Below are 144,179 nucleotides of genomic sequence, written 5' to 3'. Positions count from 1 at the left end.
ATCCATTCATTCAGTATCCATATGTGGAAGCAACTGCTATGTACGATGCACTAGGCTAAGCAGAAGGGATGTACTCTAGAGAAGAAAGAAGATTCTAGTGGAATTATTAGTGGTACAGTGACGTAAGCTCTGTAAGGGCAAGAGAGGGAAGGAGAGGCATAACGTATAAAACTTGGGGGAGGATAGGAAACTGGACTCTACCCCAGGAAACTGGGGAAGGGGCTGCAGAGCAGAAGGCTTTCACTTTGAACTGAGCCTTAAGCCTGAGTAGAAGTTCAGTCAGCATGAAGGACCCCAGGATCGCGGGTGGAAGGGGTAACAGCACCAGCCAAGTCAGGGAGGCCAGGACCCGAGCACCATCAGCAGCAGAGGATAAGCCAAATCCCTCTCAGATGAACTTGGTAATCCAAGAATTTTGCAGGCAGAAAAATCTAGAAAGAAGCTCTTCTACTTTGTTATGGACATAGGCTTTGTGTTCCATGGTTTTGGGTTCTTTTTATTATAAATGATCCTCTTGGAGAGCTGCTGAGTGCTGGTGCTTCTGGAGAGGTTAATCCAGTTCCAGAGTGGACAGGAGGTCCTAGGGCATTCTCCTTCAGGAAAGAGAGCTGTGGTCAGCTCTGTGTTCCAGAGATCCCCAGAGCCACATGGGGGCCATGGAAGGCATTCTTAGTGTCCTTGGACCAACCTTCCCTCCCTCCAGGGTGTGTGCATGTGAGCCTGTGTTTGGTCCATCCGTCCATCCATCCATCATGTGCTCAGTCGTGTCTGACTCTTTGCAACCCCGTGAATGCCAGGTTCCTCTGTTCATGGGATTTTCCAGCCAAGAATACTGGAGTGGCTTGCCATTTCCTCCTCCAGGGGATCGTCCCAACACAAGGATCAAACCCATGTCTTCTGCATTGCAAGTGGATTCTTTACGGCTTGAGCCATTGGGGAAGCCCCATGTTTGGTCAATAGTAGGGACCCATTTGCCAGTTTTTCTGGTCAACCGTCCCATCCCTACCTCACCCTCACCCCTCGAAGGGACACTGTAATTCAAGTACAGCCCCACCAGGTGGTGATAATGCTATGGTTCAAATTCTAAACCCTGATGTATTGAAAATGAGACAAAGGATACCCTTTATCTTTACTCCAAAAATAATCTCTAAACTAAAATATTTAAAACAACATTCACCAGTAACATGTGCCATTTTCGTCTAGATTTTTAAAAAATAAACATTCAAGATAAAACTTTGCACCTTTAGACATCATATGTGATTGGGCATCTACTTTATCCCAATGATGTCACCCACAGCTTCTCACCTTCACACTCACGTGGTCACTTCTCACCACTCCCAGCATCACTGCCCCTTCCCCACCATGCTCTCCAATGGATCTGAGCTCAGCATCCTTCAGAGCCCAGCTGATACCCCACCTCCCACTGGAAGCCCCTGGGCCCTACTCACAAGGTGCTCTCGCGAGAGCCTTCCCCCGGGTCCCCTTGCTCAGCTGTCACCTTCCTGCTGCCGGCAGGTCATGGGGACAGCTCTCGGGGTAGGGCGATGGGGCTCCGAGGCAACAAGTCCTGAAGAATCATAGTCCTGCTGCTTCCCAGGGGTGTGACTTTGGAGAAATTCTTCAGTCTCTCTTTGAGATTCAGTCTCAGTCTGGAAATTGACGATGTTGACTCCACTTTGTAAGGTTGCGCAGCTTAGGCGAGGTAAAGGAGGTCAGGAAGGTGAGCCAGGAGCTGCCCGGTATGGGTCTGCCTCCCTTACCTTCTGTTGCTATTGCTCATCTAGATAAGTCCCACATCTCATTGGCCTTGGACTCCGCCTCAGTTCCCCAGGTTGGCAGCCTCCAGGCCTCTCCAGGTTGGCTTGTGCTCAGTGCAGAGCAGGTCTCCAGCCTTCCCTCCCGCAATGGACAGCGCGTGCCTTAGCACAGACTTCAGGGTTTCAGGCATCTTCTCTCCCCCATGTGGTGTAGATGAGGACAAGCTCAGAGAGGGATGGGACTTGGCTAAAGCCACACAGCATTAGCAGCACAGCTGGGGCCAGGACCGCTGCTCCCAGCTGCCTGTTCCCTCCACTCCTCCGTTTCTCCCAGGGGATGCTTGAGGTTCCACAGGTCTTTTTTTTTTTCTTTTTAAAATTAAAGTACAGTTGATACACAATATTGTGTTAGTTTCAGGTGTATAGCAAAGTGATTCAGTTATATATATCCTTTTATTGTTCTTTTCCATTATAGGTTATTATAAGATAATGAATACAGTTCCTGTGCTATACAGTAAATCCTTGTTGTTCATCTAATTTATATATGGCAGTGTGTATCTGTTAATCCCATACTCCTAATTTATCCCCCTACCCCTTCCCTTTTGGTAACAGTGTTTGTTTCCTAGGTCTGTGAGACTCTTTCTGCCTTATAAATAAATTCATTTGTATTATTTTTTAGATTCCACATATAAATGATATCGTATAGTATTTGCCTTTTGCTCTCTGACTTATTTCACTTAGTATGATGTTCTCTAGGTCCATCCATGTTGCTGAAAATGGCATTAATTCTTTTCTTTTTCATGGCTGACTAATATTCCATTGTATATATACACCACATCTTCTTTATCCATTCATCTGTTGAAGGACACTTAGGGTGTGTTGTCTACTGTAAAGAGTGCTGCAATGAACATAGAGGTACAGCTATCCTTTCAAATTAAGAGTTTTCTCTGGATATATGCCCAGGGGTGGGATTGTTGGATCATATGATAAATTTTTAGTTTTTTAAGGCAACTCCATACTGTTTTCCATAGTGGCTGGACCAATTTATATTCCCACCAACACTGTAGGAAGGTTTCCTCTTCTCCATGCCCTCTCTAGCATTTATAAACTTATTATTTATAGACTTTTTAAATGAAGGCCATTCTGACTAGTGTGTGGTGATGTCTCAGTGTGATTTTGATTTGCATATCTCTAATAATTAGCAATGTTGAGCATCTTTTCATGTGCTTATTAGCCATCTGTATGTCTTTTTTGGGAAAATGTCTATATAGGTCTTCTGCCCATTTTTTTGATTGAGTTATTTGGTTTTTTGATATTGAGTTGTATGAGCTGTTTGTATATTTTGGAAATTAAGCCCTTGTTGGTAGCATGATTTGCAAATATTGGCTCCCACTCCATAGGTTCATTTTGTTTATGGTTTCCATTGCTGTGCAAAAACTTCTGTTTTATTTGATCCTATTTTTTATTTTCACTTTTATTTCTCTTGTCCACAAGGACTTCTTTAGGGATTCTTTCCTTCAGGGAAAGGATTTAGCTGGATTGAGTGGAATCAGCTCCAAGAAAGAGCTGAGAAGAAAGGACTTTGCAATTCAGAGGCCCAAAGAAGAAGCTGCTTGTGTGTTGCAGGGAGAGGCAGATGCTGCTGCCTGCCCTGTCCCCTCCCCTGTCCCCAAAGAGCAGGTCCATCAGGGAGGCAGGGCATCCCAGGGGAAAGGGGAGTCTGGCTGACCAGGCCCAGCCCAGGAAAGTCTAACCCCATCTGCTTACCCGAGCAGCCAGGTGGACCTGTACATCCCAAAGATCTCCATCTCTGGAGCCTACGACCTTGGGGGCATCATGGGGGACATGGGCATTGCAGACTTGCTCAGCAACCGGACACATTTCTCAGGCATCACCCAAGAGGCCCTGCCGAAGGTGTCAAAGGTAGGTGTCTTTACAGCCCCTCCTTCCCCCTCTACCAAAATTCACAGTACAAACAATAATAAGCAACACAGAGCCCATCCATGAACAGGTCACTAGAGCCCAGGCTGAGAGGTCTTCTCCAAGCCTCCAGTTTACAACAGGCTAAACGGAGGCTCAGCAAGAACGTGACCTCCCTAAGGTCACACAGGAAGCTGGAGACAAAGCAGTAGCACAGTCCAGCGTCCACCTGTTCTGCCAGGCCACACAGAGGGGCTCTGCGGAAGACAAAGTCATCACGGCAGGACTGCCAGCAAAAGGAAGGGTCTGCATGAGATCACACTGAATCGCCACCCTTCAGCTTTAGGTTCTGTCGCTCAGAAAATATTACTGAACATGTTCCATGTGCCCCCACCTGTGCTAGATACTAGGGATGCCTCAGACAAGGCCCTGCCCTCACAGGATCTTACCATCCTATGGATGACAAAAAAAAAAAAAAAGAGAGGGGACAGGAGAGTGAGAGTAGCCCCTGCCCTCACGCTCACAGATCTTGACCACTGTGATGTCTGGCACATGGTGTGCGCTCAACATTGCCTGTGTGTGAAGGACTCAGTCAAACTGCTACCTCCTTACAAGGTGGCTGCAACCCCAGTTTCTCAGAGGAGGAATCTCTGGGAGAGTGAAGGTCACAGAGGCAGTAAATAGAATAACATATGACTCAAAACCTCACATTCCCAGGACACACTGCAGGGGTTCCTAGTCCAGCTCAGCTTCTCCCTAGCCATGTGGGGCTCGTTACAGAGTGCGCTGAGCCTCTGATTCCCAGCTGCTCCATCCAGGAGAGTCCTGTCCCTTCGTTGCTGTTGTTTACTTGCTAAGTTATGTCTGACCCCTTGCAGCCCCATGGAGCCCGCTAGGTTCCTCTGCCCACGGGATTCTCCAGGCAAGAATACTGGAGTGGGTTGCCATTTTCTTCTCCAGGGGCTCTTCCCCACCCAGGGATCAAACCTGCATCTCCTGCATTGGCAGGCAGATTCTTTACCACTGAGCCACCAGGGAAGCCATCCTATCCCATAGGTAGTGTTATTTAATCAGCCAGTTCTGATCTGTCCAAGGCTTTTAATACAAGCCACTCAAGAGTTTTACTGGCTTGAGAATATCTTCTAATTTTGATTATAACTAGGGATGTTTGAGAAGTCACAGATGACCCTTTCCCCTACAGAGTGGGTACAAACCTTTTGCATAAATCGAACCCTCGTATTTACTGGCAAAATGAAGAGGGAACGAGGTCTCCGTCCACCAGCCCAGGACCCAGTAAGGGACGCCCAGTATGGATGCTGAGCTCCAGTTTAAGCCCCAAGTCCTTTTATCTCCGTTGGTGGGCTCCACCTGCCGGTTTTCTAGGGAGGCAGCCTAGGTGTGACCTGAGTCCGGGAGGTGGACAGATTCCGGCGCTGGTCCGGGGCTGCCGCATAGATGAGCTATCAGTAAGTGCCCGTCTCTGAGCCTCAGCTTCGCAGTCCAGAAAACTGAGGGTGGGAGGAGCTCAGAAAGCTCCGCCCACGCAGAAGGTGCTCATCCTCCACGCCGGGTCTGTTCCCACCAGGTGGTCCATAAGGCAGCGCTGCAGGTCGATGAGAAGGGCTTGGAGGCAGATGCCCCGACCCGGGTCAGCCTGAGCGCAGCGCCCGGGCCGCTCACCCTCCGCTTCAACCGGCCCTTCATCATCATGATCTTCGACGACTTCACGTGGAGCAGCCTCTTCCTGGGCAAGGTTGTGAATCCGACCTAAGGGTGCACTCCCAGGAGCCAAGCTGCGTCTGACTCGGGCACCCAGACCCCACAGAAAGGGGTGGGAGGGCTCCCCCTAATCCTCCCCAGGTTCCCCTCTTGTAATAAATCACTGTCATTGCTACTGGTGACAAGTGTGGTTGAACGGGAAGAGGGGGACGACCGATACATTGAGTAATATCAATGTAATACTGTGCTGATGCAATTTTCTGGTTTTGATCCTTGTCCTACGGGTATGTGATATGTGGAAGCACCATGAAAGGTCTATGGAAACATTACTATTTTTGTAAACTTTTGTCAGTTTGAAATTATTTCTAAGTAAAAACTTGAAAAAAGAAGGAATCATCCAAGTCAAAACACAACAGAAAGATGTATTTAAAGTGCTGGGGGTTGGGGGCGGGGATGTCATATCATTCAGAAAGCAAAAAAACAAAAAAATCCTTCAAAATTGAAGACAAAACAAAGGGATTTTTCAGAGAAATAAGAGCTGAGGAAGCTTACCACCTTTACTAAAAAATTTTAAGTAGTTCTTTACAGAGAAATAAGATGCTTCTAGATGGAAAGTAGGATGGACACAAAAGAATGAAGAGCACTGGAAAGGGTACACATGTGGATAAAGAAAAAATATGTTTAAACACATTTAAAGTATCACTGAAGATGGTGACTGCAGCCATGAAATTAAAAGATGCTTACTCCTTGGAAGGAAAGTTATGACCAACCTAGACAGCATACTCAAAAGCAGAGACATTACTTTGCCAACAAAGGTCTGTCTAGTCAAGGCTATGGTTTTTCCAGTGGTCATGGATGGATGTGAGAGTTGGACTGTGAAGAAGGCTGAGCGCCGAAGAAATGATGCTTTTGAACTGTGGTGTTGGAGAAGACTCTTGAGAGTCCCTTGGACTGCAAGGAGATCCAACCAGTCCATTCTAAAGGAGATCAGCCCTGGGATTTCTTTGGAAGGAATGATGCTAAAGCTGAAACTCCAGTACTTTGGCCACCTCATGCAAAGAGGTGACTCACTGGAAAAGACTCTGATGCTGGGAGGGATTGGGGGCAGGAGGAGAAGGGGATGACAGAGGATGAGATGGCTGGATGGCATCACTGACTCAATGGACGTGAGTCTGGGTGAACTCCGGGAGTTGGTGATGGACAGGGAGGCCTGGCGTGCTGCGATTCATGGGGTCGCAAAGAGTTGGACACGACTGAGCTACTGAACAACAACAGCATATGTCTTGAGAGCAAGGAACTGAGGGATACTTTAGTGATTCGGAAGGTAAAGAACCTGCCTGCAATACAGGAGACACTGGGTTTGTTCCCTGGGTCGGGAAGACCCCCTGGAAAGGGGAATGGTACCCACTCCAGTATTCTTGCCTGGAAAATTCCATGGACAGAGGAGCATGGCAGGCTACAGTTCATGGGGTCACAAAGAGTTGGACATGACTGAGTGACTTTCCCTTTCTTTAAATATACATATTTTTATACTCCTTATTGCCAAATTCAGACTTAAATTGAAGAAAGTAGGGAAAACCACTAGACCATTCAGGTATGACCTAAATCAAATCCCTGATGATTATACAGTGGAAGTGAGAAATAGATTTAAGGGCCTAGATCTGATAGATAGAGTGCCTGATGAACTATGGAATGAGGTTCGTGACATTGTACAGGAGACAGGGATCAAGACCATCCCCATGGAAAAGAAATGCAAAAAAGCAAAATGGCTGTCTGGGGAGGCCTTACAAATAGCTGTGAAAAGAAGAGAAGCGAAAAGCAAAGGAGAAAAGGAAAGATATAAACATCTGAATGCAGAGCTTCAAAGAATAGCAAGGAGAGATAAGAAAGCCTTCTTCAGCGATCAATGCAAAGAAATAGAGGAAAACAACAGAATGGGAAAGACTAGAGATCTCTTCAAGAAAATTAGAGATACCAAAGGAACATTTCATGCAAAGATGGGCTCAATAAAGGACAGAAATGGTATGGACCTAACAGAAGCAGAAGATATTAAGAAGAGATGGCAAGAATACACAGAAGAACTGTACAAAAAAGATCTTCACGACCCAGATAATCATGATGGTGTGATCACTGACCTAGAGCCAGACATCCTGGAATGTGAAGTCAAGTGGGCCTTAGAAAGCATCACTACAAACAAAGCTAGTGGAGGTGATGGAATTCCAGTTGAGCTATTCCAAATCCTGAAAGATGATGCTGTGAAAGTGCTACACGCAATATGCCAGCAAATTTGGAAAACTCAGCAGTGGCCACAGGACTGGAAAAGGTCAGTTTTCATTCCAGTCCCAAAGAAAGGCAATGCCAAAGAATGCTCAAACTACCACACAATTGCACTCATCTCACACGCTAGTAAAGTAATGCTCAAAATTCTCCAAGCCAGGCTTCAGCAATATGTGAACCGTGAACTTCCTGATGTTCAAGCTGGTTTTAGAAAAGGCAGAGGAACCAGTGATCAAATTGCCAACATCCGCTGGATCATGGAAAAAGCAAGAGAGTTCTAGAAAAACATCTATTTCTGCTTTATTGACTATGCCAAAGCCTTTGACTGTGTGGATCACAATAAACTGTGGAAAATTCTGAAAGAGATGGGAATACCAGACCACCTGATCTGCCTCTTGAGAAATTTGTATGCAGGTCAGGAAGCAACAGTTAGAACTGGACATGGAACAACAGATTGGTTCCAAATAGGAAAAGGAGTATGTCAAGGCTGCATATTGTCTCCCTGCTTCTTTAACTTATATGCAGAGTACATCATAAGAAACGCTGGACTGGAAGAAGCACAAGCTGGAATCAAGATTGCTGGGAGAAATATCAATAACTTCAGATATGGAGATGACACCACCCTTATGGCAGAAAGTGAAGAGGAACTAAAAAGCCTCTTGATGAAAGTGAAAGTGGAGAGTGAAAAAGTTGGCTTAAAGCTCAACATTCAGAAAACGAAGATCATGGCATCCAGTCCCATCACTTCATGGCAAATAGATGGGGAAACAGTGGAAACAGTGTCAGAATTTATTTTTCTGGGCTCCAAAATCACTGCAGATGGTGACTGCAGCCATGAAATTAAAAGATGCTTACTCCTTGGAAGGAAAGTTATGACCAACCTAGATAGCATATTCAAAAGCAGAGACATTACTTTGCCAACAAAGGTCCGTCTAGTCAAGGCTATGGTTTTTCCTGTGGTCATGTATGGATGTGAGAGTTGGACTGTGAAGAAGGCTGAGCGCCGAAGAATTGATGCTTTTGAACTGTGGTGTTGGAGAAGATTCTTGAGAGTCCCTTGGACTGCAAGGAGATCCAACCAGTCCATTCTGAAGGAGATCAGCCCTGGGATTTCTTTGGAAGGAATGATGCTAAAGCTGAAACTCCAGTACTTTGGCCACCTCATGCGAAAGTTGACTCATTGGAAAAGACTCTGATTCTGGGAGGGATTGGGGGCAGGAGGAGAAGGGGACGACAGAGGATGAGATGGCTGGATGGCATCACCAACTCAATGGACGTGAGTTTGAGTGAACTCCAGGAGTTGGTGATGGACAGGGAGGCCTGGTGTGCTGCAATTCATGGGGTCGCAAAGAGTCGGACACTACTGAGCGACTGATCTGATCTGATCTGATCTGATACCTTTCTAAATCAGTATCTTTTTTTATTGGAGTATAATTGCTTTACAATGTTGTGTTAGTTTCTGCTGAACAACCAAGTGAATCAACTATGTGAAATTCGCTCATTCGTGCGACCCCCATGGACTACATGATCCTTGGAATTCTCCAGGCCACAAAATTGGTGTGGGTAACCTTTCCCTTCTCCAGGAGATCTTCCAAAACCAGGGATTGAACCCAGGTCTCCCTCATTACAGGCGGATTCTTTACCAGCTGAGCCACAAGCAGATCAACCATATGCATACATATATCCCCTTTCTCTTGAACCTCCCTCCCACCCCCACCGCCCCCCATCCCACCTCTAGGTCACCGCAGAGCACCAAGCTGAGCTCCTTGTGCTGTTTAGCAGCTTCCCACTAGCTATCTGTTTTCACATGGTAGTACATATATGTCAGTCTACTCTCAATTCATCCCACTCTCCGCTTCCCCCAGCTCTGTGCTCACATGTCTGTTCTCTATGCCTGTCTCTCAATTCCTGCCCTGCAAATAGGTTTATCTATACTATTTTTGTAGATTCCATATATATGTGTAAAGTCAGCATTTTAATAAGAAAACACTAAATGCATTCCCACTTAGATCAAGAGTAAGACAAGGCTACTCGTTATATTCATTACCATTTCACATTGGGGGTGTTAGACTATGCAATTATACAAGAGGGAGCAGAGACATAGAATTGTAAACTCTATTTGCAGATGACATGTAATGTACTTGCATAACTGAAGCAAATCAATGGTAAAACAAACTCAATAAAAGATTTCAGCAAGATACCAGAATACAGAGTTAACACACAAAAGCAATTCCTTCATATATACAAACAACAACCAATTAGAACACATAATGGAAGAGAAAATCCAAAAAAATCAAAAAGATATAGCACTTAGAAATAAACAAGAAATGTGCAGAACTGATATAGAGAAAATTAGAAAATATTCCTTAAAGATACAAAATTATAGTTCATATAGTTATAGTTCAGTCACTCAGTCGTGTCCTACTCTTTGCGACCCCATGAACTACAGCACGCCAGGCCTCCCTGTCCATCACCAACTCCCGGAGTGCACTCAAACTCACGTCCATCGAGTCAGTGATGCCATCCAGCCGTCTCATCCTCTGTCATCCCCTTCTCCTCCTGCCCTCAATCCCTCCCAGCATCAGGGTTTTTTCCAATGAGTCAACCCTTCGCATGAGGTGGCCAAAGTACTGGAGTTTCAGCTTTAGCATCATTCCTTCCAAAGAACACCCAGGACTGATCTCCTTTAGAATGGACTGGTTGGATCTCCTTGCAGTCCAAGGGACTCTCAAGAGTCTTCTCCAACACCACAGTTCAAAAGCATCAATTCTTCGGCGCTCAGCTTTCTTCACAGTCCAACTCTCACATCCATCCATGACCACTGGAAAAACCATAGCCTTGACTAGACGGACCTTTGTTGGCAAAGTAATGTCTCTGCTTTTGAATATGCTATCTAGGTTGGTCATAACTTTCCTTCCAAGGAGTAAGCGTCTTTTAATTTCATGGCTGCAGTCACCATCTGCAGTGATTTTGGAGCCCAGAAAAATAAAGTCTGACACTGTTTCCACTGTTTCCCCATCTATTTGCCATGAAGTGATGGGACCAGATGCCATGATCTTCATTTTCTGAATGTTGAGCTTTAAGCCAACTTTTTCACTCTTTCACTTTCATCAAGAGGCTTTTTAGTTCCTCTTCACTTTCTGCCATACGGGTGGTTCAGACTTGAACAAATGCAAAAATATTCCTTATTGAATAAGATGTTCAACCTCATCTAGATGTCAGTTTTCCCTAAGTTATCAACTTAATTGTATTCAAATACAAATACTAGCAAATGTTTTTTTCTGGAGATAGACAAAATGATGCCAAAGTCCGTACAGAAGAATAAACCTTCAAGAGTAGCCAGGAAAACACGGAAAAGAGAAAAGATGTGGGGGCAGGGGGTGGAGGATTGGGGACCAGCCCAATCAGATGTCGACTCAGACTGCACAGACACTGTAATTATATCTCTGGTACTGGAATATGGATAGATAGGAAGACCAATGAAATAGGTTAGAAAGTCTAGCAATACAAATACAAATGGAAATTCAATATTTGATAAAGACTTTTAAGTAAATAATATTGGGACAACTGAATAGCCATTTGGAAAGGATACAATTAGACTCATTCTTCACACATAAGAATAAACTAAGAATCAGAGACCTAAATGAAAAATAAGAAAGAACTGTATAAGTACTAGAAGAAAACACAGATAAGTTTCTCTGTAATTTAGGTAGAGAAAAAGTCTTCCCTACCATGACTAAAAGTCCATATGAAATTTTTTAAAGGACTGAGAAGTTTGACCATACAAAATATTTTTAATTGCTTGGTCAAAAATTCATAAACAAAGTCAACAGAAGTGAAAATCTGAGAGAAGATACTTGCAAGAAACGTCACTGATAAAGAGCTAATATCCCTAATAAGTGGTGCTTCAACATATGAAAATATGTTCAACCTCATTGATAAGAAAAATGCAAATTAAGACTACATTGAGATTACCATTTGGATGAAGACTACCATTTCCTATTCATCAGGTTGGCTGCTGAACAGGCAGGACACTCTACTGGTTGTACAGAAACAGTCATCTTCATATGTTGCTAGTGTGAATGCCAGTGGGTCCTTGTAAAAAAAAAGGATCAACTAAAAACTAATTAAATGGTTACCTGCAGGGGAGGGAGGAGGACAGAATGGAAGAGATTGGGGGGTAGGATATAGCACTTCTCTTCACCGACCTTTTTATATGGTTTAGACTTTTAGAATAATGTTAATATTCTGTATATTCAAAAATAAAATTAAATGAACAAATGAGGAAAGCCCTAAAACCACGTGAAAAGAAAACAAGTGAATTCAAACATACTTCAAACAGATAATATAACTGCGTTAAAGGGGAGAAGAAGAATCAGTCCAAGGAACTTTTCAACATAATAGTTGGGCAATATGCTTCATCACCTACTAGCATGCATGTATATGCATGTCTGTGCACACACACACTACCGTATGATGAACGGTTGGAGATGACAAGGTAATCCCAAGAACAAGAGGATTCTCTTCTGTAAATAGTATTGAATTCTCAAATCCAAAAAATTTAATACGGTCGCAATACCTGAAGCTACTATATATAAAGAGAAGAGAATGGTAAAACGTGGGAAATGTTTTAAAATTAGTGAACCTGGGTTAAGGGTTTACAGCAGTTTTTTGTAACTACTCTTGCGATTTTAAAGTTTGAAATGATTTAAAGATAATTTTTTAAATTAAAACAAACAAATGAGTAATGAACCCCAGCACAAAAGCAAAAGGAAAAGGACGTGACCTCCCAGGCAGAAGGACCATCTCAGTGAAAACCTGTTGCCACACTAGGTGGCTGTACTGGTTAGCTGCCTTGGAACCCAGAGGTCTGGGTTCAAATTCAAGCTCTGTGTTCTTGAACAAGTTTACTGACCTCTCTGATCATCTGTTTCTTTATACTAAGGAAAACTTACTACCATGTCCTTCTGACTCAGATGTCCTTTGCCCTGAACCAAAGAGAAAGCCCATCTCAAGGAAAGAAAGCTAGGTTAGTTAACCTGTCATGCTAAGCAGATGCAAGTGCTATCCAGGCAAGCCTCTAGTTACCTGGAAGTTATCCCCACCTCGCTGATCACAGTAGCATACTTGCCTGGACCATCAGCTTTCTAGCACTGGGGACAGAGGATGAATCTGCCATCTTGTTAGGTGTCACTGGAGCCGGGGGAGTCAGGGTGGAGGCAGCCTGGAGCGGGAGCAGGGAGACAGAAGGCCAGTGGGGAGGGAGAGAGAGGCCGCTTTGCAAACAGTGAACCATTTGCCCCACGTGTCTGCATGTCGCAAGGATTTCGGAAGCTTTTTGTTTTCTATCTCTGTACCCCACACTCGCCCAGGCTTTCCTCTTGATCTGATCCACACTGAGCGGACGAACTGCGATTCTCTGGTTCCTGAAGCCTGATTCTGCCAATACCTAGCTCTGGTTGTTTTTCAGACATTCAGCCCTTTGGGTCCTAGGACAGATTTGCTTTAGAAGCCCCTGGATCTCACCCTCCAGGGTGGCTCCCAGAAGCTCTGTGCTGCCTGCCTACTGAGCTGTTCCAGGAAAGACTGTACTGTCTCCTCTGAGTTGATTCTGATCACCACACACCTTCCCATCAGATGTTTCCCAATCTCTCTGCAGAGGCTGGTGAATGAAATGCAGATGGGAAATCAGGTGGCCTGGCTGTATTCCGGCACCACCAAAGGCAGGAAGGGCCTTAATGAGTACAGGCGTGCATTTTCTGGGCTTCCCTGGTGTCTCTACCAGAGAGTAAAGAATCTACCTGCAATGCAGGAGACCCAGGCACGATCCCTGGGTGGAGAAGGGAATGGCTACCCACTCCAGTATTCTTGCCTGCAGAATCCTATAGATTGAGGAGCCTGGCGGGCTACAGTCCATGGGGGTCACAAAGAGTCAGACACCACTGAATGACTAACATTGACCTTTTTTTTCCCCTGGCATCTTCTCCTCTGTCAAGTCCAAATCCAGGGTCTGGGCTTACCATTGAGGTTCATTCTGGCTCTGAAATTATACCACAAATACCATTCATTAGCTCTTCCTACCAGGTAGCAAGCTCTTTACAGGCACTGCTTCATTTAAGCCTCACTGCAGTCCTAACAGCTCAGCCCTGGGAGTCCCATTTTACAGATCAGGAAACGGAGGCAAGAAGAGGTTAAGGAGCTTATTCAGGGCTACACAGCTGGTGAAAGAGCTCACAGTTACAGGGGCCAGTGTTGACCTTGACCTGCTGGGAGCAGTGCAGGACTCATCTTTGCTGAAGGTGGAGAACTTCCGGGCCACCCTTCCTAGGGGTCGGGACCCACCACCTTAGAAGCAATGCTGCCCACAGACTTCCTGGTTCCTGGGTGCTGCTGCGATATTCATGGGCCAGGCACAGTTTTGGCTGCTTTATGGAGAAGGAAAAGCAAGTTCACAAGTTAGGTTACATTCCTAAGGTCTGGCAGCCAGGAATTTGGAAGACTTGAGATTCAAGCCCAGGGAGTTTGACAGAGGCCTTTACACTCTTTCCAATACATTCTGCCACCTTCCTTATAAAGATCAGTTTCTGAAATTCCCGCAGACGTTTTAAGAGACTCCCAAATGGTCAAGTGCTCCATGATGACTTTTATGGCACCTCTGAATCCCCTGTGATCGCTGTGCTCCACACCCTCCATGCTCACTAGCTCCTCCCAGGCCTTTGCCCCAAGCAGAAGCCAGCAGACCCTGCCTCCTGGTTGCCAGCCGCCCCTCAGCTGCAGAACTCCAGGGGCCGGAAGCAGAGGCTGGCTCCTGTGCTGAGCCTAGAACCCTGGCCCAGCCTCATCTGCCGGCACCCTTCACTTTGGCCTCTTCAGGCAGCCATTCTCAACAGAGCAGGTACTTCCCCAGAGGAACACTCCGGAAACTTGCTGGGGCACTTCTGATTTCCACAACCATTTGGAGCAGCGCTTCTGGGTTCCCGTGACTGCGGGCCAGACATACCAGATATACTGGAAACACACCCGCCTGTCCCCCACAGTGAAGTGGTGTCACGTGACTGCAACGTCCCGCTGCAAGTCCATGTGGGTGGAACACTTGAAAACCTACTTATAAATGATCTGAGCCCAGACTCTCACAGGGCCACAGGTATTTTAGCTCAGCTGAAAACGCCATCCCCCCACCACCAATTTTTAATTCCCATGTAATTTTCTATGAAAGTAAATCAGAGGAAGATTTCTATTTTGTTTCTGGGGAACTGAATGTGACTCACCATTGCAGAAAGCCGCATCGCTGGTAGTGATCGTGACTTTGGTGGGGAAGGGCCAATGCAACAGGTGTGCAGCAGAGAGCACTCCCACCTGGTCCCGCATCTGACAGTACCACTGCCGCTTCACGTGTAGTCACGGCAGAGCATTTACATACTTAAAGAAACGTTATCTTCTTATAGTTTCCTTTTCCCTCCATATTGTAAAGCATTATTATTATTTTTTAAATTTTGTGGGTTGATTCTCTTAACTACAAATTTCACTTGAGTAGTAAAGGGCACATAAAATATTTATATTATTAAAAAGAGTCTAACAGTCTGAGAGTTTTTGTCTTAAAGGGTCTACATCAGCCTTGACTTTCAGTGTTTGAGGATTTTAGTCTTAGAAGTCCGTCTGCCTGGGGAAGCAGAGAGTTGACCTTGAAATAGGCTCTTTATGGCTGGTGGGGATTAAAGGGTCTGTCTCTCCCACTGGCAGGGCTTCCCCAGGTGGCACAGTGGTAAAGAATCTGCCTGCCAATGCAGGATATGGAACAGACGTGGGTTCAATCCCTGGGTGGGGAAGATACCTTGGAGAAGGAAATGGTAACCCATTCCAGTATTCTTGCCTGGAGAATGCCCAAGCATGGAAGAGCCTGGTGAGCTACAATCCATGGGGTTGCAAAGAGTTGGACATGACTTAGCAACTAAACAACGACAGCTCTCCCAGTGGACTGAAAAGTTTCCCTGGGAGGTGTTGGGAGCAGGTCTTACTCATTTCTGCCTTCCCTCCTCACACAGAGCCCAGCTTTGAGTTGGGGACCCAGGAGGCCTCTGTGGGATCCAGCCCTTCCTTCCTGCGAGGTGTTCAGCGCCTGCAGCAACTATGTCCCACGAGGACCTGGATGTCATTGGGGCGCTGCCTGGGTTGAGAAGCAGATGCTCTCATGGAGGAATTGCCCAAGAGTCAGGAGTGCAGGATTGCAGGGGATTATGGGAAGCCTCTCTCTCCATCGAGGCTTTCCCAGAAACGCCACCATCTCCAAGCAGGATGTTAATCAGTAACAGCCCCCCGAGGGGGATCACACTTTGGAATAGCAAATATTTACTGCAGGCTTTCGGCTGCAAGCCCTAACCTTCTGTCTTTGCCCTGAATGAAGGACCTTCCCAGGCACTGGGTGGCCACTCACTGGTAAGAACAGTGGACCAAAGGGAGGCTTCACAGTGTCTGCCTAATGAAGGATAGGGAGAGAAGACCTTCTGTCCTCTCTGGGTGGGTTCCCCGGGGCAGGGGGGTAGCAACCTGGGCTGTGCTGAGCCCTCATTCCTGGACTGGATGGGGCGGGCAAGGAGGTGGGGGTGGTAAGAGGCTTGTTGTAGACACAGGAGGCTTCCTCCACAGAGAGGAGGCCAGTGGAAGAGGCTTTGAAGGCTTGAGATATCATGCCCACAACACTCCGTGCAAGCCCCACATAGCTCCCTGGCCTTCTTCCCAGAGACCTGTCTGCCCAAGCAAGTGAGTCCCTGCTGCTTCCAGATTTGGGAGTGGGTTTGCAGCTGCAGGTACATTCAAGGCTGAGAAGTGGTGAGTGAGTGGTTAATTTCTTACTAGTCAGGTTCTATTTAGAGTGCTGCATCTCTGTGTCATCCTTAAACCAAAAAAAAATTTCTTTTAATTTTATTTATTTTTGGCTGTGTTGGGTCTTCATTACTGCACGGACTTCTCTCCAGTTGTGGCAACCAGTTTGCAGTCCATGGACGTCTCATTGCCGTGGCTTCTCGTTGTGGAGTACGGGCTCCAGATGGGCAGGTTTCAGTGATTGTGGCTCATGGGCTTTGCTCCATGGCATACGGGATCTTCCCGGAGCAGGGATTGAACCCATGTCTCCTCCATTGGCAGGCGGATTCTTCACCACTGAGCCACATAGGAAGCCCCTTAGAAAGTGAAAGTGTTAGTCACTCAGTCGTGTCGGACTCTTTGCAACCCCATGGACTGTAGCCCGCCAGGCTCCTCTATTCATGGGATTCTCTAGGCAAGAATACTGGAGTGAGTAGCCATTTTCTTCTCCAGGGGATCTTCCTGACCCAGGGATTGAACCTGGGTCTCCCACATTGCAGGCAGATTCTTTACCATCTGAGCCACCAGGGAAGCCCCTTAAACAAAATTAGTGGCAATTACAATGAAGTGAAGATGAATAGGTTCAGGAATAGCAGAGGAATTGCAATTCGGGACAAACTGGCAAACCAGAGGCAATTCTCAAAGAGACAAAGACAGGCTGGCTTTTATTCGGTTCTGGGAGGAAGCTGGGGAGGGTTGCTTTGAACAAAAGCTCATTGGAGGAGAATGAGAGTTCAGAGTTATGGCAATTTCTTGTTGGAACCAAGTGGTGGGTAGTTTGCTGTTGCTAAGGTATGTGAAAATCTTCTTTCTTCCTGCTGATCATGAATACTGAGATGAGTGGGAATGTGTGAGAACCCACCCTGCCATCTCCTTCTTCAGGGGTATCTTCACAACCCAGGAATCAAACCAACATCTCCTACATTGGCAGGCAGATTCTTTACTACTAGCACCACCTGGAAACCATCACAGACAGAAGTTACTCTGAATTTAAGAGTATCGCTGTGGGATTAGTTTACAAAGGGGTGCTAAAGCCTGTGATCTAATGAAGGCATGAACCTGGGTACATTTGGCACACTCCAGCAGGTCTTTACCTAGCACATTTATTGCTGGAGTTACCTTTAGAGTGCAGGCTTGCCACTTAGAATTGGGCAAAGCTTCCTAAATGCTCACAGAAAACAGAGGAGTATTTCACTGAGTAAGGTCATGCCACTCAAGCTATGGAAAGGACGAGGCCCTGGATCCTATGACACTGTTTAGCAAAAGCCAAAAGCAATGTGCTAAGTCCCGGAGCCAGGGGTCATCTTGTAGCCAGCCCAGTGAGGACACAGGCCTCTGCGTCAACAAGAGGCCGGGGAACCTCACCCCGTCAGCACATTTTGCTTCAGGTGGCCTGGCTCAGAGTAAGGGTCTCTGCTGATGGAAACTCTGTGAGGCCTGTGGCCTCCCTTGCCCTGTGTGCCCTGCGCTGAGTGGTCCTGCGCCACCCAAGCCCTCCTGGGGCAGTGGCTTCAGGAGAGAGTGAGGGTGTATCTCAGTGACCTTCCCAGCCAGCCTCTGGTGGTGTCAGCACCAGGAGCCCCGTGTGCCCATGGGAGTTTATTCAGATGGAAACTACAGGTGATCAGGAGCTAGGCTCTGTGCCCAAGGATGAGAGGGAGGCCAGAGAGGGGGCAGTGGTGGGGAGTGTGGGGTTTGGAGACCCACTGCCCAAGCTGGAGTGGTCTTGGGCTCCGCTAGAACAGGCAGCCTTCGGGTGGGCGGGAGGACGCACTTCACAGGTGAGGGTTAGGTGAGATGGTCCAAGCGGAGCTTAGCCCGGGCAAGTGGTTTGAATTGGTTCATCATCTGTTCCTATCCTGGGGGCTCCAGAGAGAGTGAAGGCAGGAAGTCCTGAGAGGAGCTCTGTGACTGGGCCCCAGGGCTGGGCCAGTGCTGTAGGGAAGGCACAGCGGGGTCTATTGCAGAATCAGGCAAACTCAGCATTCATCCTTGCCCCATGGCCACCCAGACCCTCTAAGTCCCCAACCCAAGGCGTCCCCAGGTCCAAGTCCCCACAGCCCAGCTTGAACAAGCTGCCGTATTGCCTAGCGATCCAGGGCAAATAAAACAAGCAGACAGTAAAAGTTCTGGGAAGACCTTCCGACTCCTGGCGCTGCTGTGACCCACACCCAGTGAGGCCCAGGACCCACACCACATCCCCTCGCATCCCTTCCCCTTTTGGCTTTCTGCCATTCCCCTGGGAGGAACTGGGATGGGTGAGGACAGCTGGGGGAGACCAGGAGCTGCCCGAGGGCCTGATCCCTGATGGAAACTGGAGGAGATTTCTCTCCGTGAAATAAGACACCTCCCCTCCCACGGACTCAGGTGACAAATGTGACCCTACTTGCTCAGGGTCTCCCCAGCCCTGCCTCTGGGAGATAAGCCCCGACCCCCAGGAAAGAAGCAGGGTGACCGGAGGAGATGTACCAGGACCCAGGGAGGAGGTGGGCATCAGACATTAAGGACGATCTCTGCCTTCTTTTCTCCCAAGGAAGCCTTGCTGCTGACCGGGCCTCCACGCTGCCCTGATGTGGGCGGTGCTGAGCCTCCCGCTGGCCTGCCTCCTGGCCCAGGCATGGCTGGTGCCCGGTTCTACCCTTGCTTCCCACTCGCCAGAGGCCCAGGCGGGGTTGGAGACTCTGTTGACCCCCATGGCCCAAAACAAGACCAGCCAGACCAGCGAGAGACAGTGGGCTCCAGAGGAGGAGGAGGAGAGGGAGGAAGACTCCCCCTGGCTGTTGGCCGAGGGGCAGCAGCTCTCCAGGGAGGCCTCCAACTTGGGGTTCAGCCTGCTACGTAAGATCTCCCTGAAGCATGATGGCAACGTGGTCTTCTCCCCACTCGGCCTGGCCTGGGCCATGGCTGCCTTGACTCTGGGGGCCAGGGGGCACAGCAGAGCCCAGCTGGAGGATCTCCTCTTGCAGGCCTGGAACCAGACCTGGCCCGTGGTGAACCAGACCCGACCACCACGCCTGCCTGCCCTCTTCAAGCAGCTACAAGAGAGCCTCTCCCATAATCCAGAGCTGGGCCTGGCCCAGGGGAGTTTCGCCTTCATCCACAAGGACTTTGACATCAGAGAGACCTTCCTCAATCTCTCCAAGAGGTATTTCGATATGGAGTGTGTGACTGTGGATTTTCACAACACTTCCCAGGCCAAAAGGCTCATAAATCATTACATGAACCAAGAGACGCAGGGGAAACTTCCCAAACTCTTTGATGAGATTAATCCTGACACCAAATTAATTCTTGTGGATTACATCTTGTTCAAAGGTACTTGGATAACATTCTGCTCTTCCAGAGCCATGGGTCTCTTCACCTGTCTCTTCCTTTCCTGCTGGGCCTGTGTCTGGTTGATGCCAAGGGATTTCCTAGGAACATGTTGTTCTCGGGTTTCACAAACAGGTTGAAACATGCATTGAACAGGTAGGATGTACCGGGCACAGTGCCAGACGACGTGTCCATTTGATGCCCCTGCCCTGGGGCCCTCGCGTGCCTGCAGGGCTTACTGCTAGATTTCCAAGCATATCTATACAACTCTCCTCTGACATTCTGACCTGGGGAAACTTCTGGGGTTTTTTTTTGTTTTGTTTTGTTTTTAAAGCAGATCATCTGAGATATTTAGGGTTGCATCTTTGCTCCTTCACCCTCTACTTCTGTGACCTGGGGCAAGTGACAAAATCCCTTCTCCTTGGATTCTCAGTATAGAAAATGCAGACTCTCCCACCTCCGATAGAGAAGTGAGGCTCAGAGAGGTTGGCTAGATCAAGGTCACACGGTAAACGGCAGAAGCTGAACTCAGATGAGGGGTTCACCCCAGGTCCTTTCCATCCTGCCTTTCTCGTGCAGCACTGGCTTTGCATGGCCACATTGTAGCAGGAAGGTGACACCAGGGGACTTGCAAAGTCTGGGAGGGGGACTTTCATCGAGCCAGGCCGGACAGATGTCTGTGTGTAGAGCTGTGTGCCTGCATGCTGGTGGCGGCCTCTGGGTTGTGTGGCTGCTTGTTGACAAGGCGCCCCTCCCCTCAGAGCCTCAGTGAGCACAGGATAGGTGGGAACGTCATCATTTCTGCCCCAGTGGCCTCTGTTTGCACATTGAGTGCACCAAAGGAGTGGTCAGAGAGCCCTTCCTGCAGACAGGGCTGTGGCCAGGCCCACAGTCTTCTCTAGGTTGGAGCTAACCAACCACAAGGAAGTGAATATAGACAGAAGTGGGTCCTTCGGGCATCATCTGGAATAAGTGACTTTTGTTCACCCTGTGTTTTGTCCTGAACAGTGAAGGAGCCACAGGTGGTTAGGAGACATCTCCTTGCTTCAGTGTGTGATTCCAGCAGGCCTTTGGGTGGATTCGTGTGTGTGTGTGTTTAATGGGCTTCCTTTGTGGCTCAGTTGGTAAAGAATCCACCAGCAATGCAGAAGACCTTGATTCAATCCTAGGTAGAGAAGATCCCCTGGAAAAGGGAAAGGCTACCCACTCCAGTATTCTGGCCTGGAGAATTCCACGGACTGTTTAGTCCGAGGGGTCGCAAAGAGTCGGACACGACTGAGCGACTTTCACCACTTTATTTTTGGCTGTGTTAGGTCTCTGTTTTGTCACGCTCCAGAGTTGTGGCACTCGGGCTTAGTTGCCCCACAGCATGTGGGATCTTCCTGTGTCCCCTGCACTGGACCAGGGATCAAACCTGTGTCCCCCGCATTTTAAGGTGGATTCTGAACCACCGGACAATGAGGGAATTATCTGGATTCATTTTTTGCCAGTTTGGAAAGAAGCCTGGGAAAGGCTGATCTTTGGGAAACTTATCCTGGCTGCCCGCATCCATGCATGCTAAGTCGCTCTACTCATGTCCAACTTTGTGCAACCACATGGGCTATAGGCCCCTGCCCTTCTGTCCATGGGGATTCTCCAGACAAAAATACAGGAGTGGGTTGCCATGCCTTCCTCCTGACTGCCTGAGCTGTGGTCAAAACAAATCCAGTAAGGATACCTGTCCTCGTTGGGCAGAAAGGGGGACAGAACCCTGGCCCTTTATTACTTTGGCAAGAATGATGCTTTAGGGGAGGATCATTTCTACAATGAGTTTCTTTCTTACCTGTTCAGGGAAATGGCTGATCCCTTTTGACCCTGCTCTTACTGAAATGGACACTTTCTACCTGGACAAGTACAAGGAGGTCAAGGTGCCCATGATGTACAGGTCAGGCAAGTTTGCCTCCACTTTTGATAAGAAGTTTCATTGCCATGTCCTCAAGCTGCCCTACCGAGGAAATGCCTCCATGCTGGTGGTCCTCGTGGAGAGGATAGGTGACCATCTCACCCTTGAAGACTACTTGACCACAGACCTGGTGGACACGTGGCTCAGGAACATGAAAACCAGGTACAGCTCTCCTGTCGCCCTGCTCCAGCTCAGCCTCTCCTTCCCCGTGGGCACTCCCAATTTCATTCTGTGCCTGTCCTGCTCCACGGTGGGCTCCCTGATGGCAGGGGCTGCATTTGTCCTGTTTTCCACTGTCAGCGTCTATCACAGCACGTGGCTCCTTACTCACTCGGCCAGTCCTTATCAAGGCTCTCCCACTTGTCAGGCATTGTGATGCGTGCACGATGCTAGCCCTCCTCGTGGAGCTCACATTCTACTCAGGTGCCGGTGGGCACCAGGGAAGGCCAGGCCAAGAAGGTAGACGTAAGCCAACACTTAAGATGAAGGAGGGCTGTCAGGGTGACCTGGGAGAGAGAAGAGTTACAGGCACAAGTGTGAAAGTTCTGGGTTAGGAGTGTGCTTGGTGGGTTCAAGGCACAATGAGGTGGCCAGTGAGGCTGTAGCAGTTTGGAGATGAGGTCGCAGGGGAACCAGTAGCTGTCACCCACGACTGTACATTACAGGCCCTGGGAAAGACTTGGGCTTTTTCCAAAAGAGATGGGAAGCCACTGGAGTCAAGCTGAGGAGCAACATGATCTGCGCTTGTTGAGAAAAGACACTGGGGCCATGTGGGAAGAGCAAGGGGACCAGTCACGTGGTCAGTGTAAGCACCCAGATCAGGATGCTCGGCAGGTAGTGGCAGTGGAGGTAAGGAGGAGCAGTGGGTCCTGGATCTGTGAACCTGGAAGTCACAGGATTGGCCCACGGACTAGAATGTGGGTGAGAGAAAAACGGGGGAGTCACAGATGAAGTTTTTGGCCTTAGCAACTGGAAAGATTTGCCACATACTGAAAAGGGAGACTGTGAGACGAACATGCTGAGGGGTATGTGCAAAAGTTCAGTTGGAAAGAGCTGGATCAGAAATACCTATTAGACAGCCCGGGTGGGGATATAAAAAAGGCAACAGCTGGGTATCAAAAGTTGGATCTGGTGTGTGCAGGGCGAGGTCCAGGCTGGGGAGTCAGCAGCACAAAAATGGAAACATGAGACCAAATGTGATGACCTGGGGAAGGGGCTGAGCACAGAGAGCAGGGGTGGGAGCACAGGGCAGGCTTGCAAAAGCTTGTGGAATAAATTAATATACCCATCAGGGTACGAGGAAGTCAGTACCAGTAAGGAGGCCAAGGCTATGCCTCCTGAATCTGTCACTCTAGAATCTGACACAGAGGGAAATCCAGCTAAAGGTCCCAGTGTTCATTTTATCTTCATTCCTCTTCTTCAAATCCTTAGAGCCTAGCAAAAGACTTCAACATAGTAAGCCCTCAACAAATGTTTAGGCGAATCAATTTATATATCAGTCTTCAAGACCTGTCATGTCTTCAGTTACATTCCAGTGTGAGCCCTGCCCAGCTCTACAAGAGAGGAAGAAAGAAGGGTTGAGGGGGCAAAAGGAAATGAATATTCACTGGGCCTCTACTCTATACCAGACATCGTTCTGGGTGCTTAACACATGTTATGTCATTGACTCCTCTGAAGAAAACTGTGAAATCCATATTGGTATCCAGATGAAGACACTGGGACTTCTTTAAGACTCACTTAGTACCAGTCAGTAGTTCACATCCTTTTATTTTTGAGCCACAGAACCCATCTTTCTAAACAAGGGTAAGAACTCCAATGTACATCTTTATAGGTGGCATAGAAAAGACCTGAATGGGCTTTTTGGCCAACCCAATATAGCTAGATAGATATGCAGAGAGAGAGAGACAGATAAATATCAGAGTTTCTCTGGCTGAAAATAAATAGGGGGTTGAAATTTTCCTTTGCTCTCCTCCCCCTGTCCATTCCCAGACTCCCAAGTTCCTCCTGGAATCCTGGGAGTCTGCAGAATAGGGACTGAAAACAGCCATCCTCCAGGAGTCTGCAGGATTCATGGCAGGAGGTATTTGGTTGGGTTGTTTTTAAGACAGGGGGAAATGGATACAAAGTATGGCATCTTTCCCTAAAGAGAATGTGAGTCATTGACCGGGAAATAAAACTGGTTTCCTGAAGCAGAAGTAATACATATTTGATAAGTCAGAACTCTCTTCTCTGAGTCAGACCATTACAAAAGAGCAGAATGAGCTACACTCAACTGAAGGAGACTTGTTACTAGGAATAATCTTGGAGGAAGGTGAAGTGATGTTTTTAGTGTTCAGAATCTAAGGTTTTTGTCTACGGTTCACCATTATATGTACTTGTACCACAGAAAAATGGAAGTTTTCTTTCCAAAGTTCAAGTTAGACCAGAAGTACAAGATGCACGAGCTGCTTAAACAGATGGGAGTCCAAAAAATCTTCTTACCCTGGGCTGACCTAAGTGATCTCATGGTTACTGAAAGAAATCTGAAAGTTTCCAAGGTAAGTCAGGCCCTTTCAGGGGAGTCCAAGGGAACAGGTATTTTTCCATCCCACTGAATGTCGATAAAAGGCCAAGTTGTAGTAGAAAAGTGAAAGTCACTCAGTCCTGTCCAGCTGTTTGCGACCCCATGGAATATACAGTCCATGGAATTCTCCAGGCCAGAATACTGGAGTGAGTAGCCTTTCCCTTCTCCAGGGGATGTTCCCAACCCAGGGATGGAACCCAGGTCTCCTGCACTGTAGGCGGATTCTTCACCAGCTGAGCCACAAGGGAAGCCTTGTAGTAGAAAACTAGATTAAAATTCCCAAAGACTTGAAACAGCACCCAAGCTGGATGTTTGAAGAACTGGAGCTACTTTATTAAAACATGTTTATGTAGCACTCCCTCTCTTCTTTATCAGTGCTTAAGGAGAAATTTACCCCAAAATGGAACTGGTTCACAGGTTCACTTAGAATTCCATGAAACTGCACCACCTTACGGTTTTATTCATTTATTTGGGTGGGTGGAGGGGCTGCACTCTGCAGCATGTGGGATCTTCGTTTCCTGACCATGAATTGAACCCATACTCCCTGCAGTGGAAGGGTCATCTTAACCACTTGACTGCCAGTGAAGTCCACTGCTTTGGAGAGGGAAGAAAACCCCAGAGGTTATCTGCCTAACTTCCTGCCTCTTGTGAAAACCCCCTCTGATATATCCCTACAAAACAATCTTCCAGTTTTGTTTTGTAATGTTTGCAGTGACAAGGAACTTATTTGAAAAGCAGCTCAATCCACAAATGGCAAAAACTGTTTTTGAGTTTTATTCATATATATATTTTGACCTGTAATTCCCCCGACTTACATTCTTTGTCCCTAGTTCTGCCTCTATAGCATCCAACACATGCATTTCTGCTATAAACACATGAAAGACTGAAGAAACGTGTTTTGGTTTTAGAGCTTGAATTCTAAATTATTGATATTTTCCCTTTGTTTACTCCAGGAAGGGAATTTTCACTCCAGGAACTTAAGAGAATGTCTAGGTATTGTTTTCATTATCTTCTTTTAGAATAATTATACAGGTCCATTACTCACATCACATGTGGTTCTTGGACAAAAGGGCCTCACGAACAGGACAGGTGGCCTATATCCAGGCCACCTGAGTTCAGAAAGACTTCAGGGACCCAGAGGCTTGCTCAGGGGACACCTTAGAGTGGTGCCAGGTTCTAGGAAACCGCTACAGAAGAATAACCACATTCCTGCCCCACCTCCCTCCCACCCTCTGCCTGCCAGAAAGAAGGTCAAAGTTCTCAGGGGTTCCAGACAGCTTGAAAACCTTCCAGGAGGAATATCAGCTCAGTTCAAAAATCAGTAACACAGAGACTTCCCTGATGGTCCACTGGTTTAGACTCCACACTCCCAATGCAGGGGGCCTGGGTTCAATCCCTGCTCAGGGAACTAGATTCCACATGCTGCAACTAAGGGTTTGCATGCCATAGCTAAGACCCGGTACAGCCAAATGAATAAATATTTTTAAAAATCAGTAGCACAAAGTGCATGCTCAGTATTTGTTGATTTGATCCACGTGTGTGTGAAATGGCCAGCCACAGAGTCCCCTGGTCCTTGGCCAGAATGAATTTCACAATCGGGTTCCTGGTACCTCCTGCGGCTGTTTGAGGTGCTTCTGCGGCAGTTGCTAGGGCAACCACAGACCATTCCTCTCTGCAGATGAGCTCTATACCAGTACATCCCGAGAGCACAGCCCCGTGGGTAAGGACCATAACAAAAGTGTTCAGGGAGTCAGTGAATCCCCTCATCTCCATGAGCACACAAATGGTCTTCCACATATTTCCTTTCCTAGGTTTTACAAAGAGCCACGATTGAGGTGGATGAAGAAGGTACAGAGGCAATGGCAGGAACCCTATTAGAAATCACTGCTTATTACATGCCTCCCATCGTCAAAGTGGACCGGCCGTTTCTCTTCATCATCTATGAAGAAACCTCCAGAACCGTGCTGTTTCTGGGCCGGGTGGTGGATCCGACCCTCCTGTGATCCACAGCACGCGTGAGTCCTTGGAGCCACAGCGATGCTGGATCTGAGGTGTCTGAATCCACACGGGACATTGGCACTGGTGTCCCCCTTGTTCCCAAGTGCTAATTCGAGCCATTCTTAGATCTGCATGTGAAATTCAAGCTTATTTTAAGGAGATGTTTGTATGAGCTGGCTGGTATTTTAAGCCTGTTTCTAAGAGCCTATGTTATTAACTGAAACCATCTTGGTATCTGGACTCGCAGAACTCTATTTCAAGATGAAGTCTTTGGGAAGGCAAGTACGAATTCTCCATGGGTCATGCGCTTCACTCCCTTTACTGCTCCCTGCTGCGAATGAGTGTTTTATTTTAACCTACTATAGAATAATTTCTTGGCAACTAAAATTAGAAAAAAATAGCTGTAGTCAGGCCTGACCACAGCATCTGCTGCCATGTGGCTTTGTCTACTCCATGAAGCCATTAACTGAGCTACAGATCTTCCAGTTCAACCTCTTAATTCTATTATACAAAGCCAAGAACCGGGAAAGTGGAGAAAGGGCCACAGTAAGGCTTTCATGGGGCTTCCCAGCTAGTGCTAGTGGTAAAGAACCCACCTGCCAATGCAAGAGTTACTAAGAGACTCGAGTTTGATCCCTGGGTTGGGAAGATCCCCTGAAGGAAGGCATGGCAACCCACTCCAGTATTCTTGCCTGGAGAATCCCCAGAGGAGCCTGGTGGGCCACAGTCCATAGGGTCACAAAGAGTCGAACACAACTCAGCGACTGAGCACACACGGATGCATGCAAGGCTTTCATGGGCCCCCGGCCCTTTCACCTTTGTGGATTCCTTCTTCCATTTTATACACACACACACACACACATGTGTATATACATATATATATACACACATATATGTGTGTATAATAAAAGTATTTTATGACTGTATTTGTATAAAGGTGAATATATTCTGGGTTATATCTGTCTTTATACTAATACAAAGCATGGGACTTAACTTAGAGCAAGAAATAAGACATCTTCATGGGTCCCTGAAGGCACTGTGGGCCTGATGTCCTATGCCTACAGCATCTAATGGAGAAATCATACAGGGCATCTCAGAGGAAGAAAAACCAGTGCATCAGTGGCAGAGTCAGGGCCCTGCCACTCCTGACTGCAGGCCCGGAGCCCATCCCACTCTTTCTTCTTTCTGTCTAAAGCATCTCATGGGGTGCAGTTCAACAGGCGGCGTGTGTTCACGTCTATTACCCATTGTGATTAAATAGAATGTAAGCATGGACTTTGTCCCAAGGGTCAAAGAAAGATAACAAAACAGCTTCTGAGCCCGTCTTGTCTTCTGTTATAGAGATAAGAAAATATTTTAGGAGTAAATTCAGAGACTCAGGAGTAAAGTTAACTATTTTTGGAATGTCAACTAGGTTGACTAACCACCTAACTGGATTTTTATCTGTTTGCTAGCCAATTTAAATATACTTAAATTTGCTGTATTAGTTATTCCTCTTATTACAACTGACAGATTTATGTGAATAGTACCTAATGTGAATAGATAATAATAATAAGCCACAGTCTAGAGACTGACTCTTTATCCTTCTAAAACCTGGATATCAGTTCACTCCTGTATGCCCTCCACACGCACTAACTGACACCGGTGACCCAGGCAACTCTAGAGCCTAGAAAGAAACAAAAATAGAGGACTGACTTCAGTCGACATCTTTAAGCGACTTGTTACTATTCAATTAATGAGGTTCATTTGTAGAAAAATAGCAGAAAGAGAAATAAAAGAGGGCTCAGTCAAATTATTCGTGTTTTTTAGAAATGAAATCTAGAGAAGAAAGCCACAACACCCTCTGAAATAAACCGTGTTTAGAGAACACAATACCCTCTGAGATAAATATGGCCAAACCCGGTGATAAAAAGGTTCATTATTATCAAAGGATTCATAGAACATATACTCAAACTCTTGCCTTCTCTTCATATATTTGCACAAAACGATGATGACACGGGGCAATGATATCTAACGCATTACTCTTTAAGGCAGAAAATGGCCCTATTCTCTATAAAGAAATTAGTATTTCCTCACATATGCTTAAGAAGCTCCAAGGATACTAGATTTTCTAAATATGTATGCATGGTGAAAAAATGCAGATCAAGGAAAAATGTAACTGATCTTACAAAAAAAATCAGTGTCAACCGAAGGGGAAAATTCTGAATATTCTAACAACACTTCACTATATTTAAGGGTCAGATTTTAAAAACTGTTCCTACACAGACACATACACACTCATACTCACTTCCTAACACACATGCCACAGCTGAGATCAGATTATTGAATTAACTGAATTCATTTTATCTTCATGGTATAAACCTAGTCAAGCTGAAGAGACTGTTCTATTTCAATTCAAATTATTTCACATATGCCGCTGACTGTAGGTAAAATGGACCCACTCTTCCAGAATAAGGCATCTTTATAAAGCCCAGGAAGTCAAGTAACAGAAATGATTTTTAACCGTGATGAGGTTATGGGAACAAAGCTCTATATGCTCTTCTCTATTAAGTAAAATCTTTTTAGCTCTATTTCTGCCAGTAAGATTGATTCTACAGGTCTGTTTTTTTGCTTATAATGCTGATTAGTGACATTCTAGACCTATCCTTAAAACTGCAAGTTTCCATAATTAACAGAGATGTCTCTATTTCTCTGCAGCTACAGTTAGAGATGTGTCTTTGTCACACAACTGGTTTAAAGGAACTATTTAATAAGGTGTTAGACTGAGAACTTTTTACAAGAGTATCAATCATTTTTTCCAGTGGAAACTGAGGTACATATGGATATTCATAAATGTCACCAACTGGTTTTTTGCTCTATATATCTGTCCTTGGAAGTATATTTTTAACAAATATTTCAACAATTTTAGAAATTATCATGTTCTCTTGGAAAAAAAGAAAACCTCTAAACATAACTTTGATTGACTGTCTTAATTGATAATTTAGTGCCTAAGATAAGACTGCAGCTGACTTCTGTAAATTTCTGAGCAAAATAAGCCTTAGTGACTTCTCTGTCAAATCACTTTCTTCTTCTCCTGCATGCATGCTGAAGAAAAGGTCTAAACTCTGCCAAACTTATTGAACAAATAAACTAAAATTCTGCATTTTATTTAAAGTAACAGAGTCAATGCTATGAACCAAAGTGCTAGAAAAACTGATGCTGCTTTGACATCCATTATGTACCCCCGATGCTCTCTCCTAGATCATAATGTACTCGGTTCCACATTAGTGATGTTAGTAGGAGACATCACTAACATGGTTAAGTGAAATCCACAAAGAATGTATGAACTAACCAGTATTATCAAGCTTCTCATACCTAATCAATGTTTAACTACTGACAAAATGAATGGTTGAACAATTCCATTTACCTGATGGTCCTTCAATGAAAGATATTAAGCATCACTAAAAATAGCCAAAAAAGAGGCGATAGGTAAGGAAAGGGGGAAAACAAACACCATGAAAGCCTCATACTGAGTAGCTGCCCCTGGGTGATTTTAGTTGATGTCTGTGCCCTTTTCTTGTTCATTACTTAAAAATAAACTGTCTTTAATTACAGAATAAAAACTTCAGAAAATATTTAAAACTGTTTTCACAAACACAGGTATCTCATTAACCTATGTTTTATTTTGAGTAAATTCATTATTCATTATTTCACATTATAAAAAGTAACCACACACGCATATGCATTCACAAATTAGATCTTTATCATACATCAATATATTTTTTTAAAAAAACAAATATTTTCAATATCAATATAATTATATGCTGATTGCATTTTGAAATAGAGAAGCTGACAATAGCTTCATACAGTATATCTCAAGAACTGACATTTTTAAAATCAAGAACTGTATAGGTTCCACAGGCAAATTTTGATGGAAATAATAGCATTAGTACAAATAAATGCTGTTGACATAGCTTAAGCATGATAGCTTGGAATAACAGCTGATTCAAACTAGATTCATCATTTCTAATTCAGTAAGGACAAATACAATCTAAAATGTAAACAAAGTATTTATAAAATAAATTCTTCTAGGTAACAAAGGAAATCATCAATCTATTATTTTTAAGGTAGTTGTAGCTAAAAGTTATCAGAAATCTTTGTAGAATTTTCATTGCCAAATTTTAATTTCGGAATGTCCAGGTACAACATCTTGTCACCACAATCGCAGGACTGATATAATTTAGGACAGCTGTTTGTACCCTGTTTCAGTGTGACTTTTCTATTGGGCTTGGAGATTCGTGAGAAAATGCAGTGACTTTTTTACTCCCACGTCCCCGTCCAAGTGATTATCTAGGCGGGGTGATTTCAGTTGATTTGGGCCTTTCGTACAATTTTTAAATGCTAAACTCTAGCACAGTTAAATAGATGGTTTCCTGCACAAATAAATGCAGACTTATCTCTTTTGTAGCAGTAGTTAAAGCACATACCTAATGGTTTTTTTTTCCTTACACTTCACTATAACATTGGAATTCTGTAACCACATTATTGTTCAAGAAATATATATTATACCTCCTAGGGAATATAATTTCAAATATGGAACGTTTAACAACATCAGCTGCCATTATGTATCTCTCTTTTCCAGTCATCAGCCATTGCTTTAGCTTTTGTTCATCAATCACATTATCTCCAGTTGTCTTTGTTTTGCCTCCTTCTTCAAGGAGATGGCCTAAGGATTGGATTTTCTGGATTTTCTTTGTCAGAAAGGAAGAAAGAAAGAAAGAAGAGAAGGAAGAAAGGGGGTAGGGAGGAGAAGAAAAGAAGAGAAAAGAAAACAAAACATTAAAAAGTTTATCCATATAATACTTACAAAGAAACAGATATAATCTACTTTGAAAAAACCTAATATATGAGAACTGTGATTAAGTAGACAAGTGAATGACACATTAAAGTTTACTTGGAATAACCTTTAATTACTCAAATCTTATATGCATCTAACATAGCATTCAATTCAATTCATACTTTTCCTGTTTTTCATTTCTATAACCATAGCGGAAATTAACACAACCTAAAATTATCAATCATCTGGCCTTGTAAAACGTAACATACAATGTATTCCTAAACTTCCTTTAAGACACTGATGTTTTTAAATGGCAGATGTATCATCTTTATGACAATGGAAAGTTGGAGAATGTACTGCATAGAATTTTTTTAAGCAGCAAAACAGAGATAATTAATACTTTCTGAAATCACTTCACAGGCTTATTTTAAGCAAAAAGGATAGATTTTCATTTGGATATGCCATAGTCCTGAATGGTGGATAAGAGTCCACAGAAACATGACTAATATCTACAGATACCGATCACCTATTGCAGTTATGTGGCAGTATGCATTCATGAGAAAGTCTAAATTAGAACCACATAACATGGAGAGAGCTGTGGACTTGGAGATTCAGTTACACATTAACCAAGCAGCTGTGATACCAATACACCTCTTACTTCCGAATATTCAGAAAAAATACAAACTTCACGTGACTGTTTAGCAGTGTTTGTTTCTAGATTCATTTTTTTAAACAATTATATATGCAACTGATTATATAATTCTATATTATAAATATTGAGCAAATAAAATTTAGTCCATAAAAAGGAAAAGCATGCTCAACAATAAAAGAACACATAAAGAAGTAATCTGAAATATTGATCAGTTGCTCAGCTGTGTCCGACTCTTTGCGGCTGCATGGACTGTAGCCCGCCAGATGCCTCTGTCTGTGAGAATTTTGAGGCAGAATACTGGAGTGGGTTGCTACTTCCTCCTCCAGGGGATCTTCCCGACCTAGGGATCGAATTTACCTGCCACTTGTGTCTTCTGCATTGGTAGGTAGATTCTTTACCACTGGTGCCAATAATGGAGAGCTGGTATAAGTAGATTAGATTGCAATGGTCTTTACTTTTAACAATAAATGACTATCGCATTTAGAAAGATGAGAAGAGAATGAATTTCATTCTGATATTATTAAATGTGTTCTTCAATAGAAGAATTCCAGAGCAGTCTTTTGAGAAGAAGAGGGTCAAAAGTGATCAAGAGGAAGGATTTCAGGATGTCAAAATGTTAGGTGCCTCAGAGGATGAACTGAGTCTGTCCTGTGCCCCTTCACAGAGGGGCACAGCGAGGACCAGAGTGCTGACATGAACTGCATGTCCAGCTCTGTGGTCTCCATAGATCATTACCCTGTCCTGCCTCTATCTCAAGACTTTAAATGGAGCTTCCACAGTACATTCATTAGAGCAATAATTGTATGGCTAAGAGATTCTCTGTAGTAACACTACTAACCTGTACCATCAATATTATTTTTTCTATTTACTATCAATTTTTTTCTATTATGTAGTCTTCCCTTGAGCTCTATTCAATAAATATGCTAAGTTTTAAATGAATTTGGAATACATCTGTATTTGTATATACCGATGGCCAATTAGAAATTTAGAACAAATTATAATACAGTTCAGTTCCTAAATGAGACTCCAGTATGGAGTTTCTGATGTGCAAAAAGATGCACGATGGAAACTGTATTAGAAAATATTCATCAAAATATTCATGAATTACCCTGATAGCTCAGTTGGTAAAGAATCCGCCTGCAATGCAGACAGGAGACCCCAGTTGGATTCCTGGGTTGGGAAGATCCCCTGGAGAAGGGAAAGGCTACCCACTCCAGTATTCTGGCCTGGAGAATTCCATGAACTGTATAGTCCATGGGGTTGCAAAGAGTTGGATGTGACTGAGCGACTTTCATTTTCACTTCATTCATGAATTAAGTGAACTATGTTTAAAAGAAAATCTGAATCCTGTTTAAATTCTCTTCTAATCAGAAGAGTCAGGGGTCCCATACGGAAGAGGAAACCTGTAACTGTAGTTTGGGCATCTTGGATGAATTGCTTCTATGTGGATATGACCTCTACTTATGTTGATTTTTTTTCCCCACTACCCTCTTACATGTCTAACCTAAGAGAAACAAAGGTTTCATCAAATAAGATACAACTGGTGCATAAAAAGGAACCACGAAGGGGTTCCTTCTAACTTTAAGGAACAAATGTCAGTAGAAATCTCTATCTTATTGGACCCACAACTCTAGATTATATAGTGCAGTAGTATTTCTTAACTGGCGGCATTACACCCATCCTTCTGAGCACTGGGTGATTAAATACCATGACCTTAAGCTAGTCGTTTGTTTTTGTTGTTGTTTTAGTCTCGTAAGTCATATCTGACTCTTTGCAACCCCATAGACTGCAGCCAGCCAGACCCTCAGTCCATCGGATTTTCCAGGCAAGAATACTGGAGTGGGTTGCCATTTCCTTCTCCAGGAGAATCTTCCTGACGCAGGAATCGAACCCACATCTCCTGCACTGCAGGCAGATCTTTACTGCTGAGCCACCATGGAAGCCCAAGCTAGTTGTTTAAAGGAATGCAAATATTTTGCAGAAAAATACATAGATCTCAGCTATTAATGGGAGCCATTTAAAGTTTCTCATCAATTCCCTAAGGTTACAACGTCTTTGCCATATATAAATTATCTTCTACAAAATATGTAACATAACCAGAGGCATGTGATAAGAACCGTTTTAACTGATAGCATTTTCCCATTACAGACACTTCCTATTCTTTGGAAACTATTTAAGTGGGAAGGAAAGCACACTAAGAAAAAGAACAGAATCAAACACTTGGCAGTCCACCACTGGATTACTTACAAGGTAGCCTTCCGTGGTTGTGTATCTTTACTTCCACTGCTCTTGGGATCAACTGAGTTACCTGTCCCTCGGGAGGTGCTGGGCAGGGAAGTATTAGAAGAAAAGGAACTGGGAGCGCTATTGGTGTTACGCATCCGGAATGAGTCATCTGAAAGAACACACGTACAGTCAGCCAGATGGAGTCCACTAGACAGATGTGAACCTTCAAGAAGGTTCATGAGAGCTGACTTTTCCCCTTCTTTTAAAGCCAACTTTACTAAGGTATAAATTATATACAATAGACTGCACAAATTTAAGGTCCTGAAATTTGTATATACTATGAGGCCATCACCACAATCAAGAATGAACACAACCATCACATTTGCTCCTGCCTCATCATCCCTCCGCTCCCTCTCCAATGCCAGGCAACCACGAACCTGCCTGCTGCTGCTCACTACAGATTAGTCTGCATTTCATGAAATTTCATTTCAGTATACACTCTTTTTTTGTCTGACTTCTTTCATTCAGCACAATTATGTTGCAATTCATCCTCATTTTATATGTCAATACTTTATCCTTTTTATTGCTGACCAGTATTCCTATTGGGAAATGGCATCACACTCCAGTATTTTTGCCTGGAGAATCCCATGGACAGAGGAGCCTGGTGGGTTACAGTCGTTGGGTTGCAGAGTACGACATGACTGAGCGACTGAGAACATTCCTATTGCACGGACATGCCAAAATTTGTCTATCCAGTCTCCTATTGACAGACATCATGATTTCCACCCCCATTATAATCTAATACAAACAAAGCTGCTGTGAATGACAGTGTGCAAGTTTGTATGTGGACATGTGTTTTCTCTTTCGTTAAGTCTTGAATGGAACTGCTGAATAATGTAGTCAGTGTATATTTAATTTCCTAAGAAACTGCCAAATTGCCGTCTGAAGTGATTATACCACTTTGCGTTTCCAGCAGCAATATATGAGAGTCCTGGAGGGTTACTCCACATTCTCACACACTTGATATTGTGAGCATTTTTAAACACTAGTGGATGTGATGTGGTATCTCCTTGTGTGTGTGTGATTTTTTTCTCATTGCATCAACTTTCATTTCTCTAATGTTACTGATCTTAAGCATCTTTTTATTTACTTGTATATCTTCTCTTGTGAAATGCCTGTTCAAATCTTTTTCCCATTTTAAAATCAGTTGCCTGATTTGTTTTAAAGATTGTTGTATATTCTAAAAACTAAAAATAGAGCTACCATATGATCTTGCAATCCACTCCTGGGCATATACCCGGAGAAAACCATAATATGAAAAGATAAATGCACCCCAGCATTCATTGCAACACTATTTGTAATAGCCAAGGCATTAGAAGCAAACTAAATGTCCATCAACAAATGAATGGATTAAGATGATTTGGTGGAATATGGAATATTACTCAACCATAAAAATAAAGTAATGCCATTAGCAGCATTTGAATGGACCTATGATAGTAAGTTGTCATACTATATGAAGTAAGCCAGGGAACAATAAATATATCACTTGTATGTGGAATCTAAAAAAAGAAAAAAGGTATAAATGAACTTATTTGCAAAACAGAAAGAGACTCACAGACATATAAAACATAAAGAGGATGGCAGGAGGGATAAATTAGGAGGTTGGGAATAGCTTACACACACTGCTATATATAAAACAGATAGCCAACAAGGATCTATTGAATGGCACAAGGCATGTGTACTCAGTCATGTCTGACTCTCTGTGACCCCATGGACTGTAGCCAGTCAGGCTCCTCTGTCCATGGAATTTTCCAGGCGAGAATACTGGAGTGGGTTGCCATTTCCTTCTCCAGGGAATCTTCTTGACCCAGGGATTGAACCTCCATCTCTTGAGCCTCCTGCATTGGCAGGCAGATTCTTTACCAGCTGAGCCACCGGAGAAGCCAGCACAAGGAACTATACTCAATATTTTCTAATAATCTATAAGGGAAGAGAATCTGAAGAATATATATATAACTGAATCACTGTGCTTGTACACCTGAAACTAACACTATTGTAAATCAACTATACTTCAACTTGAAAAAAAAAAACAACTTGTATATTCTAGATACAAGTCCTTTGTCAGGTATATGTAACACGAATATTTTCTCCTAATCTGTGTCCTGCCTTTTATTTTTTTAACACTCTATTTCAAAGTGTCAAACTTTTAAATTTTAATGAAGTACAGTAAGTTAATATTTTATGGGTCTGGAGAAATTTTTGTCAATTCTAAAAATCACAAAGACTTACTTCTATATTTTCTTCAGAAATGTCACATTTTTAACTTCTGTGTTTAAGTTTACAATACATTTTGAGTTAATTTTGTGTATAGTGTGAGATAAGAATTGAGGTTCAGTTTTTTTGGGTTTATTATGGATATTCAATTGTTTTAGCATCAAAAAATTTTAGTAAAAAAAATCTTAAAACTCAGCCAACTATGTTTGTCAGTGTAGGTCATACAGTCTTGAGTACTGAAGCTTTAGGAGTAAATGACATCAGGTAATTTTTTTTTTCAAAATACTCAGTTCTGTGTATTTAAATACACAGTAACTTTCAAAAATATTTTTATCAAGATTGCATTGAATCTCTGGCTCAATTTAAAAACAATTGACATCATAACAATATTAAGTTTTCCAATCCATGAACAAGGTATGACTTCCATTTACTTATGTCTAATTTCTTCCAGCAATGTTAGTATCTAGCAAACATTTTGCTAAATTTGATCCCTGAGCATTTAATATTTTTGAGGTTATTTAAAATGTTATCTTCAATATACAATGGATTAAAGACAATCTCTTTAACAAGTGGTGCTGGGAAATCTGGTCAACCACTTGTAAAAGAATGAAACTAGAACACTTTCTAACACCATATACAAAAATAAACTCAAAATGGATTAAAGATCTCAATGTAAGACCAGAAACTATAAAACTCCTAGAGGAGAACATAGGCAAAACACTCTCTGACATACATCACAGCAGGATCCTCTATGACCCACCTCCCAGAATATTGGAAATAAAAGCAAAAATAAACAAATGGGACCTAATTAAACTTAAAAGCTTCTGCACATCAAAGGAAACTATTAGCAAGGTGAAAAGACAGCCTTCAGAATGGGAGAAAATAATAGCAAATGAAGCAACCGACAAACAACTAATCTCAAAAATATACAAGCAACTCCTACAGCTCAACTCTAGGAAAATAAATGACCCAATCAAAAAATGGGCCAAAGATCTAAATAGACATTTCTCCAAAGAAGACATACAGATGGCTAACAAACACATGAAAAGATGCTCAACATCACTCATTATCAGAGAAATGCAAATCAAAACCACTATGAGATACCATTTCACACCAGTCAGAATGGCTGCGATCCAAAAGTCTACAAATAATAAATGCTGGAGAGGGTGTGGAGAAAAGGGAACCCTCTTACACTGTTGGTGGGAATGCAAACTAGTACAGCCACTATGGAGAACAGTGTGGAGATTCCTTAAAAAACTGGAAATAGAACTGCCTTATGATCCAGCAATCCCACTGCTGGGCATACACACTGAGGAAACCAGAAGGGAAAGAGACACGTGTACCCCAATGTTCATCGCAGCACTGTTTATAATAGCCAGGACATGGAAACAACCTAGATGTCCATCAGCAGATGAATGGATAAGAAAGCTGTGGTACATATACACAATGGAGTATTACTCAGCCATTAAAAAGAATACATTTGAATCAGTTCTAATGAGGTGGATGAAACTGGAGCCTATTATACAGAGTGAAGTAAGCCAGAAGGACAAACACCAATACAGTATACTAACGCATATATATGGAATTTAGAAAGATGGTAACGATAACCCTGTATACGAGACAGCAAAAGAGACACTGATGTATAGAACAGGCTTATGGACTCTGTGGGAGAGGGAGAGGGTGGGAAGATTTGGGAGAATGGCATTGAAACATGTGAAATGTCATGTATGAAACGAGATGCCAGTCCAGGTTCAATGCACAATGCTGGATGCTTGGGGCTGGTGCACTGGGACGACCCAGAGAGATGGTATGGGGAGGGAGGAGGGTGGAGGGTTCAGGATGGGGAACACATGTATAATTTTTTTTTAATTAAAATTGAATAAAAAAAAATAAAATGTTATCTTCACACACATAACTTTTTAAAGTATTAGGTTTATAGAAAAATTGAGACGGGTATGAAGAATTCCCACCTACCCCCACAGTTCAGTCAGTTCAGTCACTCAGTCATGTCCAACTCTTTGTACCCCCATGGACTGCAGTATGCCAGGCTTCCCTGTCTATCACCAACTCCTGGAGCTTTCTCAGACTCATGTCCATCAAGTCAATGATGTCATCCAACCATCTCGTCCTCTGTTGTCCCCTTCTCCTCCCACCTTCAAATCTTTCCCAAAATCAGGGTCCTTTTTATTAATACCTTACATTTATATACTATACTTGGTACAATCAATGAACCAATGGTAACATGGTATTATTAACAAAAATCCACAGTGTGTTCAGATTTCCTCAGTATCACCCAATGTCTGTTTGTATCTAAGGATACCATTCAGGACACCACAATACACTTACTTGTCAGGTCTCCTTTGCTGGGACAGCTTCTTAGCCTTCCCTTGTTTTTGATGACCTTAACAGTTGTGAGGGGTACTGGTCAAATATTTTGTAGGCTGTGCCTCTACTGGAATCTGTCTGATGCTTTTCTCACAATTAGACTAAGGTTATAGGTTTGAGGTAGGATGACAAGAGTTAAAGTAGTATTTTCATCACATCATATCAAGAGTGCACACTGACAAATCTTTTTTTCTGTTTTCTGTTTTTTTTTATTTTATACTTCATGACAGATCACTAGATACGGGATTTTTTGAGGAAATATTTTTAAAAACTAGGATTCCTGATGAACTTGACCAAATTGCTCCCAAAAACTTCCACCGATTTTCATATCCACCTGCAATGGATACATTGCAACTTGTTTCCATGAATCCTTACTAGAATTTCCTTTACATTTCCTCCAGCCTGTGGTGCCTACAGAGCTTTGGAATGCTATAATTGATGACTGATGGGTACATGTTAAGTAAATAGTATTAATTTGAGTTTCCACACTGTGTCTTTGACCTTTCCATTTTTTATTTAACACTACTCCCCCAACCCCACACACACCCTCTCCACACTCCAGCCTGACAGGCTGCTGTTGGTCTCTAAAGACACAATAGTCAGCTTTTACTTCTAACAGGTTCTCTGAATGGGATGGTATTCCATACCCATCTCTGCCTGTCAAAATTCTAGAGCACCTTAAGGTTCATCTCAAATGACAATCATCCTCAAGCCCATCTTCGCTCCCAAAGTAAATACAATCTCTATGTAAACACCTAATATATTTGTTTAGAGATATTTTGCTCCCATTTTCTCATTATAGAGCAGATATGTAATTGTATAGTGATATTTTCCTCAGTCTGAAAGTCAATAAGTAACAAATAATAAGCACATTTTTCTAACCAAGAAACCTAGGAAATACTTCATTTAATTTATTTCATCTCCCCAAAATAATACTGAAACTTTAAGACAATATTTTTCAAATATTTTAATAAATGATTTACCCTTATGAGAGATATGCTTTTTAGGCCATGGATGTTAAACTTTAGAATCTGCAGACCATACACAGACCTACCTCAATTTATTGCTCTTCATTTTTCAAAACAGATAATGCATTTTTTCTTGTTTTTTTGTTTTTTTTTTACAAATTGAAAGGTTTGTGACAACACTGCATCCAGAAAGTCTACCAGAACCATTTTTCCAATAGTATTTGCTCACTTCTTGTCTTTGTGTCATATTTGGATAATTCTTGCAATATTTCCAACTGTTTCCTTGTTATTATATTTACGGTGGTGTCTGTGATCAGTAATGTTTGATGTTACTACTGAAACTGTCTTAGGGCACCATGAACCACATCCATATAAGATGGCATACCTAATTGATGAATGTTGTATGTGTTCTAACTGCTTTACTTTCCGGCCACTCCCTGATTGCTATCCCTCTACAGGCCTCCTTTTTCCCTGAAATACAACAAGATTGTGTTGAATAAAAGCCACACCTACTTGTTATGTATTGTCTGTGGCTGCTTTTACTCTGCTATACTACAGTTGAGTAATTGTCACAGAAACCAGTTTGGCCAAGAGAATCCAAAATATTTACCATGTGGTCCTTTACAGAGAAGTTTGCTTATCCCTGGTATAAACTTTCAAGTATGTAATACTATAACTGTTTAGCTGCATATGATCCACAGTGAAGCCTTAGTGTTTTTAACTTCCTTAAAAATTAAAACTTTTAGTCTATGCCTGAGCAGGTCTTCAGACTGCAGTAAAACCTATCCTATCATTTTGTACTTTTCCTCTTTTAAAAGTATTGAACTCTGACTCTTGACACAGTGAAAACAAAATAGTATTGTCAAGCATTTTAATTGCTAGGGGAAAGTTTCTTTGCTATTTGATACAGACATAAATTTGGGGACACTGTATCTAGAAATAAAGAAATGAGTCATTTAAAGAAAACTGTATTTTATTAAATTTAATAATTATTTGAAGAGCTCAGATTTCTACTTACCAGTTAGTGAAATCATAGAAGTCTTTGATAAACCTGAGACAGAAGGTGTATATGCTGCTGTAGAACTTTTACTAGAAAAGAACATGATTTAGTTAAAAATACAAGAAAATGTATCTTTCAGCCTCAGCCACTGATCAGAAAATACCACTTGGTCTTTCCTAACTTTTCCTTAATGCTTTCCTCTACTTGTTATGAAACATGCTTACTACTTTTCTCATTTATTTTTTACATTCCACACCTCACAACAATTACTTTAAGTTAAAAGCATTTCCTTAAACTTCTGCTACATCAGAATAACAGTTTTTCTTTTGATACGCAGCCAAAACAGGTAATAGAGATAAAATTTTCCTAGGAATAATACATCTTTAGTTCTATTCTCTTTTGCCCATCTTGAGATCACCCTATTGGCTAGGAACTGTAAATAATTCTACCAATAATGTCCAAAAGCATAGCTGAAACACATCCAGATTAAGCTTTTTTTTTTTTCAATTTTTTAATAAAAATGTTTAAAAAAACAAAAGAAAAAACATTTTTTCCATAACATAGTCTTTTTCTTGATAAAGAGTTTTGAAGACATTTACGGTTCCTTAAAATTACTTTGCTTGCTGACTGATTTGCACCTGTTACATATTTACTATATGTATACTATATATAAGAGTCATGGTCATTTAATTTATACTGATTCTCCCCTAATCTTAACTGTTTATAATTTTGTCTACTGGGCCAAAAGGGAGACTAGATGTACAACCACAGTCAGGAGAACTCTGTTGTGACCATTTTACCACAGAAAGAGGCCAGCGGTTTCTTCATGGACAGAAACAACATGAACAGCAAATGGCTATCACATCTATTCAGTGAATGGGGCATGTCCACACCCATTTAGAAGCTGTGTGGCACGTGTGATAGAGCACCACTCTCCTCATAAAACGATATACAGATTCCATGATGTGTTACACAGGATCGGGGAAGCAGTCTTCCTAGAATTCCAGGATAACTGTTCTTATGCAAATTGGTAAGACTATTATTTTCCTTAACATCAAATTTTTATAGATGGTAACTTATTGTTCACCTATGAAAAACCTCAAAATTAATTCCAATTTTATATAATAATGTAAACATCTCACATAAAGATGTGTTAAAATAAAAATTAAGTCAGAATGTGAAGAGCTGACAGATCATACCTAGTAGTACATTTGTCTAAGTTGCCATATTTTGCATGAAAAGCTTGATTATTAAAAGACTGGCTTCGAATCAATTTAGATTTCTTGATTTCTTTACCTAGAGCAACAAGCAGAAGGCAAATGCAATTATTTAGTTCATCAGTTCATCCTCAGCTGCCCCAACCCCATTCCCTCTCCAGCTCCCACCACTGTGAGTACCACACTGAGCGGGTGGCTTCCCTGCCTTGGTTTGACCTGACTGGAGTATTTCTTACTTTACTGCCCATTAAGAAGCACCAAACAAAGTAAAAGAAAACTAGAGCTTTTCAAACAATATCTCATATCTCATAGAGTGACTTCCTTGTAATTATCATTTATAAAAGGAAAAAAGCAGACACAAAAACCAGTTTCTTACTTGTGGATGGGGTGGCAGAGGAGGATCCAGGAACAGAAATGGGGATGTTCTTGGGCAGACTTGTTGGTGTCTTAGAGTCTCTACCTAAAACAAACTCTGTTTTAAGTGTTACAAATTCCTCTGATTAATCTCCATACACACAAGACAACACAGAGACTATGAACCACTTTCTCTCACTAAGCAGCACTATTTCCCAAATCTTATTCTTTATATATTTAAATATTTCATTCTTAGTTACTCAGTGATCAATTTCACAATCTTATTGCTATTATCAAACTTCAAACTTTCCTTTGAAGGATCTGAACCTCTGTACTGATCCTCACCATTTATTTATTGGTGAGGATCTGTATCAGTTAGCATCCATTTATGAGAACAACTTTTGATAAACCTAAGAAAGTGATTTTCCACATAAAATTAAAACCTTAGCATAGGGAGGTTCAAGAGGGAGAGGACATATGTATACCTATAGCTGATTCATGTTGATATTTGGCAGAAACCAACAAAATTCTGTAAAGCAATTATCCTTCAATTAAAAAATAAACAAACAAGTACATATTTTAAAAATTTAAAAAAAAAACAACTCAGCATGGCCTTTCAGAATGCTGGGATATAACGTCAATTATGTACCTTGGTGGTGAGGATGTGGCAAAAGTACTTACGTTTCTTTTCAAAGGTTTTATCACTCATGGGCCTTCCATCATTTTGTTGCTTCTCTTTTTCTAATTGCTCCTATTAATAAAACAGCACCTTAGTATTAAAGGTAAGCATAAGTAGGTTTACTTTTTTAAGGTTTCTAAAATAACACTTATTTATTAAAAGTTAACATGTGCATAATAGGCAACCAAAAAAACACAAGAAGCAAAAAGCAAAGTCATTCACAGTCACAAGCAGTTTACCGTTCGACGTGTCCTCCCAGGTCTCATTTGTGTATTTTCATAACTAAGCATCCATTTTTATGTAATTAAGATCATACAGTTATGCATCATGTTGTTTCACACATCATGATTATTCACCATTTCAAAGTCCCAAAGCTATGAATATTTTAATAACCAAGAATACACTACACCAACCAACTCAATCTAGAAGGAAAAAAATGCAATCTTGCCTTTCTTGATGACAAAAATTTCAGAGAAGACAAAAGTGGCAACAGAACTCTAGATAAAGATACTGGCAGAGCTATGATTAAAATACTACATTCCCTTATGTCCAATTAAAAGTGAGACATAAAGCAACAGAGTACACAAAGTATAATGCTTCTAGGAGGATTCATTATCCGATCTAAACTATTAAAGTATAGCAAGGAGGTATGCTTCCGTTGAATTAATTATTTAACAAGCATAAGTAGATTTAGAAAACTATTCTAATTAGAAATTACTCTAAGCTTTAGAGATATAAAAATACAGTTCACAAAAATACCTAACAGAAGTAATTTTTTTTCAAAATTGGTATCTAAAGAAGTCACAGTTCTTTCAGATTTTTTTTACATCTACGGAATTGTGCCCATGGAGGGCTGTCAAGATAAAACAATGAATTTGGTATCACTGTTGCAATGAGCCTTTCAGATGGTAGAGAATCTGCCTGCAATGCAGGAGACCCAGGTTTCATCCCTGGGTCGGGAAGACCCCCTGGAGAAGGGAACAGCAAACCACTCCAGTACTCTTGCCTAGAGAATTCCATGGACAGAGGCGCCTGGGATTTATAGTCCATGGGGTCATAAAGAGTTGGACACGACTGTGTCACAAACACTTTCACTTCACTTTCATTCACTAATTCTCATCAGCAAAATATTGGTACTATTGGCCCTTTCCATTTCTAACTGATAAGTGAAAAAACAACACCCTTCTTTTAAAAGCCTGAGAGAAAAAAAAATTTTGTAGATATTATTTAAATTTTGATTGAAGTATAATACACATAGAGAAAGTACACAAACTGTAAGTATACAGCTCAGTAAATTTTCCCAAAATGAACACACCCATATAATCAGCTCCCAGACCAAGAAACAAAATGTTACGAAGCTCAAAGTCTTCTTTATCCCAACAGAATAACCAAGATAACTCATATCAGTTCTGAACAAACATGACATGACCAACATGTACAGAACACTACAGTCAACAATGGAGAGTACACATTCTTTTCAAGAACAAGTGTAAAATGAAAAGAGAAAACAGACAAAAAATTCCACATAGACTTGGACTGCATAAAAAACTATTAAATAAAAATTATAAAACTGAAAATAAAACATGCAAAGCTGAAAAATATTGCTAAGTGAGCTTAAGAAGTAGTGCCATTTGTTTTATCTTTTCCTCTACTATGTAATCATATTAATCACAATTATCTTGAAGTCCTCGTTGGGTAACTCTAATAGTAGGATCATCTGTGAATCTTTTTCTAGTCTCTGATTTTTGTCTTGGGTTTAGGTTATTAAGTCCTAAAGTTATAAGTTATATAAGTTATTAATAACCAAGTTATATAACTTATTAATAACTTATATAACTTATAATAAATTACAAGTCCTAAAATTTTTAGAGCCTGTTTACTCTTTGCAACGTCTACCACTGACTATACTGAGCTCTAATCTTTGTTTTAGACTGCTGAATAACACAATTGCTTTTCAGAGGATTTCCACTTAAGTTTTTAATCTCACAGCACAATTTTTTGTAGAGAAATAGACAATATAATAAAATAAATGGGAATATTATAACTGAAAAACACAGTACTGGAAACTTTAAAACCACTGGATGGTCTCAATAGCCAAATGGAGAAGGCAGGAAAAGAATTGGTGACATTGAAGATGGATCAACAGAGATTATTCACTCTGAGAAGCAGAGTTTAAGGAGGAAAAAAGAGAAAGAATAAAGCCTTACAGACCTGTGGGATGATATCAAAAGATCTAACACGTGTATAATTATTGACCCAGAAATATAAGAGTGAGCAACAGGGGACAGAAGATATATTTAAACAACGGGTCAAACCTTCCCAAATTGGGGAAATGATACATGTTTACAGATTCATGAAGCTCAACAAATCCAAAACAGGATAAATATGAAGCAAATCATGCCTAAAAATATCAAAATCAAACTGCTAAAAAACAAAAAAATACCTTGGAAGTAGTCAGAGACAAACAACATTATACAAAGAACAATAATTCAAATGAGAGCAGATATTTTATCAGATACTAGAGAGACCAGAACAAAGACAGAAATAACTCTTTTAAGTACAGTATGAAAAAAGGCTTGCAAACTTAGTATTCAATAAAAATATCCCTCAAAGAGGAAGGCAAAAATAAGATAAATTTTGATAAAATTTATCAAAAATTTTAGATAAAGGAAAACTAAAATAATCTGTCTAAAAATACTTGCACTCCATTCTTCAGGCTGAAGGGGAAAAAAAACGAGAGGGAAACTTGGGTCTAAGCAATGGATGATGGTTCTATAATGACCTACAAGACCTTCTAGAACTAACACCAAAAAAAGATGTTCTTTTCATCATAGGGGACTGGAATGCAAAAGTAGGAAGTCAAGCGATACCTGGAGTAACAAGCAAGTTTGGCTTTGGAGTACAAAATGAAACAGGGCAAAGGCTAACAGAGCTTTGCCAAGAAAACGCACTGGTCATAGCAAACACACTCTTCCAACAACACAGGAGAAGACTCTACACATGGACATGCCCAGATGGTCAATACTGAAATTAGATTGATTATACTCATTAGCGCTGAAGATGGAGAAGTTCTATGCAGTCAGCAAAAATAAGACCAGGAGATGACTGTGGCTCAGATTATGAAATCCTTATTGCAAAATTCAGAGATTATTCACTCTGAGAAACAGGGAAAACCACTAGACCATTCAGGTATGACCTAAATCAAACCAAATCGCTTACAATTATACAGTGGAAGTGACAAATAAATTCAAGGGATTAGATCTGATGGGCAAAGTGCCTGAAGAATTATGGACGGAGGGTTGTAACATTGTACAGGAGGCAGTGATCAAGACCATCCTCAAGAAAAACAAAAGCAAAAAGGCAAAATGGTTGTCTGAGGAGACCTTACAAATAGCTGAGAAAAGAAGAGAAGCAAAAGGCAAAGGAGAAAAGGAAAGATATCCTCATTTGAATGTAGAGTTCCAAAGAACAGCAAGGAGAGATAAGAAAGCTTTCCTCAAGATGACAAAGAAAGATAAGAAAGCTTTCCTCAGGTAGAATGTCTGATTAAATCTAAAAACCAACTTCTAGAACAAATAAGAAAACAGCATGTCTGCAAAATACAAGGCTGATATACAAAAATCAACAGTATTCTTTTTTTTTTTTTTTACTTTACAATATTGTATTGGTTTTGCCATACATCAACATGCATCTGCCATGGGTGTACACGTGTTCCCCATCCTGAACCCCCCTCCCACCTCCCTCCCCAATCAACAGTATTCTTAAGCTCCAGCAACAAAAAACTAGAAAGCAAAATTTAAACTTACAATTCCATCCACAATGCCAAGAAACATAATATACTAGAAATAAATCTAACAAAAGACTTCCTTGAACTCTATACTTGAGACTACCAAAACTACTGAGAAGAAAAGTAAAGACTAAATAAACCAATCATGAGAAGACTCATAAAGTTTAGATGGCAATTTTCCAAATTGATCTACAGATCAATGATAATTAACACAATCCTAACTAAAATTTCAGGCTTTTTAGAAATTGACAAACTGATTCTAAACTTTGTATCAAAATGCAGAAGGCCTCAACTGGCCAAAGCAACTTAAAATAGTAAGTTTGAGAACTGACCCTACCTGAGTTTAAGAATTACTACACAGTGTTCAAGGCAGTTTAGAATGCCCAGAAAGACAAACATAAAAATCAGTGGAATGAAATAGTGAGTCCCTAAGCAGAGACACACACACACATATACACACCTATGAACAACTGATTAAAAAAAAAAAAAAAGGTGCTAAAGCAATTCAATGGGGAAAAGACAGTTTTCCACAAATGGTGCTAGAATAACTGCTTAGTCAGAAAAAATAAACAAAAGTAACTTGAAATGATTCATAGACCTAAATGTAAAACCTAAAACTAAAATTCCTAGAAAAAAACAGGAAAAAGTCTTTATAATTTGGGGATAGACTAAGGGCTTCCTCTGGTGACTCAAAAGGTAAAAGCGTCTGCCTGCAATGCAGGAGACCTGGGTTCAATCCCTGGGTTGAAAAGATCCCCTGGAGAAGGAAATGGCAACCCACTCCAGTATTCTTGCCTGGAGAATCCCATGGATGGAGGAGCCTGATAGACTACAGTCCATGAGGTCGCAAAGAGTTGGACATGACTGAATGACTTCACTTTCACTTTCAAAGGATTCTTGGGTACAAAAAAAGCATGAACTATGCTAAGAGAAAACACGGATATAAGTTGCACTTGATCAATATTAAAAATATCTCAGTCGTATCCAACTCTTTGCAACCCCATGGACTGTAGCCTGTCAGGCTCCTCCGTCCATGGGATTTTCCAGGCAAGAGTGCTGGAGTGGATTGCTATTTCCTTCTCCAGGGGATCTTCCCGACCCAGGAAACGAACCCAGGTCTCCCGCATTGCAGGCAGACACTTTACCGTCTGAGCCACCAGGGAAACCCCTTCAAAAGATACCATTAAGTAAATGAAAAAAGAAGCACAGACTCTAAGAAAATATTCATAAAATGTGTATCTGACAAAGGAATTGTATTCAGAGTTTATGAAGAACTCTTTCAACTTGATAATAAAAAGAGAAACAACCCACTTTAAAATCTAAAAATAGACTTCATCAACTAAGATTTAAGGATGGCCAATACACAAAGGCAAAGATGCTCAGCCTCATTAGGCATCAGGGATATACAATCTGAAATTGCAATGAAATACCATTACACCCTCACTCTAACAAGCATTACAGAGGATATGAGGTAACTGAAGTTCTCCACCACAGTCAGTGGGGGTGTAAAATGGTGCAGTTACTTTGCAAAACAGTCTCTGTTTTTAAGTTAAGCATACTTTAACATATGATCCGTGCATTCAACTCCTAGGTTATTTTCCCAAAGAAATCCAAGTATACATCCACTCAGAGACTTCTTCACTGATATTCCCAAGCTAGAAGTAACCCAAATGTCCATTAAGGAAGGGATATAACACATGGTAAGTGACTTTCCAGGTGGCGCTAGTGGTAAGGAACCTGCCTGCCAATGCAGGAGATGTAAGAGATGCGGGTTTGATCCCTGGGTCGGAAGATCACCTGGAGAAGGGAAAGGCAATCCACTTCAGTACTCTTGCCTGGAGAATCCCATGGACAGAAGAGCCTGGTGGGCTATAGATGGGGTCACCAAGAGTTGGACACAACTGAAGCGACTTAGCATGCATGCAAAAACATGGTGGTATATCCATAGTCTGGCTACTATTTAGAAATAAAAAGGAGTGATCTCTTGATATACACAACAACGTAGAAGAATCTCAAAAGAATTATGCTGATGGAGAGAAGCATGACCCACAAAGTACTAATAAATGATTCAGTTCATTAGTTGTAGATCACAAAGGGGCACAACAAAATTTTTGAGCGAACAGCAATGTTTGGTATTTTATATGCTGGTTTCATGGATATGTCCATGTCAAAATTCACCAAATTGTACACATTAAGCATTTGCAGTTAATCATAAGTCAATATACTTCAAGAAGGTATTTTTTAAAAGGCTTTCAAATGTAGTTTTTCTTCCAGTTCATGAAAGAACATATTTCAAAAGATTAGGACTCTTCTTTAGTTATTTATAGAGAAAGTAAAAGTAGTGTGATACTGAAATAATTTACTAAGTTTAATAACAGCACAGTTAATACTGGTCAGAAAGAAGTAGGTGTGTATGCATGTGAACACATACCATTTCCAAAAGAAGTAGTTCTTCTCTTTCTTTCTCTTGATCCAACAAATCTTTCTCATAAAACTTTTTCTGAAACTAAGTTTAAAGTGTAAAATGAAATTGTGAAACAGTAATGATGAGTCTCTGCCAATTTTTAAAGATTCCTTTCCACACAAGGTAAAGGGAGTATACTTACAGCATCCATGGACATTTCCATTCTGTCCAACTCTAACACGGTCTGCAAAGAAAATGTTTTAAAATAATTCAACAGCAATTAAATCGACTACTCATTTCTCAAAAAGATTCCTTTTCTAGACAGAGGTTCAAAGAAGAGATTTCTCCACTATGTGAAAGGCTAAATTAAAAAACCTTTAAAGTTCTTCTTAACTCTGTGCTGACTTTTAATCAGCCACTATACATTAATACCAGGATTTCCCTGGTGGGTCAGATGGTAAAGCGTCTGCCTACAATGTGGGAGACCCGGCTTGAATCCCTGGGTGGGGAAGATCCCCTGGAGAAGGAAATGGCAACCCACTCCACTACTCTTGCCTGGAAAATCCCATGGGTGGAGGAACCTGGTAGGCTACAGTCCATGGGGCTACAGTTGGACACAACTGAGCTACTTCACTTCACATATTAATACCAGGATCAATTTAAACTTTAAAAGTTTTTAACCTTAAGAAAAGCAGGTCTACAGGATTCTTTTAAATACTAAATACATGCAATTTAACTATTTTCTAATAACTCCCTGTGCCACTCTTTCCTGAATGTTCAGAAATATAATTTTTGAAATTAAAAAAATCTTTTGGCTAAATACATATGAAGCTGGCTACCATTTGGTTTAATATTCTTGGTTCCTTTCCACAGAAACTTTTGATCCTTATGACATTCTAATGAATAGAAAATACTTTGCTCTGAAAGCATTCTCTTAATTTATGTCTTTCAGAATACACTGTCTGAAATAAATTATTTCAATCAAACACTGGCCCATCTAATCCAGGGTTCTATCTCTGACAGAAGACAGTACTTCTTTACAGGAATAACTCTGATGGTCAAGATATAAGTACATTTATTCATATGCCCAAAGCTATCGATTGCAAACATAGTATTTATTTGGTTTTATTTTTATGCTGAAATTTATGAAAATGTTGCAATTCACACCATGAAATATCCCTTTTAAATGAAATGATTTTTCATCTTAAAAAAACTGACCAGACTAAGCTATTTCATTTTTATTGCAAGGCTTTGAATAGCTTCCTGAGGGGTTCCCACACCAATACGTCAGTCTGATAAACATTATAGTACAGAATTTTTAGGAGACAGAATGACTTCCTCATGTGCAATGTTCTTAAAATAACTGTAGTCCTGAATAATCCATTCAGTAATCTATTTAATTATAGCATTTTGCCCCAATTTAATGGGATCAGCTTGAGTTATCTCTTCAGTTTATAAATACTCTCAAAAAAGTAACTGGAACTTGCCTGGTGGGTAGGGGTTAAGAATCCCCCTCTGGATGCACGGGACACAAGTTCAGTCTCCGGTCAGGAAACTAAGATCCCACATGCTGCTGGGCGACTAAGCCCACACACCACAGGGGAGATCTTACACGGGCAACTAAGACCCGATGCAGCCAAATTAACTAATTATTTTAAAAAGTAACTGTCTCACGTTTACTATTTTGAAAGTTAACACCATTGCCTATACTTCTGTAATTAAATGGTAAAGACAGAAATATCTGGTAAAAACAAATGTATGTATATCTATGTTTTTAGATTTAGATGTATGTCCAGATTCTGAGTATCTCTGATTATTTCAGTTAATGAAAGGAGAATTTACATTTCAGTAAAATAAAATTATACTAATTAATACTAAGTTATCAAATCACTTTTTAAAAAAGCTTCTTATGCAACATCGCAAGGGTCTCTAGAAAAAAGAAAAGAAAATAAAAGGGTTCTCCTTCCCCCACCCCCCATCACTGACACCAAGTTGCTGATAACATTAATAAATTCATTTCTCTCACTACAAATGAAGGCTCAAAAACTATGTATCCTGAATTCCACATTCAGATTCATAGAAATAACAACTTGACTTAATCTCATAAAAACATTAGGTAAATGTTTGGCAAAAAAGGTTTTAAAGATTGTAAAGTATTTTCAAGTTTGACTTCACTAACCCAAATGTTTACTGTTTCAGTGTTAAACACTGACAAACAATCCATATAAGATCACAGGCTTAAAAAAACCTAACAAAAAAGCCATAAAACACAATGTTACATAGTTGAAAAGGGGCAGTTCAGTTCAGTTGCTCAGTTGTGTCTGACTCTTTGTGACCCCATGAATAGCAGCACGCCAGGCCTCCCTGCCTATCACCAACTCCCGGAGTTCACCCAGACTCACGTCCATCGAGTCAGTGATACCATCCAGCCATCTCATCCCCTGTCGTCCCCTTCTCCTCCTGCCCCCAATCCCTCCCAGCATCAGGGTCTTTTCCAATGAGTCAACTCTTTGCATGAGGTGGTCAAAGTATCGGAGTTTCAGCTTTAGCATGAGTCCTTCCAAAGAACACCCAGAACTGATCTCCTTTAGAATGGACTGGTTGGATCTCCTTGCAGTCCAAGGGACTCTCAAGAGTCTTCTCCTACACCACAGTTCAAAAACATAAATTCTTCGGCGCTCAGCTTTCTTCACAGTCCAACTCTCACATCCATACATGACCACAGGAAAAACCATAGCCTTGACTAGACAGACCTTTGTTGGCAAAGTAATGTCTCTGCTTTTGAATATGCTATCTAGGTTGGACATAACTTTCCTTCCAAGGAGTAAGCGTCTTTAAATTTCATGGCTGCAGTCACCATCTGCAGTGATTTTGGAGCCCAAAAAAATAAAGTCTGACACTGTTTCCCCATCTATTTCCCATGAAGTGAAAAGGGGTAAGGGGTCTCCATTCCAGCCCTGAAGCTGCCACTTACTAATAAGATCTTAAGCTGATACCTAACATTTCTAGGTCCAGAGCTTCTGCAAAGTCAAACAGGTCACTGAAGGCCCTTCTAATCCTTCCATGGCTAAGTTCCTAGCTAGCTGGCTACACCAGGTCTCAGCTGTGGGATGTGGGTAGTTCCCTGACAGGAAATGAACCCAGGCCCCCTGCATTGGGAGCGTGGATTCTTGGCCACTGGACCACCAGGGAAGTCTTAGGGCTAAGTTTCTATCAAAGGTGACTTTACCAACAAAGTCTTACCAATTATAATCACTTATAAATAGTCTGTGAGTGAAACATTCATTATTAGCTGAAAAGTATTTACAGAGTACCTAAAATGCAAGCTCTCTCTCATAGAGCTTATATTACCAATAATAAAAGCTTAATGTTTCAGCGCCCCCTGTGCTTAGTCACTCAGTCGTGTCCGACTCTTTCTGACCCCATGGACTACAGCCCACAAGGCTCCTCTGTCCATGGGGATTCTTCAGGCAAGAATATTGGAATGGGTTGACATGCCCTTCTCTAGGGGATCTTCCCAAGCTGGAGATCGAACCCAGGTCTCCCATAGTGCAGGTAGATTCTTTACCAGCTGAGCCACCAGGTAAATGCTTTCTAGAAGGAACTTCCCTCTTCAGTTAGAGCACACATCCACCAAATCCTTACTACTCTAGCAATGATTTAAATATTTTAACATACTACTGGTAGCCCATCAAGTTAAAATAGTGAAGCTATGATTCAGTTCAGTTCAGTTCAGTTGCTCAGTAGTGTCCGACTCTCTGTGACCCCATGAATCGCAGCAGGCCAGGCCTCCCCGTCCATCACCAACTCCTGGAATTCACTCAAACTCACGTCCATCGAGTCAGTGATGCCATCCAGCCATCTCATCCTCTGTCATCCCCTTCTCCTCCTGCCCCCAATCCCTCCCAGCATCAGAGTCTTTTCCAGTGAGTCAACTCTTCCCATGAGGTGGCCAAAGTACTGGATGCTTTAGCATCATTCCTTCCAAAGAAATCCCAGGGCTGATCTTCAGAATGGACTGGTTGGATCTCCTTGCAGTCCAAGGGACTCTCAAGAGTCTTCTCCAACACCACAGTTCAAAAGCATCAATTCTTCGGTGCTCAGCTTTCTTCACAGTCCAACTCTTGCATCCATACACGACCACTGGAAAAACCATAGCCTTGACTAGAAGGACCTTTGTTGGCAAAGTAATGTCTCTGCTTTTTAATATGCTATCTAGGTTGGTCACAGCTTTCCTTCCAAGGAGTAAGCCCATCTTAACCCAAGAAAGACAAATGCCATTGCAAGAGGGATACTTACTCTTTTTACAATAGCCAGAACATCTTTATCTTTTTCTTGACAGAGGAGTTTTCTCACACACATTTCCAACTGCTGAAGTAGATGCTTATCTGCAGGAATCTTCAGAGTAGATTTCACTTTGGGCAACAAGTAGCAAAGTTTCATTCTATAATAAATTAAAAAGCATTAACCTGTGAGTGAGTTTAATAACCTGGAATAATAGTCACAAGAATTTGAAAGAAAATTCAAGCTTTAGCTAGCTTGAGAGTTTATTATGCAGTAAATACCTATGGAGGGCACATGAGTCAAGCATTCATTACTTTGGGTGCTGAGACATTGCAGTGCATAAAATCAACACAATTCTCTGCTTCCTCACAGAGCTTTCATTCTAGTCCACAGGTAGGGAGAGAGGATAAACAAATGAATAAGCATTAGTCGCTCAGTCGTGGCTGACTCTCTGCGACCCCACGGACTGTAGCCCGTCAGGCTCCTCTGCCCATGGGATTCTCCAGGCAAGAATTCTGGAGTGGGCTGTCATTTCCTTCTCTAACAAATGAGTAAAATGTCCATCAAACAGCGTAAGTGCTGCAGAAAACAATAAAGCAAGGAAAGAAGGTGAAGGAGTACCAGAGGAGGGGGGTTACAAGTTTCAAACATGTGGTCAGAGAGGGTTTCTGTGAAGCTTTCACTGAAAAAATGACATTTAAGCAAAGACAAAGTAAATTGGGGACTAACCCATGTGAATATCTAGAGAAGACTGTTATAGTAAGAGCGAATGCCCTATGAGGGGAGCTTGCCTTAGGAGTTGCCCCAAATTAACAAATTGGCCCAAGCTGGCTAGAGTGGTGAGAACAGAGCAAAAACAAATTTAGCTAGAGGCCTCAGTATGGAAATAGGAGGTCAGATCATCCAGGGCCTTGCAACTACAGATTGGAAACTGGTTTTATTTTGAGAGCAATGAGAAGCCATGGAGGGTTCTGCACATACAAGCAATAAATGCTGGAGAGGGTGTGGAGAAAAGGGAACCCTCTTACACTGTTGGTGGGAATGCAAACTAGTACAGCCACTATGGAGAACAGTGTGGAGATTCCTTAAAAAACTGGAAATAGAACTGCCTTATGATCCAGCAATCCCACTGCTGGGCATATGCACTGAGGAAACCAGAAGGGAAAGAGACACGTGTATCCCAATGTTCATCGCAGCACTGTTTATAATAGCCAGGACATGGAAGCAACCTAGATGTCCATCAGCAGATGAATGGATAAGAAAGCTATGGTACATATACACAATGGAGTATTACTCAGCCATTAAAAAGAATACATTTGAATCAGTTCTAATGAGGTGGATGAAACTGGAGCCTATTATACAGAGTGAAGTAAGCCAGAAAGAAAAACACCAATACAGTATACTAACGCATATATATGGAATTTAGAAAGATGGTAACAATAACCCTGTGTACGAGACAGCAAAAGAGACACTGATGTACAGAACAGCCTTATGGACTCTGTGGGAGAGGGAGAGGGTGGGAAGATTTGGGAGAATGGCATTGAAACATGTATAATATCATGTATGAAACGAGTCACCAGTCCAGGTTCGATGCACGATACTGGATGCTTGGGGCTGGTGCACTGGGACGACCCAGAGGGATGGTATGGGGAGGGAGGAGGGAGGAGCGTTCAGGATGGGGAACACATGTATACCTGTGGTGGATTCATTTCGATATTTGGCAAAACCAATACAATATTGTAAAGTTTAAAAATAAAATAAAACTAAAAATAAATAAATAAAGGAGCTTGTAATGAAAAAAAAAAGAAAGATTCAACTTAACATTTGGGAAGTATCATCTGGTTACTGTGTTGAGATTAGACTGTAGGTGGACAAGGACAGAAGGGATAGGATAGGGGAGGCTCTTTCAGTAATCCAGGCCAGAATCCAGTAATTCAGTAATCCAGTAAGATGATGGTGGCACCACCATCACTCTGGTTCTTGACCAGAGAAGCAGCAGTGAGGCGGTGGGAAGTGGCTGGCATCTGAATATTTTATACAAGCAGGAGGATGTGCTGAGGGCCTGGAGGTGGAATGACAAAAAGGAGGTCAAGGCTCTGACCTGAGCAAGTGGCAAGACAAAATGGTTATTTACTGAGATGGAGAAGATGGCAGAAAGAGCAAGTGTGGATGAGGAAGGTGGGGCTTAACTGGATAGATTAACTCTGAGGAGCCTGTTAGGTAGTTGATGGAAATGCAGTGGGCAGTTGCCTTGATGAACCTTCTGTCCAGGGTGGATGCCCATGCTGGAGATGTGCTGTCAGGAATCTTCAGAGCATAGATGCTATGTCAACCAGGAGCCCGGAGAATTACCCAGGCAGCAAGTGCAGTTTGAGAAGGAGAGATAAGAGGAGAGTTTCTATGGCACCCCCATGGTCCAGATGGGCTGATAAGGAACCAACAAGCAAACTGAAGAATTCCAGAGAGGTAAGAGGAAATCCAGGAGAGTTAAAAAAACAAACAAAAAACCAACCTACCAACGGAACAAACAAACAACCTTCTAGGAAAAGGTGGTGCAGGAAATGTTCTATTTACTAAGCTAAAATTCTATTGCTTTGTCAGGGCTGTTGTCTAATTTGTGGCTGCTGTATTCATTCATTCATTTGTCTCAGCACTCTCCAGATACTATTTTTTTATTTCTATGCCAAAGCTTGAGACAACTAAGTCCCACTCCTGGAGTTCTCAGGATGCTTTCTCAGCTGAGCTTCAGTACAGGATTCCTCATATACAAGAAAATTTGCTATTTAACCAAAAAGGCAAAAGATGTTTCTTCCCCAGAATTTTCACCTCTGTACATAGCAATAATAGTCTCACACTTATTCAGGACTCACCACAGATACTGCTAAGCATGGTGGTGATGCTTTTTCTAGTTAAGAGGTCCCAATTACCCCAAAGAGAATTGTTTTCATTTCTGGCAGCTGAAGAGAAAGCTCCTCTGAATACCAATAGTCTTTTTCTAGCCTTGATATTGTCCAGACTCGATGAATTTAAATTTTCAACATTCACTTAAGGAAAAGCAGAAACAATCAGCAGTCCATGCACACTTCATTCTTTATAACCCAAGGCACATCTAGAAAACCTACATTCAACAGAAGCTACCCAAGCCTTAGCAATTATTTAACTCGATGAGAATCCTGGGCCCAGGAGATTAGGAAGATTTTGAAATTAAGGGCCACACTTTTCAGGTAAGCTAAACTCTGCATGTACACTATCTCAGGTATTTATTCCTCAGAACACCCCCATGAATTAAGTACCAAGGAAACTGATGCACAGAGAGGTTCTGTAATTTGCCTGGACGCGCAGCTGGTATAGAGGTCAGGAAGTGTAGCTCCAGCTGCTCTCCTTCTAACCTGCATGATCCTGCCTCTCTCGCCTGTGGCGGCCTCCATTCTATCCGGCCATCTCTACAGAGCTGGGCGAAGGCTTTGGCATCCAAGAGTACATGATGTAGCTGGACCCATTTTTTTTGGCTGGCAGCTGCCCAGGCAGGAGAGTCAAAACCAAGACACAGATGATCTCTTACTCAACAAAACCACCAAGACTCACAGAGCAATATTCATCTTCATTTGGTTTTTGAATTGACAGGTTGCTTTCTCTTAGAGTCAATGCTATGCTGCTAGTCACACTGACTTGAGTAGAGATTTCATTCCCTTTCAAATAATTTTTGGGAACTGTCTGATAAGGGATAATTCATCACGTTGGAATCTGCTTTTCTAGAATCACAACTTCAATTTGCAAAAGGTTTACAATGTGGTTGAATCCATTAACTATTTACCAAGAGATAAATTCTAAAGAACTGCCATCAGGGTCTTTCAATCTACTTAAAATCACTTTAATTTAAATCTCAAGTCAAGGAAACCTTAGCTCTTGTTTATACAGCACAGGAAAGATGCTGCTGCTACTGCTGCTGCTAAGTCGCTTCAGTCGTGGCCGACTCTGTGCGACCCCATAGACAGTAGCCCACCAGGCTCCCCTGTCCCTGGGATTCTCCAGGCAAGAACACTGGAGTCGATTGCCATTTCCTTCTCCAATGCATGAAGGTGGAAAGTGAAAGTGAAGTCCCTCAGTCGTGTCCGACTGTAGCGACCCCATGGACTGCAGCCTACCAGGCTCCTCCATCCATGGGATTTTCCAGGCAAGATGCACAAAATACTAAAGCCAATGCTATTATGTTTTCTGTATTTTCTCTACAAAATAAAACCAATATCTAGATTTGTTCCTCCTAAATAATGCTCATAACATTCTCAGGCTGAACTCTTCAACATCTTTTGACAAATCTTGGTATATGTCTTTCTCAACAACTATGCTATTAGTCTATGCTTATTGCCTGGCCAATTCTTCCTGTTAAAAAGTGTTAAATGATTACCCGTTGCCTACAATGCACATCAGTTGTTTATAAAAGATGCACATATGTCACACAGCATGGAACGAGCATGAAGCGTGGCTGGCATGTGAATACTCAGCAGGGAGCTCTGCAGTCCTGTTCAGGAAGTCTTGACTCTGACTGTGTCTCCTACGGATGTGAGTTCCTCAAACGTGGAACACCGACATAGAGCACAAACACAGAAACCTCATGGCTGACAGTTTAAAATTCTCTTTAAATCAGTATGCAATGTACAAATAACTCAAACCCTGTGTGTGTATGTGTGTGTGTGTTTCATGCCACTGAATTGTACAAAATGGTTAAAATGGCATTATGCTATGTATGTTTTACCACTACTTTTTTAAAAAAAATTAATATGCTTATTTGGGGAGAAAAAAAAGCAAAATACAATTTATTCAGTTTTTTCAATTTCCAAGCAAGCCATTTTCAGTCCTGTTTCATTTAACTTCACAGTTAATTAATCAAATCCAATTACCATTTACTGGATTTCAAAACTGTGAGAGCGCTGAACGAAGGAGAAAGAAAAGAAAAAGACTTGGAAACAGCCCTGCTGAGTAAATGGGCTTATAAAAATGGACAGATCTCCAAGCCAACTTTGAACTATTTTTTTCTCTAGGCTTAAAAGATAGATAAGTTAATCATATCTACTCAATCTTCTCCTGGTATCAGTGTGTGTATCCACATGGCTGGAGAAGCCTGCCAGTCTGGCTGTGACTACAGCTGTCAACCCAATAAACTAAAGGCCTCAGACAGTGTTAAAAAATCACACTTTCAAGTCCTACTGAGGCTCAATTAAGACCACCAAGAATTTCAAAATGAGTACAAGTTCTTGATTATTTTCAAGACTAAGAAAACACTTTTGAATAGCTCAGTTTCTTATTCATGAATAAGATACATTTAAAAAAAATACAATTTTTTCAAATATATTCTTGGATTAGTATCCTACCTTACATTTGCTACTGGATCATGTGTCAGTTCAATAGCAGGTAGAAAGAAATATTTACAGAAAAATGATTTGGAAAAGATCTCTATAATAAATTCACAGGTATCCAAAAATCGGAGTCTGTTCCAATAACTTTTTCCTTGGCCCAGTTCTAGAAACAACAACAAAAAAGTTTTGTGTTTTAATTTTTCCTACATAAAATTTCCCGTGACAAAAATCACAAAGCCCATGACAGTTTTTTTATACCCACAATTTGCTTAGCAAAAACAAGAGATAAGGGGAAAAAAATCATATTATATACCCCTGAATTAATGAAAGCATAAAAAACAAAAAGAAATTTATTAAATATTACATTTAATTCAATAAGCATTTATTAAATATTAAAGGAACATATTTACTATTTTTTGATTACCCGCTATGTACTAAGTACTGATACATATTATCTCATTAAATCCTGAAAGCCCAATGGGATGGGTATATATTTATTCCTACTAAAAGATAAGAGTACCAAGATTCATAGAGGTTAAAGGAACAGAGCTAGAATTCAAATGCAGGTCTGTATAACTTCAAAATCTTTTGACCAATGAAATTAACTGTTTTCTTCCTCTTGTTTTCTTAAAATGCTTTGAAATAAATCATATATAAACAAAATTATCACTGAAAATAATTCAGGTCAATATTTAAAGGATAATTTTTTTCTCCCTTATTACACACATATTCAAAAGCAAAATTCTTAATGTTTAAAACCAAATATAATCTCCATTCAAAATAAAACATTCTAAAGAGCAGGCCCTACCACTAAAAACTGAAAATTGAATTAAAATACAGTTAAAAAAAAAAAGAAAGATTAAAGTATATTGAGCAAAATTTTTCTTAAACAGAATTTTATGTGCTCTAATTTTTTTTTTAAAGTGGTGATCCATACTTAAAATTGTAAACTATAATAACCAGAAAATCCCATTACCTGTCTATGCTGGATAATAGTTTAATAAAAGCATTAAGGCACTATGGTCAAAACAAGTACACAATAATTAACAAATTCACTAAGTATATATAGGTGTCTATCACTACTTCAAGAATTAATTCTTTAACAAAAGGTTTTGTCTTGATTTTAGCCCATAGCAAATTAAAATAAATTTGCATTTGTTAACTGACAATTTTTTAAGACATTATAAACCACTTCGGCTCACTAGATTCACATTTGAGTGTACTATCAAATCTATTCAAGAGGACAAAACCCACATTCTGTATTATTTAATATAAGAACACAAAACAAATTATTAGATTCATGGAAAACCTGCTTGTATCTTGTTTTCAAATTGTATTTATCAGAATAGAAACTGAGCTTTCAACAATAAGTATATGTATTTTAACTTCTCAAGTATAGAAATTCATGAAAGGTAGCCTAGAGTAGATGAATTTTTCATTCATCAAAGATCTGATCCTGTAAAAAAATTTCTAAAACAAACAAAAAGAAATTAGCCTATAAAGCTCAAATACAAATATTTAGCAATACTGGCCTAATTATTCGTAGCAATATGATAACATAAGTCAGATCTAACTAAGGCCAACCAGTTTATTTACTTTCTGTTCTCCAAATGAGAGAGAGTGATTACTTACGTTCAATTAATTTTTGAATCACTTCATGTCTCTGTTCCTGTTTACGATTATAACGTAGAAAAATGCATAGCGTTCGTGAAGCCGCCTTTTGGACAGGTAAGACATTCTTAGAGAAATAAGAAAGACAATTAAACAAGTCTAATGGTATATGCTGTAAATAATTTGACCCCACACATCAATTTTAAGTTATAGACTAAAAGTAAAAGCAGTGCTGTCTGCCTCTGAAATCAGTGTGGATGTGTCTTCATCATTTAATGTTATCAGTCAGGCAAATCAACTCAGCTATCACACTGCAAAGTTCAAGTAATCTGGCAGAGTCACTTCCAAATCACCCAGATTTGATTTATATTTGAGTCACATCTCCTTGGCACCTCATTTTAAGTGATATTCTCCCCAAATACACCTCAGCCACTTCTAGACCATGTTACTCATTTATTCAACAAACATTTGCTAGTACACACCCTATGTCAGGTACCTCACCAAAAATGTGCCACTTCTCAAATCCAGAGATCCTATGACCAGGTATACGTCAGATTCCTCTCACTTAGTTCTGCCTCCTCCACCTCAATACTATTCTTTAAGATCCCTGGTCCATGACACAGATGAAGTTTAGAATCCAAGGGACACCATGGCAATTATTCTTACTAGTGTTTTAAACTCTTTGAGCCTTTGGATTTGTGTCACACCAACTGGGCAGAACCTTAATTCTAAGTAAATCCAACCATCCATCTTTACTATGGCTTCAAACTATGCATTAGAGAAAAATCTCTCAACCAGGTATACTGTATCCAGTATAAATTCACATTCACTATCTTGACTTACATATATATATAACATTCAGTTCTTGAAGATTCAGACTATCATGATAGGGATGCTTGAAATTCAAGTAGAAAAAATATACATTGCTCAGAGAGTATTGCCTATTACCTCCTTTCACATTTTATACAAGCTATTTCCATTCTATCTAGTACCATTTTGTGCAGTTTTTTAATCTGTTGAAGGTAAAAAAGAATATTCACTATAAATTAGAACAGAAAATTTAAGAAATGTACATAAACAGAAATATCAGTGGAATTAAGGAAAATGAATGTTAGATAAATGAACTTAAATAAAAGGACGTTACTCTTTTCTTTCATTTTGTATATACTAATAGAATTCCAAATGCATAAACACTAATTGTTTGAAACAGAAATAATATAAAATATGTATATTTTATACCTCACAGTATAAGGTAATACCTTTGGGGCCAGAAATCAAAGACAAAGGTAATTATATTAAAACAAACAAAAGTCAGTTTAAAGAAACTGCGACCACTTGAGCATGTGAATAATGACTGAAATTGATTAAAACATTGTTCAATATAAAAGATGAGTCTAAATGAAAGGAAAAAATAAAAACAAAATTCATTCATCATCACTGGGTTAACTCTGAAAATTGACAGAGGGAAAGAAATAAGAATTAATCCTCTCTTTACATTAGGAAATATATTTTAGGATAAATTAAAAAAAGCATTTATCTGCAAATCAAGACCACTATGAGGTACCATTTCACACCAGTCAGAATGGCTGTGATCCAAAAGTCTACAAATAATAAATGTTGGAGAGGGTGTGGAGAAAAGGGAACTCTCTTACACTGTTGGTGGGAATGCAAACTAGTACAGCCACTATGGAGAACAGTGTGGAGATTCCTTAAAAAACTGGAAATAGAACTGCCTTATGATCCAGCAATCCCACTGCTGGGCATACACACTGAGGAAACCAGAAGGGAAAGAGACACGTGTACCCCAATGTTCATCACAGCACTGTTTATAATAGCCAGGACATGGAAGCAACCTAGATGTCCATCAGCAGATGAATGGATAAGAAAGCTGTGGTACATATACACAATGGAGTATTACTCAGCCATTAAAAAGAACTCATTTGAATCAGTTCTAATGAGGTGGATGAAACTGGAGCCTATTATACAGAGTGAAGTAAGCCAGAAGGAAAAACACCAATACAGTATACTAACACATATATATGGAATTTAGAAAGATGGTAACAATAACCCTGTGTACGAGACAGCAAAAGAGACACTGATGTACAGAACAGCCTTATGGACTCTGTGGGAGAGGGAGAGGGTGGGAAGATTTGGGAGAATGGCATTGAAACATGTAAAATATCATGTATGAAACGAGTTGCCAGTCCAGGTTCAATGCACGATACTGGATGCTTGGGGCTAGTGCACGGGGACGACCCAGAGGGATGGTATGGGGAGGGAGGAGGGAGGAGGGTTCAGGATGGGGAGCACATGTATACCTGTGATGGATTCATTTTGATATTTGGCAAAACTAATACAATTATGTAAAGTTTAAAAATAAAATAAAATAAAATTTAAAAAAAGCATTTATCCTGAGAAGAATGCCCTCAACAATGTAGAAGAAAAGAGAATTTAAAAGCCACTCTTTTGTAAGTTCTAATGAAATAACTGATTCAGGCAAGGATCATCAATGGATACTAAAACTGAAGGGTAAAAGGTTACTGGGAAACTGGGTATTCAGTGTTGAAGTGTCAGCTTCAGATTATGACAGATCACAAGGGAAAAAACACAATTTTGCAGTGAACTAACAGAGATGTCTCTGCCTGCACAAGCACTCCAAGCTCATTTACAAAGGGACAGGCATCCAGATGTGACACAACATAAAATACACAGCAGCACTGATAAAGAATTCTTGCCAAACACATTTGATCTAAGACTCAGCAAGCCCTTATCAAACCTCCAGCTTAAAACAAACATGGAGAAGAGATAAACAAGTAAATCCATGAAGACATTCTACAGGACAACTGACTAAGTCTCTTCCACAATTCAATGTCATGAAAAAGTGGGGGAAGGGCAAAGAGGGACTCTGTTCTGGATTAAAAGCAAACTAAGAAATGTAACCACCTGAGGCTATGTATGGATCTTACTTGGATCCTATATAGAATAAAACAACTATCACACCCATTTGGGGGATAACTGGTAAACTCTGATATGAATTTTAAATGATATTAAAGATAATTGTTCATTTTGTCAAATGTAATAATTGTAACATGATTATATAGGACAATGTCCTTTTCTAGAGATGAATACTGAAATGCTTAGAGATAAAATATGACATCTATAACTTAAACTTTTTAGCACAATGAAATGGAAAAGGCAAATATGGCAAAATGTTAATAACTGTTAAATCAAGGTGATGGGTACGTGAGAGTTCATTGTAGTATTTTCTCTGCCTTCATGCATCTTTAAATTTTTTTCATTATAGAAGTAGGAAAAAAAGTTACTTGATGTCATTCCTCTACTCCAAAACCTTCCAAAACCTTCCCCTGCATAAGAGAATATAATCTCCATTCTACATCATGGCTTTCGAGCACCTGTGTGCTGTGGGCCCAAAGACCTTTCCAGGCTCATCACTAACAACCGCCACACTGGCTTCCTTGCTGGCCCTCATAAAACCAAGCACACCCTGAATCACATCATTGCATTTACTCTTCCCTTTGTCGGGATCACCTGTGCTTCAGACCTCCACATGGCCACTCCCTTACTTGGTCCAAGCCTCTTGATCGGAGAGGGCTTTTTCCTGACCACTACATCCACAATACCCTCCATCACTTTATTCCCCTCTACCCTGTGTTTTAGTTCTTCCTTGTACTTTTCATCCCTGGTGTCCAATGCACTGCGTTGGCCAAAATGTTCATTCGGGGTTTTTTTTTTTTCGTAACATCTTAAACAGAAACCTGAATGAACATTTTGCCAACCCAATATGTGTGTGTTGTCTGTCTCCAACAGAACTTAAAGTCCCATGAGAACAGATCCTTTATCTTTTCAGTCACTTAACAGTACACGGCACATTGTAAGTGCTCAATAAATTTTATTAAGTGAATGAATGAATGAATATTATGACCATTAGATATGGAACTAAAAATATAAACCTTTTTTTCCAGAAGACACTGAAATGAAATATAAATGTCTTTATTTGATCATGGAAAATGTGCTATAGTAAATCATATATCTTTTTTAAGTGTAGAATTACCTCCTTGCAAAAGAAAACAAAGCAAACCCCTCAGACTTGAAAGTATGTTGTTCACACTATGGTATAAATTATTTCTCTTTCCTGATATGAGAGAATATATGGAATAATTTTGTATACTTATTATCCAACCAGTCCATTCTGAAGGAGATCAGCCCTGGGATTTCTTTGGAAGGAATGATGCTAAAGCTGAAACTCCAGGACTTTGGCCACCTCATGCGAAGAGTTGACTCATTGGAAAAGACTCTGATGCTGGGAGGGATTGGGGGCAGGAGGAGAAAGGGACGACAGAGGATGAGATAGCTGGATGGCATCACTGACTTGATGGACGTGAGTCTCAGTGAACTCCAGGAGTTGGTGATGGACAGGGAGGCCTGGCCTGCTGCGATTCATGGGGTCACAGAGAGTCGGACACTACTGAGCAACTGATCTGATCTGATCTGATCTGATTAGCTTTATAAACACAAAGATGACTACTTAGTAATCAGGTTGAGACAAACAATTAAGATCAAGCTTCATAGGACTTATCACCTCCTGTTAATACATTTTATTTTACTATTTATCACTTCCCATACCATCACCTCTTTAGAACTCAAGGTCCATTAGAGCAGGAATCTGTCTTGTTCACACCCAGATCCCCAGCTCTCAGAACAGTGCGTGAAACACAGCAAACAGAAGCTGATTGCAGAATAAAGTCATCAATAAATTCTGCTTGACTTTGTGAAATTTTCTATGTGTTGCATTCATGCATTATCCTCTGATAAGTTATTTTTGCCAGTATCACTTTTTAAGATGACTACACCTATAAAACAACCTTCAACCCCTAGGCTTTGCTTTGATACACCAAACAAACTTCAAGCAGAGGTGCTAGCATAAGATATATGCCTACCATTTTTTAGTTAAGTTATAAAATGACATCAGTAATGTCATTTTTTCCCTCTTTTTAACCACTGAAGCTAAAACTGATTTTGGGTTTTTGAGATGGCTACTAGATTTCATTATCTCCCCCCAACTTTTTTTTTGAGAACAATGAGAATTCAAAGTACTCTTTAAAAAATAGTTTCTAACACATACACATTATGTGGAACTTTTGTATACTTGAAAAAAAAAAGGTAGTAGGATGCCACAGTCAACATATAATCAAACTGCAGGTTAAATGATCCTCTGGGAATTTTAAGGAAAAAAAGGCAGACAATTTACTCTATGGGGAAATTTGAGTACAAGCCTTTCTTTCCCCCTGCTTTTGACTCTAATTTTTAGGCTATCCACAGGAGGGCATCCATGTTTTTTCTATAAATTTTATCTGTTACAAGGTAAAAAAAAAAGAAACCAAAAAAAGAAAAAGAAAGCAAATTAATATTAAAGGCGTTTAAGGAATACTCTTAGGTAAGGTGAGAGAGCACAGCTGAGGCAATGACACATGGAGGGTGCACATCAGAGCAGAAGTCGCTGTGCAGTTGAGACTCCTACCAGCCTCTCCCTGGAGCACTGTATCAAGCTTGAAGTGAGTGTGTTGACACTCTCCCCCGTGCATCCCTCTCTTCAGCTGAGTAGCTGATCAAAAGGAGAACCCAGTGAGGAAGCAAAGGTAACAGCACCCCTCTAGGCAGAAGGGCATGAACGGAGCTTGCCGTTCTATTTCAAGAATGTGGAGAATTTGGTTAATTCCAAAATGTGCTCCAGTTCAAGAAAAAATCAGATAAGAGGCATTGGGCTCACATTTGTCATCATGATTGTGAACATTCTTTGTAAGAAACGATAATAGATCTGATCACTTGATATGACTTGTGGCAGACAGGCGTATTTCTGGAGCAGCTTCTCATGAGTTCTCCACTTTAAGGACGCTGCAGCTCGCTGCTCAGCAGCTGTGAGAGCTGGAACCAAGTCAGGCAGAGATGATAACTGAAGAAGAAAACACATCAAGAGAATCAAAGATAATTAAATACATCAGCTGCAGCACTCAGCCAAATTATTCAGACTTACAATACACTGGGGAAGGGAAAACTCTTAATCATTTCCGAACTTAGGAGGCATTGCAGTTGTCACAGGGAGGTAACTATTCAGTAAAATCAAATACTTTAAAAAAATCTGTAAGTAAAATTTATGATTCCTGGCAACAAAATTTTGAAAGAGACAGATTCATAGCTCTTCCAGTTAAAGTAAAATGTATTCTATTTCACCATCAGCAAACTTTGATATTCTAAATTCCTACCCTTTGTCTTCACTAGTTGCTATTCTTGCAATAACAATTAATGCTAATAAAAACTGAAAATATGAAAGTAAACCCCAAGGACAGTAAATAAAGATTGCGGTAAGAAAGGTAGAGGCAATTCGAGCTGTCATAACTCCAAAAGATTTTTACTGAGCCCTTCTAGGTGGCCAGCACTGTGTTAAGTGTTTTTCATACATTCTTTCATTGATTCCTCTCAACAACTCTGCAGAGTAAGGTCATCCATACAAGATCCAGAAGCTCTTTTGATCCATCAGATTCACCTTATTTTCTTGAACACTGCTCTCCCCACCAGTAGACATCAGTTCCAGAATCTCTGGAAGATGATCTATGAGAGCATCTAGTACCTGTTAACAGAGATACTGATTACCCTTCTTGTAATGGCTGTGTTTTTCTAATCTTAGATCAATTTACTTGCCAATTTCTACACAGAAATAGTGGGTAGTTACCAAAGAGCATTTTGGGGGTTTCTAGTTCTCCTGCTCTATCACCTTTCTGCTGCAAAGTCTTAGAAACATAATCAACTACCTTGGTCAAACTACTTTTGAAAAGAGTTTAGTATGTCTGCCTCTTGATATTATTCAAATAGTTTCGATGCAAGACAGCCTAACAACATCCTTAAAACTGCCTCCCAACTTTTGAAAAACAGTTTAGGGGGTCGGACGACACCCTCAGAGATGTCTCACGTTGAGGAGCTGAGCTTTGGCAAGCCAGCAGTTGTTTGAGTGAATAGGATACACTAGATAAAGCATCAAAATTAAGTGTTCCAGAGGCTCCACAATGCGAAGGGAAATAAAAAGATATAAAATGTGATTGATATAATATATGACCACAATTGTGTAAAACTTAAAAAACCTTTATATAGACAAAAACAAAAATGAAAACATACAAGAAAATATTAAATACAAACAGTGATTAGAACTAAAAGTACTCTTTTGTCTGTCTACTTTTTGGCATTTCCAAAGTTTCCATAATATAACAAATACATATATATTTTTAAAAACTTAATATTTTTTAATAAAAGACCTTCCCAATCTCTAGTCTATGACACAGTCATTCATCACTTACAAGCTTCCAGGACTAGTCAGCTATTAGAATTCATGAATTCTCAAGAAGCAGGAAAATAAAAAAGGCATTGATATACTCAAACCTGATATAAAAGAAGTAAAAAACAAACAGTAAGAAGATATTACCTCCAATGATTCATCTTGCAACAATGTTATTAGTTCTTTATGTATTAAATATACTCCAGAATTCAGAAGTTTAGACACCTAAAATATAGCAATAAAGTCTCTCAGATTTGAGATTACTAGACATATAAAGGTTATAACAACAATTAAAAAAAAATAATCCCTGCAGATTTACTTCCAAAAGGAGACTTGGTTACAACATAAATATAAAATTAGATTTCTAGAAAAAACTACTTGCACACCTAATAAGCTTTTCAGTCTGCATCCTGACATGCTGGAGTGTATGAGGGTAGGGAAGTGCACAGGTGGGGGTGGGAGGTGTAGAATGGATTTATCCATCTTAAGTTTCCTATCACAAGCAGTAATGAGCCCATGAGTGCCTATAGTTCATATTTTAGTCTTAGAGCAGCCAACAGGGTCTTTCAAGAGAGCGAAGCCAGGGGAGCACTCATCCTGGTTTAGAGCTCCCAGAGGGCACAAGTTCTGCTGAAGGCCAGCAGTCACACAGGGACAGAGCAAACTCCTAAGCTAGCAAAACTTCAAAGACTTTTCCAATCAAAGATTTCAATCAGTAAGAGAGGAGTTGGGAGTTGTTGTTCAGTCGCTAAGTTGTGTCCACCTCTGCAACAGGCCAGGTTCCCCTGTCCTTCACTGTCTCCAGGAGTTTACTCAAACTCATGTCATCCAACCATCTCATCCTTTGTCACCCCCTTCTTCTGCCCTCAATCTTTCCCTGATGCTGGGAAAGCATAATCTTAAGTCTAAACTAATCCAGCTCGTTAACAAACCACTTTTTCCCCCCTCCAGACAAGCAATGGTGAAAATCTACAATGGTAGATTCACCAGGTTCCACTTTACCTTTAAGTATTTTTTAACATACTAGGTTTGAGTAAGCTTTAATTGAAAAGTGAGCTCCTGATAAAGAAGGTATTTCAAAAATCTTTGCTCTACAAGGTTGTTTTTGATTTGAAAGTATTTTGAAAATACTATTTTTCTCAAAAACCAGAATAAACCTGGACCATACTAATTATCAGAATCCAATAATAACATTGTCAGGAAAATTTAAATCCCACCAGTAGATTTTCATTATTTAAAAGGACAAACCTACACTAAGCATTCATTTATGGAGTCAAGTATCATCTTAACCCACCACCATGGTATGACTGGGTGAATACAGAAACTAGCCCCCCAGCAAATAGCCAACCCAATGATTTCCAAACTCACTTCTATCAGTGAAATATTCTTGTATATATATTTCAACACGCCTATTTCTATGGTGCTAATACATTATGTCCACTATAAAACATAAATAAAAATAAAATAGTAAAGGCATGAGATAAAAATAAACTTAAGTAGAAACTCTCATATTGTATAAATACTGCTTTCTCAGACTCTAATCTCATGCAACCATCTCATGACTCTATCTAGACAAACACAAGTATGCAGGACAGCAACCAAGCATAAGTGCCTTAATACACTTAAGAGATAAGTAGTTCACTCAGCCAGCTAGTGCCCTCTGCCATTTTTCCTCCTCCAAAAGCATATTCCTATATGTGTATTTACAAAGATGACTTAATTGTTCAACAATGAATTATTTTAATTAACTATACCATTTAAAGGGAATCTTTTTTGGACTTTGCACACAGAACATTCATTTAATTCACACCAGAAAAAAACCAGCAATGACTATCATTCAATAGTCAAGAGTCTAAACCAACATTTCTAATGCTGTTATGGATATCCTACATAGTTTTAGCTAATCTAACAATGCTTTGAACACAGTTCAAGGAAGGAGATACAATATTCTCACTGAGAATAAGAATATTACTATAAAGGAAATAAATATTTTATTAAGCCACTAAGATTTTTTAAATTTCTTTTTAAAAATTTTATCTTTTGGCTGCACCCCAAGGCATGTGAGATCTTAGTTCCCCAACTGGGAAATGAACCCATGCCCCCTGCATCGGCAGCATGGAGTCTTAACCACTGGATCATTAAGGAAGTCCCAAGCTACTCAGATATTTTTATATGACAGTCCTGAAGTCGACAAATTATACATGTTATACATGTTTATGGCAATGATGGCACACATGTACTTCTAAAATCACTCAAGAAACATGCCCTAAATTTCAGCCTCAAGGGTTAAGAAGTTAATTACATTTATCATAAAATTTAAATTCACTTTTGTGGGACTTCACTGGTGATCCAGGGGTTAAGACTCTACTTCCACTACAGGGGGCATGAGTTCATTCCCTGGTTGGGAAACTAAGTTTCGCACATGTCCCTCAGCAAGGTAAAAAAAAAAAATTCACTTTTGCTCTGACACTACGAAGAGTTGTCATAACAGCTAAAAATATAAGCTGTGCTCACAAAATATGAACCATGTATGGTAAAAGCCATAAATTTAAATAAATACTCTCTCAATTTTCCATTTGTTCTCAAGTTCTTGATTTTAGGTACAATGCTAAATATAAACATTATAAAGCATTACAAAACTGATTTTACTTCCAGATCTACAACAGCCATATTCATACCACAATGTCTGGCTTAAAGAGATAGTATAATTTAAGACAAGATATACTGAACGAATGGATTAATACATGATAAATGAATGTAACATCTATTTGTAAATGAATTCTGTAAACACTCTAAACAGAATTATGAGAATTTTTCCAAATTTAGGATTAGAATATGAAAGAGATATGGAGCCAATATCTTTTAATAAATCTGAAAACAAAAGTGTACAAACAACACATCAGAAAATCCTCTAGTACACATAAGTAAAAAACAACAAATGTAAAGTGGTTATCACTTTTCCAGACTTACTTCATAAAAGCAAATAGCAATAGTATATCTGACTGGTACTTCAGGGTCATGACAAAGACAGAAGAATGTAGAATAGAGTTCCATGTGGAAGTTTTTGGGATCAACAAAAACAATCATGGCCTGGAGGTGGAAGATGAATTTCAAAGAGAAAAACATGCATCAATAACAATATCATAGTCATTTCACTTAAATTGAAATCATGTTCTCTGAATCATAATTTAGTTAGAAATCATATTTGGAAGATCCAAATACATGCAGATAAATCTAACATATATGTTGCTACTGCTGCTGCTAAGTCGCTTCAGTCGTGTCCGACTCTGTACGACTCCATAGACGGCAGCCCACCAGGCTCCCCCGTCCCTGGGATTCTCCAGGCAAGAACACTGGAGTGGGTTGCCATTTCCTTCTCCAATGCATGAAAGCGAAAAGTGAAAGTGAAGTCGCTCAGTCGTGTCCAACTCCTAGCGACCCCAGGGACTGTAGCCTACCAGGCTCCTCCGTCCATGGGATTTTCCAGGCAAGAGTACTCGAGTGGGGTGCCACTGCCTTCTCCCACAATAAACCATAATTGTGTAAAATAACCTAATTTGTACACTTTTCCTAAGTAAAGTATACATTAACCTCTCCTTATCTCACTTTTTTCCTCCTAAGCAACCTGACCAACACCCCAAATACAGGTGTCAGATTGCTAAAAAGTCTGGAGGAAAGCTATGAAAAAATCAGGAGGCATGCAGGTTTGTGGAAGAAACCAGCCAACCAGTTCAGAGAAATACTTTCACTGGCAGCTTTATGGTCCAAAATGTAGAGTGACATATATACATAGAGACAAATATAAATTGCACCAATATATACCAGACATAATGCTAACTAATAAGTATCAAATATGGCAATAATTTTCAATGTCATCTATTCACATATTTTATAATTAAAATGTGCAGCCACTACAAATGTATAATGTATTACCGGAAAGTTATAAGCACAGTTCTTCCGTACTGAAATATATTTCTTCTCCTGCTCTAAGATTTGGGGTGGTATCTGGTTTTCATTGTGTCCATTTTCCTGTTGCAAACCCAATGTACAAAGTTTCTTATAAAACTCCAAAAATCTCAAGTGTTGATCTGGAGTAAAAATTCCTAAAACACATGTAAAACCTTTGATCAACATTTTATTTGAAAACAAAAATTGAAGAGAGAAAAGCAAAGTGCAGTAAAAACATAATTAGAATCAGATATTTAAACAAATGGTTGGAAATCATAAGTAAAAGTAATAATGAGAAAAGAAGTACATGCAGATAAATCTAACATATATGCTGCTACTGCTGCTGCTAAGTCGCTTCAGTCGTGTCCGACTCTGTGCGACCCCCTAGACGGCAGCCCACCAGGCTCCCCCGTCCCTGGGATTCTCCAGGCAAGAACACTGGAGTGGGTTGCCATTTCCTTCTCTAATGCATGAAAGCGAAAAGTGAAAGTGAAGTCGCTCAGTCGTGTCCAACTCCTAGCGACCCCAGGGACTGCAGCCTACCAGGCTCCTCCGTCCATGGGATTTTCCAGGCAAGAGTACTAGAGTGGGGTGCCACTGCCTTCTCCCACAATAAACCATAATTGTGTAAAATTATCTTCTTTCTACTGTGAAGAAATCTAATGGGTCTTTACCCTTTGTTAATTTTAATAATATTTTCATTTTAATTTTGATAGTATAAACTGTGTGATGCAGGAATTACACCTGCATTAATTTCTGCAGCATGTACCACAGTATATACCACTAATGAATAATTACAATAGTAATATAGCAGCCATTATTACTATTTATTTCCGGTAAATATTTTAAAGTTGCCTACAGAAAAGACATGCACATATCTCTGCAGAGAAGGAGCTTAAAAATGGGATCTGAGGGAATTCTCTGGTGGTCAAGTGGTTACGACTTGGCACTTTCACTGCCAGGGACCTGAGTCTGATCCTTGGTTGGGGAACTAAGATCCCAGGAGCTGTGTGGCATAGCAAAAAAAAAAGAGCCCTAAAAAAAAAAAAAAAAAAGAGCCCGAAATATGAAAGACAGCAAAATAAACCTAAAATACTTTTGATCGATGACTGGTTCCATATTCATATACTATCTTAGAGAGCTAGTAACTCAACAAATATTGCAATACTTTTTTCAACAGTCTATTGAAAGCCACATAAAAATATTTTTTGCTATGCTAGATTGTTACAATTAATGCTTACATTATTTTAATAAGAGAGAACTGAGTAATACAGTTAAAATGCCAAGAGTTACAGGTATTATTCTACATTCTAATTTGAACTGCTTATGTGATATATTAATCATTCAAAAAAATTAATAAGGGTATACTATGTAACAATAGTTAATATACCTAAACTTCTATGATCAAATGTCAACTAATATAAAAGATAAGATATTCAGAAACTTAAAGGGCTATGTCTACTTCACTCCTCCACTGTTCTTTCACACAGGTTCTATCAGTGAAAAAGTCATTGGATGTTACACACTTATAGGGCAGGCTTTACAACTGAAGAACTGTGGTTTAGGGGCTAACGTATAAGGTAACAGAAAAAGGAAAAATTCTCTGTAATCTTGACATTCTTAGCACATATCATACCATATAATCCATGGCATAGTTTTCCTAAATGGAAAGATAAAGAAATAAGAATTGATTCATCTGCTTTGAAAGATTTTTCACAAAATGATTTCACTACGGGAAGTATAGTTTGACTTCTGTCATCTGAAAAACAAGAATAAAACAGAGTTTAGATCCAGTTGCCCACACTGCAAATGTGCAAATTACTGTATACACACAAAGTTCAGAAAGAAAAATTACTATGTTAGTCTCAGAGTAACAGAAAATATCTGACAGCAATGATGATGGAGGTATGATATAAAGAGGAAGTGAGAAGTGAGTGGAAATCATCAAGAACTTTAGTCAAGCTAAAGAGTTTGTGGGCTCCCCTTGTGGTTCAGTGGTAAAGAACCCTCCTGCCAATGCAGGAGTTGTGGGTTTGATCCCCGGGTGGGAAAGATCCCCTGGAGAAGGTAATGGCAGCCCACTCCAGTATCCTTGCTTAGTGTTAGCATTCTTATAGCCATGTAGACTATACCATGCTGCATTTTATCATTTTATTTTTGATGTATTTTAAAAGTTAGTTCATATTACATTCTGTATAATGAATGTCTTCGCTTTTACTTCTTACGTGACTCTTTCTAAGAAACTTCTTTGAGTTTTTGCTTCTTTGATTCTTTGACTGTTTGCTTACTCATAAGTTTCTGATATTATCAATATTTCAGTTTTGATTTCAAATACTCCCTGAATTTCCCACAGTTCTCTTAAACTTTCAGAAAAGAATTACTACTTTATTAGGGTCAAACCAGTCAATCCTAAAGGAAATCAACCCTGAATATTCATTGGAAGGGCTGATGCTGAAGCTCCAATACTTTGGCCATCTTATGCAAACAGCTGACTCAATGGAAAAGACCCTGATGCTGGGAAAGATCAAAGGCAAGAGAAGAAGGTGGCACCAAAAGATGAGATGGTTAGATAGCATCGCCAACTCAAAGAATGAATTTGAACAAACTTCGGGAGATAGTGAAGGACAGAGGAGACTGGTATGCTGCCATCCATGGCATCGCAAAGAGTCAGACATGACTTAGCGACTGAACAAACAACAAAATTAAGAGTGTGACAACACTAAGTAAAATTTTGTAACAGGATTATTGGTATTATTATTACCGCTATTATTATCATCACATTTTAGCACCATATCTATTGTTTTTACTAATAACATTCATCCAACATTTACTGAAATTTCTTAGAGAACAAACATTAACAGAAATAGAAAAGTGAATGATAAATGGTTTCTGAACTTATGAAATTCAGACCAGCAAAGAAATCAAGCCCCCAAAATATCATAAGACAATGTGATCATTATTTAAATAGTATAAGGCTGCTGCTAAGTCACTTCAGTCGTGTCTGACTCTGTGTGACCCCAGAGACAGCAACCCACCAGGCTCCCCCGTCCCTGGGATTCTCCAGGCAAGAACACTGGAGTGGGCTGCCATTTTGTCTGCAACTATTTTTGCAAATATTCTAGGTTTTGTAGTTTATCTGTCACAAGTACTCAACTCTGTCACTCTGGCACAAAATAGCTAGAGACAACACAGAAACAGATGAGCGTGGCTGCACTCCAATAAGCTCTATTTACAAAATGGGTAGGAGTGGGATTTGACCCACAGGCCATAGTTTGCCAACCCCTGGCATAAAGGGATTTAGAAGTCGTCAGCAAGGACACTGGATCTGAACTGGGCACTGAAGGAGAAGCAACTGGCTAGGAGGAAAATAGAAGGAAGAGTGAAAAAAGAGAACATGGAAAGCCTCGAGGTGCAAAGAATTTGATGTGCCAAGAAAATGGTGAGTGGGGTTAGAGCACCAGAGCCAAGAGAAGCAGGGAAGAACGGCAGGAAATACAGCCAGGAACACATGTTAAGACAGATCTGTGACAGCTGAGTGTGCGGCAGGAAAGGTCCCAGATCAGAGGTGATCTCTGGCTCTAGCTTGGATGCCTAGGGGCGCCCCATTATTAGGACATGGACAGTCGTTCATTCGCTTCTCAGGTACTGCTGTTTTTAGTCCTCTGGTGCACCACATGGCTTAAATTATTATTCTGTAACATCCACACAACATAATTGTCCACATTGCAATAATTTTTAACAGATTCTCCTAACTCAGTTAAAACACTGTTAATCCTACAATTACACAATAGTGTTTTGCACCTGAGTACTGGACATCTGTCCTTTCAAATTACACCCTACCAAAATAGTCAATTGGAAGGATAAAACTAATGTCCAACATTCATTAAGAATCTAGTCACACACAAGAGCAACTAATCATCTCGCTGACTTGATCTGTGTAACACAAAGAAACACCTCCTTACCGATTCCCACCCAAATACCCCGCCCAGACTTCTCTTCTTGCGACCAGGAGATTTCTAGCATTAAAATATAAAATAGAGGAAACTAATATTGATATTGCTTCAGTCAAGATCTGTCTTACGATCAGTTAGTTGAGCAAGTTAAAAGCTAACCCACCAACACAAATTCTTATTAGCTCTCCACACTAGTCAGTTACATGCTGATGAGAGGAGAGAGAGAGGTAGGGAATATACACCACCACCAGGTGCCAGGAGGGGAAAAGTGGCAGCAGAGAGCACTCAAAGAGGAAGGACCACAGCAAGAGAGGGGAAGGGACACCTCACTCTCATCAGGAAGACTTACTATACTGCAGCCAGCTTCCTCCTCTACTAGTGACACGGGACAGGAAAACAAAATGCTTTCAGAAGCAAAGCTATGGAGACTCACCTGTATCAAATATGTCGAGCAGATTAACCAAAGTTTCAAAGGCTGCCAGCCGCACACTGCTGCCTTCATCCCTAGAAAGTTCTATTAATTCAGGGAGCACCACACTTTTGGTAAGTTCTGTCCTGCACAATAAGCAACAGAAGAAAACAAATCAAATCAATAAATTTTTGGTAAGAACTCGATTAAGGATCAGTTGCTGAGCTGCATGCTGCATAAAATAGGAAAAATCATGAGGATAGGGCTCCTGCTCTCTGGAAGCTTGCTGTCTGGCTAGAAAAGAATGACAGTTTAAATATAAGAAATATCCATGGTAATTGCATCATTACTTTTACAGCTTACAGTAGCTGCTCAATATATACTCACTAAGTGAATGTATTTCCGTGACAACTAACATGGTTGAACAATGAGGCTGAATACATGTGTATTAACCACTTGTATTTCTTCTTTATGAAGCATAATATTCATTTTCTTTGCTCATTTGCTGTTTCAAAGAAGTTCAATGGAAATAAGGCATCATTGTGGACCTACATGTATGATGCAAACATTTTCCCTCTTCATTAGTTCCTCTCAGCATACTGGATTATAGGTGAGGAATTTTTTCAGGAAGGAGATGCAAGGCGTATAATGCCCAAACTAGTAGATTTATGAGACTATCATTCTCTTGTCTCACAGCCAGAAGTATACGGAATAGAAGTCGAAGGACAGCCCGATCCTATTACCTTTGTAGGAGTCCATATTTACCAGTTTAAATGCTGGTAATTACAATCTAACCCTGTCATGATGTCAAAAGGGGGTAAAATATAGAAACAAAAAGGTGAATGAAATAAGCAAGCTTCACTTTTATCTCTTAATACAAACACATCAGAAGGTACTTACTATGATCACTTTTAAAGATCATAAAAAGTTTAGTTCTTCAAATAAATGCCTGTTTTCATGGAATATAGAACAGGATACACATGTCTGACAATCCAGAAACAAAAATGTGACAAGAAATTGAAAGCATACTTACCCAATGCCCTGAGCTATATTTTCTAATTGCCGACACATGCAAGATCGAACTTCATATTCTACATCTTGACAGAGTGATTTTACCAAGGGAAGTATTTCTCTTTTAATGCTGAGAGAGAAAAGAAAGAATCATGCAAATAAGTATTTGAGTAATTAATATTTTCAAGAAATTATCCTTAAAATCTTAGCTTAATAACAACATACTTTATTTTTTTTTTAAAGGGAAACAAAAATTAATTATTTGAGCTGTCCAGAGTTTAAATTCCACATGCAGTAGATTATACCACTTTAATATAGAGCTTTATAGTTTACAAACCAGTCAATCCTAAAGGAAATCAACTCTGAATATTCACTGGAAGGACTGATACTAAAGCTGAAGCTTCAGTACTTTGGCCACCTGATGCAAAGAGCAAAAGACCTTGATGCTAGGAAAGACTGAGAACAAGAGGAAAAGAGGGCAACAGAGGATGAGATGGTTGGATGGCATCATTGACTCAATGGATATGAGTTTGAGCAAACTCCAGAAACTGAAGGACAGGGAAGCCTGGCATGCTACAGTGCACGGGCTCGCAGAGTCAGACATGACTGAGCAACTGAACAACACCAGTTTACAATGTATATTTATATGTGTGATTACATTTGCATGTTAACAGCTACTTTAATGATGACAGAATCTTTTAAAAATAAGGGTTAATTTGGAATTGGCAGCTAAAACAAAAAGGCTATGGCCAAGTGGACTATCTGATTATAGCAGCTATCAACCAAAATATTCTTCGATTTTAAAGCTCACTCTTGCGTCATAATTACAGAACATTCCATTCCTTCCACTTGGTATTTATCATCTATGCAGAAAGTAGCGAATAAATTATAAACAATCTCCATTAAACCTCAAAATAAGATAAATTATTCAACATAATAATTCATAGCAATAATGGAAAAGAGCAGAAATCTATTTTTACATCATATTTATCAATTTTTAAAGATTAAAGATATGCTATCCTCAAAACTACACTAGGTACGTGATGGAAATGACTAATATGGGAAATAAGAAAAAAGTTACCCTTACTGATTTTGAAAAGCCAAATCAAGAAGAAATGCATCTGAACAGTAGATTTCAGAGATTTCTATATTCTATAAATTTGAATCAGTTAAAGTGTATACAGTACGGAGTAGTACAAATATAATTATTAAACATATAGTCATTAAACATTTTAGTAGACAAAAAATTATGTACAAATACTCACGCAAGGGCATCAAATTTGTTGGTCAATTTTCCTAAAATTTTACAACTAACTAAACGAGACTGGACTGTTTGGGAAAGTTGTGCCTTGGAAACGAGTGGATTCAAAATCTAAAAAGAAAAGATTTAGAGAACAAATTTACAAAACTTTATATATTCCTGACATTAATGTCAGCTATTTTCTTCAAAGAACATTTTAATATCCTAAATATTTTTTACAGAACCTCAGTTACATTTTGAGGTCCATGGTTGTTCATCACCTGGATCACTACACTTTCTGGATTATTAAGAATGATGATAAATCATGCAATCAAAAATAATCAGGCACACAAAAAATTTAATTAAGGCTTATGGTGAATTCTCTAATGATCTGTATGTACACACAGGGGTGAAACATTCATTTCTCAAAAGAAAAAAGCAGTTAATTATTAGATACTGTGAAATTTGTTTTTGTTCCATATAGATTAATTTTTATATTTGTCCTCATGGGAAATAGATGGGGAAACAGTGGAAACAGTGTCAGACTTCATTTTTGGGGCTCCAAAATCACTGCAGATGGTGACTGCAGCCATGAAATTAAAAGACGCTTACTTCTTGGAAGGAAAGTTATGACCAACCTAGATAGCATATTGAAAAGCAGAGACATTACTTTGCCAACAAAGGTCCGTCTAGTCAAGGCTATAGTTTTTCCAGTGGTCATGTATGGATGCAAGAGTTGGACTGTGAAGAAAGCTGAGCGCCGAAGAATTGATGCTTTTGAACTGTGGTGTTGGAGAAGACTCTTGAGAGTCCCTTGGACTGCAAGGAGATCCAACCAGTCCATTCTAAAGGAGATCAGCCCTGGGATTTCTTTGGAAGGAATGATGCTAAAGCTGAAACTCCAGTACTTTGGCCACCTCATGCGAAGAGTTGACTCATTGGAAAAGACTCTGATGCTGGGAGGGATTGGGGGCAGGAGGAGAAGGGGACGACAGAGGATGAGATGGCTGGATGACATCACCGACTCGATGGACATGAGTCTGAGTGAACTCCGGGAGTTGGTGATGGACAGGGAGGCCTGGTGTGCTGCGATTCACGGGGTCACAAAAAGTCGGACATGACTGAGAGACTGAACTGAACTGAACTGAACTGAAACAAAACATTGTAACTTCAGGGACTTCTCTGGTGTCCCAGTGGTTAAGACTCTGTGCTTCTAATGCAGGGGGCCAGAGTCAGGGAATTAGATCCCACATGCCACAACCAAAACCCAGCAAAGCCAAATAAATATATAAACTTAAATGCTATTGCTGATGAAAGTCCAGGCAAACATGCATTTTCTCATATTACTAGTCGAAAGTATTAAGAATATTAATGCCTTCTAACCTAATAATTCCATTTTTGGGGAAGTTACAGTTAAGGAAATTGTCCGAAAAACAGGAAAAGCTCTACGGAAATGTTCACTATTGCCTTACTTGGATAATAAAACACTGAAAACAGGCTTAAGTATTTCATAAATAAGTAAAATATTTGTAGCTACTACCAAATGAGTGATATGAGAAAATAATAAAGAAAATAATGCTACATGAAAAACATATATAAATTCATTATGATCACTAACATGTCAAACAGCACCATATACAGGGAAAAAATTCTGAAATGAAAATACATCGGAATGCTAAAAGAAGCAAAGTACAGAATCATGATTTTTCTTCCTTCTATATTCTCTACTACTCAAGTTTTCTATAATGAATATGCGCTGCTTTCAGAGTAGGAAATAACTATTCTTTTTGAAATACCATTTTTATCAAAAAACAAAAACCTTAGAGTAACTTAAATATTAAAATTTATATATAGAAGTTTTACCTCATGCCTTAGGGTATCTTTGGGCAATACTTCTATCACAGACAGAAGAGTCTCCAGCCATGCGTTGCTGACACCTGAATGACAAAGACAAAACATAAGTTAACTATCTCACAAATTCAGTTTCAACTTAGCCATTAATATTTACAACAAACTTTAATTATAAAATAGCAATAATTAAATTATCTTTATTGCTACCATAAGAAGTTTCTCTGCTTTTCTGTCTTAGCCAATATCTGGAAAACACTGATATTTTAAAAAATAATATCAAGGGGTTATCTTCAACCCAAAGTGTACTTTTTTCTTATACTATAATTAAATGTAAGTGTTGTATAAGAAGCAAATCTAAGAAGAAAGCATAAACTATGGGTCTTCAGGCTTCAAACAGCACTGAATTTTGTGGATTGTTCCAAAATGAGCCATCATGAATTTTAGTCACACCACTGACCAACTCTTAGGGAGAACAGCCTCACTCAATTACCATGACTCAAAGATCACAGCCACATATGAGCGACAATTAGTACACGTAGGATGAAGCATGCCAGGCCCCTGACCTGCGTCCCTGTGCTCCAGGTGCAGTAGGATGACTTGGAGGAAGGAGTGGGCATAGGTATGAACGGACACCGATTCGTCCTGCAGGATGGTCAAAAACGACACTGCAGCCGTTAACTGCATTTCCACCCCTGCAACATGCAGGGCTTCCTGTATAATCAGAAAGAGTTTGCTATTACAGAGATGAGAGATCAGAAGTTATAATTTTTTTTTAAATCCAAGGTCATAGAAACCAAACAGTCATATTCTACAAAATAACTATATATGACCTTTAAGGATAGGTACTTCTTCTTAATACTTTATTTAAGAAAACTACATTAATCTGCTCCTGATTGTTTAACTCATTAGACCACATAAAGTTTTAAATGTCTTAGATAATTTATAGCACTCCATTGTTTTACTGCATAAAAATCACAAAAAGTACATACACCTTTAGATAATAGAATTGGCATTTTAACAGATCTCAGTTTCTGTTTTCCTATTTGTATTATACAGTTTGCCACCCCACCGAAAACAATAATGCCAAAACTTAGACAACTGCATGTGTTTTTATTACTTGTATTTCTGCTTCAAAAAATAAATATTATGCATTTTACTATAAAAAAGGAATACACTTATGATTGTGAAAATGTATTTTCCCCTTTAAACAAGTGACAAGAACACAAATTACTATGAAATAAACTGTTTTAAAAAGAATTTTGCTTAATATAAGAATGTTTTTAAAAATTATATTTGGCAAAACTAATACAATTATGTAAAGTTTAAAAATAAAATAAAATTTAAAAAAAAATTAGTTATATCCATAACCATCTCCATTCACCTTTTAAAGTCAAAGTCTACATTAGAATAGTTTAACAAATCAAAGAGTAAAACAAAAGAAAACCTATCTTTCATATAAACCTCACCAAGGTCTCACCTGTATTTCTCTAGAAGACTATGTAGATGTGCATAACATAAATATAGCCAAAAGCATTACTTTGTTTCATCAATTACGGTAACTACTGGAATTTCCCCTGTATGCCTATTTTTATAACTAATAAACTTGGTAGAACAAGATGTGGAACTTGCATCCATAAAACCAAGTTTCATATCTGCGATGTTAGGAAAATTAGTCTTTCTGCATTATTTCCTAATATATAAAACATAGATATGGCTTCATCTTCTTAAAGATTTGATTTAAATCATTTACATAGAAGTTTTATGACTTACCAACTTGTGCAAACTGAGCATTTACATAATGACCACTGTATATCCAACTGTCTCCTCTACAGCACCCTTGGATATCTGGTAAGAGTCTCATCACCTGAACCCATCTCTCCCCAAAACCTGTTCCTTCTCCTATCTTCTCCAACTCAGTAAACAATACAGGATAACTTTGTCCTTCCAACTTTCAACCCTAAAACTCTGGAGTCATCCTTAACTCCTCTCAGTTGCTTACTTCCCATAATCAAATGAGCAGTCAATCCTGCCCCAAATCTGACCATCAATCACCTTTATCACTACCATGCTGGTCCAAGCCACCATCATCTCCAGCCTGAATTACTTCAATAACCTGCTCATCAGCATCTGATTCTATCACTGCCTCTCTATTATCCATTCTTTACAGCAGCCAGAGAGATTCTTCTCAAGTCAGATCATGTCACTTTTCCACTCAAAACTTGCCAGTGGTTTTCCAACTCACTCAGAGGAAAAGTCAAAACCCTTTCAATGATTTACAAAGATCTGCCTCCCAATTTCCTCTTTTCCCAGATTTCCACACAGTCGGCTCTCTGAACTCCCTCAAGCCTCTACTCTCATCACCTTTTCAGTGAGCCATTCCCTGATGATCCTATTTTAAACTGAAAGCCACCCCTCCGCCCCAGCCCTCACCATGACCCAACTGGGTTGATCATCACCATTATCCAACATACAACACAGTCATTTGTTTACAGTCTATCTCCCACGTCTAGAACACAAGCATCATGACTACTGAATTTTTTTGTCTGATTTTGTCTGATTCACTACTGTATCCCCAACTCCTACGGCACACAGCAGGCATTCAGTGAGTAATTGCTGGATGACTGAATATCTCTTACCCTTTCACCTAAACTTCCTGCTCTTGTGGCTCTCTCCCTTCACACACTTTGTCCACATCTCCTAAAAGTTGGCTTCAAGAGATTTTGAAGTGAGTCCTAAAGATTAGGGATTGGGAGAATTAGATATAAGGCAAAGCAAAAATGGATCATATAGAAATGCATTCTCAATTCTCTATCATGTCAGTATGGAGATGTTCCTGCCATTTTCCCTACCCCAATGTCTCTGTAACCGTGATTTAGACCATGTACCCAGAGTCCTTAATTCAGCATGGTGGGACCACTGCCAGGCATCAGACTAGGAGATAACACATGTCATTCTACAACACTGAAAGACACAGAGCTGTCAAGCATCTTGCTCAAGGCCAGCATGCTTGTCATCGGCAACTCTAAGACTTAAGCTTTGTTGGCCTAATGCCAAAGCCAAGGATTGAATTCTTTCTCACAGACTCTGCATTCCTCGTCACCATTTACTAAGGCATGGCTTACATCAACCCTGAGTCTGTAGGTGGTAGTGTCAGAGACTTGGCAGATGCCTACATGGTGGGGTTCATTCCCAGAAAACTGATCACATATTAGGGTGGCTGATTTCTGTTGCATTTTGTTTTAAACTTTTGTACCACACACACATATGTCATTTCACAAGCTTTTTTCAATTATGTATCTTAAGAGTTCCAGGCTGAAAAGAAAAAGAGAAGCAATGATAAGGTGTAAAGCAGAGCAGCAACTGGTCTCTGAAATAACCCTCCCACATCCCCCTCTCATACTGTTTCCCAAAAAAGCCATTTGCTCCAAACTAAGAATTCTGGATTTGGAAAACACTTCTAGAAGATTTGATGTGGCCAGGATACATCACTTACAGGTTTCAGAAGGCACAGCTTTTATTTAGAAACAGAAAGCACTTTGCAAAGAAATATTTAAATAAATTGTGAGGGCCACAGTGTGCATTCCAGTTCACATGAGTCTGCTGTTTTAAGTTCCAAGAGATGTGATTCTGCCCCTCTTAAAGTCATTAAGGTCCTGGGTTTTGGACGTGTGCGAACTTTATGCAAAGGAGGAACAGGAGGAGTTCTCCAACTTCACATCTTCTTACTGTATTACTTAGTCTTGACTCCCGCAGCAACATATGCCCCAACTATTTTGCATTTAATTTTCGAAAAATCCTCAAGTCTTATCAGGATTTGGGTTTTTCTCTTGTTGTGCTGACTTCAACATCTGGGACTGTCCACTGTTAAGAAACCAGCACAGACTAAGAGACTTCATCAATGCTAAAATTCAATTGATTTCTAAACATATTTTTCTGAAACATAATACAATAAGAACGTGATACTTACCAGTTCCTGTTTCTCCTCCACAGAGTCACACCCTCGGGACAAACATAGTGAGATCCATACTCTCTGGGTAAATAAGTGTGCATCCTCATGGACCTTGGAAGACACTGAAAAGTAAATTCCTCTATTGCTTAAGTGCATGCCTTAATGCCGGTTACTGTTCCTCTTACATACTATCGTGTGGCTGGCATTCCAACTCAAATTCCTCAAAAATGAAATAAGACATTTTATAAATGAGTGAATGGTACACTTTCAAATTTAAAAAAACAAGTCCCACTCAAGGAAGGAAAATGTACTAGACACTTCTGTGTTTCAATTCAGTCTTTAGTTAGCATGAATGCTGCAAGAAAGCATTTTGTAGACAACGTAATACAGTCCCTGCAGAGAAGGAAACTGCTGCTTCCAATAACCCCACATCATACGCATCCAGAAGACCTTTCTCTTTACAGTCACAACACAGAGAAGCATAAGTAAATCACTGGCTTATTCCAAAAGAGCAAATATTTTGAGTCCACATATTTGGAAACTAAACTTTTAAAATAAATAAACGTATCTACTGTAAAGACTGCTGTTAAAGGTAAAGGAATCCTAAAGTTACAAAGTATCTTTGTATATTTTTAGAGATAACATCACTGATTATTTTGAAATTAAATAATAGGGAGTTAAGTATGAAAATACTAACCTGGGGCAGATATTAAAATACTAACCTAGTATTTATATTTTATATTAAAATATTAACCTATGACATATAAAATATCTGGGGTTCTGAGAGTCACAGTATGGGAATTTTTAGTACCTAACAGTAATAGTGAACAACTCTTTTTACTATATAATTATACTATTTATAAAAGACTTTAGAACTGATTTAAATATGAATCATTGGAACGCCAACCCTGAAATATCTTTAACAATTTAACTACAGTATCTCATTCACTCCCTGATCACTCACTGCCATGTTCCACACTTACATGAAGGATGGGGAGAACTAGTTGAGAGTATCAAAAATCAAATTCTGAGAGGGGAAAATAAAGAGGAGGCAGCAGACAGGAATAAAAAGGGTGTGTTTTACCCTCTTTTAATCTGTTTCAGTGATCAGCAAGGTTCATGAGGAGGTACACATAAAAATATCAGAAGATCTCTTTCCAAAAAAGGAAATAGCTGTACCAATAGAAACTATCACTAGATGACTGCAAGCATGCAATGAAGTATCCAGCCATGCATAATCACCAGGACACCCAAAAAGATCAGTGCATTTCAAGACCACGGTTCTGAAACGGAACTTTGAGCTGGAACAACTCTGTCATTTTTCACACATAATAAATCAGACTCATCAGAAATTTCATGATTTACACTTGAACTGTAAATAAAAATTTAAAACACTGCAAAAAAAGGATGTGCCCATTTCAAAGAAATAACTAATGGACACAAGAGCTATAAATAACCATTTCAAATGTTCCACTTTATTAAACATTTTTTTGAAAAAAGAAATTATAAACGGTTTACAGGGGGAGATGGCACTGGAAAGTGTGACACATTTCTATAAGCAAGTAATGCCTTCTTTTTTCTCTAGTCAGTCACTTTCCCCTTCTATCCTAATCTCTAAGCCAATGAAAGTCTAATTTTGATAGTATAATTTTAATTTCAGTCACAGCTATTTATTAAGCTGCTGTTGCTATTTAGTTGCTCAGTGGTGTTTGACTCTTTGAGACCCCATGGATGGCAGCCCACCAGGCTCCTCTGTCCATGGGATTTCCCAGGCAAGAATACTGGAGTGAGATGCCATTTCCTTTTCCAGGGGATCTTCCCAACCCAGGGATTGAACCTGCATTTCCCGCTAAGCAGGAGGATTCTTTACCACTGAGCCACCAGGAAACTCCTATTTATTAAGTACCAACATCACACAAAGTATTCTGAGAAACTGGAGAAAAGTCAAAGACATGTTTTCCTACCTTTGAGGGACTGCTATTGATGATATACATTCCAATATTGAAACATATCCATTTAGTTACAGCCAAGGAGCTGAAGACATAGCACAGGGCAGGGCTAGCAATGCATCTGGTCATCCTGTAAGTACGCACTCTCATTCGATTCTTTCTGCTGAAATTCCCTATATGTCCACGCACATCACTGTGAGGAAGTGGGTGGTTCCCTGTTCCCCAGTAAGAATCAACAAACAGTCACGTCTGCATCACCAAAGGAGGTTCTCTCCAGCCTCCTGACCTGCCCAAGGGGGCGTGTGGCAAAGAGCCCACCAGTGAGTGCCAAGTTCCCTTGTGTCTGGAGCTCTGAGCTACTCCAAACGGATAGCAATCTTTAAAAACGTTTTAACAGTTTAGCTGATTTTTACTAACGATTTTATCTGGTGCCCACTTCTTCCTCTGAAACTCTTGTCGAAAGTCAGCATCCTTGTGTCCCATTGCTCTTCAGAGAGCTCTTCTGAATAGAGTTCACTTGTTTCTTTGTGACCACTTCTGATGGGCTTGAGAAAAGTTACGATCATGTGAATTTTGTGAACACAAGCCATCATTGTTAGAACAGGAATGATGCTTTCCTGCACATACCTAAGTAGAAGTGGATGGGACTATTTTGTTTCTGAGCCCTGAATATGCCTTACTGTCTTACAAGCTTAACCGTACATTTAAAAGAATGCTTGTGAGACCTCATCTAGAGTGTCAAGATGTTCTGATATGGGAACATTTTCTAGGCTATCTACCTCAACACACTACCAAAAGGCTAGTAAATCCATACAGTTTTAAATCAAACAAAGACCTTTATTATGGTACAATATGTGAATATCTTCTGAGTTTTATAATTTTGCAAGGATTGTAGATCAACATATCCATAAATTATCCTTTGTATCATCCAAATGCCTAAAGTCAGAAACCATATTCAAGTAGTAATGGTGGTCCCATTATCACAGAAAAGAAAGATTTTCTAATTAAGAGATTCAGAAGTTCCAGCTCATTTTTACTGTAGGCAGGATAAAAATAACAAATGATTGAATGACTAAGAAATTTAAGTGAGAACACTGGTCTCCACTAGAATTTATCATACTGAAAGGCAGTATTTTTAGATCTATTAAGAATACTAGCTTGTGTAATTTTTATATATGTCCGGAAAACAGCTATATTTACAGTCAATGTTTTCATTGAATTTACTATCATCAAAGAATTAATGATGTTACTCTATTTTGTCTTTATGGATATACATAAAAAGATATAACACAGATATTATTTTCAGAATGCATTGTGGTCAGTGTACTTTTATTTTTGAGCTATAAACCAGAGAAGAGTCATTTTATACCATCTGTCTATGCTCTCTAAATCCTTTGGTTAATGCTACTTTTTTTTTTTCTTAGTGAACTGGAAGAATAAGTTACACAATTTTATGCTTCCTTTCCTGTAAAAACTACTCATAAGATCAATTCTGGCCCTGATAAATTTTCTCCATCAATCTGACATTACAGGAATAACTTCACTTTCTTCTTCACCTTACTTCACATCAGAGTGTCCTTAAATGCTTAGCCTGTCAGTAGAGACCTGCTCTACTGTGGGCTTTTTATGACCTGCAGGGAGTATGGAACATCATGTTCTGCTTATTATGTAGAACTGTGTTGCCTTTACAAAACCCTTCTTTTTTCAAGAACTTAACTTTTAACTTTTCTCAGAAAACATCTCGGGCAGTGAGGAAGACAGGTACTTTTATTTTTGAAGTACAAACCAAAGGAAAAGGCAATTTGTATCATCTCTGTGCTCTTTAACTCTTTTAGTTAAGACTATTTCTTTTTTCCTTGGTGTATTGTAAGAATAAATTATATAATTGCATGCTTAAACAAAATATTATAGTCGAACAGAATTTTTTCAGCCTAGATTTTCTCAACTGTCAAACAAGAATAAATATATGGCATGGAATTGTTAAGAAGTTTAAGAGGATATATCTAAACTGCTGAGCACAAGGCCTGGCCCACGGGGAGGGTTCTTCACTTTACTATCTTCGTTGGATCCACATCTCTGTACCACTTGAAACAGAACTTAAAGAGTAGGTAAAACTTTCAGTAACAAACATATTTATTTACATAGTAAAGGTTGTCTATAAAAAATTTTTAATAAAATTTTTTAGATCTACTTTTATTCAGTAGATATAAAATACTCAAATAATCACATTGGGAGAAACTTATGAGAAAAGTAGAAGTGATAAATCTTTTCAGAATCAAAAGATGGGGGCACCACATATACTGATCTTATATAATCAAGTTTCATATGATTAAGTCTACTTTATCTCTTCCCTAATATGTATCTTTCTCCCACTCCTCCCCGCAAAAAAGGTCTCCCTAGAAACGTAAGTCAGCACCGTATCACTCCACTGATAGACTGTTTATACTTCTCATCCAAGAATGCCATTAGTGGTTCAGGCCAATGTGTCATTGATCTTTCAGGTAGACACTTACTGTCTCAGAATATTAAGCTCAATCAATGCTCGTTTTAAAATTATTTTTGAGTGCCTATTTTTGCCAAGTACTTTTCTACATTCTGGGGACAAAGTGATAAATCAGACTGACAAGACTTCTGTCCTGATGGAAGAAACAGAAAAGAATGGTAGGTGGGGTAGAAAGCTAGTCAGGGTCATTTTAGAGAACTGAAGGAGTTTTATTCTACCTGAAATGAGAAGTTACTTGTATTACTTTCCTCTATGTGCATGCTCAATTGCTCAGTTGTGTCCAACTCCTTGCAACCCCATGGACTATAGGCTGCCAGGCTCCTCTGTCCATGGGATTGTCCAGGCAAGAATACTGGGCTGCCGTTTCCTACTCCAAGGAACTGTCCCGACCCAGGGATCAATTCCACATCTTCTGCATCTCCTACAATTGGCAGGTGGATTCTTCACCACAGAGCCACTTTCCTGTGGTTGGTATGATAAATTAGCAAAAACTGAAAGGCTTAGAACAACAGAAATGTATTCTCTCACCGTTCTGGAGGCCATTAGTCCTAATCAGTATCACTCAGTCAAAATCAAATTGTTGGCAAGGCCACACTCCCTGCTAGGCAGGATCAGGTACTTGCCTCTTCCAGCTTCTAGTAGTCGTTGGCCTTCTTTGGCTGGTGGCCACATCACTGCAGTTCCTGCCTCTGTCTTCATGCTGCTTCCTCCTCCAGGTTTGGGTCAAACCTCCCTCTGCATTCCTCTTCTAAGGATGCATGTGCTGGCATTTAGGGCCCACCCTGATAATCCAGGATAATCTCCTTCAGTCAAGATCCTTACCCACATCTATAAAAGCTCTTTTTCTAAAGAAAGTGACATGTATAGTTCCGGGATGTGGTAGGAACTGTTCTGCCTACCACACCACTTCAGTAGTTTTCATTCAAGAAGAAAAGATATGATTGATCTCTCTGAAAGATCTTTAAAAGATCTCTCTGAAGAAAAAAATTAACTATGTGAGATGATGGATGTATTAATTCATTTGATAGGGGTGAGTATTTCACAATGTATAATATATATTAAATCATCGCATTGTATACTTTGAATATACACAGTTTTCTTTGTCAAAGTTTATTTGTTCCTAAATAAATAAATAAATATATTAATTTGTTCCTAAATAAATAAATAAATGAAAGATCCCTCTGGCCGAATGGGCTCCAGACAGCAAAAGGAGCAACAGGTCCAGTGAAGAGGCTACTACAGTAATCAGAGGAGAGATGACTAAGGCTTAGGAACTAAAATGACATATTACTTATTTATTGACATCATGATTAGCTAATGAGACAGTGGTATAGCAGTTAAGAGGAAGAACCTGGGTGTCAGACTCCTTATTCAAACCTCATCACACCACTTGCTAGTTTTGTGACTTTGGGAAAGTTAACTGACCTAAGTTGTGACCCATATAGAACTGCCATGGGCATTCAAAGAGATAAAAAATCAACAAAGAGCTGTAAAATGTTTGACAGAGTGCTTTACCCATCTTAAGACCTCAACAAATGCTAGCTATTTCTATCTGTTCCTGACATTGTACATCTTCTAATAGATGGTTTTATGCCATATCTTTTGGTTCCCAAAGTAAGTGAAAAAACAATAACAGGATCCAATAACTCAACAAGCAGAGACTTTTTTTTGTGCTTGATTTATAAAGAAGGCACTGATATCACATGGTTAATGATATCACTATTTTAAATTTTATAAAGGACCACAGTATTTTAGAAATGTATGCTGGTGAAACAAATTCTTTCACTTTCAGACAACCAAAAGTTCAAATCAAATCTTAATATCCAATATTAATTCAATGTAATATGTCATAGGAAGAATTCAAACTTAATCAACAAAGACCACAGAAAAAGCCTTCCTTTTTCAAAAGATATCCTAGGATTAAAAACAGATACAGTAATTACAGTAGACCCTGAACAACACGGTTTAGGGGTGCCAATCCTCCACTTAGTGGGAAATCCAAATAAAACTTTACAGTGGACCCTCCCTGTTTCCTAGATTTGGTAACCACATATTCAACTGAAACCTGATCATGAAGGACTGCGGTACATATTTACTGAAAAAGTTCAAGTAAAGATGGGCCCAAGCAGTTCAAACCCATGCTGTTGAAAGGTCAACTGTACATTCAGACACGTCTCATATCCAGAATTAAAGAATCTGAATAGAGGTCAAAATGTTTCCTTTCTGGACTCTTACTTAAATTAACCTTGAGATGAGTGATCTAATTGCACTATCATTCATCGTCCACTTTGGATAGAATTTAGAAAGCAAATTGTAGAATACTACGATGAGGTCAGTTCTAATCCTGCCTCTCTTTCTGCCATTTTATTTTTAACCTCAAATTCCTTCGTCTCTAAAACAGTGAAAACAGCAACCTGTTTTAAAAGCCATTTTTAAGTTAATACATTATTATAAAGATGAAATGCATATGCTATACAACAAAACAAAAACAGAATTAAAAATATTTTGTTTGGTGAAATTTTATAATATATAAGGCCAGAAAAATCTGCATCACTTCATCTGATGTTCTTCAAGGTAAAGATAAGGTACAGTGTGAGTTCTAAAAAGCTGCTTATACTACTGCTATAAATGTGAAAAGAATCTGGAGAACGATTAACTTCTTACACAAAATATTTATTATTCATGTCTTTAAATTCTCGAAAAGTGAATCAATCATAGAAGATTAGCATTAGTAAGTATTCAAATTATTTTTCCCTGTTGATGTAATAAACTATCAACCAAGACACTCAAAACCAGCAGAAACAATCCAGAAATCTGGAAGTCATTCCTCCATTTCCCACATCGGGTCTGTCATTAAGTTCATTCTATCTCAATAAATACATCTCAGATATATCCACCATTCTCTGTCATCCTAATTTGCTCTCCTGCTCCAAGCCAGCTTCACATACTACAAGGACTAGAGCTGCAACTTCCTCCCACTCCAATCTACTCTCCACACAATTAGCAAAATGATCACTGCAAAATGTTAACGGGATAAATCCTTCTCAAAGTCCTGCCCAGCTTCAAGTCTTCAAGGCCTTCCACTGTTCGAAGAAAGAATGACTCATGCACGCTCTGTCACTGACCATCTCTCTAACCTCTTCAAGTCACAACCTACCCTTACCCACTGGACTCCACCACACTTACGACCTCTTAGAACTTCCCCAACTCCTTCTGCTCTCTCTGCCTGGACCACTTGTTCTCATCTCCTCAAATGGCTGTTTCTCCTATCCCATCCCTTCAGCATTCAATTCCTCAGAGATGCTTCTTTGACCTCCCAATGCTGTTAGTGCCCTCACACTCCCAACTCCCCCACCTCCCCCTCCCCAACTTTACTCTGTTTTTCACGCTCACCCACTTGTTTAATGTCTATTTCCCGCCCCCCTAAAAAAATTCTTTGAGGGTAAGTTCTTGTTTTGTTCACCTCTGTCTTCTCAGAGCTTAGAACAGTGGGAGGTACTCAGTAAATATTTATGAAGCCATTATTACTAAATGCTCACTTTGAGACACAAGATTGCTTTTTTATAAAATTAGCTAAGAGAGTATGGCCATGCAAAAGTGAATAAAGCAGCTCTGTGTGATTTTTGTCATACTTGTATCACCTGGAAGTCACCACTCACAGAAGCAAGGCAGAATTAAAGAAGGTGTTATGCGTACCAATAAATCTTAATATTGAACATTATGATTTTAAATGATTTGCTCATAAACATAGGTTTTATTATTTGAGGTGCAGTTGCTTAAATGTTCAGCTGCCTACATTTTACATTAAACCCTCTATTAAAGTCAGTATTATTGCCCCCATTAAAAAGTCTTTCCCATTTGCTTAATTCATCAGCATTTTTACATAAAGTCAGAACCACACATTAAATAATCCCCTATGCTTGTTCTTTCATTGTTTTCCATAGTTTCTATGTCTTCCTGATACAGAATCTAATCAGGGACTGTTTTCTACATTTTATAGTAAAGGGTAAGATAGATGAGCATCCTAAATAAATGGCTGCTTGTTGATTAAAGAAATGAATGAAATCATTCAGCAATAAAGATTTTCTTAGTATAATATAGTCATTAGTTTATATTTTCCTTATATGCATTTATTTAGTTAATCTTCTGTATTATGAATTAAACTTAATATTTCTTTAAAAGGCTACTAAAATCTTGTCCTCTATAACTCAGTTACATAGTTTCAGCAGAAACATTTGATTCTTTGTATAAATACTCTCTATGTAATATTCTGTATATATTTCCATGAAATTAAAACTTTTTTTAGACATTAATATTTAATTAACTTTAATGTGAACTCTTCGGCAAACACTTTTTTTCAAAATAATTCAGAGACCTCTAAAGCTCACCACTGTCTATCCTTCACCTTTCATTCTTGCTTTATGAAACTTACAACTTGCAGCATGTTCTCTTGGCCCAGATTCAGCCTGCTCAATGCAGAGTGTACAGTGTGCTCAATATTTTGAGCTATAAATCTAATTTGCTTATGCATAATAACTCCTTGGTCAAGAGGATCTACACCTGTTCCCTTCTACAAGTGTTTAACTGGTATTCCCAGGTGACATACTAACAAGCTTAGGTCAGTTAATATCACTTCAGTTGAATGAGAAATTAAACCTAGATTGTATAGACTTAATTCCACTGAAATTACAGAATGAGCTGAGAAAAACAGACATGAAAAAGCTTCCTTTGCTTTTGAATCACATACACTACTAAAAAAAAGCAATTTCTCCATTCACCTCTATAATGTGTTAAAATATATATATATATACAAAGTATATCCATACTGTCTGAATAGAAATCTGGGCATCTTATAAAAATAACATGTTATATCCCTGATCTTCATCACTGGAAGCATGCTGTATATGCCTAAAAATAAAACCCAAGGGCACATAATAATAGTATTTTAAACACATATAAATTAATTAAAAAAAATTTTTTTAAAGTTAACAAACAGAAAGCCAAAGCAAAGTCTATAAAACTCACTATTCGCAAACAGAACCCCCAGTACTATGTAACCTCCTTGACCTCATTAGTAGGTAAGCTCCCTGAGGACCCAAAAGGCATCATCTGTTGTGTTCATTCAAGTTCTATTACAGAACACTTTGCATATGGTACAAATAAATAATAAATAGTATGCATCAGATATTTAATATTATATATTAATAATATTAAATAAAGAAAAGAAAGTTCTAGTAGATCAAACATTTTATTAGTAGCAGGAAAACTAATCTGAAGGAATTTAGAAAGGAATTAAATATAAAACTAAAACTGCAGTGGCCATAATCCAATCTTTATTTGATGATTCTTGAGCAGTCACCAAAAGGTGACTATTAAGACTATCAGTTAAATCGTATTATCAATGTTCTAGAAATACTATTAATAATATGTTTGTCAACAGAATACCAAAAAAGATTGCTATGATTTTATAAGACTAAAATTTTTTTAAGCTACTGAAAACATAATGTTTCTACTGAGAAAATGATTACAGAAAACTTTGTAGTTTAAGATCTAGATTTCTCCATTTCCATCAGCTAAGTTCTCTAAATATTTTCAAAATAATTCAAAATATTTATAATACTTCCTCCACTCAGTGGTTAGGTACAAAAGATCAGCCATCCAAAGCTCTGAAATTTTCTCCTGGCAATGACAACGTACTACTGGGAAAACATGATGAATTCAAATCTTATTTCACAGCAACTTACTCTAACTTTTGGCAAGACTCTCCGAAGTGTCTCAGCAGGGTTCTGTCGCATCAGAAATGGAAGATTCGCAATCACGCTTGTTCCCTGGATATCCTGACCAGCACTTACAAAGAAAACACAAATTTAAGATTTGTAACTATAAATTTGTGATTATAATTTACATTGTAAAAAGCATGGATTAACTTGAAAACAACTGCTTTTAATAATGAACACCAAACTTCTGACAATTTTAAACTTTAAATGCATCAATTAGATATAAAAATTAAGCCAGAGATGAAATTTCATTAGGTAAATCTTACAACAAATACATGGAGATATTAATTATGTTTATGCTAAAACATGATTATCTACACGTCTTACTGAAAAAATATTGAGACCATTATTACTTACTTTAAAATTTGACCTCATTTTCCCCTATGACCTGCCAGTTTGCTATACTTTATAAAAATAGATTTGGTAAATTTCACTATAGTAAAATACTAATAATCATAACAACAGCAGGGACAGCAACAAAATTAGCTATAGCAGAATCATACAACTTTCTTCTAGTACAATGAAACTATCTGTTGCACTCCACTGATTCCAAGTTGCCAGAAACTTAATAATATATGTACTCTATATTTTTAAAAGTCAGTAGGGTGTATTTATACAGTACCTTTTTGATACAGCATTCATTAGGTCACTACAGTGTTACCAAAACAATCTGTAATACTCTAGCCGCCTAAATACTTCAAATTCTTCTCAAGAACCATTTTCATGCAAAAACTTACTTGTTTTTAAAACATAAGCTAAGCAACATAAGTTGTGCAAGTAACTTGAAACATAGCTATAACAGATGTCATTAAATATGGTGTCACCTCAGAAAGAAATTCCACCTATCCTTAACTGATACTAATTTGAATGTTAATTACTGATGCCATAATATTTAAGTAAAAATGATTTTAGTTAACTCTCCAAATGGGATTATTTGTTAGTACACGTATATAAGGCCTTAACAAGGGGACTTCCCTAGTGGTCCAAAGGTTAAGACTCCGTGCTTCAACCGCAGAGGTCATGAGCTCAGCCCCTGGTTGGGGAACTAAGATCTCATATACCAAGTGGCACAGCTGAAAAAAAGACCTTAATATGGCTTTTTTAAAGAGTGTTTTCAAGTATTATTTTATTTGCTTCAGTGCTTTGTAAATCCTGCTAATAAGCAGCTTATTCTGACTAAATGAAGCTGCCCTGCTGTGAAAAAAAAGTCTTTTCCCTGCTGCAGTATCTCTGTTTAGTCTCTCAGTCATGTCTGACTCTTTGCGACCCCAGAGACTGTAGCCTGCCAGGCTCCTCTGTCCATAGGATTTTTCAGGCAAGAATACTGGAGTGGGTTGCCATTTCCTCCTCCAGGAGATCTTCCCAATCTAGGGATCAAACACGCATCTCCAGTGTCTCAAGCGTTGCGGGCAGATGCTTTTCCACTGAGCCACTGTTACAGTAATGGTAGCCTGCAAAATATAGGTCAGTACAATCTTTCCACTATTCTCATCACTCTCTAAGTGAATACTTTAAGAGACAAAATTCAAGAAGGAAAGAGAAGGGAAGGAAAACGGAGAGCCATGCCAAGGTGAGGAGAAGATCAAAAATGGGAAAATAAAATTGCATATAAAAGTACTACTTGCAGCTGGTTGAATGGTACATATGTGTGTGTGCTCAGTCACTCAGTCGTGTCGGACTCTTTGCAACCCCATGAACCGCAACAGGCCAGGCCTCCCTGTCCATCACCAACTCCTGGAGTCCAATGAGTAAGCGTCTTTGATTTCATGGCTGCAATCACCATCTGCAGTGATTTTGGAGCCCCCAAAAGTAAAGCCTGACACTATTTCCACTGTTTCCCCATCTATTTCCCATGAAGTGATGGGACCAGATGCCATGATCTTAGTTTTCTGAATGTTGAGCTTTAAGCCAACTTTTTCACTCTCTTCTTTCACTTTCATCAAGAGGCTCTTTAGTTCTTCTTCACTTTCTGCTATAAGGGTGGTGTCATCTGCATATCTGAGGTTATTGATATTTCTCCTGGCAATCTTGATTCCAACTTGTGCTTCTTCTAGCCCAGCTTTTCTCATGATGTATTCTGCATATAAGTTAAATAAGCAGGGTGACAATATACAGCCTTGAACTGGTAGGCGAATTGTTTACCACTGAGCCACCTGGGAAGCCCAGGTTGAAGAGTGCCCTCCCCCATAAAATGTATCTACTCCATAATCCTGGAAACTGTGAATGTTATCTTAATTTGAAAAGGGATCTTGAGATAAAGAGCTGGTCATGGATTATCCAGTAGACTATAAACCAAATAACAAGTGTCCTTAAAAGAGACATTCAAAGAAGATAGAATAAAAGGCAATCTGGCCACAAAGCAGAGACTGGAGTGATACTGCCACAAGCCAGAGAGTGCTGACAACCACCAGAAGCTGGAATAGACAAGTAACAGATTCTTCCCCAGAGCCCCTCTGACACCTTGATTTTGACTCTGTGGCTACTGATTTCAGATTCAGTTGCTATTTTTAGCAACTACTAGTTGCTAATGAAGAGACTTAGCAGTAGCAGCAGCAGCAGTTGCTAAAAAAGTACTTGCTACCTTTAGCATCCAGAACTGTGAGAGAATACATTTCTGTTGTTTTAAGCCATCCAGTTTGTGATGATTTACTACAACACCATGAGAAACAAACAGACCACTAAAGAACTAAGAGAGGAGAGAAATACCTGAAAAAGGAATGTTTCATCTGACAATGCCTGGGCCAAAGTAGAAGTTTAGCAAAAATCTCTTAAAAGGATGGATGAATGGATAACTCATGGCATGAACTGATGTCACGAATATTTAATATGAACATTCAGTAAATTTTATTTACTTACTTTGCAGTTAGGAAAATATATGATCACTAATACCTCATAGATAGGAAGGCAAAATATTTCATGGAAATTAAAGCAGGAAAAAAATTAAATGGTAGATTTAAGACCCTAAATAAATAGTTACATTAAAGGTAAATGATCTAACTATACCAATTAAAAGACAGGGATTGGCAGAGTGGATTAAAGGACCTGACTCAACTAAACGCAGCCATAAGAAACTAATTTCAAATATAACAATATCAGCAAGTTGAAAGTAAAGGACAGAAAATGATGTAACACAGAAATATAAACCAAAGTAAAGCAGTGGTGGCCAAATTAAGATCAGATAAAGTCAACACCCTTGTAAAGAAAATCACCAGAGGTAGACAGGGACATTGATGATAAAATGATAAAAGAGGAAATCTACCAAGAAGACATAGCAGTTCTAAATGTGTATACATCAAATATAATTGCAAAATAATTTGAAACAAAAACTACAGTACTGAAAAGAGAAGTTGTCTAGACAAATACACAGCTAGATGGAGACTTTCATACTCCTCTCCCAACAACTGATGGAACTAAACAAAAAGTCATCAAGGACATAGAACTCAACAACAACCAACAAGATCTAATTAACTTTTATAGAACACTCTCCATCCAACAACAGTAGAATACACATTCTTTTCAAGTGCTCAAAGAACATACACCGTGAAAAACCACATCCTGGGCCATAAAACAGTCCTTTTAAAAACTGAACTCATACAAGGAGTTCTCTCTGACCACAATGGAATCAAACTAGAAATCAATAATAAAAAGATAACAGAAAGCTCTCTGAATTCTTGGAAATGAAACAACACACTTCTACATAACTGTGTCAAAGAGGACAATTTTTCAAAATACACTGAATTGAGTGAAAATGAAATACAAAATATAAAATTATTATATTTATAATAATAAACTTATACATTTATGAAAGGAAAGAGGAAAAGAGGCAAAAATCTCAAATTAGTACTCTAATTTTTCATCTTGAGAACAAAACAGTCACAATGCAAGCAAAGGAATAAAAACAGAAAACAATAGAAAAAATAAATGAAACAAAGACTTGGTTCTTTTAAAGGATCAATAACACTGATTAACTTTTAGCAAGACTGACAAAGTAAAAATGAGAGAAGACACAAATTACCAATGTCACAATTAAAACAGAAGATATTGCCATAGTCCCCGTACATACCAAAAAGGATAATATGAGAATGCTATAAGTGATTCTACACACATAAAACTGAAAACTTAGACAAAATAGACCAATTCCTCAAAAAACTCAAACTGCCACAACTTATCCAATACAAAAAAACATTATTTGAATAGTTCTACAACTATTAAGGAAATTTAATTCATATTTTAAAACTCCTGGAAAAAATCTCAAGGTTCAGATTGTTTCACTAGAGAATTCTACCAAACATTTAACAAAGAGTTAATACCATTCTACACATTCTCTTCCAGAAAACAGAAGGGGAAAGAACACTTTCTGAAAGCACTTTAAGAAGCTCTTACTATACTGATAACAAAACCTAGAAAGATTAAAATACCCGCACAGAGAGAACAATATCCCTCATGAATATAGATGCAAAAATCCTTAACAGAATATTAAAAAATAAAACATAGTAATACATTAAAAGAAGAATTATACACCATGATCAAATGGGATTTACTGAAAGAATGCAAGGCTAGTTCAACATTCAAAATCAGTGTAATCCATCATATTAACATCATATTAACATATTAAAGGAGAAAAATATCAAAAGTATCAATGCAGAGGGAATATTTGACAAAATTCAACACATGAACACTGAAATTACAAACAAAATACCATTTACAATCCCTCAAAAATGAAACACTAACAAAATTACAGGACTCATACGCTGAAAACACAATGTTAAAAAAATCAAAGCAGACCTCAGTAATTAGAAAAACAATCTATGTTCATAGATTGAGAAATTCAGCATAATAAAGATGTCAATTCTCCCAAATTGGTGTATAGGGTTAATGCAGTTACCATCAAAATCTCAACAAGATTTTTGGGCTGTAAACAATATTTTTCTAAAATGTATATGGAAAGGCAACAAAACTAGAATAGCTAAAACAATTTTGAAAAAGAATAATGTGGGAAGAGTCTGTCTATTCAATTTTAAGACTTGTTATATTGCTACGGTAACCAAGACGGCATGGTATTGGCAGGGGAATAGATACATAAATCAATGAAACAGAAGAGAAAACCCAGAAACAACCTCCACATATATACACACTCCACAAACATGCACAGCTGATTTTTGACAGAGGTACAAAGGCAATTCAGTGAGGGAAAGAAAGACAGCCTTTTCAACTAATCATGCTAGAGCAGCAAGAGGACACTCATAAGGCAGAAAACAAAACAAAAAACCCCAAACCTCCAATAAAAATAAAACCAAATGCCTTGACCTAAGTCTCACAGTAAAATGAATCTATAAAATGTAAAACTATAAGAACTTTTTAAAAACACAGGAGAAAATCCTCTAAATCTAGGATTAGGCAAAGAGCTCTTAAATTTGACATCGAAAGCAAGATCTATAAAAGGAAAAATTGACAAATTGGACTTTATTGCAACTAAAAACTTCTGCACTGTGAAAGACTTTGTTAAGAGTTAAAAGACACGCCATAGAGGAGGAGAAATATTTGTAAACTACATGCCTGACAAAAGAATAATATCTACAATATAAAAAGAACTCTCAAACTCAACAGTTAAAAAAAAAAAAAAAGCACACAATCCAGTTAGACAAGGGGCAAAAAGAATGAAGAGACTTTTTAATGAAGATGATATACAGACTGTAAATAAGCACATGAAAAACTTCAATACTGTTAACTATAAGGTAAAGTAAACCCACAATGAAGTATCACTACACTAAATCACTCATTCATTGATGGTGGAAACACAAACTGGTACAGCCACTCTAGAAAAAAATTGGCAGGTTCTTAGAAAATGAAACATGCAACCAGCAACTGTACTCTTCAGCATTTATCCCAAAGAAACAAAAACTTAGGCTCACACAAAAACCTGTGGATGAATGTTTTGAGTGGCTCCATTTGAACCAAAAAAAATGTCAACAACTTATATATCCTTAAATGAGTGAGTGGTTAAACACACTGTAGTCCATCCATACCTACACAATGCTACCCAGAAATAAAAAGGAACAAAAGATACTGACAGATGCAACAACCTGATGAATCTCCGGAGAATTATGCAAATGAAACACTAGTCAACCCCAGAAGGTTACATACTGTATAATTCCATTTATATAACATTCTTGAAACAGCAAAATTATACAAATGGAGAAAAGATTAGGTGATTCCCAGAGTTTGGGGCGCGGGCAGGAGGAAAAAGATGTGACTACTACAGTGTAACATGCAGGATTCTGGGTGGTGGAAAGCCTACCTGTCTTGATTGTATTGATGTCAATATCCTGGTTGTGTACCATACTACAGTTTTTCAAATATTAACACAGAAGTGTTGGGCAGCACCCCATAGGCCAACAAACCTTGAGGTTGCCCAGCACAGACAGAATAAACAGCACAGAGCCAGGGACAGAGACATCAGCAATTTACTGGATAGGGGATCTTTCACGGCTGAAACAAAGGGTCCTGGAGCAATACTCCACCATTTATAGCAGATGGCAGGCAGGGCATGGTAGCAATCTTTGCTTTTTCCCCAGAAAGGCTACCACTAAGAGGGGGAACTGACATCAGGCTGGCTCCTCAGTTACCAGGGAAAACAGCATCTGGGGCACTTCCCTCACAGCCCCTCAGTTAACCACCACCACAAGGGCAGATGTCTCCCTTGAATAAAACTAGGGTGTGGAGCCATTCTGGCTTAAGGATTAGCACAGTCACTGGCTGCAGCAGGCGGAAGCACAGTCACGAGGCAGGGTGCAGGTGAAGCAGGGACTGGTCGGGCAAGGCATGCACAAAGAACAAGGGAACAGCCATGTGGGTGAAGCAGATCTGGCTGATTCTATTATTTCTTACAACAGTCTCTGAATCTATAATTATCTCAAAATAAAAAGCAAATTTTTTAAAGATCAATGTGACAATGTTTTTTTAAAAACACATATGAATACCTCAACAGATGTAGAAATCTGACAAATCCAACATTGATTTGTGATTTAAAACTATCATGGGTGGGATGAATTGGGAGATTGGGATTGCCATATATACACTACCATGTATAAAACAGATATCTAACTAGAACCTACTGTATAACACAGGAAACTCAATGATCTGTGGTGACCCAAACAGGAAATCTAAAAAAGAGTGGATATATATGAATGTATAAGTGATTCACTTTGTTTACAGCAGAAATTAACACAACACTGTAAAGCAACTATGCTACAATTAAGAAAAAAAACGACCAATAAATTAGAAATAGAAGGGAACTTCTTTAACAGGATAAAGGGCATCAGTGAAAAACTTACGGCTAACATCATACTTAATAACCATGTAAGAATGAACGTTTTCTCACTAATCATGAACAAGGTAAGAACGTTCAAATTTACTGCTTCTAAAATTCAACACTGGGTTAAAGGTTTGAGTCAGTGCAATAGGCAATAAAAAGAAACAAAAATTTTTGGTAGAATTCAGCTGTGAAGCCGTCTGGATCTGGGCTTTTGTTTGCTGGAAGATTTCTGACTACAGTTTCAATTTCCATGCTTGTGATGGGTCTGTTAAGATATTCTATTTCTTCCTGGTTCAGTTTTGGAAAGTTGTACTTTTCTAAGAATTTGTCCATTTCTTCCACGTTGTCCATTTTATTGGCATATAATTGCTGATAGTAGTGTCTTATGACCCTTTGTATTTCTGTGTTGTCTGTTGTGATCTCTCCATTTTCATTTCTAATTTTATTGATTTGATTTTTCTCCCTTTGTTTCTTGATGAGTCTGGCTAATGGTTTGTCAATTTTATTTATCCTTTCAAAGAACCAGCCTTTGGCTTTGTTGATTTTTGCTATGGTCTCTTTTCTTTTCTTTTGCATTTATTTCTGCCCTAATTTTTAAGATTTCTTTCCTTCTACTAACCCTGGGGTTCTTCATTTCTTCCTTTTCTAGTTGCTTTATGAAGACACATATGTGTAGAACAGTTTTTTGGACTCTGTGGGAGAGGGAGAGGGTGGGATGATTTGGGAGAATGGCATTGCAACATGTATATTATCATATAAGAAACGAATCACCAGTCCAGGTCCGATGCAGGATACAGGATGCTTGGGGCTGGTGCACTGGGATGACCCAGAGGGATGGTATGGGGAGGGAGGTGGGAGGAGGGTTCAGGATCGGGAACACGTGTACACCCATGGCAGATTCATGTTGATGTATGGCAAAACCAATACAATAATGTAATTAGCCTCCAATTAAAATAAATTAATTTAAATTTAAAAAAAAGAAACAAAAAGCTTACAGATTGGAAAGGAAGAGGTGAAACTGTAATGTACAAAATAGCTGCTGCTGCTGCTAAGTCGCGTCAGTCGTGTCCGACTCTGTGCGACCCCATAGACGGCAGCCCACCAGGCTCTCCCATCCCTGGGATTCTCCAGGCAAGAACACTGGAGTGGGTTGCCAATGAGTCTAGCGGTGTGGCAGGATACAAGGTCAATATACAAGTCAACTATATTTCCATATACTAGAAAAGAAAAATCATAAACAGTAGGAGGAATTGGGGGATTGGGATGACACACATACACTATTGATCAGTTCAGTTCAGAGGCTCAGTCCAACTCTTTAAACCCCATGGACTACAGCACGTCAGGCTTCCCTGTGCATCATCAACCCCCGGAGCTTACCACGTCCATCAAGTTGGTGATACCATCCAACCATCTCATCCTCTGTCATCCCCTTCTCCTCTTGCCTTCAGTCTTTCCCAGTACCCGGGTCTTTTCCAATGAGTCAGTTCTTAGCATCAGGTGGCCAAAGTACTGGAGTTTCAGTGTCAGCATCAGTCCTTCCAATGAATATTCAGGATTGATTTCCTTTAGGATTGACTGGTTGGATCTCCTTGCTGTCCAAGGGACTCTCAAGAGTATTCTCCAACACCCAGTTCAAAAGCATCAATTCTTTGGCACTCAGCTTTCTTTATAGTCTGCTCTCACACCCATACGTGACTACAGGAAAAACCACAGCTTTGACTAGGCGGACATTTGTTGGCAAAGTAACGTCTCTGCTTTTTAATGTGCTGTCTAGGTGGGTCATAACTTTCCTTCCAAGGAGCAAGCATCTTTTAATTTCATGGCTGCAGTCACCATCTGCAAAGATTGGGAGCCCAAGAAAATAAAGTCTCTCACTGTTTCCATTGCTTCCTCATCTATTTGCCATGAAGTGATGGGATCGGATGCCATGATCTTCATTTTTTGAATGCTGAGTTTTAAGCCAGCTTTTTCACTCTCCTCTTTCACTTTCTTCAAAAGGCTCTTCAGTTCTTCTTCGTTTTCTGCCATAAGGGTGGTGTCATCTGCATATCTGAGGTTACTGATATTTCTAATCCATGCAATCTTGATTCCAGCCCGGCATTTCACATGATATACTCTACATATAAGTTAAATAAGCAGGGTGACAATATACAGCCTTGACGTACTCCTATGCCAATTTGGAACTAGTCTGTAGTTCCATGTCCAGTTCTAACTGTTGTTTCTTGACCTGCATACAGATTTCTCAGCAGGCAGGAAAGATGGTCTGGTATTCCCATCTCTTGAAGAATTTTCCACAGTTCATTGTGATTCACACAGTCAAAGGCTTTAGCATAGTCAATACAGCAGAAGTAGATGTTTTTCTGGAACTCTCTTGCTTTTTGTATGATCCAACAGATGCTGGCAATTTGATCTCTGGTTCCTCTGCCTTTTCTAAATCCAGCTCAAACATCTGAAAGTTCATGGTTCACATACTGTTGAATCCTGGCGTGGAGAACTTTGAGCATTACTTTACTAGCATGTGAGCTGGGTACAATCGTGTGGTAGTTTGAACATTCTTTGGCATTGCCTTTCTTTGGGACTGGAATGAAAACTGACCTTTTCCAGTCCTGTGGCCATTGCTGAGTTTTCCAAATTTGCTGGAAATACATAAATTACTTTTTTTAAAAAAAATAAAATTTTTTAATTAAAAAAATTTTTAAAGACTTGAGAGAAAGTCATATATTGGGTTCAGTCTGGTTTTTCCATAATAGCATATGGAATACCCAAACGAACTTTTTGGCCAACTCAACATATAAATTAAAAAAAAAAGAGAGAGATCCAACATACTTTTAATAGGAGTCCCTAAAGAAGCAAAGCAAGGAAACGATCAAAAAAAAAAAACAAAATTACTTGAAAAGAAGATTCAAAAGAGCACACCGTATACCTGAGAAAATCAAACCAGCATAACCAACATTGAAAGGTGTTACAGAACTTAAAAAAAATCCTTTGGGCTTCCAAGAAAATGAGCATGGTACTTAGTAATAGAAAGAACATACAGATTGTCATTCAACCTTGACAGCTATAAGATATTAGAAAAGCACATAATAACCTATAGGTGACACTGCTTACTATAAACAGAACATGAAAAAATATAAAAAGTACACTTAAATTATAATTATCATAATCTCTATCAAACATGTATGGATCTATGCTACCATCAGGATTTCCAGACGGATCGGTGGTAAAGTATCTGCCTGCCAATGCAGGAGATACCCGTTCGACTCCTGGGTGGGGAAGATCCCCTGGAGGAGGAAATGGCAACGCACTCCAGTATTCTTGCTGGGAAATCCCATGGACAGAGGGGCCGGGCAAGCTACAGTCCATGGGGTGGCAAGGAGTCGGACATGACTAAGCATGCACGCATGCTACCATCACCGAATGGAAGGAACCCAGAAATAATCAGCATAAGTTTGTCAACAATATAATATTCAGTTTATTGCTATGTGGTATGGGATATGTAATTTTAAAATAAATGCTGATCAATGCTAGACTTTTGCTTGTTTTTTACAAAATAAGCTTCCTACACTTCAAAGCCTACAACTTCCAATTGAAAGGCACAGGGAACAATCCTCCTGGCTACAACATGAGCTCCTCTTTTCTGTCCTAACCATGTTATTCTTTGGGGCATGTTCCTTTGCTAGGATACCTACTCAGAAACAAGAGGACACAATCCCACTCACTCTGAAAACCACTCCTCTAAAACTGAAAAGAACTGGGTCAATCATCTAAGCTGTACACTAGTGGCTAAAAAGGAAAGACAGGGAGAGGAAAAAAAGACCTAGTGAAATAAATAAATTTAGGACAGCTGTCTTTTAAATTAATGCTACTAATTATTTTATTCCCATTGAGGGAATGCACCTATTTCAGAGAGCCTTTTATAGTAATATGTTAAACCAATGAAAAATAAGTCAATCCACTCAAGCATTTTTTGGTAAAATAGAAGGCTTCTCAGTCTCCACTGTCATCCCAGTCCTGCCACCGTCATGGGCAGCTTCATTCAGCTGAATGCGGAACAGCTAGTTTTGACCCCCCTAACACAATGAGATCTGGCTCAAATTTTACATTCCCCGATGCTTAGCACAGTATGTAGCACACAGTAAGGGCTCCAAAAATACCCGTTGATTTAAAGTGAATTTGTCTCCACATCAGCAACCATTGTCAAAGGCTGGACCACATTACCCAGAAATGCTCCATCTCTAGAATCTCAAATTCCATGATCTCCTTTGCTGCCCATAACCTCTTATCTGTTTTTCTATTACTAAATCCATCTTTTACCCTCATCACATTTCTAATCCCTTCACTTCCTACTTATTCTCCAGTTTCTAATATTCCTCCTAGTGTCACTTTCTTCCTTGGCAGCCTGATGCTCCCTTTTACTTCAATTACACTCTCACCAGTAAACTTACTTCTTCAATTCTTCTCCTAATTACAACAATAAAAATAGTATCTAATATACTATATGCTAGGCATTATGCTAATAAACACCTTACTTGAGATGTATTATTAGAAGTATGAGGGCTTCCCTCATAGCTCAGCTGGTAAAGAATCCGCCTGCAATGCAGGAAACTCCAGTTCAATTCCTGGGTTGGGAAGATCCACTGGTGAAGGGATAGGCTACCCACTCCAGTATTCTTGGGCTTCCCTGGTGGTTCAGCTGGTAAAGAATCCACCTGCAATGCGGGAGACCTGGGTTTGATCCCTGGGTTGGGACGATGCCCTGGAGAAAGGAACGGCTACCCACTCTAACTCTAGTATTCTGGCCTGGAGAATTCCATGGACTGTATAGTCCATGGGGTCACAAAGAGTTGGACGTGACTGAGCAACTTTCACTTTCCCTTTCACTAGCTCCATTCCAGAGATGAGGAAATCAGGGCTTAGAATGATGAAAGTACTTGCCCAACATTACCCAGACTGTACAACTCCAAAAGCAATGCACTGATCATCACACACTGCCTCTCTTCCAATCTGTGCACTCAGTTAATACCAAACTCATCCATCTGTTTTTTTCTATCCCACTCCTGTTCACAAGCTATGTAGCACTAAAAGATAAAACTGCATAATAATGGTATTTTTTATTAAAAAAAAAAAAGCCAGTCCTCAATGATGTGAGAGGCGAACAAAATGATAACCAATTTGTGGGAGATCAAGAAAAGGACCAGAAATTCTTAGTATATCATATTTGCCTAAAGCACTTTCAGAAACATTATCTTGGGTCTCCAAAAATGAGGCTTGTCTGTGCTAGTTCATGAAACCCATGTCCTTGCCCACAAAGAATAATCTGCGTGTTACAACAGATCTAGATACTGACAATGTTGTCTTTTTCTCTTCTTATTCCTTGTTTCAACCTTGTGACAGCTCAAAATCTAAAGAAGAAGACAGACTCACATGCTAAAAATTCTAATCGTACAGCAAGAATGAGCTAGACAACCTGCACTGTTTACCGAATCCTAAACCAATGGGAAAACGAAGAGAGGGAGCGAGCAGATGCTATCCAAAGGTGACCACATAACACAGTCTCTACTGGAGAAATTAACCTAAGAACTGTAACTCTGCTAACTGTTTGACTATGTGTAGGATCCTAAATGATTTGTAGGTACAGAGCCTGCTATCTAGACTAGGATCACTGCAGTTCTCATTTCAAAACCCCAAATACAACATATAAGCAGCTACTACTGTGTTTGGATTTGTAACAGTGAAACAGATGTCACCCAGGCCATGCTTTGAGTTCTCAAAGTAAACTAAACTGGACATAGTTGATATTCATTTCTTTACCCAAAATAATTAAAGCTTGTTTCAATGAAAAGAACAAAATTTTAAACATGATTAGCTTAGAGAATTAAACTTCTAAGAAAGACAAAACTTCTTTTGAAGACAAAGATGACTCAAGAATCTAAAGCAGAAGATACCAAGTATCAATCCACAACATCAAGAATTTTTCAAATGTGGTGTATTTTCGTGTTGTACTATAAAACTGAATCCTTAATAATGTCACATCTTCAAAACATCAGGTTAAAAAGCTTGCAAAGTTAGAGAACCATTCAACTCTGTTTACAGTCATCATGTTTAGAATCACCGAGAAACGAATTATATTTTTAATAGCACCAGAGGAAGGCAAAAGAAAACTAACATTTGAAGGCCTATGTGTCAGGCAAGATGCTTTATATATACTATCATGCTATTCTTGATAATATTTATGCAATGTATTTATTTATTACTTTTTTATTGGAGTAAAACTGCTTTACAATGTTGTAGTAGTCTGCTGTATAACATGTGAATCAGCTTCAGTTCAGTTCAGTCGCTCAGTCGTGTCTGACTCTTTGTGACCCCATGAATCGCAGCACGCCAGGCCTCCTTGTCCATCACCAACTCCCGGAGTTCACCCAGACTCACGTCCATCGAGTCAGTGATGCCATCCAGCCATCTCGTCCTCTGTCATCCCCTTCTCCTCCTGCCCCCAATCCCTCCCAGCATCAGAGTCTTTTCCAATGAGTCAACTCTTCGCATGAGGTGGCCAAAGTACTGGAATTTCAGCTTTAGCATTATTCCTTCCAAAGAAATCCCAGGGCTGATGTCCTTCAGAATGGACTGGTTGGATCTCCTTGCAGTCCAAGGGACTCTCAAGAGTCTTCTCCAACACCACAGTTCAAAAGCATCAATTCTTCAGCGCTCAGCTTTCCTCACAGTTCAACTCTCACATCCATACATGACCACTAGAAAAACCATAGCCTTGACTAGACGGACCTTTGTTGGAAAGTAATGTCTCTGCTTTTGAATATGCTATCTAGGTTGGTCATAACTTTCCTTCCAAGGAGGAAGTGTCTTTTAATTTCATGGCTGCAGTCACCATCTGCAGTGATTTTGGAGCCCAGAAAAATAAAGCCTGACACTGTTTCCACTGTTTCCCCATCTATTTGCCATGAACTGATGGGACCGGATGCCATGATCTTCGTTTTCTGAATGTTGAGCTTTAAGCCCGCTTTTTCACTCTCCACTTTCACTTTCATCAAGAGGCTTTTTAGTTCCTCTTCACTTTCTGCCATAAGGGTGGTGTCATCTGCGTATCTGAGGTTATTGATATTTCTCCCGGCAATCTTGATTTCAGCTTGTGTTTCTTCCAGTCCAGCATTTCTCATGATGTACTCTGCATATAAGACCATTCAGGTATGACCTAAATCAAATCCCTTATGATTATACACTGGAAGTGAGAAATAGATTTAAGGGACTAGATCTGATAGATAGAGTGCCTGATGAACTATGGACAGAGGTTCGTGACACTGTACAGGAGACAGGGATCAAGACTATCCCCATGTAAAAGAAATGTAAAAAAGCAAAATGGCGGTCTGGGGAGGCCTTACAAATAGCTGAATCAGCTATACGTATACATATATTCCCTCCCTCTCAAGCCTCCCTCCCGCCCTCCATCCCACCCTTAGAGGTCATCACAGAGCACTGAGTTGAGCTCCCAGTGCTATACAGCAGCTTCCCACTCACTATTTTACACATGGTACTGTACATACGTCAAGGCCACTCTCAACCTGTCCTACCCTCTCCTTTCCCCACTATGTCCACAAGTCCATTCTCTCCGTCAGCATCTCTGTTCTTGCCCTGCAAACAGGTTCATCCATACCATTTTTTCTAGCTTCCATATATATGCCTTAATATACAATATTTGTTTTCCTCTTTCTGACTGACTTAACTCTGTATGTCAGATTCTAGGTTAATAAACTTCACTACGAATCACCCAATGTCATTCTTTTTCATGACTGAGTAACATTCCTTTGTATATTAAATATATGTACCACATCTTCTATACTCCTTCACCTGTCAGTGGACATCCAGGTTGCTTTCATCTCCTGGCTATTGTAAATAATACTGCAATGACTATTGGGGTGCATGTGTCTTTTTGAATTATGATTTTCTCGGGGGTATATGCCCAGCAGTGGATTTCTGGGTCATATAGTAGATTTTTAGTTTTTTAAGGAACCTGCATACTGTTTTCTATAGTATTTATAACAATTTACATTCCCACCAACAGTGCAAGAAGGTTTCCTTTTTATTGAAAGTTGAGGAAACCAAGTCCCAAGGGAAAAAAATAATGTGACTTCCCCAAAGTCATCCTACTAAAGATTAGAGAAAGACTTCCACCATACTCTCGAGCTATTACACCACTTATAATCATCGTTGCATCCAGTATAAGTGGTTGGACTGGCAGCCTAAAAATGTCTTCAAGTTGGTAATTTTGCAAGAGAAAAATATGCACACAAACTATTTAGTGATATTAATCACTAAAAAATCACTAAAGAGCCTCTTGATGAAGGTGAAGGAGGAGAGTAAAAGAGCCGGCTTAAGACTAGATATTAAAAAAAACTAAGATCATAATCCGGCCCTGTTACTGCATAGCAAACAGAAGGGGGAAAGGTGGAGGTAGTGACAGATTTCCTCTTCTTGGGCTCCAAATCACTGCGGATGGTGACTGCAGCCATGAAATCAAAAGACAATTGCTTCTTGGCAGGAAAGTGATGACAAACCTAGACAGTGTGTTGAAAAGCAGAGACATTACTCTGCCGACAAACGCTGGTATAGTCAAGGCTAAGGTCTTCCCACTGGTCACATATGGTTGTAAGAGTTGGACCATAAAGAAGGCAGAATGCCAGAGAATTGATGCCTTAGAACTGTGGTGCTAGAGAAGCCTCCTGAAAGTTCCTTGGACAGCAAGGAAATCAAACCAGTCAATCTTACGGAAGATAAGCCCCAAATATTCACTGGAAGGACTGACGCTGAAGCTCCAGTATTCTGGTCATCTGATGCAAACAGACAACTCAGTGGAAAAGTCCCAGATGCTGGGAAAGATTGAGGGCAGAAGGAGAAGACAGCATCAGAGGATGAGGTGGCTGGATGGCATCACTGATGCTATGAACATTTGTTGTTCAGTCTCTCAGTTATGTCCAACTCTTTGTGACTCCGTGGACTGCAGCACACCAGGCTTCCCTGTCCTTCACCATCTCCCAGAGCTTGCTCAAACTCATGCCCACTGAGTCAGTGATGCCATCCAACCGTCTCGTCCTCTATAGACTCCTTCTCTTCCTGCCTTCAATCTTTCCCAGCATCTGGGTCTTTTCTAATGAGTTAGCTTTTCTCATCAGGTGGCCATAATATTGGAGCTTCAGCATCAGTCCTTCTAATGAATATTCAGGATTGATTTCCTTTAGGATGGACTGGTTTGATCTCCTTGCAGTCCAATGAACATGAACTTGGGCAAACTCATGTTTTTTTGTTTTTTGTTTTTGTTTTTTTGGCAAGAGAAAAATGTGCACACAAATTATTTAGCAATATTCACATTATAATAAATTCTTTTACTGATAATTTCCACTATCCATCTTTTACTATCCCAAAGCCATGTCAAAATAGTAAGCAGAAAGTATCACACATTGTGAAAAGGAGACAATCTTCTGACTACAGCAGTACCACAACTTATAAAGAGAACATTTCATTTTAAATGGCTCTTCAATTTCACATATGAAAACCTGAGCTCATGACTCCCCTCCCTCTTTTTAACCACAGAGGTATAAACTGCCCTCTGCTTCTCCGTGGATATGTCTTAGAATTACTCTAACCTTTCCTCTCTCCCTCACAGCCCACATCAAGTCTCACAATAGTATACAAGATGAGCATTTTCCTCACTTGTTCTAGGGTAGAATGAACTTATCAAGGAGCAAACATATCTGCCGCATTAATAAATTTTTTCTTATTTTGTTTATGTATTCTTTATTCAGGGTTTTTTTCCATATTATATTTCAGTATTAACAGGATAATATTGCATGTTAACTTTGATATGTTTTTAATTTGATATACATAGAAGGACAATGTTAAAATTTAGTTGCAATTATATATATATACTAATTCCCACACACAAACACATATATGTATATACTAGGTCACAATTTTTAAATGTATTCCTTACTTGTGAATCATGGTAAAAAAGATTTTTTTGAAAATCACTGTTCTACAGTGTTCTGCAAAGAGTAAAAGGGAAGATTACCAACATCTGCCCTAAATATTGAGCTATAACAGGAATATTGAAAGGTATGTAAAACATGAGTTCAAGAATAACTTTACAAACTTGGAAGATTCCTGGAAACATTGTAATATCTCCCTTTATTCTTCTTAATGTCCCCATTAACAGATGGTAGTAAAAAATCCATTTTAAAATACTTTTAAAAAATATAGAGATATATGACAGAGCAATGCAAAGGGACTAGCTAAGAGAACTGGGTTTATGTATCAGCCAATCCAAGAAGCTAAGAACCCAGGAGAAAAACAGAATAGTAACTGACAGCTATTTTTAAAGACAGAGAAACAGAGAAAATAAGGCCAAATCTCTGGCACCTGCAGAAAGAAAGGATGATAAATAGCTATCCTAGGGAGGGGAGGAGACCTGATTACTTAACCTATAGAAGATGGGTGGGCTGATATGTTCAATAATTCAGTGTTTATTCAAGAGCTGCTGGGGACCAGGCACTCGTTCTGGAGTCTCCAGCACAATCTAATGGTTCTTTACATCTAGCCAGAGAAAGTATCAGACAACAAATACGGAACTGCGTGCTTATCACATATTGGACTCCGAGGTGAGCCCTGGCAGGAACATGGTGATAGACAGACAGACACAAACCCTGCCCTGTTAGAGCTTCATAGTCAAAGAACAGGTTAAAAAAAAAAAATCAATGAAGTCATGCTAAGTATGCAAAGACCCATTAAGGAACAGTCCACAGTACTATCAAGAACACTTTTGGTATGGAGGTCAAGGAGGCCTTCCCTGAAAAGTCAAGCCCTGAAAGATGAGCACGAATCAGCGACAAATGAGAGAGTGGAAGGAACAGTGTGTTCCAAGGTCCCAGGCTGATGGGATTTATTCAATGATTTCATAAAGGCTTACTGATCTCTCAGTATTTTACAGTCACTGTGCTCTGGAAATAGAAAAATAAAAACAAAGCACTCTGATTCTGTGCATCTGAATTAGAGTGGCAAGGAAGGAACGCCTTCTTGCAGAAATAACATCAATAGGACTTAATACAAAACTAATGACTGAGAGAAAAAGGAAGAGTATAAGATTATTCCCAGGTCTCCCTCCAGCACAATTTAAAAGGATGGTCAGGCTCCAGTGACAAGTACAGGCATATTTAGATAAAAAGTAAAGAATTCTGTTTTGGGCACATTGAGTCTGAAAAGCCAGCAAGGCATTCTGGTAGAGACGTGGTGGTGGTGGCAGCACCTGGCAGACATACTGGCCCAAAGGCAGGAAGAAAAGCCCAAGCTACAGCCACCGGTTTGGAAATTCTGTCAGAGAGATACTAAGTCTGGAAGAGGAGAATATGACACTTCTAGATTTAGTATATGGAGAAAGCAATGGCACCCCACTCCAGTACTCTTCCCTGGAAAATCCCATGGATGGAGGAGCCTGGTAGGCTGCAGTCCATGGGGTCGCTAAGAATCAGAGATGACTGAGCGACTTCACTTTCACTTTTCACTTTCATGCATTGGAGAAGGAAATGGCAACCCACTCCAGTGTTCTTGCCTGGAGAATCCCAGGGACGGCGGAGCCTGGTGGGCTGCCGTCTATGGAGTCACACAGAGTCGGACACGACTGAAGCGACTCAGCAGCAGTAGATTTAGTATAAGGAGAGTCCCTAACATAATATACATAGACCCTGTCTGCTCCTCTGGCTGATGCTACTGTAAATTGGGCACCACATCAGGAGAAATACAAACAAATCATTGTAAAATGTAAAAGCTCGTTGGTCAACCCAAAATCAATCTGTAAAAGTTGCGTGAAATAGTGAATCCTTTTCCGTGACGTTAACAACAGGATATGATGGAATGGTGCTGAAGAGGGCCTATACATATTAATTCAATCCCTCACACTGCGACAATGAATAAACCAGCATCCACAGAGACTATGGAAGTAGTTCAAGGCTTGTTGTTGTTCAGTCACCAAGTCATGTCTGACTCGGTGACCCCACGGACTGCAGCATGCCGGGCTCCCCTGTCCACTGAGTCAGTGATGCTATCTATCCATCTCATCCTCTGCTGCCCGATTTTCCTCTTGCCCTCAATCTTTCCCAGCATCAGGATCTTTTCCAATGAATAGTCTCTTTTCATCAGGTAGCCAATGTATTAGAGCTTCAGCTTCAGCATCAGTTCTTCCAATGAATATTCAGGGTTGATTTCCTTTAGGATTGACTGGTTTGATCTCCTTGCTGTCCAAGGGACTCTCAAGAGTCTTCGCCAGCACCACAGGGTTAGCCAGCTAGTTAGTGTTCAAGGTTAACGAGCTAGTCATTGCCACAGTCAGGATACTACCTCTACAAAGCAAGAATCTAATTTAAATAAAACAACGAAACTAAAGTCGCTCATGAGTTCCTTAATAACAACTTAATTTCACACATATATTTTCTTCTTTTGAAGGAGCAGAGAAATGTACTAACCACGTGCTGCTGCTGCTGCCACTTCAGTTGTGTCCAACTCTGTGCGACCCCAGAGATGGCAGCCCACCAGGCTTCCCCATCCCTGGGATTCTCCAGGCAAGAACACTGGAGTGGGTTGCCATTTCCTTCTCCAGTGCATGAAAGTGAAAAGTGAAAGTGAAGTCGCTCAGTCATGTCCGACTCTTTACGACCCCATGGACTGCAGCCTTCCAGGCTCCTCCATCCATGGGATTCTCCAGGCAAGAGTACGAGAGTGGGTTGCCATTGCCTTCTCCGATTGACCACGTGAGGAAAGCTGATAACTAGGGTGAGCACGGAGTTAAGTTTACAGTCACGGAGCAAGAAAGAGTCTCAGCAGCATGACTAGTTCAGCTCCCTCACTTCACTGACAGAATTCAGAGGAGTTAAATGATGCTCCTAAGGTCACACAGCTGGTTAGTACTGTGCTCTGTTTCTTAGCAACAGGGATTAAAAGAAAAACTCAAGTTGCTGTACATAGCTTTCACTGCCAAATAAAAAGAAACATAAAATTAATTAGTCTAGAGACTAATAAACATTGCTGTTGAATCGCTAAGTCATGTCCAACTCTTTTGAGACCCCACAAACTATAGCCTGCCAGGCTCCTCTCTCTACAGGATATTTTCAGGCAAGAATACTGGAGTGGGTTGCCCTTTCCTTCTCCAGGGGATCTTCCCAACCCAGAGATGGAACCCACGTCTCTTACATTGGCAGGCAAGTTCTTTATCACAGTGCCACCTAGGAAGCCTGATTTTATATATATGTATGTGCTATGCTGAGTCATTTCAGTCGTGTCCAACTCTTTGTGATCCTATGGACTGTAGCCTCCCAGGCTCCTCCATCCATGGGGATTCTCCAGCCAAGAATAGTGGAGTGGGTTGCCAAGCCCTCCTCCAGGAGAATCTTCCCAACCCAGGGATCAAACCCAGGTCTCCCACACTGCAGGCAGAATCTCTACCATCTGAGCCACCAGGTAAGCCCATATTTACATATAGAGCTAACCAATAAAACATATGTCATTCTAGAACATGAAGAAATATTTTTCTTGAAGAGCAAAAAAAAAAAAAAGGAAGCCACATCTACTTACCCACCTGCATACCAAAAGAAATGAGTAAAATGCTGGGATTTTTGACCCTCCAACAAGTTTCTGCTAATCCAATATTTGAAAATCATTTTGACTAAACAAATGTTTTCTCACTAATGTGTCTATCAGTAAACTACAATAAGCCGCGTGAATGTTCCTATTTAGTAAATGAAAGATTTAATCAGCTTAAATAGCAGAGATGAGGAACAGGGATATTCCTACGTTTTTAAACCTGCGACAGTAAGTATTGATGCTGGTGCCACTTATCTTAGATAAGTAGGCAACCCAAATCAGGAAAGATCTGATGGAAATGATAGAGCTAGCGATGCAGATATTTGAGAAAACATTAAAGCAGAAGGAACAGCAAGTGCAAAAGCACTGAGGTAATGTGCACTTGGTATATTTAATGAACAGCAAGGATGGCTGGAGTACACAGCAAGTGAAGAAGAGAATAGTAGGAAGTGAAGTCAGAGCTGTAATGGGGAAAAAGCAGAGGTCAGAGAAGTCAGGCCAAGTACATGCTCAAACCATAATGGAACTAAATTAGAAATCACTAACAAAATAAGTATGCAGAAAATCTCCAAACATTTGGAAATGAAATAATGCACTTCTAAATGACTCATGAGTTTCATGAGTCAAAGAAGAAATCTTGAGATAAATTAAAATTTTTTTCAACTAAATGATAATGAAGATACAACATATCAAAATTTGTAGGATGCAGCTAAAGGGAAATTTACAGCATTAAAAATGTACACATTAGAGTAGAAGAACATTCTAAAAATCAATTACCTGAGTTTCCCCTTAAGAAACTAGAGAAAGAAGAGAAAATTAACTGCAAAACAAGGAGAATGAAGGAAATAATAAACATTAGAATAAAATCAAAGAAACTGAAAACAGGAAAATATTAATAATAATAATGATGAAACCAAAAGCTGGTTCTTTGAAAAGATCCACAAAAACAAAAACAAACAAAAAAAAAAACCTGGTAAACCCCTAGCCATGTTAAACAAGAAAAAAAGCAAGAAGACACAAATTAGCAAGATCAAGAATAAAAGATAGGTAGGACATCACTACTGGGCCCACAAACATTAAAAGGGAATATTAGCATAGCATAATTTGATGCCCATAAATTCAATAATGCAGATAAAACAGAGTTAAGTATCCAAAACTATCAAAACTCACTCAAGAAGAAAGAAATGAGCTCAATAGCACTGTATCTATTAAATAAATAGAATTTTTAGTTTAAAACCTTTCAAAAATAAAATTCCAGGCCCAGATGGTTTAATGGGTGAATTCTACCTAACATTTAAGGAAGAAATAATACCAATTCTAGATAATCTCTTCCAGAAAAATAGAAAACCACCTCCCAAGTGATTTCATCAGCATTCCTCTAAAACCAAAAACTAGGCAAAGATATAAGAAAAGTGCAAACCAGTTTTCTCTCATTAAAATAGATGTTAAAATCCTCAAAAACATTGTAGCACATAGAACCCAGAAACACAAAAAGAAAAATTCATCAAGTAGATTTCATCCCAAGAATGCAAGGCTGGTTAATCATTTGAAAGCTGATCAGTGTAATTCACCATATTAAAGGACTCAAAAAGAAAAGTCATGTATATTATCAATAGATTCAGAAAAAAAATTCAACAAGATTTAATACCCATTCATGATAAAAACTCTCAGCAAATTAGGAAGGAATAGAAAAAACTTCCTTAACTTAATGATAATCTATTAGAGGCTTTCCAGGTTGCTCAGTGGTAAAGAATCTTTCTGCCAAGCAGGAGATGCAGGAGATGTGGGTTCAATCCCTGGGTCAGGAAGATCCCTTGGAAGAGCAAATGGCAACCCACTCCAGTATTTCTGCCTAAAAAGTCCCATGGAAAGAGGAGCCTGGTAGGCTGCAGTCTATAGTATCACGAAGAGTCAGACACGACAGGGCACACAGGTATTAAGAGACTTACAGCCAACATCTTACCTAACGATGAGAGACTGAATGTTTTCACCCTAAGATCAGGAGCAAGGCTGAAAGGTCCTCTCTCACCACTGAAACAGTGGAGGAATCTGGCAGATACAACTTTAACCCAAGTGATCAGGATTAACATCACCAGTGATAAGTCATACTGATGTCAAGTACCTCTGAAATGACAGGATGAGACAGGCATGTCTATGCCTCTATGACACTCTTTCTAAAAGTCTATAACTCCAATCTAACAATGAGAAAAACATCAAACACAAGTTGAAGGGCATTCTACAAAATACCTGACTAGTACTCTTTAAAACTATACATCGAGAAAAGCAAGGAAAAGACTAAGAATATGTAACAGCCAAGAGAAGACTAAGGAGCTATGACTAAATGCAATATCATGGGCTGGATCCTGAAACAGGAAAAAAGGACATTAGTGAAAAAATTGGTGAAATTCAAACAATGTCTAGCACTTAGTAAACAGTATTGTACCAACATTAATTTCTCAGTTTTGACAAATATATGTAAAGATGTTAGTTTTAGGGAAAACTGGTAATAGGCATACAGTAATTATTTTTGTAACTTCTCTGGAAATCTAAAATAATTCCAAAATTTAAAAACCTTTTTTTAAAAAAGTAAAAGGGTAGAAAAAGATATACTGTGTAAACACTAACCAAAAGAAAGCTGGAAAGAGTATATTAATATCAGATAAAGTAGACTTAAAACAAGGAATATTTCTAGGGATAAAGACAAACATTACATAGCTATGAGAGACTACTTCAATGAAAAACATAACAACCTTAACAGTATATACACTAATTACAAAAATCAAAATACACGAACTACTGGTAAAAGTGATATATGTGAAAGAAGGAGTAGACAGATCTGTTAGAGACTTCAATATTCTACTTTTTTAGATAGTAGAACAAATAGAAAATATTCTTAGAGATATAGAAGATCTGAAAAATATCAACCAACTTGACCAACTGACATTGATAGACTATTACACCCAACAACAGGAGAATACATATTCATACACCTGAATAATTACCAAGACTGGCCCATGCTCTGGTCAAAAAACAAACCTCAGTATATTTAAAAGAAATGACATCAAAGTGCTGTCTGTGACCATTACAGAATTAGACTAGAAACAGGAAGATATCTGGAAAAATCCCACAAACAACTGGAAAACTATGCGAGATATGCATACATACCAACCACAGGTGTAAATCATCTCTCTCCATCCCCACTATCATCAGAGCTACATGGGGAGATGCCTTCTCCTCCACATTCCCATGCTGGACTTTTGCGAGTCCTTTTCCCCTTCAAGAATGTCCATTACGCAAGGAAATATAGTTCGTATGTTTATTACGAAAAGTTATTTCCAAGCAAATGCAGCTTGGAAGCTTGTTTCCAAGAGAATTTTCATGACTATTCTAAACTCATCAGACTCCTCAGCCTGATTTTTCACCTGAATATGTAAATATTTTTATGCTAGCCATATAACTTTCAATCTGCCCCAAACATATTCAAACCAAATCTACAGAACTCTTTAAAGAAAATATTGTTGTACTCCGACAGCTTTTGGTAAAAAAATAAAAATAAAAACAAAACAGTATTTTCAGATTCATTATAATACTACTACATCTACTCCTTAACGAAACATAGGCACTTTCCTGAATTATGAATATCTTCTTCAAAAATGACCTTTTAAAAAGAGCTCTGAAACTGTTCACCTATCCACCTTCACCTAAGGTGAAGATCCCTTAGATAGATGTCCATTAGCACCGCCTAGTGGAGCAAATAACCGAGGTTCAACATCTTTTCTTTATCTTCTTAGAACTGAAGACACCTGCTAAAGCAAGATGGACCCTTTTGCGGAAACTCAGAGAGACAGTGAAGGACAGGGAAGCCTAGCATGATGCAGTTCATGGGGTGGCAAAGAGCTGGACACGACCTAGCAATTGAACAACAACAACTCATCATATCACCTGGAGTAAACAGGAAACAGTGCTTAAAGAACTTAAGTGACTTGAATGTGACTGCAGAGACACCAGGTCCCCTGATTCTGGCCCTTTTTCTACTACATGCTATAGCTACGTGGGAGGAAAAATATTAACCGCAACACTTACCTTATACCACAAACAAAATTGAAGTGGAAATGAATCATAAATCTAAAATCAAGAGCTAAAACCACAAAATTTCTGAAAGAAAGCATAGGAAAAAATTTAATGACCCAGATTTGGCAAAGATTTCCTAAATATAACACAAAAAACACTAACTATAATGAAAAAAATCACTAAATTAGACCTCAACAAAATTAGACCATAGCAAAGCAAAGAAACTTTGCTCTCTAAAAGATAGGTACACTTAGAAAAATTAAAAAGGAAGCCACAGACTGGCAGAAAATATTTGCAAAGCACATACCCAACTAAAGGGAGTTCCCAAGTGGCACTGGTGGTAAAGAATCCACCTACCAATGCAGGAAACTAAGATACACAAGTTCGATCCCTGGGTCGGGAAGATCCCCTGGAGAAGGGCATGACAACCCACTCCAGTGTTCTGGCCTGGAGACTCTCATGAACAGAGGAGCCTGGTGGGCTATGGTCCACAGGGTCGCAAAGATTTGGACATGACTGAAGCAAATTGGCATGCACTCATATCCAACAAATAGGCAAAAGATTTAAATATACCTTTACCAAACAAGATATATGTGTCTGACTCACAAATACATGTAAAGATGCTCAATGTCCACTGATCATTTGGGAAATCCAAATTATAAATACAATGACTACCACTACTCTAGAGCACTGGTAATACCACCAGAATGCCTAAAACCAAAAAGAGACTGCTCATACCAAGTATCAGTAAGTATACATATTGAGCAGTCCAAACTCTCATACAATGCTGGTGGAAATGTAAAAGTGTACAATCACTTGGAAACAGTTCAGCAGTTTAAGAATACACTGTACCTACTATATACCCAGCCATTCCACTCTCCAGCTGTTCACCAGAGGAAAGAAAGCACATGGCCACCCAAAGATCCGTAAATGAATGTTTACAGCCACTTAGTCTGTAATACCCCCAAACTAGAAATGATCCAAATCTCCATCGACTGGTGAATGCATAAACAAAATGGACTATATCTTTAAAATGGAATTATCAATAATAAAAAGGAATGAACCATTGATACATGCAACATCATGAATGAACTTGAAAATTATGTTGAGTAAAAAGAAGCCAGATGAAAAAGTAGCTACTATATGATTGATTTCTATAAAATTCTATAAATTGAAAACATATCTGTAGTGTCAGAAGGCAGATCAGTGGTTGCCTGGAGCGGGGGAAAGAATGAGAAGGAAGGGAAAGAACATTACAAAGGAACACAAAACTACACAGAGGAGTGACGGCTGTGTTCATTATCTTAATGGTGATGATGCTTTTATGGGGGTAGATATATATGAAGTGAAAGTCACTCAGTCATGTTCAACTCTTTGCGACTCCATGGACTATACAGTCCATAGAATTCTCCAGGCCAGAATACTGCAGTGGGTAGCCTTTTCTTCAGAGGATCTTCCCAACCCAGGGACTGAACCCAGGTCTCCCTCATTGCAGGCAGATTCTTTACCAGCTGAGCCACAAGGGAAGCCCATATATATATATATATATATATATATATATATATATACACACACATGTGTGTGTATATAAATGCATCAAACTGTATGGCTGAAGTATGTGCCAGTTATTTGACATCAATTATACCTCAAAAGAACTGAATGAAAAAATATATACTCATCCAATAACCAGCATTCCATTCTCAAGCATTAGCCAAGAGATAGGAAAACATATGCCTATGTTCTAGAACAGGAGAATTTGCCACTGAAGTATACTGACAAAAAGCAGATCATCTGTTGCCCAGGCTCAGGGTGGAGGATTAACTGCAAAGGGGCACCATCTGGGAGACAAGATTTTATAACTACATGAATTCTCTGGATAGGAATTTTCCTATACATCCAAAGTAAAGGATGTTCTGAACTGCCAGCAGTTTATTTAAAAGACCAAGAACAATTATTCTTTACTGAACAAGACTCTACACCAAGCATTCTGCCCTCCACATACATTACCAAATCTTCTTAACAATCCTACAATGTAGGTTTTATTATTCCCAGTTTAGATTAGGAGGCTTGAGCCCAAATAAGAAACTTAGCCTAGGTTTCTCAATAGATAAATGAACAAGTCTCGGCCTCGGAGAATAAATCTGGTATGTCTTAATATAAAGTATTTCTGACACTACATACTGCCTTCTCAATGCCCAACATACTTATTAACTAGAGATGACTTCTATTCTACTAAAATTTAAGAAAAGTGTGTTTGCTTCCTTATACAAGTATCAATACTTCCTTGAACACAAGTATTTGCTGGTACAATGCCACTCATCCCCCAGGAGATGCCTAATACAAAGCAAGTACTCAATAAATATTTTGTGTGTCTTAAGCTAAATTAATTTAAAAAAAAAAAAAGCTAAGATTAGGGCATCTGGTCCTATCACTTCATGGCAAACAGGGGAAAACTGGAAGCAGTGAGAGATTTTATTTTCTTAGGCTCCAAAAATCACTGCAGATGGTGAGGGCAGCCATGAAATTAAAATTTCTATCCATACTCTGATGATATATCTTGTATTTTAATTTGAATTCCCAGTTTGCTGTTGTGCTGTCTATTTGAATGAAATACAAATCTTTTGAGAGTGTCATGGGGAAAAAAAAGACACTTGTTCCCTGGAAGAAAAGCTATGACAAACCTAAACAGCACATTAAAAAGCAGAGACATCACTTTGCCGACAAAGTTTCATATGGTCAAAGCTACGGTTTTTCCAAAGTCATGTACAGATGTGAGACGTGGACCATAAAGAAGGCTGAGCATTGAAGAATTGATGCTGTCAAACTGTGGTGCCAAAGAACATTCTTTAGAGTCCCTAGGATAGCCAGGAGATCAAACCAGTCAGTCCTAAAAGAAATCAACCCTGAATATCATTGGAAGGACTGATGTTGAAGCTGAAACCAATAATTTGGCCAACTGATGCGAAAAGCCAACTCATTGGAAAAGACCTTGATACTGGGAAAGACTGAAGGCAAAAGGAAAAGGAGAGGCAGAGGATGAGATGGCTAGAAAGGATCATCAACTCAACGGACATGAATTTGAGTAAACTCAGGGAGATGGTGGTAGACAGGGGAGCTTGGCGTGCTGCAGTTGTCCATGGGGTCACAAAGAGTTGGAAACAACTTAGAACTGAACAACAACAACAACCTAAATTCATAAAATTTATTCTAAAGTAATTGCTAGTTGCATTTTAAATCTTCTCCATTATTAGTATCTCTGATTTGGAGGGGAAATTACACTGTAAGACACATCTGCATACAAGAATATAATAGATTTTGCTATTATTTCTGACATCATTACTACATACCAATATTATAAAGTCAAAAAGGTGGTGACTGTGAAGAACTAAGAATGAACACTTTCTCCCTGCCTCTCACACCTGGTGGCCAACAATGGCCAGCAAAAGATATTGCAAAAAGCAAAATATCTATGTTGAAAGAGGTATAAATTTAAAGATCACTGAAACACTCACGCGTGCATGCTCAGCTGCTTCAGTCGTGTCCGACTCTTTGTGATCCTGTGGACTGTAGCCCGCCAGGCTTCTCCATCCACGGGATTCTCCAGGCAAGAATACTGGAGTGGGTTGCCATGCCCTCCCCCAGGGGATCTTACGACCCAGGGATCGAACCTGGGCCTCCTGCATTGCACTCCTCATTACCATTGAGCCACTGGGGAAGCCCTTAATTCCCTTCATGTGACCCTAATTCTAAGAGTTATGATTTTTACCACTTAGTTGAGTCAATACTTTAAATAATAATGTAACTACTAAGAAACCACTATACAACAAGATTGGGAGTAAAGCAATAAAACCCCAAATTTTTACTGGGAACTAATTAGATAAGTTTGGGGACAAAATTCAGTCTCCTTGTGCCTCACTTAGCTACGTCTCAAGTGTCAGTATGAACTAATTGTTCATGAAAATAAATATATACACACACAAACATATATATACATTTATAACATCCACACATCTATATGCCATAATATAGGTACATTGCAGTTACAGAACTTAACCTGCATTTTATTTGAATCTTCATACAAGCATTTGTTTTAGCATTACTTTATAGTATATTTTCTCATAGAAACCTATAGGTATTTTATTTATTTATATTTATTTTTTCATATTTATTTATATGGCTGTGATGGGTCTTACAGCACGTGGGATCTTTGGTCTTCATTGTGGCATCTGAACTCTTTAGTTGAGGCATGTGGGATTTAGCTCCCTGACCAGGGATTGAACCCAGGCCCCCTGCATTGGGAGCACAGAGGCTCAGCTACTGGGCCACCAGGGAAGTCCCACATGTAGGTATTTAAATAAGGGATCAAAAACAGCTATGTTAACAAGATGAAAACTGCTCAAATCTCTCACAATTGCATCCTGTTATTAAGCTCTAGGTCTTCCCAATGACATTATACGGGTCACCTTTACATTGATGAAAATAGTTTACTCTTTATTTTTAAGCTTTTCTTGCAGATCCCATGAAAGCATTCTGCTTTCCACTGATGTCACAGACAGCCTTCAGAAGCTCCAGTAAATAGGAAAAAAAGAAACAGATGCCTCCCATCGTTGTTCTCATAGCAAAAGATAAGCAAAAGGAGATGGGAAATAATCTCCAAACCCCTTAGATTCAGAGACCTAGTACTTTTCCAAAACAGGGAGTTCAGGGTTTGCCAAGCACTTAAGTAATGAGGCCTCAGCGATGATGCGAGACATACAGCTGGAATCCATTATGTACGCCTCTGAATATGTGAAACAGTAATCCTGCTTATCCTAGGATGCGAAAATGAAGATGCCTCCAATTTCCATGCACAAAGGCAAGAAATCTGTGCATCACTTTCACACTGGATAACTTGGATGATTTTTTAAAAATAGGACCCTTGGAATCATTAAAAAGCACAGCGACGAGAGGTGGCACCCTTGAAAGAAGACCTTCTAATAACCAAGAGTCTCCTAGCCAAGCCATCTAGCACAATTAAAAACTAAGTGTAAAAATTCATGGAAACTCTCTTACATGGAAAGAAAAAGTTGTATGACATAAGTAAATCAGATACAGAATAACAGATAATTATATGGGCTATTACATAGGTAGTTCATTATTGATATACTAGAAATTTCTGTACTACAAAGTTTGTCACTTTTGTTTCCTAAAAAACATAGGGTGAGACCACTCATGCACTGCTGGAAGCAGTATAAACTGTGCAAGCACTTGGGAAGATGGTTTAGCAGTATCTTCTAAGCAGGACATATGCATATGCTGTGACCAGGAGTTCTACGTCTGTGAACATAACTAAAAGAAATGCATGTGTAAAAAAAATAAAATAAAATAAAAAAAAAAGAAAGAAATGCATGTGTATATTCACCAAAAGACTTGTACAAGAATGTCTGTAGCAGCATTATTCATAACAGCCAAAATCTGAAAACAAATTTCCACCAAGAGTATATATGGTATGTTCATATAATAGAATATCACACAGCCATGAGGATGAACAATCTATTCCTCCATGCAACAGTATGAACAAATCTCTTTTCTAAAAGGTTGAGTAAGAGTAGCTAAACAAAAAACTGTATATTCCATGGTTCTTACTATATTGAGCCCAAACTCAGGCAAACTAATCTATGCTGTTAGATGTTAGGATAGTCGACACCCTTTGCAGGGAATGGGGGAAACTGGGAAGGGTACAAGACAGGCTGCCAGGCTAACACAACGAGACAACAGGTTACATCCTGTTTCTTAATCTGGATGCCGGCTATAGGGGTGTTTTTTAACTTGTGAAAGCATAACAAGCTGTGTATTTTATGATGTGAGCTCATTTCTGCATATCCTCCAAAAGTTTGTTTTAAAAAACAAACTATATGTTTATGACAGTACTTCTTTAACTGAGATTCTTAATCCATTATTTTCTGTTTTTTGGTTAAAGAAGAATAGACCAGACCATAGACCAAACTCAATACAGAGACAAGAGAGGAATATTATGAGTATCCAAGGATAAAGCAAGGCCATCACAGCGCATGCTCTGAAAAGGGATCGTATATCTCTCAACAAGGTGTTAGAAGACTCTCAGCTAAGCAACACTCTCCACTTCCCTGGCAAAGGCAAGCTGAGAGCTTAGAGCTAATAGACAGCTCTGTGAAATACCCACACGCTTCTGTTCTAGCCAGGTGAGCTGTAACCAAGAGTCAGCTGTGTTTGTTCTCAGACCAGTTTATCCCAATTTATTTGATACTGAAATTACATAATTTAATTAAATATTACATAAACATATGAATGCAAAGAGTCGTTTCTATGACAACTAAATTGAAAGTTTTAGAAAAACTCAAAGATAAGTTGCCAAAGAAAACTGTTATTGAATTAGGAAGAACAAGACAACTTGCAAAAGATGAGCAAAAAAGATCATAAAAATCTAAAACAGGCTTTCAGACTGCTTCAAAAGCATCTTTAAATTCTCAACTTTAAAGAGACCTGACCTTGACACTGTAAATGTATTATGGAAGTATTTATGCAAGAAAAAGGATTATGAACTGTGTTAAGCACACCCTGACTCAAAAGGCAATGGATCTACAACAAAACTCTGGCAAACAAATGTATTTTTTACACTAAAATGAAATACTGAAAGTATGTATCAATTTTATGATTCCCCACATTAACCAACTCCAGGAATTACCAACTATTCATCTCAATTGTGAGGTATTAAAAGTTGTGATGTGTCTCTTATGTACAACAGTGGAGAAAACTGGGTAAGCAATCCTGGCTACTCAAGACCCACCTCCTCCACCCTCATCACACACACACACACACACACACACACACTTTCTCTCTGTCTCTCTCACACACCCCATAAGCACCCCACCTCACCAAAACAGTACTAAATGGCAAAAGGCATCAAAAATGAAAAGAAATCAAGACAATAGTAAAGGCAAAAGAAGTGTGATGGTATAGAAGCTCTTGGAAATACGAGCATACAAAGGCAGTTTTCACACATTTCCCATTTGCCTAGCAAACGGGATAAGTACTTTTTAAAGATAAAACAACAAAAAGCAAGCCAGTAGCAAAGCTAATTACTGGAGTTCTTTCTTCCTCATGGTCTCATTGCTGCCTTGTGCTAGTCTTGAGTGCAAGAGTTCCCAGGATGTGATTAGCAACAGCCACAGTTTACAGGATTTTATTTTCAGATTTGGCAGAATTCTCAGTCTGTGCTTTCACTAGGGGGAGAACTTACTATTTTCTTAATTAAAAGGCGGGCAGTGGGGGGAAAAGGGGGGAGCGCAGAAGGGAAAAAGCTCCTAATTAAAGATGTACTTTATTTGACTATCCCTAAAAGGCAAAGTGCAAAATTTTTTAAAATTCACAGTGCAAAGTGACAGATGGTTTTAAAGTGACTGTAAAAGAAAGCAACATAAAAGTTAGTTTAGATACATTAACAAAGCACATTTAATGCATAATACAAATAGCAAATATTGCTTAAACAGGCTGATCTTGTCATCAGTTTAAAACAATTATAATATGTAAAGATTCTAGTAAATACTATTAGCAAAGGGGACTTCCTTGGTGGCTCAGTGGTAAAGAGGCAAACCCGCCAATGCAGAGGACACGGGTTCGATCCCTGGTCCAAGAAGATCCCACATGCTGTGGAGCAACTAAGCCTGTGTGCCACTACTGAGCCCACACTCTAGAGCCTGTAAGCCAGAGCCACTGAGCCTGCATGCTGTAACTACCGAAGCCTGTGAGCCTAGAGCCCGTGCTCTGCAACAAGAGGAGCCACTGCAGTGAGAAGCCCCTGCACCACAACAAACAGTGGGTCCCATCAACTAGAGACAGCCCATGAGCAGCAACAAAGACCCAATGCAACCAAAACTAAATAATTAATTATTAAAAATACCATGTATCTAAAATATTATTAGCAAAGGAAGCTAATAGATTATCTATCACAGACCTGTTGATATACTTTACTTGCCTGTTACTTTATCTGATTATTAGAAAGTAAAATTAATACTGCTATCCTCTTTTAAAAATCTGAAATGTACCTTGAGCAGGTAAGTAGTAAGGAATTAGGAACATGGCACAGGAAACAGAAGGAAACTCATATTAACTGGGTTCCCATTTGGTGTCTGGGGCTCCAATTACCATTTTCCACTTAACAGATGAAAAAAACTAGGACTTAACAACCATAAATCACTTGCCCATGGTCACACGGGCAGTAAATGGTAGAATAGTATACACCCTAAATCTGAATCTATGGCCCACAAAACAAAAAAATCAAAAGTTGCTGAATTCACCAGGCATTTTTTGGTCATCTTAACATAAGTAAATCAGATCAGATCAGATAGTCACTCAGTCGTGTCCAACTCTTTGCAACCCCATGAATCGCAGCACGCCAGGCCTCCCTGTCCATCACCAACTCCCAGAGTTCACCCAGACTCACGTCCATCGAGTCAGTGATGCCATCCAGCCATCTCATCCTCTGTCGTCCCCTTCTCCTCTTGCCCCCAATCCCTCCCAGCATCAGAGTCTCTTCCAATGAGTCAACTCTTCGCATGAGGTGGCCAAAGTACTGGAGTTTCAGCTTTAGCATCATTCCTTCCAAAGAAATCCCAGGGCTGATCTCCTTCAGAATGGACTGGTTGGATCTCCTTGCAGTCCAAGGGACTCTCAAGAGTCTTCTGCAACACTACAGTTCAAAAGCATCATTTCTTCAGCGCTCAGCCTTCTTCACAGTCCAACTCTCACATCCATACATGACCACAGGAAAAACCATAGTCTTGACTAGATGAAACTTTGTTGGCAAAGTAATGTCTCTGCTTTTGAATATGCTATCTAGGTTGGTCATAACTTTTCTTCCAAGGAGTAAGCATCTTTTAATTTCATGGCTGCAGTCACCATCTGTAGTGATTTTGGAGCCCAGAAAAATAAAGTCTGACACTATTTCCACTGTTTCCCCATGTATTTCCTATGAAGTGATGGGCCCGGATGCATAAGTAAATAAATACACCTTATTCCATTAAGAGGTATATATTTATATCACAGCAAAGAATAAGAAAGAACCAAAACAGCAACAACAATAAAACACAGCTTGCCCTCCAAGAGCTTAGTCTATTGAAGAATATGTATGCACACTTTTACGTTAAGGAATACCAAGATATGCAGCCACTAACTGATACGGGAGCTCAGAGAAGCCTGAGATCCATGTGGTTTCAGCAGACAGGAAAGGTCTTATGGAAGATTCAAGACTACAGCTGGATCCTGGCAATGGAAGATGCTGGAGAGGTGTCAATAAAATGAAAGGTATTCCAGGGAAGGGGAAGAGCAGTGAAGGATGAACGTGATGTATCTGAGTAACAGTGAAAAGAGCAACAGGACTGCTTCAAGAAGGAAAGACTGAGTGGAAACAACTCACGTGTCCATCAACTGATGAATGAACAAACAAAACGTGATGTACCCCTATGGTGGAATACTGCCCAGCAATAAAAAGAAAAAAAGCACTGACACACGCTACAACAAGGAAAAACCTTGGGAAGAAAGTCAGAAAAGGCCACATACTGTATAATTTCATTTACATAAAATGCCCAGAAAAGACAAATCCATAGAGAAAGTAGACTTCTAGTTCCCAAAGGCTGGGAAGACCGGGCAAAAGTACCAACACAACAGGGAAGTGACTGTTAATAGGTAGAGGGTTTATCTTGCATATGATGAAAATGTTCTAAAATTGTGGTAAAGAACCCACAACTGTGTGAAAACACAAAACCATTCAACTAAAAATGGCATATGAACTACATCTCAATCAAGCTTTTAGAAAGAAAAGCTGAAGCCCTAATGGGACATCTCATTGCACAGCTAAGATGGAGTCACTTATGCCAAATTAAGGATCTGAAATTTATCTGGCAGGAAATTAGATATGTGAGTAAAGGTTTACCTAATGAAAACAGAGTATACAAACTTAGGACCCTTCTCTAACAAATTCATCCACCTGCTTTAAGTACACTTCTAAAACATATGCCAAACTCACAAAGGGAGAGAACTAGAAGATGTTGTGATATGATTTTGACTAAGCCACAAGCTGTGACTATTAGGAAAGCTGTTTTGCTTCACAGCTAAACGCCACAGACGGGTACAGCAGCATCCCATTTATGCAAAACCACAAAATCATCTGTGTCAAATCTTCAAATAGTGTAATGTTCTAAACTTAATTATGAAAACAACATTAATAATTGATCTGTCATATTTTAGGGTAAGATAATGAACAGTGTAATCTGGTTTTCATTGGACAGTAGTCCAATATAATGCCTTTTTAGACACTACATTCAGTTTAAATGCTATCAGAACCCCCACTAATATAAAGCATTTCCTACTGATATTTACACATTTGAATCTGAATTCTAAGGTAGCATAATCTCCAAAATAGATGTAATATACAAAAATAAGACAACTAAAAAAACAAATCTGACATTCAAAAGCAAGGAGGAAAATTCTGGGTAGAGAATATCTAAAACAGAGGAAAAGGTAATGTACTCAAAAATAAACCTGAAAATCATAGGAAAAAAAAGAACTCAGTATTAGATTTTATAGCATTGGGAAATACAAATAGGAAAAAAAGGAATACATTACATTTAAAATAGAAGGCTCAATACGTGAGACAAGAGGCTTTAACAGCTTTAACAGAGGCAAAGTTTGGAACACGTCCATAAGACAATCCCACACCCTTCCCCTGAATCCCAGGGAAGAAAGAACCTTTCAGGCAGGCCTCGTGTTCTCTCTTCAGAAGCTGTCCTAAAGGTGAAACCCCACTTTCCCCTAGGAGGGGGTGAGATGGCAGGAATACAAAAAAAGAACTTGGCTGGAGGACCCATGCACAACCAAACTAGTGTTTGCCTTTGGAGTCACCTTGCAAACCTCCTTCAAGGTAGATGAGCCACAAGAAACTAAAGGAGGTATCAGATTTCTTTCCAAACTCTCTTGCCTAAGAAGGAGAGGCCCCATCTGTCTCGGTAAGGGCTTTGTAAGTTCTAGAATTGGGTGAAACTCACGTCCTGTGTCCGAGAACCACTGACAATTTAGACGACCTGGTTCGCTAACAATAAAAGCAAAACAGAAAATAAGCTACCCTCAAAAAGAAGCCTTGTCACAGATACCTAGAATGAGGTATCCGCTGTCGCAAGTAAGTAGAGCAGGACTCTCTATTTCCTAATTGTAAGCCAGCGTTTATCTGGAGAGGATTCAGTAGGAGTAAGTAGGCAGTGACTTCACATCATCAACTGCTGTATGCTAAAAGAAGCTTACCCAATTTTCACCAGTTGTCTGCCTACTCCAAACAAGAGAATTGTGGGAAAAGGCAGATGCTTACAACTTCTGTTCACAATATTGGATATGTTCATCATTAAGGAATAAAGTACTTCAAATATTATACAATTATCAATGACTCTATGAAACATCAAAAACACATACTGCTAATTCATACATAAATAAAATCATTTTATTTTGCAATAAATAGGTAGATAACACCAGAAACTAATGCAACACTGTAAATCAACTACACTCCAATAAGTGGCTTCCCAGGTGGCGCTAGTGGTAAAGAACCTGCCTGCCAATGCAGATGTTGGTTTGATCCCTGGGTCAGGAAGATCCTCTGGAGGAGGGCACGGCATAGTATTCTGGGGTGAAGAATCAGAGAATCAGACAGAGGAGCCTGGCGGGCTACAGGGTCGCAAAGAGTTGGACACGACTGAAGCAAAAGCAGCAGCAGCATACTCCAATACAAAAATGTTTTTAAATAATAAAATAAATAGAAATGATGAGAGCAGGCTACTATAAATCACCAAAAGAGGAACGGAAACAACATCGACACAAAGCCTAAGATCCGGTAACATTTTAAAGTAACAGAATTATTGAAGAGAATGGTCTAAATTATAAGCATGCTAAAATTCTGACTTAAATAAGAACAGAAGCCAAGATGTCAGAATAAGAAAATGGAAGTCAAGGAGAGGGTTGCTTTTTTTTTTAAAGGGGGAAAAAAAAAAAAAACATTCAAAGAATACCATGGGACTAGAAACATGATCTATAAAACAAGAAAAGAACAAGAAACTTGCCAGCACCTGAAACTGGCAAAGCAGACCTGAGCTAAGGAAACAAGGATAGCAAATATTCCAAGGAGGTCAATAGTACCAGTTTTCAAAATCTGATTCCAGAAAACAAAAGCGAAAACTAAGTTGCCAAAAGGGGAAAAAGAAATGTGCAAGAAAAATGTTAAAACAATGTACACAAAATACCTTAGGAAAATTTCTATTTCTGAAGTATTTTTATATATTCATTAAATGCTCACATTAGCTTTTAAACTTAAATCCACAGCACAATTTTTTAAATAGCTGAAAGAAATCTTATAAATATTGTCATAACCATTTGGCGTAAGCAATTCTGTAGAGCTTATGAGATGAACCTTAAGTGAGAGTAGACTCAAATTTTAAAATCTCTTAGGCAAAATTATAAAGCGCACATAGCAAAAGCAATATAAACAGGTTATCCTGAGGAAAAATACTGAACTACCATATTGGCGGATTTTTTTTTCTGTAAATACCATATAAAGTTCAAACTCTACAATTAACTTAAAATTAATCACTGGATATTCTTAACTGTCATCTAAATTTACCAGCTCTTATGTGAACACAACCAAAGCTGCAAGATTTTTTTTTTTTTAAGATTTAACTCAAACCACGAGTTGTTCTGTTCCTCCTTCAAGCAATATTCTATAAGCTAGGTTCCTTAGTTGATTTCAGTTCTGAAATTCATAGGCCCACATCTAAATCTAATTTATGACATAATTAAGTGCTGTGCATGCAAAGCACTCTGTTCAAGTGGTTAAGCAAATCTGAACATAACAGTAACATGACATTTCAGAAATCATTTGTGGATGCTGCCACAGGAAAAGAGAAGGAATTATCACAAAAAGACTTTACGAAATACCTGAGCAGATAAACAGCCCTTTCAATATCACTGAGGTCTTCATCAACTGTCAATCTTTCTATTTCTTCTGGTGTCTGTCAAGTGTAAAATACAAATTATGCACACAAACATCAGCTCAAGTCTTGCCTCCAGGGACCCTATATGAGTACAGACTAATGAAAAAGTTTCGCAATTAAGCATTATCCTCAAAAACTAATTAAGGGGTCTGCCACCCTCAAATCAGATATCTCTAATGGTCGGGTTTAGGTGGTGGAGTTTGGGGGGCTCTGGGGCTTTTTTTTTTCTTTTGTTTACTCTTCTAGCTTCTAGACTGAAGCCTGAGAAACACTCTGTGGCTTCAGAACCTTGCTGAAATCAATTGTATGTGCATATGTAAAATATGTACGTAGTTTTCATCTCTAATATCTAAGAGTGTTTTGCCAACATTTCCATCCCAGGAAATGCTTAAAAGGGGTCGGGGGTGGGGGTAGGGATGAAGACTGCAGCCAGCGGAGGGAGAATGAGAAAGACGAAATCTGGATTGGGGGAGGGAAGGGAATAAACTCTGGGGCTGGAAGGAAATCAAAGATATTGCGGCAGGTGGGAGTGAAAAGAGCTAAAGGAGCAATTGCGGGGGGCGGTGGTCGGTCAACCAGGTTTGGCAGCAGTAAGGGTTGGAGCCTCGGGAAGCAAGATGACTCTGCGGGGTGGGGGAGCTAGTGGCAGGTTGTGGGGGGGGTTGCCTAGTGAAGGCTGACTCTCCTAAGGGGATTGGGGAGCAGGGTCCCTGCTAAGAGTCTTGGAGGGGCTGGAAGGAAGGGACACGTGGTGACTCAAGATCGGGACAAAGGGTCGAGAGGGCTTTAAAGACCGAGAGCAGGACGACTCCAAGATGGGTGTTGGTGGGTTGGGAGGTGAAGTGGGGGCCCTGGGCTTGCTCGGATGAGGACGGGGATGGGGGGGGGACGGAATGGGATCTGAGGTATCTCTGGAAAAGGTAGCGGGGAGAGTCGGGGCCGTGTTAACTGAAGACTGAGACTAGGTCCACAACCCCGGGTAGCAGCACCAGGGAGCCGAAGCGGGGGGAGGGGGAGCCCCAAGGAGAGGACGCGGGAGGCAGCGGGCTGCGGCTGCGAGGGGCAGCTCCCGCAGGGCCCAGGGGGAGGGGGCCGCAACGGAGGGGCCCCGGGCCGTGAGAGAGGGACGGCGCGGGAGAGGACGCCGGGCTGGCCCGAGTCCAAGGGGCTCGGCGGGCCGTTCCTGAGGTGGCCGGGTTGGGGAAAGGGCCCGGGGCGGGCCGGGCCGGAACGGGCAACTGGAAAAGCCAGAGCGTCTGAGGGGTCGCGGGCTGGCCCCGGGCGCCCGTACCTCAGGGCTGGGGGTCCAGGCTGGGAGAAGCCGAGCCACGTCGAAGAAGGGGGCCCGCGAGGGGTCGGGTTAGGGTAACACGGCCCTCGGGGACTGAGGGGGGCGGGGGCGGGCAGCAGGACTCTGAGAGGGTCCCGGGCCGCCTCGTGAAGCGAACGGGCGGGGGTCGGGACAGGGGCCAGCCGCCGGGCGCCCTACGGGCAGTTCCTCCTCCCCGGGGCGCACCTTGAGGCTCCGGCGGACCGGCCTCTCGATGATGGTGAGCTCCTGCAGGTCCTCCATGTAGCCGAACAGGCTGTTCTGACTGAAATCCATCACGGCGGCGGCGGCGGCGGGCGACGGCGGATGCATGGACCGCCGGGCCCCCTCGCCGCCCGGGCCGGAGCGGTCCCGGGATGCCGGACGCTCACAGCCCCGCGGCCGCCCACCAGCAACACTTTCTCCCGCTCTCCGCCGCCGGAGCCGGGCTGGAGGCTAGCGGGCGGCGGGAGAAGGAGCGCGGCCGCCGAGGGGGCGGGGCGGCCAAGGCGAGGGGGCGGGGCTAAGCGCGCGGGCGTGCTGTGGGGGCGGGGCCGTGCCGGGGTAGGTGCCCGCCTCGGCCCCACCCCCTCCCGGGCGCCCGCTGCCGGCGGGCCGGACGCAACTGCCGCGCCGCTTCCCCTCGCCGCCCTCCTCGCCCCTTCGCCCCGCCCCGTCAGAGTGCGCGCCTAGCAGTAGCGCATGCGCAGAGCCTCCTACCTACTGCAGCTGGTGGAGGCGGTTTGGGGTCGGTAGACCCCGGGCGAAGATGAGCCGATAAGCGAGGGAAACAAAGGGGAAGGTGGGTTGGGATCTTGGTTAACTTGCCGTAATTGTGGTGCGGTTATTCGTGGGACAGCCCACCCCAGCGCACGAGCTGGGTAACTCTGCTCTGTCCTTGGGGGAGAGGTGTGTACCCAAAATAAGCAAATAGAACTTGGGGTGTGCTAGGTTGTGGGGGACGGGTGATCTGGAAATACAGTCCGGGAGGGGTTAACGTAGGGAGGGCAGCCGTCAGAAAAAGGACTCCCGAAGACACTTAAAACTGAATTTTAAAACAGGATTTTTTCAAGAGAAATAAGAGTAAGCGGGTTTCGGGTTGAAGCCTGGGCGTCTATATGGTTGTAGGAAGTGCAGAGTAGAGCTTGGAGTGCAGGGAAACGGGTGCTTGACAAGGTAGAGAGGTAGATCCTTAATGGAGAAGAGCCCAGGTCTGGGCAGCAACGTTGAGTTGCTTGCATTTGGATTCTGTTACGAGTAGGAAGCGATGGAAGAAGTTGGGGCAATTTTGGGGGACCTCAGAGACAAGAGTTTTGTTGATCATACTCTTCAGCGCCCGAGAGTCAGCAGGACCTATCTCTTATTATTTCCCACTCATTCCCTCTCCACGGTCCTGTTTCACTACCCGCCTCCTGTATGCATTCTCTCTCGTTTGATGTGTCCAAGTACATGTATGTATCCTCGAAAGACAGTGCTTTTGGTTTAAGTACCTATTTCTAATATACATGAATGCTGTTGTGATAGGAACTCATTCTGTACGTTTTTCCCTCAACAAAATGTCTAAGCTATCGATGGGGCATATCATATCAGGAGTTCCTTAACTGTCCTTTAAAAATATTTGAATTGGGGGTCTAGCACATTTTACTTATCAGTTCAATAAGCAGTTAGGTTGCCAGAAGTACCTTGTTATCACAGAAATACTGGAGTGGGTATTACATGTGTCTCTTATGGACCTTGAGAGGGAAAAAATGGAGCTGCTTGCTCATAGGATCTACACTGCTTGGTTTCAGTCTGCCCTGGTACTCTTTAGGATGGCTTTGCACTCCACCAATGAAGACAGGAAGGTTCTTGTCTCTCCACTTTGTACATTAACTTTTGGTATTACATCCCAATTTATATTAATCTGGCATTGGTAAGGGTTTCCCTGGTGGCTCAGATGGCAAAGAATCTGCCTGCAATGCAGGAAGCCCAGGCGCTCCATCCTTGGGTCGGAAAGATCCCCTGGAGAAGAAAATGGCAACCCATTCCAGTATTTTTGCCTGGAGAATTCTCTGGACAGAGGCTGTAGCCTCTGTAGTCCATGGGGTTGCAAAGAGTCCTACAGAGTAGTACCATATTTTAATTTTCTTGATTTGTTGTTTAGTCGCCAAGTGGTGTTGGACTCTTTTGAGACACCATGGACTATAGCCCGTCAAGCTCCTCTGTCCATGGGATTTCCCAGGTAAGAATACTGGAATGGGTTGCCATTTCCTTCTCCAAGAGATCTTCGGGACCTGGGGATCAAACCCACATCTCCTACTTGGCAGGCGGATTCTTTACCACTGAGCCACTAGGGAAGCCCAGTTTTCACAATTAGTGATAACTATTTTTGCATATATTTAAGAGTTATAGAGATGTTTTTCCTTCCGTGAACTACCTTCTTACATTTTTTGCCTATTTTTCTGCTAGATTTCCTATTGTTTTTCTGAATGAATTTTTGAGGTTTCTTCAGTTCAGTTCAGTTGCTCAGTCGTATCCAACTCTTTGCAACCCCATGGCAGCACACCAGGCTTCCCTGTCCATCACCAACTCCCGGAGCTTGCTAAAACTCATGTCCATCGAGTTGGTGATGCCATCCAACCATCTCATCCACTGTCATCCCCTTCTCCTCCTGCCTTAAATTTTTCCCAACATCAGGGTCTTTTCCAAGGAGTCAGTTCTTCGCTTCAGGTGGCCAAAGTATTGGTGCTTCAGCTTTAGCATCAGTCCTTCCAATGAATATTCAGGACTGATTTCCTTTAGGATTGACAAGTTTGATCTGCTTGAAGTCCAAGGGACTCACAAGAGTCTTCAACACCACAGTTCAAAAGCATCAATTCTTTGGTGCTTAGCTTTCTTTATAGTCCAACTCTCACATCCATACATGACTACTGGAAAAACCATAGCTTTGACTAGACAGACCTTTGTTGTCAAAGTAATGTCTCTGCTTTTTAATATGCTGTCTAGGTTGGTCATAGCCTTTCTTCCAAGGAGCAAGTGTCTTAATTTCATGGCTGCAGTCACCATCTGCAGTGATTTGGGAACCCAAGAAAATAAAATCTATCACTGCTTCCGTTGTTTCCCCATCTATTTGCCATGAAATGATGGGACCAGATAGCATGATCTTAGATTTCTGAATGTTGAGTTTTAAGCCAGCTTTTTCACTCTCTTCTTTCACTTTAATCAAGAGGCTCTTCATTTCCTGCCATAAGGGTGGTGTCATCTGCCTATCTGAGGTTATTGATATTTCTCCCGGCAATCTTGATTCCAGCTTGTGCTTCATCCACCTAGGCATTTCACGTGATGTACTGTGCATATAAGTTAAATAAGCAGGGTGACAATATACAGCCTTGACGTACGCCTTTCCCAATTTGGAACCAGTCCATTGTTCCATCCCCGGTTCTAACTGTTGCTTCCTGACCTGCATACAGGTTTCTCAGGAGGCAGGTAAGTTTCTTATATATTACGAATATTAACCCCTTGTCAGCCTTGGACATTACCAGTATCTCCCAGTCTTTCTTGCATCCTTTTAGCTTGGTATTTGCTCCCTTACAGTGTAGGGGAAGTGCCTATTTTGATGTACTCAGATGCATGCCATTTCAGCTTTGTGAAAACCTTTTTGGGATCTTGTTTGAGGATCTTCTCCTACTCGTGGTTGCAAAATATTCTCCTACATTTTCCCCTCTTTTGCTTCACATTTGTACATAACACATGTCTTAATTCATCTGGAGTTCACCTCCTGTGTACTGCAAATAGGAATTCAGTATTACTTTGTGCACATGCTAAGCCAGTTTTCCCAGCAGTTCCCACCAAACAAGCTGTCTTTTCCCTACCAAGACGTGATGGCATCTGTGATGTAAGCCAAGTCCCCTTAGACGTCTGTCTGGTCTCTCTTTGCTCTTCTATTGACGCAGCTCAGCTCTTATACCAATGCTGCACTGATTTTATTGCTGTGACTTTGTTATTAATATATATCCTAATATCCAATAGAGTGAATCCTCCCACTCTTTGCCCTTGTTTTTTTTTTTTTTTTTAAGATATTGCCTTGAAGGTCAAAGCAAAAACCGGTCAGGAGTTACCTCAAAGCTGCAAGTCAGGTATCCTGATCCCTACTCCACTAGGGAGAATTCAAGGGAAAATGAAAAGGGGTGGATCTTGATGGAATCAGGATGGAGAAAAAGCAAAGACACGATGAAGGTGGTTTTCCTTAGCTAATGTCTTGAAGCCTCCATCTTCTATGAGTTTCTGAAATTCTCCTTTTCCTCTTGATTTGTAGCTGCTATTAAACAATGCTTGTAAGCTTTACCCTGTTTCAGTTAAGAAGTTTTATGTTATCTCCTATTTGAATTTTGTAACAGCATCCTCTGAGACTTGCTGCTGCTGCTGCTAAGGCACTTCAGTCATGTCCGACTGTGTGCGACCCCATAGACGGCAGCCCACCAGGCTCCGCCGTCCCTGAAATTCTCCAGGCAAGAACACTGGAGTGGGTTGCCATTGCCTTCTCCAGTGCATGAAAGTGAAAAGTGAAAGTGAAGTCGCTCAGTCGTGTCTGACTCTTAGCGACCCCATGGACTGCAGCCTACCAGGCACCTCCATCCATAGGATTTTCCAGGTCAGAGTACCGGAGCAGGTTGCCTTTGCCTTCTCCTCTGAGACTTGAGGCCATTCTTTTTTTTTTTTTTAATCTGTATTGATATTTTACAATTTTATTTTTTTTAATTTATTTTATTTTATTTTTTAACTTTACAATATTGTATTGGTTTTGCCATACATCAACATGAATCCGCCACAGGTATACACGTGTTCCCCATCCTGAACTCTCCTCTCTCCTCCCTCCCCGTACCATCCCTCTGGGTCGTCCCAGTGCACCAGACCCAAGCATCCAGTGTCGTGCATCGAACCTGGACTGGCGACTCGTTGCCATTCTTAATGAACAATTGAATACACCGACACAGCTTTCATGGACAGGAGGTTGGTGAAGTGAAAATATTCAGGCTGAAGAGTTGTGCCTGCTGTAGTTACCACCGTGTGGTGGAAATAGCCCACCTTGCCAGGAAACCTGAGTCCCAGTCCCGAATCTGTCAGTGACATGCAGTGGAATGACTCTTGGAACCCTCTTTTCCTTATCTGACCTGCTTTGTTACAGCTTGTCTCAGTGTTTCCTCAGAGTAGCCGTGTGAGGTACAGAAGAGATGCACTACTTTTCCGATTTTATAAAGAAACTGAGGCTCAGAGAAGTTCTGTGACTTAGGATTGAGCAGCTAAGGGGAGCTAGGTTTACTTATTAGTTCTGTCCCTTGAACAACACCATGGTGGTTGGGTGCATGGACTTTGGATCCCAGCTGCCTGAGTTCGAGTCCTGGCTCTGCCACTTCCAGCTGTGGGCAAGGTACTTAATCACTTTGTCCCTCACTTTACTCATCTGTAAGACAGAAATAATGAAACTGAAAGTTGCTCAGTCCTATCTGACTCTTTGAGACCCCATGGACTCTACAGTCCATGGAATTCTCCAGGCTAGAATACTGGAGTGGGTAGCCTTTCCCTTCTCCAGGGGATCTTCCCAACCCAGGGATTGAACCTAGCTCTCCTACATTGCAGGTGGATTCTTTACCAGCTGAGCCACCAGGGAAGCCAAAGACAGAAATAATAGTACTGGCCCTTAGCACAAAGTCATGTGAGAATTAAATGAGGTAATATGCATACAGTCCTTAGAGAAATTCCTGGCATGCAGCAAGCATTCAGCATCTGCTATTATTATTGTTTTTACCACCAGATCAGTGTTCCTCTGTTCCCAGGTTCAGAAAAGATTAAATACATTGTGCTGAATCAATTATTGTGGGAGGCAGAATGAAGCTGTCCCAAAGATGTCCATGTCCTAATCCTCTAATGTGTGACTGTGTTTACCTTACACAACAAAAGGGACTTTAAATATGTGACCATTGTTGTTGTTTAGCTGCTAAATCGTGCACAACTCTGCGACCCCATGGACTGTAGCCAGCCAGGCTCCTCCATGAGATTTCCCAGGCAAGAATACTGGAGTGGGTTGCCATTTCCTTCTCCAGGGTATCTTCCTGACCCAGGGATCGAAGCCATGTTTCCTGCTTGGCAGGCAGATTCTTTTTTTTTTACTACTGACCCACCTGGAAAACCCAAAAAATGTCACTAGTTTAAAGATTTTGAGGTGGGAGGATTTTCTTGGGTGATCCAGGTAGGCCCAGTGTAATCATAAAGAGTGCTTACAAGTGAAAGAGAGAGGCAGGAGGGTCAGTGTCAGAGTGATGGGAGGCAAGAGAAACTTGACTGGCCATTGCTTTGAAGGTGGAAGAGAGCACAAGTGGATAGCTGGGAAAAAACAAAAACAAGCTTCTAGATTCTCCAGGTGGAAATGCCATGCAGCCCCCACAGACACCTTGAATTTAACCCAGTGAAACCCAGTTCTAATCTCCAGAACTGTGAGATAATAAATTTGTGTTTTTCAAGCTACTAGATTGGTGGTAATTTGTTACAGCAGCAGTAGGAAACTAATGTAATTATAATATGATAATGAGAAAACTATTTAGATTTCTAATTGAGACCATAGGCAAAATCATTTTCAGGTGAGTAAAAAACCAAGGACAAATCTTTCAAACTTTTGGAAGAAAATATAGAAGAATAGTTTTATGACATCAGGGAGAGTTTTCTTATACAAACAAAAAAAAAAACACACAATATAAAAGATTGATAAAGGTAGCTACTTTGAAATTTAGAACTCGTTTCATCATAATGCACAAGAAAACCTGCAGACCAGGAAAGCATATTTACAATAAAATAGCCATGGAAAAATTGCTGTCTAGAATTAAGAACTCCAAAAAAGTCAGTAAGGAGACAGCTAAGTGGAAACACCGGCAAAATATACAAGCAACCGTTTTGCAAAAGAAAACTCACTAATAAACCTATGGAAAGAAGCCCAGCCTCATTAGTAATCAGGGGAAGGTAAATGTAGACACCCACCGAACAGGCACAAATTTTAAAGTCTGATGGCATCAGGTGTCTGAAGGATGTAGAACGGAGGGCACTCTTGCACACTGTTGGTGGAAATGAAACTTGTGGTAAGCACTTTGGAAGCCACAGCATTGACTTATAAAATGGAATTTACTTCTTCAGGGTATGTACTGTGTACCCTAGAGGAATTCTTTGCACACTTGCACAGAGACATGTACAAGAAAGTTCACAGCAGTACAAATTGCAATTGCAAAAACCTGGTAACAGTTCACATACCCATTAACAAGAGGATAAATTAATGGTATTACACTCAATCAGTGGAAAACTGTGATGATAAAAATGAACCCCAACTATGTAATTCTACAAAAATAAACCTCACAAAGGTGTTGAACAACATGTAAATTGCCAAAGACTACATACAGTGTTATACCATTTATATAACATTCAAAAGCAATACTATATGTAATAACTGCATGCATGATAAGTCGCTTCAGTCGTGTCTGACTCTCTGTGATCTGACGAACTATAGCCATCCAGGCTCTTCTATCCACAGTTTTCTCCAGGCAGGAATACTGGAGTGGGTTGCCATGCCCTCCTCTAGGGGATCTTCCTGACTTTGGAGTCGAACTCGCGTCTCATTTCTCCTGCATTGGCAAGTGGGTTCTTTACCATTAGCACCATGGGAAACCCCATGTGGTTAAAATGTTGATAAGGAAAAGAAGATGATGGATAAAAAAACGGAGCCTTTTGTTAATCTCTGGGACTGAGATGTGATCGGGGAGGAGCACATAGATGTTAGTGACGTGTTTGTTTTCTGTTTCAATTTTTCAGCCACGCCAAAATCAGCATGTGGGATCTTAGTTCCCAGACCAGGGATGGAGCTCACCCTGCAGTGGAAGTGCAGTCTTAACCACTAAACCCCCAGGGAAGTCCAAAGTGATGTGTTATTTTTTAAACTGGGTAGTGATATGTGAGTGTTTTATTGTTAGGCTTGAAATATACATACGTACTCCATATCATGTTTTATGCATGAAGTATTTTAGAAATTTTTAGATCTGGGAGGTGATGTGGTTTCCAGTCATAGTGTAGCCACTGCATTCATCCAACCATTCATTCAAAAAATATTTCAAGATTCTACTTTCTATGTTATATTAAGCATTAATCATAGCTATATTATAGGCACTGTTCTAGGCCTAGGGATTCATAGTAAGCTAGGTACAGGTCCTACCATTAAGGACTACATACCCTAGGGATAGCAATAGAAATTGATCCAATAATTGATACAATTAAATAGATAACTACAAACTATAATAATTGCTATGGAAAAAATGCAGGGAGCAGACTGATGGAGGAGGATCACCTCAACTATTTTTGCATAAGTCAGAAATAAACTTCTATTGTGTTAAGCCACTGAGAATTCATGTTTTCTGTTACTGCAGCATAGCCCATCTGTCCTAATGAATAAAAGATTCTAGGGGCACCAGAGTGACAATAGAGAGACCAGGTAGGAGATGATAGGAGCTTGAACTAAAGTCATGATGATAGAGATGAAGCAATGTGAACAGATGCAAGAGAGGTTTTGGAGGTAGCTGGGGATGGATTAGAGGTGGAGGGGTGGGGGTGAGGGAGACAGAGGCATTAAGGATGATTTCCAAGTTCTGGGCTTGTGCAGCTGGCTGCATGGAGCTATCACCCACCCTGTGCTCATTCCGTGATTTCTTTAATGTGTGAGTAGATGGCAACTGCTGACAACGGTCGCAGAGGTCAACCTATAGCCCCAAGAGGACTTTTCCCAAGTCAGCACCTGCCCCATGGAACAGCTCCCTTCTCGCCAGCTTGGGTCTGGGTGAACTAGGTCAGGTTCCTACTAGGCTATACCTGTTAGAATCTGCCCAGTACCTGGCACAACAATTAACAGATAGCAAGGCTTCTGTTAATGTTTGTTGACAAAGTGGTAAGGGAAAGATGGAAGAGGCAAGGAGAATAGGGCAGGGAGCACTAAATTGACACTGTTGTTTAGTCACTAAGTTGCATCCAACTCTTTGTCACCCCATGAACTGCAGCACTCCAGCTTAGCAGAAGATCTGCCACCCTGGGCCAAGTCACCTGGATTAATGGAGCTTTTGCTGCTTCTTTTTCTTTTCTGCCATGCCATGCGGCTTGCAGGATTTTATTAACAATTCCCCGACCTGGGATTGAACCCAGGTCACAGCAGTGAAACCTCCAAGTCCTAAGCACTGGCCCTCCAGAGAATCCCTGCTCTTCTTTTGAAGTCACTCCCAACATAGTCAGAATGATACTATGCTCTAAACCAGGGCTTCTCAACCTTGTTACTATGGGATTCTTGGTAATTCTTTAAGTGACAGTTCGCTCAGTCGTGTCCAACTCTTTACAATCCCATGGACTATAACCCACCAGGCTTCTCTGTCCATGGAATTCTCCAGGCAAGAATACCGAAGTGGATTGCCATTCCCTTCTCCAGGGGATCTTCCTGACCCAGGGATTGAACCTGGGTCTCCCGCATTGCAGGCAAATTCTTTATCATCTGAGCTACAGGGAAGCCCTCTACTTGGAGCAAAATGCTATCGTGTGCGTTAGCAGCCTCCCTGGCCTCTACCCACTAGATGCCAGCATCTGATCCTAACCCTCTCCTCACACCTTCTCAGTTATGACCCTGGAAATATCTTCAGACACTTGTCAGATTTGGACACAAAACCCTCTTCTTCCCAACTGAGAACCACCGCTCTAAACTCCACAGCAACTCCCCACCTCCTGCAGAGAACGCCCTCCCACATCCCGTCCCATCTCTGATCTCCCATCCGCCCGTTTTCTCCATCACCCACTCTGCTTTTTTGCATGCACTGGTGTCCATGTTGTCCTGTGGGCACTCGAGGTGTGAGGCCCGTCAGAGCCCCAAAACCTGGGATGCTCTTCCATCGGAATTTCAGAAGATTTCCCCCCACACCATTGCATCCTTCAGGGTTTTTCTCAAATGTCCCCTTCTCAAGGAAACCAGCTCAGAACACCTTTTATGAAAGTGTTTTGGTTTGTTAGGGCCACCACAACAAAATACCGCAGACTGGGTGACTTAAACAACAGAAGTGTACTGTCTATCCATCTAGAGGCTGGAAGTCAAGATCAAGGTGTCGGCAGGTTTGGTTTCTCCTGAGGCTACAGGTGGCGGTGTCTTCACGGGGTCTTTTCCCTGTGTGTAGGCATCTTTGGTGTCTCTTTATGTCTCCACATTTTCTCTTCTTATAAGGACACCAGGCGTGTTGGGTCTGGAGGAGGAAATGGCCACCCACTCCAGTATTCTTGCCGGGATAATCCCATGGACGGAGGAGCCTGGCGGGCTACAGTCCATTGGGTTGCAAAGAGTTGGACACAGCTGAGCGACTGAACACACATATTGGGCTAGAACCCACTCCAATGGCCTCATTTTAACTCCATTACCTCTTTAATAGCCCTGTCTCCAAATGCAGTCGCGTTCTGAGGTACTAGGGGTCAGGACTTA

At 40.0% G+C, this 144,179-nt stretch overlaps 3 protein-coding genes across 9 annotated transcripts in view; 2 read left to right on the top strand and 1 right to left on the bottom strand.

Moving 5' to 3' along the window:
* Window positions 1-5,575, top strand: part of SERPINA6 (serpin family A member 6) — a 104,506-nt gene extending 98,931 nt beyond the window's left edge. The window contains exons 4-5 of the mRNA XM_010817309.3: window positions 3,533-3,680; window positions 5,263-5,575. Coding sequence (XP_010815611.1) covers window positions 3,533-3,680; window positions 5,263-5,448 — 334 coding nt within the window. The 3' untranslated portion in view covers window positions 5,449-5,575. The remainder of the gene's footprint in view (window positions 1-3,532; window positions 3,681-5,262) is intronic.
* Window positions 5,576-16,047: 10,472 nt separating this feature from the next.
* SERPINA10 (serpin family A member 10) lies at window positions 16,048-27,270 on the top strand. Of its 2 annotated transcripts, none has more exons than XM_015459326.3 (5): window positions 16,048-16,106; window positions 19,070-19,844; window positions 21,672-21,945; window positions 24,170-24,320; window positions 26,158-27,270. In XM_015459326.3, exons 2-5 carry the CDS (start codon window positions 19,103-19,105, stop codon window positions 26,347-26,349), a joined length of 1,359 nt encoding a protein of 452 aa, XP_015314812.1. In that variant the 5' UTR covers window positions 16,048-16,106; window positions 19,070-19,102; the 3' UTR covers window positions 26,350-27,270.
* Window positions 27,271-30,064: 2,794 nt separating this feature from the next.
* On the bottom strand, window positions 30,065-134,217 carry PPP4R4 (protein phosphatase 4 regulatory subunit 4). 6 transcript variants are annotated; one of them, XM_024982118.2, is made up of 25 exons: window positions 133,874-134,209; window positions 132,302-132,375; window positions 94,258-94,360; window positions 80,676-80,823; window positions 80,125-80,198; window positions 78,287-78,393; window positions 77,044-77,151; window positions 76,035-76,156; window positions 73,285-73,407; window positions 71,634-71,803; window positions 70,671-70,790; window positions 67,848-67,925; window positions 66,918-67,001; window positions 66,144-66,326; window positions 60,377-60,482; window positions 58,760-58,907; window positions 53,406-53,550; window positions 49,309-49,350; window positions 49,134-49,208; window positions 42,918-42,987; window positions 42,259-42,354; window positions 41,865-41,961; window positions 40,684-40,754; window positions 34,060-34,207; window positions 30,065-31,074 (listed from the first exon to the last, which is right to left on the bottom strand). In XM_024982118.2, the coding sequence occupies exons 1-25, from the start codon at window positions 133,997-133,999 to the stop codon at window positions 31,050-31,052; spliced, it is 2,643 nt and encodes an 880-aa protein (XP_024837886.1). In that variant the 5' UTR covers window positions 134,000-134,209; the 3' UTR covers window positions 30,065-31,049. The 6 variants fall into 6 exon arrangements, with proteins under 6 accessions (XP_024837886.1, XP_024837887.1, XP_024837888.1 ...); XM_024982119.2 differs by having other exon boundaries at window positions 42,259-42,342; window positions 133,874-134,201; XM_024982120.2 differs by lacking the exon at window positions 49,134-49,208 and having other exon boundaries at window positions 133,874-134,217.
* Window positions 134,218-144,179: the final 9,962 nt, after the last annotated feature.

This window comes from Bos taurus, chromosome 21 (assembly GCF_002263795.3).
Source record: "Bos taurus isolate L1 Dominette 01449 registration number 42190680 breed Hereford chromosome 21, ARS-UCD2.0, whole genome shotgun sequence".
In the NCBI taxonomy this organism is placed as follows: Eukaryota; Metazoa; Chordata; class Mammalia; order Artiodactyla; family Bovidae; genus Bos; species Bos taurus.
This window is presented reverse-complemented; position numbering and strand designations above follow the sequence as displayed.

Bases quoted from the DNA above. Each gene is read 5' to 3' on its own strand.
- SERPINA10 (XM_015459326.3), top strand. From the start codon at position 19,103: ATGTGGGCGGTGCTGAGCCTCCCGCTGGCCTGCCTCCTGGCCCAGGCA. The intron at 21,946-24,169 runs GTACAGCTCTCC...CTTGTACCACAG, and splicing joins CTCAGGAACATGAAAACCAG to AAAAATGGAAGTTTTCTTTC. The intron at 24,321-26,157 runs GTAAGTCAGGCC...TTCCTTTCCTAG, and splicing joins GAAATCTGAAAGTTTCCAAG to GTTTTACAAAGAGCCACGAT.
- PPP4R4 (XM_024982118.2), bottom strand. From the start codon at position 133,999: ATGCATCCGCCGTCGCCCGCCGCCGCCGCCGCCGTGATGGATTTCAGT. The intron at 60,483-66,143 runs GTGAGCCCAATG...TATTTCTCTAAG, and splicing joins TCACAATCATGATGACAAAT to AATGTCTTACCTGTCCAAAA. The intron at 42,988-49,133 runs GTATGTGTTCAC...TTTTATTAATAG, and splicing joins AACTACTTCTTTTGGAAATG to GAGCAATTAGAAAAAGAGAA.